Raw genomic sequence first — 122,409 nt, 5'->3', positions numbered from 1 at the left:
ATTGGATTCGGAAGAAGTGGTATATATACACAATGGAATACTACTCAGCCATAAAAAAGAATGACATCATGCCATTTGCAGCAACATGGATAGAACTAGAGAATCTCATCCTGAGTGAAATGAGCCAGAAAGACAAAGACAAATACCATATGATATCACTTATAACTGGAATCTAATATCCAGCACAAATGAACATCTCCTGAGAAAAGAAAATCATGGACTTGGAGAAGAGACTTGTGGCTGCCTGATGGGAGGGGGAGAGAGTGGGAGGGATCGGGAGCTTGGGCTTATCAGACACAACTTAGAATAGATTTACAAGGAGATCCTGCTGAGTAGCATTGAGAACTATGTCTAGATACTCATGTTGCAACAGAAGAAAGGGTGGGGGAAAAAATGTAATTGTAATGTATACATGTAAGGATAACCTGACCCCCTTGCTGTACAGTGGGAAAAAATAAAATAAAATAAAACCAATGGCCAACTCCAACAGCTGACTTGTCTAAATGTCATGGTTCTCCCATTGCTGTAGCAAAGCAAGCTGCCCGGTGTGCTGATGGAAAATCCTTAATTGAAAGTATAATTCAGTTTGGAAACTAGTCACCTTCACCCTGTAGATGCTAACACTTTGGATGCAGAAGGGAAGGATAAGTCCACACAATAGGCAAAATAGAAGGCAAGTCTGGGCATGCAAAATCTTAAGATTCCAATCCCCAGAATAATATTTGTGTATTTATAGACTAATGGGATTATCCAAAAGCCTTGCTGTATGGCCAGTCAAATAGGCCCCTAATGATTGGATGATTACAAATATCTCTAGAGGGAATGCAATTTTAGAAACCTCTGTAGGAATTCTGAAGAAGAATCAAAGTGGGTTATGTAGATGCCCAGCAAAAGAAATTTGGAATGTGGAGACTAGGGCTTGCTTGTTATGGCCCCTGGACCTGGCTACTTGGAATACAAAGTAAACAAGTACAGAGAGGTTCGAGCTATGTAATGAAGGGTAGAAAGATGGCATAGTCCTTTCTCATGTGGCCAGAGAGTCGAGAATGCTAAGATGAAACAAATTGCCTTAAAAGGCTCTGAATAAGATGCTCAAAGACAAGGGCTAGCAGGTAGGTTATTAGAACATTTACCAGTAACTCCAGGTGGCTTCAAATTGGTTCTGATTGGAATATGCATGATTTTTACTTTGGACTTTATTACCCTTTGATTGAAGCCAGTCCCTACAAGGGTTTGAAGCAACAGATTGTGTTTCTGTTTGGTGCTACCCACTACAATTCATAGACCAAGGTACCACATCACTGCTGCACATATAAAAAAACAGGGTAAGAAGCTTAATATTGTATGGTCTTAGTGTTACTGTTTCCAACAATTTTCAAACTGGACTCAAAAACACTTCTACTAAAAGATGGAGAGACTGTGATAAAACTATGGAGAGCTGTTCTGATTTGGGTAAATACACTCTTTTTCTAGATATGAGGCATATAGGAGGAGGAACATCTTTGCAAAGATTTCATTTCAAATAATATGGGGATGATGGTGGTCCTGTTGTGGTGCAATGGGATCAGTAACATCTATGTATTGCTACGACATAGGCCCAGCACAGTGGGTTAAAAGACCTGGTGTTGCTGCAGCTGTGGCATAGGTAAAAATTGTAGCTCTGATCCAGAGAAGAGTTAGCATCTATTCTTCTGAAACTCTTACAAAAAATAGCAGTGGAAGGAACACACCCAAGCTAATTCTATGAGACCACAATCACACTGATGCCAAAACCAGACATGGATACCACACACACACACACACACACACACACACACACACACACACAAAACTATAGGCCAATATCACTGAAGAACATAGAAGCAAAAATTCTCCACAAAATATTAGCAAACTGAATATAAATTGGATCACACAACATGATCAAGTGGGATTTATCCCAGGGATGCAAGGATTCTTCAGTATTCACAAATCAATCAATGTGATACACCATATCAACAAACTAAAAAATAAAAACCATACGATTATCTCAATAGATACAGAAAAAGCTTTTGACAAATTTCAACACCCATGTCTGATTAAAAACTTTTCAGAGAGTGGGCATAGAGGGAACCCACATCAACACAATAAAAGCCATATATGAAACCCCCCAGCTAATATCATTCTCAATGAAGAAAAACTGAAAATATTTCCTCCAAGATCAGGAACAAGACAAAGATGTCCACTTTCATCACTACTGTTCAACATAGTTTTGAAGTCCTAGCAATAGCAATCAGAGAAGGAATAGAAATACAAGGAATCCAAATTGGAAAAGAAGTAAAACTATTACTGCTTGTACATGACATGATACTATACCTAGAAAATCCTAAACACACCGCTAGAAAATTTTTAGAACTTATCAGTGAATTTGGCAAAGTTGAAAGATGCAAGTTAATACACAGAAATCGATTGTATTTCTATGTACTATCAACGAAAGATAAGGAAGATCAATATTCAAAATTCCTGTTATGAATAGACTGCATTTCTATATACTAATAATGAAAGATCAGAAAGAGAAACTAGGGAAACAATCCCATTTACCATCACATCAAAAAGAATAAAATATCTAGGAATAAACCTATCTAAAGAGACAAAACATCTATACTCGGAAAACCACAAGACACTGGGTGAAAGAAATCAAAGATAACGCAGTTGGAAAGATATATCATGCTCTTGGATTGGAAGAATCAAAATTGTCAAAATGTGCTGAATAGCATTGAGAACTATGTCTAGATACTCATGTTGCAACAGAACAAAGGGTGGGGGAAAAATGTAATTGTAATGCATACACGTAAGGATAACCTGACCCCCTTGCTGTACAGTGGGAAAATAAAATAATAATAATAATAATAATAAATCTATACTAGGAAAAATAAAAAAAAAATTGTCAAAATGACTATACTGAACAAGGCAAGCTATAGATTCAATGAAATCCCTATCAAATTACCATGAACATTCTTCACAAAACTAGAACAGAATATTATAAAATTTGTATGGAAACACAAAATACCCCAAATAGCCAAAGCAACATTGAAAATGAAAAATGGAAATGGAGGAATCAGTCTCCCTGACTTAAGACAATACTACAAAGCTATAGTTATCAAAACAATATGGTACTCACACAAAAACAGAAATATAGATCAATGGAATAAGATAGAAAGCCCCAAAATAAATCCAAGTTCCTACGGTCAACTAATCTATGACAGAGGCAAGAACATACAGTGGAAGAGACTCTCTTCAATAAGTGGTGCTGGGAAAACTGGACAGCTACATGTAAAAGAATGAAATTAGAACATACCCTAACACCATACCCAAAAATAAACTCAAGATGGATTAAAGACCTAAATATAAGTCTAGATACTATAAAAATCCTACAGAAAAACATAGGCAATAGCACCCTTCGACATAAATCACAGCAACATCTTGTTTGGTCCACTACCTAGAATAAGATCAATAAAAACAAAAATAAATAATTGGGATCTAATTAAACTCAAAAGCTTTTGCACAGAAAAGGAAACCATTAAAAAATGCAAAGACAACCCACAGAATGTGAGAAAAATCTTTGCAAATTGTTGAATAGACAAGAGCCTAACCTCCAAAATATGTAAAGAACTCATACAACTCAACAGCAAAAAAAAATGAACGAATGAATCTAACAAAGGGCAGAAAACCTAAATAGACATTTCTCCAAAGAAGACATGTGGGAGGCCAGGAGCACATGAAAAAGTGCTCAACATCACTAATAATTAAATAAATGCAAATCAAAACTACAATGAGAAATGAGGTATCACCTCACACTGGTGAGACTGGCCATCATTAAAAAATCAACAAATAATAAATTCTGGAGACAGTGTAGAGAAAAGGAAACCCTCCCTCCCTGTTGGTGGAAATGAAAATTGGTACAACCACTATAGAAAACAATATGGAAATACCTCAAAAAACTAAATATAGAACTACCATATGATCCAGCAATCCCACTCCTGGGCATATATCCCAACAAAACATTCATTCAAAAACATCCATGGACCCTTATGTTCATTGCAGTGCTATTTACCATAGCCAGGATATGGTAAGCAACCTAACTATCCATTGACAGAGGAATTGATTAAGAAGATGTGGTACATACATATAATGGAATATTACACAGCCACAAAAATGACAAACTAATGCCATTAGCAGCAGGATGGATGAAACTAAAGATTCTCATACTAAGTGAAGTAAGTCAGAAAGATAAAAATACCATATGATATCACTTATTTACAGAATATAAAATATGGCAAGATGATCCTATCTACAATATACAAACAGATCAGGGGATTTCCTTTGCAGCACAGCAGAAATGAATCTGACTTGGAACCATGAGGTTGTGGTTTTGAACCTTGGCCTTGCTCAGAAGGTTAAGGATACAGCATTGCTGTGAGCTGTGGTGTAGGTCACAGATAGAGCTCAGATCTGGCATTGCTGTGGCTGTGTAATAGGCTGGCAGCTACAGCTCCGATTAGACCCCTAGCCTGGGAACCTTCATATGCTGTGGGTGGGGTCCTAAAAAAGACAAAAGACAAAAAGAAAAAAAAAGAAAAAGAAACAGATCAGGGACATGGAGAGCAGACTTGTGGTTGCCAGGGGAGTGGGAGGAGGGAGTAGGATGGATGGGGAATTTGTTTTTGGAGGATACAAACTGTCATATTTGGAATGGAGGGGCAATGGGGTCCTATACTGTACAGCATAGAGAACTGTTTGTGAGTGGGTCATTTTGCTGTACAACAGAAATTGAAGAAACATTGTAAATCAGCTACACTCCATAATAAAAAATTTTGTTAGACTATAGTCAACTTAGAAATTTGTGTTATTTTTAGATGTACAGCAAAGTGAATTGGTTACACGCCTAACATTCCTTTTCAGATTTTTTTCCCATATAGGTTATTACACAGTATTGAGTAGATTCTCTGTGCTCAACAGTAGGGCCTTGTTACCTTAAACTTCTTTCTCATCTTGCTGAGACAGGACAGCTATTTCTCTATCCCACAATATTACCCTGATAACTTGTTCCTCAGTAACGCTCCTCCTCTTCTCATTTTAGCAATATCCTTCTTCGTTGTGGCAATTCTGAAAAATTCCTTCTTTCACTTTAGAGTTATGCCTTCTCTATTTTCTCCCAGATTCTTCAATCTCTACTTGGTTCCTATCTGTTTATTTTATTTATTTATTTGTCTTTTTAGGGCTGCGCCTGCAGCATATGGAGGTTCCCAGTCTAGGGGTTGAATCAGAGCTAGAGCCGCTGGCCTACCCCACAGCCACAGCAACACCAGATCTGAGTGCATCTGTGAACTACACTGCAGTTCACAACAATGCTGGATCATTAACCCCGCAGAACAAGGGCAGGGATTGAGCCTACATCCTCACCCTAGTCAGATTCATTTCTGCTGAAACATTATGGGAACTCCTAATTCCTCTTTGTTTAAATAAGACCCTTCATGAGCACAATTTTTAATTACTTATGCATTACAATAAATCAGTATTCAAATAATTGAACGCATTATACAAAAATTACCATAGTAAATGAGGTATGTACAGTTGATGCCTTTTTATTTTAAATGCAACAAGAATTTTAAAAATTTAAGAGAATAATAAACAGCCACGTGCCTACCATCCATATTTAACTAATGTTATATTTTGCCCTAGTTCCCTCACATTTTAATGTATTGAATTAGTATCTAAAACCTACTTTTTTTGGCCACATCCAATGCATGCATAAGTTCCTGGGCTAGGGATAGAACCTGCCCCACAACAATGACCAGAGCCACAGCAGTGACAACACCAGATCCTTAACAACTAAGCCACCAGGGAATTCCTAAGACTTACTTCTTTATTGTGCATGTTTACTGCGTATTCATGTTAACATGTGAAGATCTATCTTGTTTGTTGCAATAAATTACATCAATTACCATGATTTATTCATTTATATTTACCCAACTAATTCATATTTACCTAATTTCAATATTTTATTTATAGCAAAGATATTGTAATGAAATTCTGTACATTTCATTTTGGTTATGATATTGGAAGTAAAATTGCTGGGGTTCTTTGGAACATGTTTCTTCACCTTGACTGTTTATTGGTCTCTGCCATTGCTGTAGCAATTCCTAGAGCCAATAGTGGCATGAGAATTCAGAGTTCCCCATGACATTGTATTTCCCATCAACTTATAATGTAAGCCTTTTAAGTGCTTTTTTTTTTTTTTTTTGGTCAATTTGATGTGTATGCATAGGTATTTTATATTTGCTGTTTTATAGTCAGTAGCCATTAGGGGATAGGATGGAAGTTGAGATGCTCTCTAGAACAAGAAGTTATGAAAAAGTAAGGAGCAGCTGCAGCAGAACAATGACCAGGTATCTGTGTAGCTTTTATTTTATTTTTTTCAATTATTAGAGTATAGTTGATTTCCAATGTTGTGCCAATTGCTGCCATAGGGCATAGTGACCCAGTTTATATATATTCTTTTTCTCATATTATCTGTATTGCTTTAACTGGATGAAAAATATTAAACTACTAGGAGGACTGTGATGCCGAAGAGTTAGTAGGATGGGAAGGGAGTCCTACTTAAACTCTGTCCCCTTTAATATGAAGGAGCATGTATTGCATGGCTCTTAGGTAGGCTACATTCACTATTGGTATTGACCAGACTGTTGAGTTATTTGGAGTGGTGTGAGGAAAGTAATCAGGGTTAATATGACTTTTATTGGAGGAAAAACTCTTCTCATTGAGAATTTACTCTTGAAAGTTGTTAGTCAATGTATTATGTTCAGACTATTCCTTTACGATTGGTCATCCTCCAAGATTTATTACATTTTTTCCTGTCATGAAGAAATTTCATGAGAAATGATATTTGGAAAAATTGAGTTATTTTAAATAATTCAGAAAACAAATGCATTTATTTAGTCAGCAAGAAATGAATGGTTGACTTTGAAAAAATATATCTAATGTAGGAACACTGTTACTTATTTTGGTAGGTCATTTCATTACTAAAATTCTGAAAGCCTGCTGGACCTTCACTCTATCTGAAGGTATGATGAATTTTGGCATGTGAGTAATTACTTTTAGATTTAAGATGATAGAATTTTTTCTTCTAAGACTTAGCAAGAATAAAAATGATCTCCTTGGAATGTTATATCAGATATCAGAATAAAGAATGGGGAATGTTGGGAATACAAGCCATACAAAAAGGGATTTAAATCTACAAATCCAATTAGAATCGATCGAGACAGATTTTTTCCAGAGTTAGAGAGTATGAACAAAATAAGAAAAAAGATTAAGGAGAAGGATCAAGATGGCAGAGGAGTAAGATGTGGCACTCACCTTCTCCCACAAAGACATAAAAAAAAAAAAATCAGAGTTCCCATTAACGAATGGCTCAGTGATTAACGAATCTGACTAGGAACCATGAGGTTGTGGGTTCAATCCCTGGCCTCACTCAGTGGGTTAAGGATCTGGCACTGCAGTGGGATGTGGTGTAGGTCACAGATGCGGCTCAGATCCTGCATTGCTGTGGCTGTGGCATAGGCCAGTGGCTACAGCTCCGATTAGACCCCCTAGCCTGGGAACTTCCATATGCCAAGGGTGTGGCCCTAAAAAAAAAATCTACATGTAGAACAATTCATACAGAATATCTACTGAAAGCTAGCAGAAGAACTTAAACCTCCAAAAAGGACATAAACCCTCCACATAACTTGGTTAAACAAAAGGAAGAAAAAAAAGAAGGACTGGACTATCATTCCTGAGCAGGAGCTATGAAAGAGGAAATGAACCCACACCCTGGGAAGACACCTAATCAAGGGGATCAGCCAAGTCCAAGAGACCTCTAAGTTGCAGAGAAAAGCACAGCAGCTGGACTGAGGCGGGCAAAGCATAGTGAGAACTGCACACATCATCTGTACCCCTGCCCCCAGACACCACAGTGGGAGATGCTCAGGCTGGGGCTGGGCACTGAGACTCAAGTTCTGAGGTCAGTTCTGGGGAGAGGACTAGGGTTGGCTGTGTGGAGACAGCCTGAGGGCTTAGCAAGAGGTGATCCAGGGGCTAAGGAGCAGAGCCCCACAGCCTAGGGAACACAGGAGGAGGTCTGGAGAGGGCCTACAGGAGAAGCAAGGTGCCATTGTTGGGAGGGCAAAAGGAGGAGGGTAGACTGCCATATAAACATCTTTCCCTGCACATGCACAGATTGTCAGAGGGTGGTGCTCCTCTGGCCCAGGCTATGGTTGATGAGAAGTATTCAAAGTTTTAAAAGAGAAAATTCTGCAGCCTAGAATACTCTACCCAGCAAGGATATCATTTAAAATAGAAAGAGAAATAAAGAATTTCTCCAAAAACAAAAACTAAAAGAGTATAGCAATACTAAATCCATTCTAAAAAAAAAAAAAAAGTAAGAAGAACTAGAATGGAGAAAATCACAATTGAAATCATTTAAATAAGCCAGTATACAGATATAAAAGAAAAAGAAATTGTTGTAAAAGTGATGATAAACTCAAAAAACAGCAAAAGGACAAACATTAAGATGTTAAAAAGGGACTTCAAAATCATAGAATGTGGGGAAGGAAAGTAAAAAAATCTAGGCTTTTATTTTAGAATGTGTTTGAAGCTATATGACCATCAAGCTAAAGAAATCAGATAATGGAAGAGATTAACATACTTGAAAATAGGACAACTACAAATTAAAACCAAACATTACATTCACAAAAACAAACAATGAAAAAAGAGGACACAAGCATAAAATTAAAGGAAATCATCCAGCCAAAAAATAAAAAAATAAAAAAAGCAAGGAACAAAAGAGAAACATAGAATCATCTGGAAAACAAGGCTTAAAATGGCAATAAATAATATTTGTCAATAATTTACCTTAAATGTAGGGTAAATTGAATATTCCAATCAAAAGACATAGAGTGACAGATTGGATAAGAAAACACGAGCCTACAATATACTCTCTACATGAGACTCACCTTAGGGCAAAGGACACATATAAATTGAAAGTGTGGGTATGGGAAAAGATATTTCATGCAAATGGAGAAGACAGGAAAGTAGGAGTTGCAATACTCATATAGAACAAAATAGGTTTTAAAACAAAGGCCATAAAGAAAGACAAAGAAAGGAGACGGATCAAGATGTCAGAGGAGTAGGAAATCACACTCACCTTCTCCCAAGAGCACATCAGAAAAGCAGAGCTACATATAGAACAATTCACACAGAACATCTACTGAACACTGGCAGAAGAACTTAAACCTCCAAAAAGGGCAAGAAACCCTTCACATTAACTAGGTCAAAGAAAAAAGAGAGAGAGAGAGAGAGAAAAGGAATCAGGATGGGACTAGCACACCTGAGAGGGAGCTGTTAAAGAGAAAAGCAAACTACAACCTGGGAAGCCACCTAACCAACAGGGAGATCGTCTGAGACAGAGGGACCTCAAAGTCATTAAGAAAAGTACAGCAGCTGGACTGAGGAGGGAAAAGCAGAGTGAGAGCTGCACAGATTATTAGGACCACTGTCACAGACAGCTCAGCTTGAAATGCTCAGGCTGGGGCTGGGAACTGAGACAGTCTCTGGAGGTCGGTTCTGGGGAGAGAACTATGGTTGGCTGAGTAGAGACAGCCTTAGGGTCTAGAGAACAATATGCCATAGGCTGAGGAGCAGAATGCCTCAGCTGAGGGAACCCAGGTGAAAGTCTGAGGTGACCCAGGAGGAGATTTGGGCCCACAGGAGAAGCAGGGCACTATTGTTGGGAGGTCAAGAGGAGGAGGGATGGACCTCCATAGGAATCTCTTTCCCTGTGCACGCATGTAATCTCAGAGGCACCGCTGGCACAGGTTACTGGTGGCAAGAGGCCACTTGCTCCGGCTATGGGAGACCAGGCGCCTCTTGTGTGGGCTACAGGAGGCTGAGCACCTCTTGGGTGGGCTAAGGGCAGCAGGGGGGCTAAGCGTGGTAAGGCACCTCTTGTGTGATCTACAGGTATTGGAGACCACTGAACTGCTAAACTCTGCAGAAAGCAAACTTGGTAGTGCAAAAGCATGATAAGCCAATGAATGCTTGTGATGGCAAAAGCCAGATAAGCATGTTTGCTGATGGAGAGTTCTAAAGTGCAGGGTCTCCTGTCAAAATAAAATAAGGAGTTTATACATCAACTATGTTGTTCCTTTAGGCAGCTGCACTATATCCTAAATGTATACATCTGTGACTTTTATTGCTAGTAGTCGCCCTAAATCTCACTAAGAGATAGCTTCAACACTCCTTATGCCTGCTTTTGTTCGCTAACCTAAACATGTCACTTTCCCTAATAAAAGTCTTGTGGGCTAGAGCCTAGAAGCTTTTGTTCAGAGAAACAGAGTGCCTCCTGGTCCCCTACTTTTAAAATGTAAAAGAGTCTCTTGTGTTTTATATGCCATGCCATCCCTCTTTCAGGATCTCCTGTTGACCTGCAGCGCAGGATGCAGCAGATTAGAGCCTAACGTGGGGCTGGAAGAGAAGGCCTGCTCTGAGTAGGAAAAAAGAAAAGAAGGTCTGCCATGAGAGGAGAAAAAAGGAAGGTCTGCCGCAAGCAGGAGGAAGTGAAACAACACAGACGGTGAAGAGGGTAGCCTTGCACTCGACTCAACGGAGTCACGACCATGAGTTGGCAAGTAGAAACTGTAAATCAGGATAACAATGGGACAGAATCAATCACAAGGAATTAAACATTATATTCAGTTGCTAAAAGCATGTTGAAACAGTCCAGGGCTTGGGTAACAGAGTCTAAGATAGAGGGATTGTTAGGAGTTGTGATTAAATGTAACCCTTGGTTTCCAGGTGAGAGAACTGTGGACCCAGAATGTTGGGATCTTGTGGGAGAAAATTTAAAGCGCACCCATCAGTCTGGGGCCTCTCTTTCTGTTTCTGTTTTCTCCACATGGGGACTAGTAAGGCATGTTTTGGAATACTTGCGGGAACATAAAGAAAAGCCCATATCTTCTGTTCCCCCTCCCCCCCAGACTAATCCCTTTCTTGATTAGAGTTTAAATAAACCTTTAGTTGTGGAAGCAGCACTAACTACCTTCAATCAGCTCTAATTGTCCCTGATACTCAAGTCCCAGGACAAAATATCCATACACACACCCCTTTTGATTTTAAGGCTCTTAAGGGTCTTCATGATAGTGTAATTCAGAATGGAGTTACAGCTCTCTTTACTATGAGCATGGTAGAAAGCATGGGGACACTTCAGCTTCCCCCATGGGATTGGCATATGACAGCCAAAGCCACCCTAGATGGTGGAGATTATTTAATTTGGAAGTCTAGGCTTTCAGACTTCTGTCAGGAACAAGCTCATTTAAATCAAAGAAATAATGCTCACATTTCTTTTGAAATGTTGGTAGGGACAGGGCCCTTTCTTGACCCGGCAAATCAATTGACATACTATCCTCAGGCATATGAACAGCTGAGTCTTGCAGCCCAATGGGCATGGATGACAATTCCTGAGAGGGGAAACCCCCAAGGGTCTTTTGTACAATGCCTTTAAAGCCCTACAGAACCTTATCCACAATTTGTAGACTGCCTAACTCAAGCAGTACGATACCAGGTGGCACATTTTCAAGCAGTTAACATTTTGATTAAACAATTGGCATATGAAAATGTAAATCAAGACTGTAAAAGGGCAATGGCCTCTGTAAAAAATTCAGGTGGCATCTCTGACTTTATTAAGGTGTGTCAAGATGTAGAGAGTACAGGTCATACTCAAGCAATGCTTGCTGCAGCATTAAAAGAAACACAATTTGAATCAAGTCTCTCATAACTGACAGGTTTTACACAGAAGTATTCATGGCTAAAACTTTGGGAATGGGAAATATGAGGTCTCTGTTTTGCTTGTTTATATGTGTTTTGTGTGTGTTGTACGTGTGTGGCATTGCCAAAATTAATTCATAAAAGAGCTCTACTTAATTGGCTTAAAAGAAATTAAGTGCTTACATAAATTCCCAAGATACATAAAGTAAATTAATTTTTAGTTCACGCAAAATGGAAAATACTCAGTATTTGATATTCACTAATATTAAAGTTTGATGATCTAATATAGACATGTCTTTAGAGTCATCAACATTAAGTATAATACCTTATTGTACCTAGGTTTAATAGAACTCAAATGAGATATTGAGACTTCAGCTACTAAATAAAAACTAAACTCATCTGAGACTTAATCATCATGTTTGGTGCCATCCTGAGATGTTCTGTAAAAGATAGTCCATGGTTGCTTCAAAAAAAGTAGGATGTATGTTTTCCATAAAAAAAGAAGGAAGAATGGAATTACATTTTATTAAGAGAGAAGAAAGTCTATCTTATAGCTTGTTATTTTAAGTGGAAAGATAGTAGACAATATAGATACAGAAAATGATGGAAGGTTTATGGGAAATGGACAATGAGAAAAGAATTTTATGCATGGTCAGGACTAAGTTTAAAATTTCAGTAAACAGTTTTAAAACTAAACTAATGCAAAACTTAAATTTGAATTTGGTCTCTTAAAAAAAGATTTTCTTAAAATACTGCTTTTAATAACAGATTATATGAATATCTTTGCCTTTAATTTGTATTTGCTTTTAAAATCCTTTGTTACTTTTGTTAGATAAATAACTAATGTTAAACAATAATCTGTGACTCTATCTGATCAGGTATTTTTAAAGTTTTCCTTATATATACATATATATTTTTTACAAACTTCCTAAATATAAGTTAAGGGGAAACTTTGTCAAATAAAAAATATGACACAAAAAATCAATCCCTCATTGTCAGACTTTTGCCATTCTGATGCCCTGGTAACATGGTAACAGTCTGCTCTGTTGTTCTAATCAGAAAATTAGGATAAATAAACAGTAGCTGTAAATTCAACAGTCAGGGCTATGGCCAAGACGGCCGCTTGCTTCTTCCTGGCTCCCTGACAAACCCAATAATGAAAAAAAAAATGGTTAAAAAACATGTTTTCCATTTGGGAATATACTTTCTACAGTCCCGATTTGGCTATAATTGGTAAAAAATGGGGGTAATTTAAAAAATTGTTTTGATTCATATTCTAGTTTTGTGTATTGAGACAAATTTATGAAAAACTTTATTCCAGATCTCGTTGCTATAACAGACTGCTTATGTTAGTAAGGCTCTTGCTAAATTTTGTCAAATTTGGGGAATTTTACCTGTCACTGGCATCCCTTATAATCCTCAAGGATAGCTATAGTAAAACATGCACATCATAAATTAAAACTCCAGGGAGTTCCCGTCGTGGCGCAGTGGTTAACAAATCCGACTAGGAACCATGAGGTTGCGGGTTCGGTCCCTGCCCTTGCTCAGTGGGTTAAAGATCCGGCGTTGCCGTGAGCTGTGGTGTAGGTTGCGGACGCGGCTCGGATCCCGCGTTGCTGTGGCTCTGGCGTAGGCCGGTGGCTACAGCTCCGATTCGACCCCTAGCCTGGGAACCTCCATATGCCCCGGGAGCGGCCCAAGAAATAGCAACAACAACAACAACAAAAAGACAAAAAGACAAAAGACAAAAATAAATAAATAAATAATTAATTAAAACTCCAACTTAAAAAACAAAGAAGGGAGCAAGAAGGCTCCTCCCCCACAAGATTATTAAGACAAACTTTGCTTAAATTTTTTCACCTGTAACGAACAAGGAATAATGCCCATGGAACGGCACTATGGCCAGTGTATTCCTGGTACCTCCCCATTAGTATACTGGGAAACACCTGAAGAAAACATATGAAAAGGTCCTGATCCTTTAATAACCTGGGGTAGAAGATAATGCTTGTGTTTTTCCAGAAACTGCGGCTACACCTTCCTGGATTCCTGACAGGTGTGTTAACAGTGGCATGGAGGAAGACCAACTGACACACGGCTTTCAACAGATGACACTAGGAGCCAACAAAACAAGGATGAAACAAGTAGTCCCTCCAAGGATGACAACAAGAAGAAGGCCAAGCCAATAACCTGGGGCCAAGTGAAGAAAACACTTAACATGGCAGAAGAATCCCTGTGTCAAGGAAATCAGCCTTTAATCCTCAAAATATACTCATTGCCACTTTTACTGTCATCAACTGGGACTAATGGGGAACTCATTCCTAGACCTCCATTATTGAGAGTTATGACATGGGAGGATAAACCTCCATTAATATATGTTAACTATATGCAGTTCCTCCCACATCCAAAAACGTCTACATTACCAGATATCATTTAGGGGGTGCCCCTTATAATTACACAGGACAAATGGTACACATGCCCTTTTGACTTACCCATAATGCTACAATTTCCCCCTGGTGTATGCCTATGCAGAATCGGGTCTGGTTGATAGAAACTCCAAAAGGAAAAAGAAGAAATGTCACTATGTTTTTGCTATCAATACTAAGTATTTAAAAAGGAAAGGAATCACTAGATGATAAATATGCTAAGCCCCACAAAAAGATTTGTAAACAAGCCCTTTCCTGGATACAGGGAGACATAGAATGGGATGATTGCATAACTAATATACCTCAAGTTTTTTCTATTCAAAACAGTAGGGTAATAAATTGGGGACCTAACAGAGAATTTAGATCTGCTGATAATAAAATTCTTAGGCTGAAAAAATGGAAAGGGGGCTTTCAGACAAATTCATTGAAAATACATCGGCATGCTTTGGGATTGGCTGGCCCACAACTAAAAATTGGAAATGGGCCACTGCAAAAGACTCGATGGAAATTAACAGCAGTCTTACAAGAGTTTCCCTATGGGATATAAATTATACTTATGATAAACAAATGTACACTTATTCATTTTAGCTGGATTCAGACATAGGCTTTACATATGTGCTTATGGTAGAAAAAGAGATACAAGTCTCTCTCTTTCTCTCTTTTTTCTTTTTTGTTTTTGTCTTTTCTAGAGCCACACCCATGGCATATGGAGGTTCCCAGGCTAGAGGTCTAATAGGAGCTATAGCTGCCCACCAGTTCAAGAGCCACAGGAATGCCAGATCAGAGCTGTGTCTGTAACCTACACCACAGCTCATGGCAACACCAGGTCCTTAACCCACTGAGCAAGGCCAGGGATTGAACGCAAAACCTCATATTCCTAGTCGGATTCGTTAACCACTGAGCCATGACAGGAACTCCAGATAGGTCTATTTTAATTCTAGTTCTCAGATATATCATATTCAATACACAAATTGTTATTTACATCATTGTGTTAACAGGCATCAATCTATTATGATTTTGTATCAATCTACTACAATCTGGCTACCTGTGAATCTCACTGAACCTTGAGATCAAAACCCCACATTACATATTTTACATAATATATTTGAGAAGATCCTCAAAGGAAAAAGAATGATGGGTTTGATTATTGGAGCTATATTTACTATTATTGGAATAATAACTGTGGTAGCTACATCTGCTATAGTACTGTCTCAGGAGGTTCAAACCCATACTTTTGTAAATAACCTTGTTCAAAACTCATCACAATTGTGATGTGAGCAACATTCCATAGACCTGGCCTCCTGAGATGAATTGAATAGTTTAAAAGATACAATTTTTTGGATGGGCAAAAAATTGGAGAATATATACACACAAATGGAACTCCTTTGTCATTATAATAAAAATACTTACTGTATCACTCCTCTTAAACACAGTAAAAGCCTTTACAATTGAGAAAAAAATTAAGCTCATGTTTTGGGAGCCTGGGATCAGAATAATGCTACCCTAGATATTTTGGCTTTACAAAAGGACACTCAACAATTTAGTCCTATACAATTGGACACTTCTACAGATCAGATTATTAAAGGTATTTTTATCAAAATTCCAGGCTTTTGATCCTCACACTTGGTTTGAGAATCCAAACATTTCCTTTATTATTGTTCTGTCACTATATTTGCATTTTTTCTTTTTTGTGCAGTCTGCAGAATCTAATTGACCCATAGAAACCAAATGAACACTCTACAACCAAAACTAACTATGACTATTCTTATGCAACAACTAAATAAAAAGGGGGAGATGCTGGAGACCACTGAACTGCTAAACTCTGCAGAAAGCAAACTTGGTAGTGCAAAAGCATGATAAGCCAATGAATGCTTGTGATGGCAAAAGCCAGATAAGCATGTTTGCTGATGGAGAGTTCTAAAGTGCAGGGTCTCCTGTCAAAATAAAATAAGGAGTTTATACATCAACTATGTTGTTCCTTTAGGCAGCTGCACTATATCCTAAATGTATACATCTGTGACTTTTATTGCTAGTAGTCGCCCTAAATCTCACTAAGAGATAGCTTCAACACTCCTATGCCTGCTTTTGTTCGCTAACCTAAACATGTCACTTTCCCTAATAAAAGTCTTGTGGGCTAGAGCCTAGAAGCTTTTGTTCAGAGAAACAGAGTGCCTCCTGGTCCCCTACTTTTAAAATGTAAAAGAGTCTCTTGTGTTTTATATGCCATGCCATCCCTCTTTCAGGATCTCCTGTTGACCTGCAGCACAGGATGCAGCATACAGGCATCAGGGGCAAACCACAGCAGTCATCTCAGAAATCAGAGGGAGGCATAGCCTGCCACCACTAGGGATCTGTGAACTTGCTCCACCTGCAGCCCCAGGCACCACAGAGGTTGGAAAAAAACAATGCACTGAAACCGAGCACCACTGTTGCTCTCACTCCCCTGGGAACACACCAAACCTGCTGCTGCCACTGAAAAATGCTCCAAGCAGCACCCACACATGCCTGACCATTGTCGCTTACCAGGACCCAGCAACTAAGGGCAGCCTGTGCAGCACATCCTGCATGGGCTAAGTGGGAAGTGTTCTTTTTTGCATGGGCTACAGGTTGCGGAGTGCAAACCAGCAGAGTTATCTCTGACTCCAGAGGTGGTAGTGGCCTGCCACCACTAGGGGTCCATAAACACTCACCAGGGAATAACTGTCTGCTCACACCAAAGAAAGAGACAGAAAATATACAAACTCCCATGCCAAAAATATAGTAACCCCCAAAAATACAAAGGGGTGCTCTTGCATAGAAATAGCCCTCTGCGACTACAGTAGATGGTTTCCCTGACTCACAGAAAATGAAAAACTTAAGTGAAAATAAGAAGCTCAGGAACCATTCACAGTTAAAAGAACAGGAGAATTCACCTGAGGGAGCAAGCAATGAAAGAGACCTCTGCAGTCTAACAGACACTGAGTTCAAAAGGGAGATAGTTAAAATACTGAAGGAATTAAAGGTAAATATGAAGGAATTAAGAATGGGTATGAACAGTAATGCAGATTATTTTAGAAAGGAACTGGAAAATGTAAGGAAGAGCCAGGAAAATTTAGAAAATTCATTTGCAAACTGAGTTAAAGACACTAAAGAACAGAATGAATAAGGCAGAGGAACAAATTAGTGACTTGGAAGATAGAATAAAGGAAAACACCCAATCAGGGTAGCAGACAGAAAAGCAAATGAAAAAAACATGAAAGCACTATAAGAGATCTCTGGGATAATATAAAGCAGGCCAATCTATGCATAATAGGAATTCCAGAAGAAGATGGAAAATGGGATTGAAAATATTTTTGAAAAGACTATCTTTTTCCCATTTTATGTTCTTGCCTCCTTTGTCCAAGATTAATTGACCATAGGTGTCTGAGTTTATTTCTGCATTCTCTATCCTGTTCCATTGGTCTGTCTGTCTGTTTTGATACCAGTACCACACTGTTTCGATGACTGTGGCTTTGTAATATTGCCTGAGGTATGGGATGGTTATGCCTCCTGCTTGGTTTTTGTCCCTCAGGATTGCTTTGGCAATTCTGGGTCTTTTGTGGTTCCATATAAATTTTTGGATTGTTTGTTCTAGTTCTGTGAAAAATGTCTTGGGTAATTTGATAGGGATTGCACTGAATCTGTAGATTGCTTTGGGTAGCGTGACCATTTTTACAATATTGATTTTTCCAATCCATGAACATGGAATATCTTTCCATTTCTTTACATCTTCTTTAATTTCCATGATTAATGTTTTATAGTTCTTGGCATATAAGTCCTTTACCTTACTGAGTGAAGTAAGTCAGAAAGAGAAAGACAAATACCATATGATATCACTTATATATGGAGTCTAATATATGGCACAAATGAAACTTTCCACAGAAAAGAAAATAATGGACTTGGAGAATAGACTTATGGTTGCCAATGAGGAGGGGGAGGTAGTAGGGTAGATGGGGAGCTTGGGGTTAATAGATGCAAACTATTGCCTTTAGAATGGATTACCAATGAGATCCTGCTGTGTAGCACTGGGGCCTATGTCTAGTCACCTGTGATGGAGCATGATAATACGAAAAAAAAATGTATACATATATGTGTAACTGGGTCACCATGCTGTACAGTAGAAATAAAAATTGCATTAGGGAAATAACAATTAAAAAAAAGAAAATACATTTGAAGAAATCATGCCTGAAAACTTTCCAAATATAAAGAAAATGGATATCAGGATATAGGAAGCACAGAGAGCCCCCAAAACGTTGAATCCAAACAGGCCCACACCAAAACATATTATAATAAAAATGGCAAAAATAAAAAATAAAAGGAGGATTCTAAAGGTGCAAGAGAAACACAAAGCATTAATTATAGTGGAACACCCATAAGGCTAACAGAAACACCACAGGCCAGAAGAGAGTGGCATGATATTTTCAAAGTTCTAAAAAGGAAAAATTTGCAGCCTAGAACACTCTACCCAGCAAGGACGTCATTTAAAATAGAAAGAGAAATAAAGACTTTCTCCAACACACAAAAGCTAATGGAGGAGTTCCCATCGTGGCTCAGTGGTTAATGAATCCAATTAGGAACCGTGAGGTTGGGGGTTCAATCCCTGGCCTCGCTCAGTGGGTTAAGGATCCAGCATTGCCATGAGCTGTGGTGTAGTTTGCAGATGCAGCTTGGATCCTGCGTTGCTGTGGATCTGGCATACGCTGGCGGCTACGGCTCTGATTAGACCCCTAGCCTGGGAACATCCACATGCCAAGGAGCGGCCCTAGAAAAGGCAAAAAGACAAAAAAAAAAAAGCTAATGGAGTACAGCAATACTAAACCCATTCTAAAAGAAATAATGAAAGGAAGCCTCTAAATTAAAAAAAGAAGTAAGAAGTAATAGGATGGAGGAAATCACAATTGGAAAGCAATCACTTAAATTAGCCAGCATACAAATCTAAAAAAAAAAGAAAAGAAAAATTTGTAAAAGTGATGATAAAGACAAGGAACAGCAAAAGGACAAGTATTAAGACATTTAGAAAGGAAATTTAAAGTCATAGAATGTGGGGAAGGAAAGTAATAAAAATCTAGACACTTTCTTTTTTTTTTTTTTAGAATGTCTTTAAGCCTATATGACTACCAGGCTAAAGCAATCAGATATAGGAAGGGGTTAATTTGAAAAACAGGGTGAACACAAATCAAAACCAAACATTACATTCACAAAAACAAAAAAGAAAAGTACACGAGCTTAAAATAAACAGAAATCATCCAACTAAAAAAAGAAAGGAATAAAGGAGAAATATAAAATCAATAGGAAAGGAAGGTTCAAAATGATAATAAATACATATTTATCAATAATTACCTTAAATGTCAATGGATTGAATGCTCCAATGAAAAGACACCAAGTAGCAGATTGGATAAAAAAGTAATAGCCTACAATATGCTGTCTACAAGAGACTCACCTTAGGTCAAAGGACACATAAAGATTGAAAGTGAGGGCATGGGAAAATATATTTCATGCCAATGGGCAAGAAAGGAAAGCAAGAGCTACAAATACTCATATCAGACAAAATAGTATTTAAAATTAAGGCCATAAAGAAAGACAAAAAGGACAGTATTTAACGATAAAAGGATTCACTCAAGAAGAGGATATTGCAATTCACAACAAAATTTTAGCCAACCGAGTCCAACAACATATCAAAAAGATCATACACCATGACCAGGTGGGGTTCGTCCCAGGTTCACAAGGATGGTTCAACATATGCAAATCAATCAACGTCATACACCACATTAACAAAAAAAAGTCAAAAATCATATGATCATCTCAATAGATGCAGCCATTCATGATAAAAATTCTCACCAAAGTGGGTATAGAGGGAATATAACATAATAAAAGCCATTTATGACAAAACCCACAGCAAAAAGAATACTCAATGGAGAAAAATTGAAAGACTTCTCACTCAAATCTGCAACAAGACAGGGATGCCCACTCTCACCACTGCTATTCAACATAGTTTTGGAAGTCCTAGTCATAGCAATCAAACAAACAAAAGAAATTAAAGGCATCCAAATAGGAAGAAAAGAGATAAAACTGTCACTGTATGCAAATGACATGACACTGTACATAGAAAACCCTAAGGACTCAACCCAAAAACTTCTTGAACTGATTAACAAATTGAGCAAAGTAGCAGGATATAAGATTAACATTCAGAGATCAGTTGCATTTCTGTATACTAACAATGAAATATTAGAAAAGGAATCACAAATACAAAACCTTTTAAAATTGCACCCTAAAAAATCAAATACCTGGGAATACACTGGACCAAGGAGGTAAAGGACTCTATGCCAAGAACTATAAAACATTAATCATGGAAATTAAAGAAGATGTAAAGAAATGGAAAGATATTCCATGTTCATGGATTGGAAAAATCAATATTGTAAAAATGGTCACGCTACCCAAAGCAATCTACAGATTCAGTGCAATCCCTATCAAATTACCCAAGACATTTTTCACAGAACTAGAACAAACAATCCAAAAATTTATATGGAACCACAAAAGACCCAGAATTGCCAAAGCAATCCTGAGGGACAAAAACCAAGCAGGAGGCATAACTATCCCAGACTTCAGGCAATACTACAAAACCAGTCATCGAAACAGTGTGGTACTGGTATCAAAACAGACAGACAGACCAATGGAACAGGATAGAGAATGCAGAAATAAACTCAGACACCTATGGTCAATTAATCTTGGACAAAAGAGGCAAGAACATAAAATGGGAAAAAGACAGTCTATTCAACAAAATTGCTGGGAAACCTGGACAGCTGCATGCAAAGCAATGAAATTAGAACACACCCTCACACCATGCACAAAAATAAACTCAAAATGGCTGAAAGACTTAAATATGAGACAAGACACCATCAAACTCCTGGAAGAGAACATAGGCAAAACATTCTCGAACATCAACCTCATGAATAATTTTTCAGGTCATTCTCCCAAGGCAACAGAAATAAGAGCAAAAATAAACCAATGAGACCTCATCAAACTGACAAGATTTTGCACAGCAAAGGAAACCAAAAACAGAACAAAAAGACAACTTACAGAATGGGAGAAAACAGTTTCAAATGATGCAATGGATAAGGGCTTAATCTCTCGGATATACAAACAACTTATACAATGCAACAGCAAAAAAGCCAACCACCCAATGGAAAAATGGGCAAAAGACCTAAATAGACCATTCTCCAAGGAAGATATACAGATGGCCAACAAACACATGAAAAAATGCTCAACATCCCTGATTACGAGAGAAATACAAATCAAAATGACCATGAGATACCAATTCACACCAGTCAGAATGGCCATCATTAATAAGTCCACAAATAACAAGTGCTAGAGGGGGTGTGGAGAAAAGGGAACCCTCCTGCATTCTCGGTGGGAATGTAAGCTGGTACAGCCACTATGGAGAACAGTATGGAGGTTCCTTAGAAATCTATACATAGAACTTCCATATGACCCAGCAACCCCACTCTTAGGCATATATCCAGACAAAACTTTCCTTAAAAAAGACACATGCACCCAAATGTTCATTGCAGCACTATTCACAATAGCCAAGACATGGAAACAACTCAAATGTCCATTGACAGACAATTGGATTAGGAAGAAGTGGTATATATACACAATGGAATACTACTCAGCCATAAAACAGAACGATGTAATGCCATTTGAAGCAACATGGATGGAACTAGAGACTCTCATCCTGAGTGAAATAAGTCAGAAAGACAAAGACAAATACCATATGATATCACTTATAACTGGAGTCTAATATACAGCACAAATGAACATTTCCACAGAAAAGAAAATCATGGACTTTGAGAATAGACTTGTGGCTGTCCAGGGGGCAGAGGAGGGAGCAGGAGGGATCAGGAGCTTAGGGTTAAGGGCTGCAAACTATTGCTCTTGGAATGGATTTACGATGAGATCCTGCTGTGTAGCATTGAGAACTATGTCTAGATTCTTACTTCACAACACAACAATGGGAGGAAAAAGTATGTATACATGTATGTATAACTTGGTACCCATGCTATACAGCAGAAAAAAAATAAAAAAAAAGAATAGGATATTATACTCATCAGTATATATATTCCTAATATAGGAACACTGAGATACATAAAACAAATACTAACAGACATATAAGGAGAAACTGATGGGAGTACAGTAACAGTAGGAGACTCTAACACTCCACTCACATCAATGGACAGATCCTCTAGACAGAGAATCAATAAGACAACAGAGATCCTAAATGACATAATAGAAAAGTTAGACTTAATTTACCTTTTCAGGACATTACATCCAAAAAAAAAAAAAAATCTGACTACACATTCTTTTCAGTGTAAATGGAAAGTTCTCAAGGATTGACCACATACTGGGGCACAAAACTAATCTCAACAAATTTAATAGTATTGAAATTATCTCAAGTATCTTCTCTGACCACAGTGGCATGAAACTAGAAATCAACCACAGGAAAAGCAATGAGAAAAAACTGATTACATGGAGACTAAACAGCATGTTAATAAAAACCAATGGGTTAATGAGGAAATAAAAAGAAACTTAAAAAATACCTCAAGACAGATGATAATGAATGCACAACCATTCAAAATCTATGGGATGCCACAAAAGCAGTGCTAAGAGAAAAGCTCATAGCGATACAGACCTTCCTCAAAAAAGAAGGAAAACCTCAAATCAACAACTTAACCCACCATCTAAATGAACTAGAAAAAGAACAAACAATGCCTAAAGTCAACAGAAGGAAGGAAATCATAAAGATCAGAAAGGAAATCAATAAACTAGAGATTCAAAAAAAAAAAAAAACAATAGAAAAAATAAATAAAAGCAAGAGCTGGTTTTTTGAAAAGGTAAACAAAATAGACAAACCTCTGGCTGGACTCACCAAGAAGAGGAGAGGAAAAAAAAAAAAAAAACCAAAGAAACAAAATAAGAAATGAAAAAGGAGAAATCTCAATCTCAATGGATAATGCAGAAAAAAAAAAAACCCATAAGAGAATACTATGAACAATTATATGACAACAAATTTGACAACCTGGAAGAAATGGACAACTTTCTAGAGACTTACAGCCCTCCAAAACGGAATCAAGAAGAAACAGATCAACTGAGCAGACAGATCACTAGAAATGAAATTGTGTATATCATAAAAAGACTCCCTACAAACAAAAGTCCAGGACCGGATGGCTTCACAGGAGAATTCTACAAAACATACAAAGAACTTATACCTATCCATCTTAAACTTTTCAAAAAGTTTGAAGAAGGAACATACTACAAGATATTCTATGATGCCACCATCACTCTAATACTAAAACCAGACAAAGATACTACCAAAAAAGAAAACTATAGGCCAATACTTTTGATGAATATAGATGCAAAAATTCTCCACAAAATGTTAGCCAAATTAATCCAACAACATATAAAAAAGATCATAAGCAGTGACCAAGTGGGATTCATTCCAAGGTCACAAGAATGATTCAACATACACAAATCAATCAACATCATACACCACATTAACAAAAGAAAAGTCAAAAACCACATGATCATCTCAATATAACCAAGTGAGATTCATTCCAAGACCACAAGAATGATTCAGCCTATGCAAATCAATCAACGTCACACACTGCAGAGACCAGTTCAGCAGGTTGGGGCTGAAGAATGGGTGCTGTGAAACTTAAGGAAAATAGTTAACATAAAATAAGACACAGAGAAATTTATCTTAAGTAAAGTTGGGAACCAGGGACTCAAGGTCTCAGGGACCAAGAGCGCCACCTCAAGAAATCACACTGCTTTTATTGTGCTCTTGAGGATTACATTAAGTGAGGAGGGGATTGTAAGTGCAGGATATTGGTTTTTTTAAGTTATTTTAAAAGTAACATAGCCAGTAGCTGATTAAGATTTTATTCTGACTTTTAAGCATTTAACAATCATTAGCATTTGAGAAAGCTTGGCCTCAGCTATCTATGCAGAGCATTCTAGAGAATCACCATTGTGCTTCTGCAGACCTTGTTCCTATCTGCAGCAACCCAGTGTGCCTAGGTTTGCACCTTGGTTCTCCTTGCTAATGCATATCCTGCTAATGACCCTTCATAAACTCCTTGGGGCCATGAGATTCCTCTTTCTCTTATTCTTTAAAGGACATATCATACTTTGCAAACAGCGTGCCAAACTGCACAGGTCCGGTGTGCCTAGACCAACACATTACGTCCTCATTCAGCTGACCACATGAATAACTTATGCCTTTAGGTCTTTGTTCTTAAGCTTAAGTCATTCACCAGCACTGTGACTGTTTTTCACGCCGGAAGATGGGATAAAGTAAAGCAGGACTAGATGGAGTTTTCAGCAAAAAGGCTAAGAAAATATTGTAGAAACATGTGTTGTGACAATATACCACATTAACAAAAGAAAAGTCAAAAACCACATGATCATCTCAATAGTTGCAGAAAAATCATTTGACAAAGCCCAATATCCCTTCATGATAAAAAAAACTCTTACCAAAGTGGGTATAGAGGTATGTGTATTCCTTAACATAATCTAAGCCATTTATGACAAACCCACAGCAAATATAATACTCAATGGAGAAAAGCTGAAAGCCTTCCCACTAAAATCTGGAACAAGACAGGGATGCCCACTCTCACCACTGTTGTTGCGCATAGTATTGGAAGTCCTAGCCACAGCAGTCAGACAAACAAAAGAAATAAAATGCATCCAAATAGGAAGAGAAGAGGTAAAACTGTCACTGTATGCAGCTGACATAGAAAACCCTACAGAGTCCACACAAAAACTACTCAAACTGATCAATGAATTCAGGAAAGTAGCAAGATACAAGATTAACATTCAGAGATCAGTTGCATTTCTGTATACTAACAATGAAATATTAGAAAAGGAATAGCACCACAAAAAATTAAATACCTAGAAATATACCTGACTAAAAAGGTGAAAGACTTAAATGCTGAGATCTATAAAACATTAATCAAGGAAATTAAAGAGGATTCAAAGAAATGGAAAGACATTCCACACTCCTGAATTGCAAGAATCAATATTGTTTAAATGGCCATACTACCCAAAGCAATCTACAGATTCAATGCAATCCCTATCAAATTCCCATAATTTTTTTCACAGAACTAGAACAAATAATCCAAAAATATGTACAGAACCATAACAGACCCAGAATTGCCAAAGCAATCCTGAGGGACAAAAACCAAGCAGGAGGAATAACTCTCCCAGACTCCAGGCAATAGTACAAAGCTATGGAAATCAAGACAGTATGGTACTGCTATCAAAACAGACACACAGACCAATGGAACAGAATAGAGAACCCAGAAATAAACCCAAACACCTATGGTCAATTAATCTTCGACAAAGGAGACAATACTATAAAATGAGAAAAAGAGAGTCTTTTTAGCAAGTGGTGCTGGCAAAACTGAACAGCCACATGTAAATCAATGGAACTAGAACACACCCTCACACTATGCACAAAAATAAACTCAAAATGGCTTAATGTCTTAAACATAAGACAAGATACCACCAAACTCCTAGAAGAGAACTTAGGCAAAACATTCTCTGACATTAACCATATGAATGTTTCCTTAGGTCAGTCTCCCAAGTCAACAGAAATAAAAGCAAAAATAAACCAATGGGACCTAATCAAACTGACAAGCTTTTTGCACAGCAAAGGAAACAATTTTTTTTAAAAAGGCAACATACAGAATGGGACGAAATAGTTTCAAAGGGTGCATTTGATCATGGCTTAATCTCTAAACCAAGCCCATCTCCTTCAGTGCCAGCGTGGTGCCCTGGGAAATGACTTCCAATGTGTGCTTCCATCTGCAACAGGTGCTGAAGAGATGTTGAGAATATGGTCTGCCCTGGGCACCCTTGTGGAAAGGGGATGAGTCTGGGGTGGGGATTGGGAAAGACAACCTAGTTTTATTTAAAAAAAAGAAAGGAGATTAAGCACTGCAAATATTGCTCCACAACTTCTACAATATCATCAGTTATACTCCACACAATGATATCTGGCAAATTTTATGCAAATATGTTATTCCATTAATTCTTACACATCTGCATTAAATATATATGTGCAAGAAGAGGAACAGTGGCTCAGGTGATTCAAATGTCAACTTTAAATTATGTTCACATTTTTCATGTTACCAAACCACAGAATACAATTGAATTAAACAGGCCTTCTGTTGGGGACAACTTGAATGTTCTGAATAAATTAGTATATCTTTCCAAAGCAATGGAAAATTTTCTGTCTATTAAGAGCAAATAAAAATCACTTTGAAGCTATTCCCCTTATCCTCCTGAGCCCAGAAGGATACTTCTTATGACAAAATGCACCATATTATTTTTGTTTAGAAAGAGAAAGTGGAAGGAAGGAAGGAGGAAGGAGGGAGACAGGAAGGGAAAGAAGGAAGGAAGTAGGGAAGGAAGGAAGAAGGAACGAGAATAAAGACAGAAAGACAGACAGAAGGAAAGAGAGAAAGCAAGAAAAGAAATGAAGAGAGGAAGAAGGGAAGGGAGAGAAGAAAAGTGGGTAACTACTCCTATTACATGGGAACTGCATGATTCTTATCTCATGCATGATTCTTTTAAAGATGTCTATAGCGATCTTTTTAAACATGATTTAGAGGGAGTTCCCGTCGTGGCTCAGTGGTTAACGAATCCAACTAGGAGCCATGAGGTTGTGGGTTCGAACCCAGGCCTTGCTCAGTGGGTTAAGGATCCAGCATTGCCGTGAGCTGTGGTATAGGTTGCAGACGCAGCTCAGATCCCGTGTTGCTGGGGCTCTGGCTTAGGCTGGCGGCTGCGGCTCCGATTGGACCCCTAGCCTGGGAACCTCCATATGCTGTGCGGGTGGCCCTAGAAAAGGCAAAAAGATAACAAACAAACAAACAAAAAGCCCACATGATTTAGAGAAGGAAATGATGCATAGTTGGATGCTACACAGGGGGATGCATGGTCTTACAATTATGATGCAGGCAACTGCAAAGGAAGTCAATCTCTGTCCAGAAACTGAGTCTGGATATTTGGGAGACAAAAAAAAAAAAAAAAAAAAAAAAACACAAAAAACCCTGCACTTAAAATACTTCTACACAGATATATGACTCTCTACACCGTCAGAGGGTGACATAGTGTCTAAAACACAAGGAAGAGCCATCCATTTCAGGATATTATACTAGTAGCCAGAATAAACATCACACACAAAAAAAGGAAATGAAAATTAGGGAGAAAATATACTGTGCATGTTGATAGAGTACTGATATCTCTATTAAATAGTGCTTTCCAAAGAAAAACAAACATACTAGCCATAAAGAGGCCAAAGAATACGAATGTGCCATACACAAAAGAAGAGATAAGAATGGCCAGGAAACAGTGCATATAATAAAACTCACTAATAATCATAGAAATACAAGAAAATAATGAGATAGAATTCAGAGCCTAAAAGATTTAATGAATATAAGAATGATAACACTATTTGCAGTTGACCATAATACAGGAATATGAATACAGGAATACCCATCTGAATGGTAATATGCAAATACATTAAAGAGCACTAATTATTATCAAGAAATTACTCTTCTGGAAATTTGTTCTCTGAAAATAATAAGAAATAAGCACAAAAATTTATGAGGCTCATTGCAGAATTATTTGTAATGATTAAAAAATTGAAACGAACTTAATTTTTAATGATATATCTATAGGTATTTAATGATATGGGAAAATTCGCAAAGATTTAAATGGTGTAAACTTTTAAATCATTACAATATTCTGATTTTGTGAAAGGATTTTTAACATTTATTATATATAATTAAAAGACAAACTTGAATTTCCATCAAAGTATATAGGCTATGAAGGACAGAAAACTGAGTCTGGACATTTGGTAATTTAGGCACACAAGCTAGAGAAGACTCTTGGACAAATACACAGTATGCTAGATATAACATTTTATAATCTTTAATACAGCATATATAAACGGGGAAATGTAAAATACATGTATCTATACTGTTGTTCCTTGAGCATATTTTGAGAAAAGAAAATTCTCTATTATGTTAAGTAAACTGTAAAGTCAGTTATTTTTTAGTATTCTAATTTTTATAGTGAAGCAAATCTCCTAGCCAAAAATATGAAATAGATTAGCTCAAGGTACCTGTTAGTTAATTTGACTTCACTTTAGATCTATTACTCGGAATCTCTGAATTTTCCCATTTTACCACCAAGTAGATAATTCATTCAAAATAACTTCTTTATTATTATTCCATAAGGAAGCATTGTTCCATCTTCTTCATTTATTTACATTTTTAGTCATTTATTTAAATCAGCATAGATTCAGGAAGGTTTGTTTAATACTTTGTGTTATAATCCAAAATTATCATTATTAATTTTGTTGCTCAAATTAGGTTCATAATAAGAAACACTGAAGAAGTCAGACCCCTCCTTTCCTTGGAAACAGATAAAACACCAGAAGAAAGAATAACGATTTTATATTTCAGTGTCATAGATCACCATTAGAACCTATGAGGAATGGAAATGGATTATATCCAGGTATAGTGGAAGATGAGAAATGAGGGAAGGGTCTTCTGTATTACTGAGAGACCTTGTTCAAAGCCTTAGAAGGAAACGCAAAAAAGCTCTCTTGGGAGTTCCCATCGTGGCTCAGCAGAAATGAATTTTACTAGCATCCACAAGGATGCAGGTTCAATCCCCGACCTCGCTCAGTGTGTTAAGTAAGGGTCCAGCTTGGCTGTGGCTGTGGTGTAGGCTGGCAGCTACAGCTCTGATTTGACCCCTAGCCTGGGAACCTCCACATGCCACAGGTCCAGCCTTAAAAAAAAAATAAAATAAAAAATAAAATAAATTAAAAAAAACAAAAAAATAAAATAAATTAAAAAAGAAAAAGCTCTCTTGGTCAACAGCCCCTACAAATAAAAATAAAATACTAGTTGATGGAGGCAGGGTGCAGGAGATTGAGGCTCTCCACCTCAGAGGATTTTCTCTACATCCAGGTAGCTCTGCCCTCTGAGCAGATGCCTTAATGTAAGGATGCAGAAAATGACTTTCTTTTAAAATTTTTGTTAATTTTTGTTTGTTTATGTTTGCTTTTTTCCTTCATCTTCGTCTTTATCTTCTTTCTTTTTTTTTTTTTGGCATTAATCCTATAATCTTTTTTTTTAAATTTATTTTTTAGTGTCATTTCCTCCAACACACTTTTTTTTCCCCACTGTACAGCATGGGGATCCAGTTACACACACATGTGTACATAATTTTGTCTCCCATTGTCATGATGCATTATAAGTATCTAGAGGTAATTCTCAGTGCTACACAGCAGGATCTCATTGTAAATCCATTCCAAGAGCAATAGTTTGCAGCCCTTAACCCTAAGCTCCTGATCCCTCCTGCTCCCTCCTCTGCCCCCTGGACAGCCACAAGTCTATTCTCAAAGTCCATGATTTTCTTTTCTGTGGAAATGTTCATTTGTGCTGTATATTAGACTCCAGTTATAAGTGATATCATATGGTATTTGTCTTTGTCTTTCTGACTTATTTCACTCAGGATGAGAGTCTCTAGTTCCATCCATGTTGCTTCAAATGGCATTACATCGTTCTGTTTTATGGCTGAGTAGTATTCCATTGTGTATATATACCACTTCTTCCTAATCCAATTGTCTGTCAATGGACATTTGAGTTGTTTCCATGTCTTGGCTATTGTGAATAGTGCTGCAATGAACATTTGGGTGCATGTGTCTTTTTTAAGGAAAGTTTTGTCTGGATATATGCCTAAGAGTGGGGTTGCTGGGTCATATGGAAGTTCTATGTATAGATTTCTAAGGAACCTCCATACTGTTCTCCATAGTGGCTGTACCAGCTTACATTCCCACCGAGAATGCAGGAGGGTTCCCTTTTCTCCACACCCCCTCTAGCACTTGTTATTTGTGGACTTATTAATGATGGCCATTCTGACTGGTGTGAATTGGTATCTCATGGTCATTTTGATTTGTATTTCTCTCGTAATCAGTGATGTTGAGCATTTTTTCATGTGTTTGTTGGCCATCTGTATATCTTGGAGAAATATCTATATATGTCTGTGTATATATATAGATATATAGATATAGATATAGATATATAGATATATATATTATGGCTGCACTTGCGGCATGTGGAATTTCCCCAGCTAAGGGTCAAATCAGAGCTGTAGCTGCAGGCCTACACCACAGCTGTTCTCAGGCAGCTGTGGGGTGAGATCGCAGAGCGCTCACCACTTGATATAGGCACCCAATACTTGTTCCTTTGGAGAAAGAATCTGGCAAAGAGATTGAGGGTAGTGAGACAAATAGTGTTTATTATGAGAGAAGAGAGAGAAGGAAAGAAGAGAGAGAAGATAAGTGTGGAGAAAGCATAGGCAGGCTCTGGTGGGGATGGGAGATGGAGAGAGAGAAAGGCAGAGACAGAAAGAGCAAGAGAGGAAGAGAGCAGCACATGCTTTGGAGGTGGTTTAATCACTTGTATGTGGGCAGTCCTTCCAGGCTTCCTCTGGCCAAACATCTTGCTTCATCTGGCCTTGAACCCACAGCTGGCCTGACTCAGTGTCCTACACTGTGTGCACCTGCACATCTTTTAGCCAGGATGGATTCTAGCAAAAGGGTCTCTGGGAAGCTGACAGGATGAACTGTAGTCTGGGGCTCCTCCCTTCTCGGACCCCTGAGGAATCTTTCTGCACATGTGTAGTTCTCTTCCGGAGGTCTCCTTGACCTCAAGAATGAGAAATAGGTGGTCTCTATCTTTTATCCAAGCAGGACGCAGCTACTCCTTCCTCCTGCCATCACCTTTATCTTGAAGTTATCTGTCCACAGGGAACAGATTACAATTGCCCAGTCTGGAACCCATCTATCCCCTGCTTCACAGCCACAGCAACACCAGATCTGAGCAGCATCTGTGACTTATGTTGGAGCTCATGACAATCCCAGATCCTTAACCCAAGGACCAAGGCCACAGATTGAACCCACATCCTCACAGAGACGGTTCTTAACCTGCTGAGCCACAATGAGAAATCCTTCTCTTTTTTTTAATAAAAACATTTTTTTTCTTTCTTTCCTTCTTTCTTCTATCTTTCTTTTTCTTCCTTCCTTCCTTCCTTCCTTCCTTCCTTCCTTCTTTCTTTTCTTTCTCTCTTTTTTTCTTTTCTTTCTCTCTCTCTCTCCCTCTCTTCCTTCCTTCCTTCTTTCCTTTCTTTCTCTACTTCTAGAGGCCACCAGAGCTCATCATTGGAATTAATCTCTCAACCTGAAAACTCAAAGGCTAATCTGTTTTTCAATTACAACTAAGACCTCTCTCTCAGAGCATACCACGTGGGCTCTCCTGTTTTATCCTTATGATTTCTACCTTGTCTCCCTTCTCTGGACCCGATTTTGTCCCTTGCCTGTGCCCCAGGCCTCCAAATCCTGGTTTTCAGTGTTAGTCACAAGATTCAGGACCAAAATCACATGTCTTATCTCTCTCACACTCTTTATCTGCCTGTCAGCTAGAACTTTATTACCTGACAGACAATCATCTAATCTTGAAGTCCACTTGAAGCTTCTCTCTGGCCAGCTACTTTACATACCTGTAATTTGAGAGGCTTCACAGCACACTGGTTGGAAGCACAGACTCTGGATCTGGTTACTGTATTACTGGCTCTTCACTTACTCTTGTTTGACCTTAGGTGAGTAACTCAAACTTCATGTGCCCTAGTTTCCTTCTAAGGAAAATGAGGTGAGGATAAGAATATTTACTATAAGAATTAAACACATGCAAAACTGTTCCCAACAGTGTTGGGCAGGAGGTGCTCTATAGTGACTGTAGCACTGCTCCACAGTGCTGGTGTAGGTGTGGGTCTAAGCTTCTGGAACAGCAGGCATTCTGATGTCACAGCAGGCAGGGTGTGAGCAGGGAAAGGGGGGCACAGCCAGGTCACAGGAAACCATGCATCTCGTAAACAGTGGGTGGTCCATGGGCAGGCAAAGAAAAGCATGAACCCCCAGACTGACAGTAAACCACATATTTGGGGTGATAAGTGCCCTGGAGGCAGACTAGGAAAGGTGGGGAAAAGTGGGAATCTCCAGCCTCCAAATGTAACCTTTTGCTCATTATGCTTTCATTACAATAAAATTAGTCTTGAATGTAAGAAATGTCCATCGTACACTATGCCATGACACATCCAATCAAGGCTAAATAAGGAAAAAAATTCCTCTTCCCTTCAGGAAGGTGGAGCTGGGATAAAAATCACAGAGAATATGACCTTTCCTTCCCTGGTGAATATTCTGCCCCTTCATTTACATTCCTCTCATAACTTGCCCAAGCAACCAGGGTAGCTGCTCACCTGCCTGCCTTCTCCCCCTCTCACTTAAATAAATCCTCGCTTTTCTTTCTTTCTTTTTTTCTTGTTACAGTCATACCTATGGAATATTGAAGTTCCTGGCCTGGGCTAGAGGGACAATCGGAGCTGAACCTGTGACCTATACCACAGTTTCAGCAACACTGGAAGCAGCTTGTGGCAATGCCAGATCCTTAACCTACTGAGCAAGGCATTCTCAGGGATTGAATCTGCATTCTCAGGGGCATTTTGTGGGGTCCTTAACCTGCTGAGTTATAATGGGAAGTCCACTCACTTTACTTTCTCCCTGTTTCTTTTCTGAATTCATTCTGCCAGGAGACAAGAATCTTTAACCAGGAACACCATAACCCCTTATCTCCACTTGTTCCTGGCTTCTAAGTTCAATTAGCAGTTAGAATACAGTCAACATTTAAAGAAATGTACATTTTAAAAAAGGGGGTTTGTGAGTCTTCTTAGAATGTTTACATTATTTTTAAAAGAACTTTTTTTTTTGGTCCTTTTAGGGCTGCACCTGCAGCATATGGAGGTTCTCAGGCTAGGGGTTGAATGGGAGATGTAGCCGCCAGCCTACACCACAGCTCACAGCAATGCCGGATCCTTAACCCACTGGACAAGGCCAGGGATCAAACCCCAACCTCATGGCTCCTAGTCGGATTTGTTTCCGCTGCGCCACGACAGGAACGCCTAAAAGGACTTCTTTTTAAAAGGGATTTATTTACATGTTAAGAATGCAAAGAGCTATATTTAAAGAGTTTTGAATCTTCAAAATTCATATATCAGAAGTAAATTTTTGGTGAAATCATAGAGAAAAAACTTTCAGTCATTCTAATAACGGAGCATTTGTTCCCATTAAAGTCTGAAGAGTCCCTACAGTTCTGGGACATTTTGTTGAGGAGAAGCGAGGTAAAAACTGTGTATATAAATATATATATATCTGTGCAAAACTTCTAGTAATTGTCTTTTGCATGATTCATTTTTAGCTAATACTTTGGTTGTATCCCTGTCAAGTGCAAAAATAGTAGGTTGGGTCGGCAGAGAAAGAATAGTCTTTAACGGGAACAAAAAAATGAAAAGGAGAAATGGAGTGGGGCCAGGACCTGAGTGATGAACTAGATCTTTTTAAAGAGTCTTAGCTTTGTCAAAAGATAATAGGTGCTACTTAGTGCTTTAAATATAATTGTTTCTTATGTAAAATTGCAAAAGAATTGTCACATGAAAATGTAAGTTCTTTGTCATCTCACAACATTAAGCTGCTAAATGTTAGCAACTTATAAAAAGTCCCATTTCTTTTTTCTTAAATAGTCTTCTAAAAGTCTCTCAAATAGGACTCATTTTTTACTACACTTCATATCACCATTTCTTCTATGTTTGTAGCACAGCGTTCAAAAGAAATGTCTATTCAAAACTGCATATTATAAACTAAAATTTAAAAGTATATACATCCATTACTTTTTTTCTTTACTCTGTGAACAGTTTCAACCATTAATCTAATTTCCTTTTGTTTATAAATAAGAAAGTATGATTCCCTGTGTTGGGAAGGAGGAAACAAAGCAAGCATGAACCTTAAGTGACTCTTCACTTTTCATAGAAGATCCAAGCATATCCATCAGCATCCTGGGAATATAGACCTGAGCTGCTAAGGGACAACCACCAGCCTGACATCATCAGTGAACACTTGAAAAGTGGCTAGGGTTAAATTAATTAAACCAAGAGGCCATTTAATTAATTTTAAATTAATGCTTTAATGCCATGGCAGCTGATATAAGCAAACCAACATCTAAGATTGTAAGTGCCTCAAGGTTATAAAATTGAAACCTAAGGAAAACCAATCACCATTAGCCAACTAGGCTTCAAAATATAACCCATCAGTTTTTTCCTTACTTTGCTTCCACCTTTTCTCCATGGAAGATTCTCCAGCTCCCCTCCCATGGTGGAGATCCTCATTACTTCTGCTGTGGTGCTGACTGATTGGAATGGAGTTTTGCTCAAATACACCTTAAAATTACAGGAGTTCCCATGGTGGCTCATTGGGTTAAGAACCCAACACAGTGCCCATGAGAATGTGGGTTCTATTCCCTGGCTTCGCTCAGTGGGTTAAGGATCCAGCATTGCTGGGAGCTGCAGCTTATGTTGCAGGCACAGCTAGGATCTGGCATTGCTATGCCTGTGGTGTAGGCCTGCAGCTGCAACTCTGATTTGACCACGACCTGGAAACTTGCATATGCTACAGGTGAGGCTGTAAAAAGAAAAAAAAAAATGAATATGCCTCAGTTTACCTTTTACCACACTGGTCTAGTCTGCACTGTGGTGTGCTGCAAGTGCGAAACTCATACTGGGTTTCAAAGTCTTAGGATGAAATGAAGACTGTAAAATCTCTCCTAAATTTTGTATATGGATTACAGGTGTAAATCACAATATTTTGGATACACAGGGATAAATAAAATATATTATTAAAATTACTTGGGAGTTCCCATAGTGGCTCAGTGGTTAACAAATCCGACTAGGAACCATGAGGTTGTGGGTTCAATCCCTGACCTTGCTTAGTGGGTTAAGGATCCGTGTTGCCAGTTGCCATGAGCTGTGGTGCAGGTCACAGACAAGGTTTGGATTCTGCGTTGCTGTGGCTCTGGTGTAGGCTGGCAGATACAGCTCTCATTAGACCCCTAGCCTGGGAACCTCCATATGCTGCAGTGCGGCCCTAGGAAAAAGACGGAAAAAGACAACAACAAAAAAAATCACTCACCATTTCTTTCTTTCTTTTTGTCTTTTTAGGGCATATGGAGGTTCCCAGGCTAGGGATCCAATCAGAGCTGTAGCCTCCAGCCTACGCCAGAGCCACAGCAATGTGGGATCTGAGCCGCATCTGTGACCTGCATCACAGCTCATGGCAATGCCGGATTCTTAACCCACTGAGCGAGGCCAGGGATCGAACCCGCAACCTCATGGTTCCTAGTTGGATTCTTTTCCGCTGTACCACAACAGGAACTCCTCGCCACTTTCTACTTTATAAAGTGTGGCTACCAGACATTTTTAAATGTACAATTTCACATCGTGACTCACATTTATGTCTGACATTATACACATACATACACACACACACGCACATATATATATATAAATAACAGCAGATTATATAAACAGTACTTTCTTATTTGTATTTGATAGTTTTTAACATGCACTAGATGTAATTTAGTTTGCCTATAGGGATTCTGTACAAAATTATACCTTCTATTACAAATAGCCTGTTTTAGCAAACTTAAACACCCTCCTAAGAATTAGCAGGAAAATTTTGGGTGAGCTTTCTGAACATGACATGTGTGAATAGATTTTATGTTACACAAATAGTCTTAATGGAGTGAAACAATTATTTTTATGGAATTCCTTTGTCCCTAGGGTAGAGTGGAAGGGGTGGATTCAAGATTTCATGCAGGAAGTGGCCTTCCGTGAAGAGCCAAGACAGTGATGGGCGTTTCTATGAGATACTGTCCTTCCGTTGTTTCCCTACCAGATTTAATCCTAAACAGCATTCTCTGCTGCCCTCTAGAGGTTCTAAGAGCCACTGGTCAGGGCTACAAAGAAACTTACTTGAAAGTAAGCAGATAATGGAAACAGAAACAAGACTCAAGGATGTAGAGAACAGACTTGTAGTTGCCAAGGGGAAGGAGGGAGGGGGTGGGATGGACAGGGAATTTGGGGTTGGTAGATGCAAACTTACATTTAGAATAGATAAGCAATTGGGTTCTCTTGTACAGTATAGGGAATTATGTATAATCTCTTGGGGTAGAACATGATGGAAGATAGTATGAGAAAAAGAATGTATAGATATGTATGACTGGGTCACTATGCTGAACAGCAGAAATTGACACAACATTGTAAATCAACTATACTCTAACAAAAATAAATAACCACACTTTTTAAAAATGACATTTTATAAAATATTTTAAAAAGTAAGGTGATAAGTATTATTTTTCCCCTTTAAGAATTCTGTACCCATTTATAATGTGGGGTGTTTTCTCTCCATACCACAGAGCAATTCTCGACACCAGCAATTCTCTCCATACCACAGAGCAATTCTCCTACAATTCAACTCAATTCTGACACCGTCTTCTCAAAGCATCTTATTCCTCAGGTGAAGGGCTCAGTCCTATAAAGACTACCCTCACTTCAGAGACCAATAGCAAGGCCAGGTTGTCACCTGGGCTTTTGACCAATTGGCTGTAGACCTAAGGTCCCCACAACTCCCTAATTGGACTGGATTAATATGCTAGAGAGAAACACAAACTCTGAGAACCATTTTACCTACTAGATGACTGGTTTATTATGAAAGGATATGACTCTGGAACAGCCTTATAGAAGAAGTGCAGAGAGAGAGGTATGGGAAAGGGTGCAGGACTTTGTGCCTACACCTTCCTGAAATAGGAGAGAAGGGGGCAGGGCACCAGCCTTAAAAGAATGACACAGTCCTTGAGAGTGTGACATTATAAGCTCATTGAACACATTAGCTAAATGCCCACAGGTGCAATGATGGTTCTGAGGTTGACCACATAAAAGGGGGCAGTGGCCCACTTCCTGGAAACTCCCACTTTTTCCCAGAAATATTTGGAATAATCCTCCCACTCATTAGCCTATGAAATTTCCCATCCCACAGAAACTCACCACCCCATATTTTGGGGCCTCCCACCTTCTGATCTGGCCCACACTCCATCTTTGGAATGTGTTTCTCCCAGGGCTGCTCTCTCACCTTTTGAGGTGGCCTACACTTTGTCTATCTCTCAAAAAATCTACTTTTTACCTATTACTTTACTTCTTGCTGAATTCCCTCTGCACTGAGACACAAAGAACCTGTACTTCGGTAGGTCCTGAGACCACATGTATGGTTTTAATTTTTAAAAAACCAGCAGCTTCGTGTCCCATTCTGAGGTGTTCGATTTCAATACTAAGCTAAAAGCTCCCCCAATCTTTGAGGCGTTATGGAGGCCTTATCACACAGGTCTGGTTGATTAAAACATGGGCTATTGGCAAGGATTTAACCTCCAGGCCGCCTCTCCTCCTGGGAAATGGAGGTTAGGGTGGGCTTTCAGGTTCCAATCCTCTAATCTCCTGGTGGGGGTCTCCAGGCAACCAGCATCCCACCCCCACCCACACCTTAAGCTTCCCCAAGGTCACCTTATTAACGAAACACACCTTCCTCAGTTTGATCACCTAGGAAACTCCTAGAATTTTAGGAGCTCCAAGCCAGAAACGGGGATGGGGAGTAAGACCAAATACCTATATATAGATATATATCTTATTATCAATTGCAACAGCTTACTCTTCAATAACAAAGAGGCAGAATAAGTCATTTGGTGAATCAGAGACTCAAATAAATAAAATGAAATAATGAATTGGTTCTGACACATATTCATGTGTGTATATAAACTGCTATTCTCCTGTAAAGGTTTAAAAACCTATACCTAGATCTTCAGTTCAAACTGATAAACTCATACTTTTTCATAACATTTGGTTCTATTTTATTGGTTCTGCACATGAGGGTCGAACAGGAGGGTAGGCTTCTGGAAGGGATACAGGTCCCTGCTTCTGCTTCATTAATTAGATTTACCATCATAAAATCCAGTTGGTCCTCCTGCCCCTTCCTTCCCGCACCACTTCCAACCTCTTGTTTCTCATTCTCTAAGTATTATTTCTGTGCCTTGGGTATGTTTTACCACTATGCATAACCAATATTTTGGTTATGTGTACACTTTCACCCCTAAAAGAAGAGGTGACATCACTTCATGTTTATTTGTGGCCTCACCCCCTCCAGGGCCAGTCTTGCTGCTGTCTGTCACTTTGTTGGTATTAAAGAAAAATAACCCCTGAGAATATGATTGCTGAAGAGGAACCATTCGACTTTATCAAGAACAACAGGGAATCAATAATGAAAGTTTATAACAGGTAAAACTACAAGATACATGGACAATAAGGGCACTAATGAAATGACCACTAAGAACATTAATCTCATTTTTATTGAATTAAAAACTGTCTAGAGACAAGTGGAAAAAATAATTTATTGCGGGTTCTCTTACACATGAACATGGAACATTTATACATATATTGATGTGCTGATAGGAAATACTAAATTTAAAGACAAACATCTTTACACAAAAGTACTCTATTTTAGAAAGATAGATATTAATAAATTATCAGATATTTAAGAATAACAAGCCAATGATTCCAACAGGAATGCATTCTATGTCAAAATTAAAGTGACTTCTCTGAACCTGATGCCCTGTATATAATCACGTTCTTGTAAGCTACGAAAAAGGAGCTTATTTCTGGGAATAAAAGGCCAGGAGGGGCTCTAACTACCAAGAGCTTCCAGCTTTATCTTTGGATGTAGTTTAGCCCCTAAAAGTTATCCCAAGCTAATGTAATAGCTCATTATGAAACAGTGCCGCTTTCTCTAATAGCTGCATGTGGTTAATGAAATTTGTAATACAAGGGCTATAATGCAAAAGATAGCACTTTAGAGGTATTAGAATTGCCACAGGATTTGACTGAGTGACCGAATGGCTTAATAACAGAAAAGCATATTCTCTATTTCTGGAGGAAAATGAGCATAATTCAAAAGAGTCACTATTTTCTTAGCCTACTGTAGCATATTCTTATTTGGAGAGTCTAAAAATAAACTGCATTTTTTTTTCGAAAATTCTGAATTCACTCCTTTAGAAAATGATTTCTATAATGCTATCCACCAACATGATAAAACTCTTTTATATGTTACAGTCATTAATATAGAGAGAGCAATAGATAGATTTGGGAAAACCACAGTATGTGTACACATGGCCAAATACTGTTCAGTGTCATTTCATAAAACTCAACAAATATTTATTGGGTGCCTACTACTTGCAAATCACCATGTTGGGCGATGCTTGTAGCAGATTTTAAGACACAGGAAGCTCACATCATCCACAAAGCCAAACTTCAGATAATATGCTAAACCTTGATCAAAAGCAGAGCTAACGTTGAATAATGAATAAGGAAAAGGGTACTTAGGAGAAAGGCTTGGGAAAATTAAAAAGGACCAAGGAAATAACCACTCCTAGGCTTGACATGTGTTAGGGGGTAACAGGACCTCCTTTCCATCCTCTTCACCCCACAGTCCGAGATTCAGTTATCATCCTGCTGTGTTTCCTTGAAAAAGTGGAAGAAATAGGGGTTAATTTTCAGTAATCATAGAGTTGCTAATTGTCCCCCAAATATATTCTTCCCTTATTTTTTTTAAATAAAAGTGGTATCTGTGTTCATTTCTACAGTTTTTCTAAGTCATTCCCATTGTCACTCTGGATAAAACAGAACCGCCCAACTAAAAATGAGAAACACTTGAGGTAGAGTTTAACTTATCAGGATAACATCAATAGGCATGCCAGCCCAGAAGTAAATTATTTAAAGTAAAAACAGTGAAAAGAAGATAAAGATAAATATTTCCAAATGCAGCATTCCATTCCTTTCAGGACTTCTACTCTAAAAGCATTTTTTGGGAATGTGTATATTCAGGAAAAGAGACAAAGTCAAGGAGTCTCACCCTGGAAAGAGCCGATGCATCAATGGGGAACAGACTATCAAACTTGTTACTGATGCAACCACCTGGGGGTGGGGACAAGGTGAGGCAGGACCTTAGTGTCATGAGCCACCCAGTGTCATGGTCACAGGACTCCAGTATTCTGAGGTCCCCTCTAGCCTGTGGGGTCTTGCTGGATCATTGAGATTCCGGTAAAGTACAAACCACTCTCCTTTCTAGGAAAAACACATGAGAGGCTAGGAGGTCCAAAGATCCTCAAACATGACAGCTTGGCCCTTAGAAAGATCTGGAAGTTTATGGTTAAGCAACCTCCCCTGAATGCAGTCCTGGCTCAGCCCTGCTGGTGACCTGAGTACAGCTGAAGGCACTGGTGAAGAGGCCAGGGTGGACCTGCCCAGCCTGCTCACCTTCTGTGTTTGAGCCAGATTACAGAGGAAGAACATAAACCAGGTCTTCTCCATCTAATGCTTTTGTTTTTAATTTCATTACAGACAGGAGCCGGCAACCATAAAGTATCTCTCAAGAAGTTTGTATTGTTCTAACTGACTCATTAATGGATCAGTATTTCTGCTGCTTTACTTAAGAATTCATGTAAGAATTCTTTGCAAATGAAACATATTTGTCAGTGATTATGATTTAGCTCCCAATATACTCTGTCTTTAAAAAGGAATTATACTCCTATTAGTCATACCTCTGTTCCTGTATTTTTTCTGGACAGAAACCAAACTTGCATTGGCTCTTTTTTGCCCTTCATGGACACTGGGCCTCTGTGCTCCAAGTGGAATTGTGGGTCTGAATTTTCAGATGTCATAAGACACCTAAAAGACAAAGGACAGAGAGAGAAGTGTGGAGTATGGCTGAACAGAGGAAGTGACACACACCAACGTTATAAATTGAGACAGGAAGGACATGTAATAAGTTATCTAAAGGTACCTCAAATTTTTAGTAACAATAACCATACAAGAAATTCTTAAAATGGTATAGAATCATGGAAATAATGATGCAATCTTCTCAAATAAAAAAGTAAATAACCCTAAGAGCAGAGGTGATAACTCTCAAAGGTAATAAAATCATCTGGAGAGTTAAACTGTATGCAAAGAGACATTTTTCAAATCAGTAAATACAAAGGCATGTTCTCTTACCTGTATGTATATTCAGACACATTTATTTTTCCTTTTTCTCCAGTGGTTTCTGTTCTGCTTGTGAGGTTGACAGTATTTCCGAAAAGACAATACCGAGGCATCCTCTGTCCTATGACGCCAGTAACTACCTCCCCAGTGTGAATCCCTATTGTTATCTGCAGAAATCAAAGCTCTGTTTCACAAATGCAGTAATACTAATTTTTGCTTATTTTATATTACAGAATAATAGAAAGTCATCATATGAAAACCATAGAATTCTCTAGAACTCCAAGTTTTTACAAGCAAAATCAAAAGCCCTCACAAAATCTGTCTTTCAAGAGAAACATTCTTTTCTTCAAGTTTGAGGCTTTCAAAGATGTGAATCTGGTAACTTCAGGAGACACAGGACAGAGATTTTTAAAAATCAAGCAGAAGGGACAGGAGGTTTTATCTCATCCTCATGACTTTCAGTCTGTGGAATAAAGTACGTTACTTCAAATAGGTGGACAGTTTTCCCATGTTTATGGAAGAATGGAATACAATGGGTTCAGTAAAACATTAGTCTTTGTTCATTCAGATGATGAACAGGCACATGAAAAGATGTTCAACATCAACAATTATTGGAGAAACACAAATCAAAACCACAATGAGGTACCACCTCACACTGGTCAGAATGATCATCATTAAAAAGTCTGCAAATAATAAATGCTGGAGAGATGTGGAGAAAAAGAAGCCCTCCTTTACTGTTGATGGGAATGTAAACTGGTGTAGCCACTTTGGAAAGCAGTATAGAGGTTCCTCAAAAACTAAAAATAGAACCACCATATGATCCAGCAATCCAACTCCTGGGCCTATATCTGGAGAAAACTCTTATTTCAAAGAGATAAACACACCCCTATGTTCATAGCAGCACTATTTAAAATAGCCAAGACTTGGAAATAACCTAAATGTCCATCAACAGATGAATAAACAAGATGTGGTGTATATACAATACATATACAATGGAATGCTATACAGCCATAAAAAGGAATGAAGTAATGCCATTTGCAGAACATGAATGGACAGAGAGATTATTATACTAAGTCAAAAAGAGAAAGATAGGAGTTCCTGTCATGGCTCAGTGGTTAACAAATCCGACTAGGAACCATGAGGTTGTGGGTCCGATCCCTGGCCCCGCTCAGTGGGTTAAGGATCCGGCATTGCCATGAACTGTGGTGTAGGTTGCACATGTGGCTCGGATCCTGTGTTGCTGTGGCTCTGGCATAGGCCAGTGGCTACAGCTCTGATTAGACCTCTAGCCTGGGAACCTCCATATGCTGCGGGTGTGGCCCTAGAAAATACATAAAAAGATAAAAAAAAAGAGAGAGAGAGAAAGATAAATGTCACATGGTTATCACTTATCTGTGCAATCTAAAGTATGACACAAATGAATTTATTTCCAATACATAAACAGACTCACATAGAAAATAAATATATGGTTACCAAAGGGGAAATGAGTGGAGGAGGAATAAATTATGAATTTAGGATTAACATATACAAAGTCATATATAAAACATAAATAACAAGGTCCTATGGTATAGCACAGGGAAATATACTGAGTAGCCTATAATAAAGCATAATGAAAAATATGGAAAAATATTATATATATATAGATAGATAGATATAGATACATCTTAATTGCTGTTCTATACACCAGAAACTAAGACAACATTGTAAATCAACTAGACATCAGTTAAAAAACATGTATTAGTCTTTGTTGTCATGATGTTCTAATCAATAATCAGCTGGTCAGGAATATAAATCAGTTGGTCTACACCATCACTGTAATATTTGTTTTATTTACTAACCTGAACCGATTCACCATCTACTTGAACTTGGCCAGCAATCTCCATCATGTCCAAGGCCAGATGGCAAATGGATCTTGCGTGGTGGATGCATGGTTCTGGTAAACCACTCACTGTCATGTACTTATCACCAACGGTTTCCACCTAATCAAGCACATACATTTAAACATTCATTGGTTAGTACAAACATGACTGCTTCATTTGCTGCACTTATACAAAAAATACTTTTTCAATGCTATTGGTAATATTAAATTTTCCTCCCCTGAATTCTCTCAAAATGCTAATGCATTAAACTCCAACAAGCACAAACCTTGTCATTATTCAAAATGTACACACCTGGTACATGATGTCTTTGCTGACAGGCAGGTACAGACACATTATTTTTCCTCTAGTAAGTTCTATTTTCTCAACTCAAATACCCTTATAATCCAGTAGGACAATTTATTACCCAATTTCCTCCTAAAATAGTGATGGTCTGATGGACTAAAGAGCCACTGCCTGAAGTTCAGTGATTTATCCTGGTCATTAACCATTTATTTTTATGATGTGCTCACCAAGTGTTACATTGTACCTCAGAAAATGACTATAACATAAATGGTCCTTGTGGAACTTATATTACTCCAGATGTCTGGGGGTGGTTGAGCTCCCATTCTTGCCTTTATGAAGCAATATTTCACTGACATCATTTCTCCAATATTTGTTTTTAATTGAAACAAAGTGCAGAGATGCCTTATTAATGTTTATCTTCAAGTTGATGTTTTTGAAAAGTAGATCTGAGTGCCCAGCGCCCTTCTCATGCTCTATGACTCCTTCACTGAGCAAATCCTTTCTACATTTCAGTAAGAATGTCTCTTGCATAGCACAGAAACAAATGCTCTGATTATATTCTGTGTGTAAACCACCTGCATGGATTTATTCCTGTTAGTGAAAAAGAAGCTGCTGAATATTTTCACTAGAGAATTATCTGCTCTATTCATTTGGGTTACACGGAAGAGAATGTTTTAGAACAAGAGGTAATTATTTGAGAAAACGGTAAATAATGACGGCATGAGAGCTGATAGTACCAGGGCTTCAGGGTGACAGTCAGGGAACAGTGACTACAGGGCCTCTGGAAGATGGGGTCTGAAAATGCAGAATAATGAAAGCATGGCGTGAGGATGGGATCTGGACTTGCCTTATAAACAAATGGGTTTTTCCGGGAATCTGTCAGCGTGTCAAATCTGGTGTAGAGGTCATTGAGAAGGTTGACAATCTTCATGGCCCCTTCCCCAGAGGCATGCTTGCTACAGAAGGTGTTGAAGCCCACAATACCACTGAAGAGGATGGTCACATTGTCATATCTCTTCGCAGGCACTGGACGCTTGTGCCTCAGCTCATTAGCAACAGATGGAGGAAGGACCGAATACAGCAACCTGTCCAGTAGGGGGAGGACAGAGCCACAGTGAGATGCTGAGAAGAGCCTTACTGCTCCCACCACCCACTCTATGGAACTCCAGTGCCATTAGCCCTATAAGGGCCTGGGTTTGGGTAGGAGACCCATTACCAGCCATATTCATAAGTAAAGTCCAGAAAATATAAATAATTTGTCCTAATCACATAAAATGTCCCTAAGTCAATTTTTTTTTTTTTTTGTCTTTTTAGGGCCACACATGGCATATGGAATTTCCCCGGCTAGGGGTCAAATCAGAGCTGTAGCAGCCAGCCTACACCACAGCCACAGCAATGAGGCCTATGCCATAGCTCACTGAAAAGCCAAATCCTTAACCCACTGAGCGAGGCCAGGGCTCCAACTCGCGTTCTCATGGATACTACTCAGGTTTGTTATTGCTGAGCTATGATAACTCCTTCATGGCAGTCTTACTTTAAGAAATTTCCACAACTACTCTGCCTTCAGCAACCACTACCCTGATCAGTCAGCAGCCATCGACATTAAAAAAAATAAATAAATAAGCCAAACAAACAAATAGACTAAACAGAGGACTGACAACAGCAAGTCAAGGCTGTCACCTGCAGTTCTGTATTTTTTTTTTCTTTTTACAGCCATACCTGCAGCATATGGAAGTTCCCAGGCTAGGGGTTGAATTGGAGCTACAGCTGCTGCCTATACCACAGCCATAGTAATGCTAGATCCCAGCCACATCTGCAACCTACGTCGCAGCTCATGGCCATGATGGATCCTTAACCCATGGAGCGAGGACAGGGATTGAAACTGCATCCTTACAGACATTATGTTGGGTTCTTAACCTGCTGAGCTACAATGGGAACTCCTGTAGTCTTATATTTCGACCCTCCTACTGTGACATTCATAGGATGAAAGTTGTCATTCCAGCATTTAGCACTGTATGAATACCACAAAACCAAGGACATGACACCTCTCTGGGCCAAGTCATCCACTTCAATGTTTGTCATCTAACGTGAACAGAAGCAGATTTCCCCAGCAAGAACCTGCTGTATAGCATGCACCATACTTAACACCTTGTGATAATCTATGAAGGATGAGGTTTTAGACAGAATAGACCTCTCTCTCTCTCTCTCTCTCTCTCTCTCTCTCTCTCTATATATATATATATATATATATATATATATATATATATATCTGAATCACTTTGCTGTACACCCAAAACTAACACAACTTTGTACATCAACTATGCTCAAAAAAAAAAAAAAACCAAAAAAAAAAAAAAAAAAAACAGAGAGAGCGAGAGAAAGAAAACAGAGAAAGAAAAAAAGAAGCAGATTTCCCTGTCTCATTCCTGCCTCACTCCTTCGTGGAAGAAACTGATAAAGCAAGTGAAATATGGTCTAGGCAAGAAAAGAGTTTGTTTCCATTGACAACACTAAAACCACTCTGATGACACCAGGGGATGGCCGGAGGGGACAGAGAAGAGTGGCAAGCATGCAGCAGGGGATGAAAGCTTGAGAGAGAAGCAGGGGAATGGAACATAGGAGACCTGATGGTCTCCTGGTCATGATGACCCAGAAGAACAAATAACACCTGTGAGCCTTTCTTCCCTAGGTCAGATGGTGTCCACTGCTAAGCTGAAGGTGCACAATGGAGCTGAAGACTCATTTTCCTAACTTTCATGGAATTTCACCATTCTTCATTCATTTTTCACTTTCAGAGAACATTTCGTAAAATATTTTAAAGCTCCATTTGAATTCAAAACCTTAGAACCTTTCACTTCAAAAAATCAATAGTCAATGTTTATAACACAACCACCTTGAAGACCAACTATCAACAAAAATGAAACCTGGATGGTTTTCTAATTTAACACCTGAAGCAGGCTACTGAGTAACTCCAACTTACAAATTCATATGACTTTGAGCCTTAGTCCTAAGTACTATCTTACAAGCTCTATAAAATATGTTATTTTTCATGGAGGAAATTGTACCAAATACTAATAAAATATATATTTTGAGTTATTTTTTGAACAGTAGGAGGAATGTGAATTGCCTGCCCCATCCCATATATTTTCAGAAATTCACAAAATACCTGGAAAGAATAAGGTATTCAGTTTAGGGCCATGAGGAAAGGGGTCTCAGAGAAACTATAGCTTTCAGTTTCATTATACATATGCAGGTCAAGTGAGGAAGAAGCTATGGATAAAGACAAACATTTAAAGGCAGAGAAAATGGAACCCTCTTACACTGTTGGTGGGAAGGTAAATTGGTTCAATTATTACAGAAAACAGTATGGCGGTTCCTCAAAAAACTAAAAATAGAACTACCATAAGTTCCAGCAATCCCATTCCTAGGCATCTATCTGGAGAAGCCTATAATTCAAAAAGATACATGCATCCCAACATTCACTGCATCTCTCTTTACAATAGCCAAGACATGGAAACAATGTAAATGTCCATTGACAGAGGAATGGATAAAGAAGAAGTGGTATATATATACAATGGAATATTACTCAGCCACAAAGAAGAATGAAATAATGCCATTTGCAGCAACATGCATGGATCTAGAAATTATGATACTCAGCGAAGTTAGTGAAAGACAAACACCATATGATATCACTTATATGTGATATCTAAAAAGGGAAGAACAGAAACAGACTTACAGACTTTGAGAACTTATGGTTACCATAGGGTACAGGTAGTAGGGAGGGATAGACTGGGGGTTTGGGATTGGCAAATGCACCCTGAGGTATATGGAATGATTGGCTGACAGGGACCTGCTGTGTAGCACAGGGAACTCTATCCAGTATTCTGAGATAACCTATGTGGGAAAAGAATCTGAAAGAGAATGGATGTGTGTTTGTGTATAACTGAATAACTCTGCTATACAGCAGAAATTGTCAGAACTTTGTAAATCAACTATACGTCAATAAAACTTTAAAAAATAAAAAAATGCATTTTTCCATCCATCTATGCTGTCAATAAATAGTTAACTGATGTATTTATGTGAGGGTGCAACATCCATCTATGGGCAACAACACACAACAGATGCAAGATGGTATAGGAAGTGATGTTGTTACCAATACCATGGTGTTAGCATGAAATATTTCTTACAGGAAGGAAGATCCGTTCAGTTCTCCAACGAGAGAGATTACTATTGAAACCAAGCAGGACCCTATGGTCCTTCTCCTGCCATATCCTCTGCCTGACTTTTGTCTGTAGAAAAACTTTAGTCAAAGAATAAGTTTAAATCAGAGAAGTGAAAAGATATAGGAGCAAAGGAAAATAGTCCAATGAGACTATACAATAATAGTCTAGTCACTAAACAAAGTCAAGGACCTTTAGTACCTCCCTCGAGGGCTCTAGATAATATTCTGAGCCATGTATTGTGAGCTGTCTTATAAAAATTGAAACCCACACCAGGTAGAAGAAATGAACTACATGACAACCAGACTATTGCCATGTCATAAGCTGCCACAATTCCAAGAACTGGCCGCAAAGAAATGGAAACAAACTGACCCAAGAACTGAAGATGAACTGTATTTAAAACAATCAAGACGACGCTGGTCAGACCAAGGCATGACCCATTTCGGAGTTCCTGTCATGGCTCAGCAGTTAACGAACACAACTAGTATCCATGAGGATGCAGGTTCGATCCCTGGCCTTGCTCAGTGGGTTAAGGATCTGGCGTTGCCATGAGTTGTGGTGTAGGTCACAGACACAGCTTGGATCCCATGTTGCTGTGGCTGTGGTTTATGCCAGCAGCTACATCTCCGATTTGACTGCTAGTCTGGGAACTTCCATATGCCATGAGTGCGGCCCTAAAAAGACAAAAAAAGAAAAAGGTATGACCAATTTCAAGAGAACTGTCAGAGCTGACTGTGCTGTTTCTGCATGTAGCCCCTCCCTCCATCTAAGAAAGTTCTTGCCCACTGGTTGTCACTGTGGGGAGTCAGCTTTTGGATGGGAGCCTGCCCTCCCCTTCAGTTGCTGGCATCCAAAATAAAGCAAACTCCTTTCCACCAACCATGTACCTTTATTGGCTTTAGAGCAGTGAGAAGCCAGACCCCACCTTCAATAACACCATTATACAAGGGTTAAAAATGAACACATAAGACCATGTGTAAAATTACCTTATGAAAGTCAGTGATTTCGTGCTTTTACCTAATATACTCGATCCAAGCCAATTAATATGAAGTGTATTTGTTTAAACGAATTACTTGAAAAGAAAATGGTATCTTAAATGTTACTTGCCCATTTCATAATTTAATCCACTATGCATAAAAAAGTAATTATTTTATATTTTGATACTTTTGTACATTATGCCATGACAGTTGTAGTTGTTGTCATTACAGATGACACCACAGTCTGTCAGAACCCTATCTGCCAAACCCTAAAATAAATTTGGAGTCCAAGAACAATTGTTTAAAATTTAAAATTTAATGGACATTTCTAAGTTCAGTGTCACCTGCAGCACATGGGCAGCCTCGGCACATAGAAGATGCTCAGTACATACCTCTTGTGTGAAGAAATGAATGAATGGGTGGTTGTATTTTTTTTATGGCAACACCCAAGACATATGGAAGTTCCTGGCCCAGAGACTGAATCCAAGCTGCAGCTGCAACCCTATAGCTGGATCCTGGATCCTTTTAACCCACTGAGCCAGGATGAGGATTGAACCCGAATCTCCATGACCTAAGCCACTGCAGTCAGATTCTTAACCCACTGTGCCATGGTGGGATCTATGATAGTTGGATTTTAAATATGCACTTGAATCATTCTAATGGTTTTCAGAGGCATGCTTTGGTGTATGCATATTCTTTCAACTTGGTTTATAAAATTAGGAGATATATCCTTATTACTATTAAGACTGATTTATTTCTGTGTACATGTATTTAAATGATGTGGAAGATAAAGTTTATCTCCTACTCCAGGCCTATGATGGGTCCCATGCCTTGCAGTCTTGGTAATAGGGAAGAACCTCTGTATTCCATCACAAGTTAAGCACTAAAGAGATGCTGCCTATAAGCTTAAATTACACATAATGGCCCACCTCCGGGAACTCTGCCTCCCAGGTGATAAGCATTAAACTAAATACCTTTGTTTAGCTCATAGGAAACATTCTGATCCATGAACAACTGCAGGAAGGAAGAAATTCACACACCCCTTCTGGAGGCTGACGAGAACCAGGAAATGTCTGACTTTGCTCCCTTCCCTTTTAGTATAAAAATCTTGAACTCTAACTTGGGCAGGATAGTTTTTTAGGACAGGAGTCCACCATTTCTCAGTCTGCTGGCTTTCTGAATAAAGTTGCTATTCCTTGCCCCAACACCTGTCTCTCAATTTAATGGCATGTTGTGCAGTAAGAAGTATGATGGGAGGGGAAGGGAGTGGGAGGGATCGGGAGCTTGGGGTTATCAGACACAACTTAGAATAGATTTACAAGGAGATCCTGCTGAATAGCATTGAGAACTTTGTCTAGATACTCATGTTGCAACAGAAGAAAGGGTGGGGGAAAAAATGTAATTGTAATGTATAAATGTAAGGATAACCTGACCCCCTTGCTGTACAGTGGGAAAATTAAAAAAAAAAAAAAAGAAGTATGAGCTTGGACTCAGTAAAGTCTGATTGTCAATCCTAGGTACAGTAGGGTCACTATCTACCATGCATGACAGCTGTGCCCCTCTTTAACCACAAGGTAACATTCTTACGTGTCTGTCTTTTTCTTTTCATCTTCCAGGGCTCTTAATGTGAGCTGCAGCCTGTCTGTAAGGATTTCCAGTTCTTGGGTCAGTTTGTACTCCTCTCTGAACTGTTCACCCAGAAGAACGAGATCACGGGTGGCATCATGCAAAGGGATGTCACTCAGATACAGCCCTCGCCTCGTCAGATCATCCAGGTTCATCACACTGTTAGAGGGAGGATGAAGAAAGTCAGTCCCCATGTGTCCCCATGGCAACACTGACCCTGGTTCCTTCCAAGCAGTCTAATCGTGCCATCTCCTGCCATTCAAATAGGCAGGCTAGAGAGAAGAAAATTCAGAGAAAAGCAAGAGGGGTATTGGAGTTCCCATCGTGGCTCAGTGGTTAACGAATCTGACTGGGAACCATGAGGTTGCAGGTACGATCCCTGGCCTTGCTCAGTGGGTTAAGGATCCGGCGTTGCCATGAGGCATGGTGTAGGTTGCAGACGTGGCTCAGATCCAGCATTGCTGTGGCTGTGGCGTTGGCCAGCGTTTATAGCTCCGCTTCGCCCCCTAGCCGGGGAACTTCCATATGCCGTGGGAGCAGCCCAAGAAATGGCAAAAAGATGAAAAAAAAAAAATGCAAGAGGGGTATTATTTCATTGTCGATATTTAAGAATCTATCAAAGACCAGTGAACTTGAAATTTTGCCAAATTGCATGTTTTGAAGCATAAGCCTAAACTGAAAGATAATGTGAAAAGCTGCCCAAGAAACTTGCTCAGGTTTTAACACAAGGCTGTTGCTTATTATTGCCACAGTTTTTCATCATTATAAAGAAATGAAGAAAATGCTGTATTTTACTCTTTTCTGTTTTTCTTATTTTTTTTTTTTAATAGCTGCTCCTGCAGCATATGGACATTCCTGGGCTAGGGGTTGAATCTGAGCTATAGCTGCCAGCCACAGCCACAGCCACAGCCACAGCCACACCGGATCTGAGCCACATCTGCAACCTACCCCACAGCTTGCGGCAATGCTAGGTCCTTAACCCACTGAAAGAGACCAGAGAGTGAACCCACATCCTCAGGCACACTATGTCTGGTTCTTAACCCACTGACCACAGTGAAAACTCCAGATATTTACTCTTTTTAACAGAGATAATAGTGTTTCTTTTGAGAAATAAGTTCATTGCTGCCTTATGGATTCTATGATTCTTGTAACTCGTTTTCTCTTTCATACACAATGATTAAAAGTTTACAACCAGATTTATGACCCATCTTCAACATGAATTTTACGTACTCATGACATTCTAACATGCACTCCTGGCTCTAATTTCTTCTACTCTTATTTTCTTTAACTAATTTTTCTCATTTATTTGAAACATTACTTGTTCTTGATGAATTTTATGTGTCTTTGTAACAGATTATTTTTAGAACAACATAAGTCATTTTTAGAACAGCATAATATTTATTGACTCAGTGGTGATCTGGTAAGTAAAAAGTTGACTATTTTTTTTAAATTTATTCTCTTTTTTTTCACATTATAGAGATCAGCCAATACAGAAGGACCTTAAATTTATTCTTTGGTTAAAGTGTCTTAAGTTTATATTATTGGTTTGAATTCTTAAAACCTAAGCAATTACTTCTGGTCATTCATAGTAACAATTTCCCTAAATGACATAATGACTTTACTGAAAAATTTTAGATTAATAAAATGTCTTGGAGTTCCCGTCGTGGCGCAGTGATTAACGAATCCGACTAGGAACCATGAGGTTGCGGGTTCGGTCCCTGCCCTTGCTCAGTGGGTTAACGATCCGGCGTTGCCGTGAGCTGTGGTGTAGGTTGCAGACGCGGCTCGGATCCCGCGTTGCTGTGGTTCTGGCGTAGGCCGGTGGCTACAGCTCCGATTCAACCCCTAGCCTGGGAACCTCCACATGCCGTGGGAGCAGCCCAAGAAATAGCAACAACAACAACAACAAAAAAAAAAAGACAAAAGACAAAAAAAAAATAATAAAATAAAATAAAATGTCTTGCTGCAATACATACTCAGCAGAAATGTTCATAAACCAGAGCAAAAATTAGCATGCCCATAGGGAAAAATAAAATGATCAGATTTTACTACTGATGTACATCCCTTAGGAAAGATCCTGGATCATCCATCAAATGGTTTATGGTTTACAAGACCTACCAATGAGCAGAGAAAAAAATGATTATAAGCTTAAAGTTAAAATGCTTATATTGTGTGAGGAAACTTAAATTATGTCTCATTGTCCTAAAAATGTATTATTACTTTAATGAGACATTAACTTTTTCCTAAATTTAAACTTCCATTTCGGAGTTATTCATTTTATAAGTAAAACTTCTTTGGTCGATTTCTTATTTAATGTGAGTACTGATTTTTCTATACACATGAGCAGGTTCCTATATGACAATCTGTGAGTGTGTCACTATGTAACCATATTTCTGCATACGGTAATTAGCAAATAGACTCCAAATTTCCCGTTTATGCTTCCGAAGAAACCTTTCTCTCCATGAATAGGAATTATTCCTATTGAGAAGCTGTCATTCTAAGGATGCTCACCTTGAAAAGAGGCAGAAGGAAAAAACACTTATTGACAGCAGATGAAGATATAGTTAGATCAGTATGCTATTAATAAAAATGTTTTTATTCCCTATCTTTGTCTCTTTTATTTTCATAATATATATTCTCAGGGAAAAATATCATCATTAGTCTTATGTAGTCCTTAATACCATGCTAATTATTATCAAGGGCATTATTCCAAAATTCATTAGATTTTTTAGAAATTTTAAAACAATCTCTTGAAATAAAAAGTGATCATTTAGACTTATTTTATTTTATTTTATTCTTTTTATGGCCACGCCTGTGGCATAGGAAGTTCCCAGGCTAGGGGTCAAATCAGAGCCACATCTGCATGCTGCAGCTTTATGGCAACACCACATCCTTAACCTACTGAGCGAGGCCAGGAATTGAACCTGTATCCTTGCAGACACTGTGTCATATTTTTAACCTGCTAAGCCACAAGAACTCCTTAAATTAAATTTTTAATCAATAGTCTACCAAAACATGCTTTCTTGAGTATTACTATATAATATGTACATATTTTGGTTAAACAAAGTTATAAATACACAAAATATAACATAACAATTTTATAGTTGTCTATTTCTACTGTTCTAAAGTAAATTTGGATATATGTTACTTATTCTGAATTCCCACACAGAGTTAGTAAAATGCTTTGTCAGACTGAGAAAATACCAATCTACGGTTTACTTCCCTCTGGTGTTTATCATGAATAAGACAATTTACATAAATTTTAACCTAATAATGTAGTATGAATAGTGTAAAATGGTGAATTATTTTAATATTTAAATACTTAAATATAAAATAGCTTAAATACAGAAATAATTATAAAAGTAATTTCTGGGCACCAAATACACTCATGTATTTATGCCAGCATATCAGATGCTTTGCAGAATTGCTTTTCTACATGCTGCCTCTTTGGGAGGTAAAAAGCTACAGACTTAGCTAACTTCAGATTAGACATCCCATGGTCTGATGGCACAAGTACTCTGCAAATTAAGATGTGACAGATAAAACAGAATCCAGATTTCTTCCGAGTTTAGTACAGATGTTAAATGAAGTTATCCTTGTCACAGAGAGATGTATAACAAGTTGTAAAATCAAATTATGCTTTGTAGAACAGAAAAACAATGTTACTGAATTCCTTTGTTAGAAAAAGATGGGTACTTACAGCCATTATAATGAATCTAGGAATGATTACCTTGGTGAACATAGAAAAAGTATGCTGTCTGCTTCAGGCAAGTAGATCATCTGACCCTTGAGCCGTAAGCAGCTGATCTCAGTGCCTGTTAGTTCATCCTCACACTCTGATTTCTCCACATCCAACAATCCTTCCTTGAAAAGGCAAGACACAACTGTTAACTCATGTCCTTCTCCTTCTCTAAGTATTCAGCCAAGAAGGACACACAGACCTCATGTCCACCAAACCATAAGGGAGAATACAAGTGCCAAGCAAAGGGAATTTCACCAGAGCCATCATGTAAAAGGCAGAGTGGCTCTCTTACATCCTGTAGAAGGACCAACTGACCACCTCCATCAAACCCAGAAAGACAATAGCTGTGCCACGTTCACATTTTCATTGAAAGTATCTGCGAATCTTATTTCCGATTTTCCAGGATGCCTACAACATGGAATTCCAGGCTCTAGCAAAGACCAAGTATCCCCACGCCCCACCCCTATATTCACAGAGCAGCTAAAAGTAGCTGGTTCCCAATACCGTGTATGGGTTGTGGGGGGAGGTGGGAAGAAGGAGGAGATGCGTGCTGTGGAGCACTTTGGCTACATTAGTCTTAAGAACAGAAATCAGAAGATCTGGGGACTACTTAAATTACCAACTGGGTGGAAATGTTATCACCTTTATTTCCCCATAAAAATGACATGAAGAGCAACAGATAAGTTAAGAAATAATAAATCAATGGCTTTGGGTAAAGTTAAAAAAATCTTTATTTGTTTCTGAGGACCCATGATTTATTTTATCAGTATAGTCTTTCCAAACTAATGCTGTAATCTGAAGGGATCAGTTAAAGAAATTGATTGGGTAAAATACTGAAAAAACTCCAGTGGAAACAGCTGTTTGTTTTGTTTGTTTTGTTCTTGTTTCACTTGTAATTTATTTTATTTTGATGAATATGATTTTCCAGTTATCCATTTACATTTCTTTTTATTTATTTTTATTTTTATTAAAGTATAGTTGCTTTACAGTGTTGTGTCAGTTTCCGCTGTAAAGCATAGTGACTCAGTTTTATACACACACATACACACATACACACACACACGCACACACACACACACATTCTTCTTCTCAGACTATCTTCCATCATGGTCTACTCCAAGAGATTGGATACAGTTCCCTGTGCTGTACAGTAGGACCTCACTGTTTATTAAAACAAACAAACAAACAAACTTCTGTTTTCTAAAACAGGACATTGTAAAAGATGTTAGTTTCATTAGAGGCAACTGGGCTGTCGGGGCAAGGCATTCTCAAAACTCACTTCTGTTCATCATAATCAGGGGGTAGAAATCCTTGACCCCCTCAGGCAATGCCAAAATTAGCACTGTTGGCTTTGAAATAGGATTACCTTTGGGATCAGGTTTGATCTCTCTGTGCCTTCTCCACTGCACAGAATGGTACTGGAGCTAATTATCCCTGGGGAACACCTCTAACCCACTTCTTCATATTTACTGAACTAAGATCTTGATTACCTTGCTTCTCAATACGAAGACCGTATTGATGTGTGAGAGGATCCCATGGAAACTGATGTCGATGTGAGGACGAACCAGGGAGAAGACAGACAGAAGGCTGCAGTTCCCAGGCTGGAGCTAAAATGTAGATGACAAGGGAAGAGCACTTAATGAGTCGAAATAAGGAGTTCCGGCTGTGGCACAGTGGGTTATGGATCTGCTGTTGAGTCTTCAGCGGCCCAGCTCAGATTCAATCCCTGGCTCGGAAAATTCCATATGCCACAGGTGCAGCCAAAAAAAGAAAAAAAAAAGTGAGTCAAAATTAATTCTTATGATCTGATATTAGTTATTAGATTAAACCAGCTCAAGAATATTTAAACACAGAAAATCACAGCTATTCTGTAGGAAAGTTACCTTAGCAGTGAACTCACATCGTCATCTATGCATCTCAGTGATTAAATGGACATCAAGTTGCTACATGAACATACCACCTAATATGGATTCAGATGACTAATATTCACACATCAGCTAAGCTAAGAGAAGAATCTTTGAAAAAAAAACAGGGTGGAATTTATCTTTTAAAATGTACCATTAGCTGTCCAATATCTATGGCTAAAATGAAATTTACACATATCAAAACCACCCACAAATACTAATAGTTTTATCAAGAGATGGCTAATTAATCATAACAGGTAAAGTGAATGCTTACAGTGGGCTGGACCCTGGACTAAATTTCGTGCACCCTCTAGCATCCTGTTATAACAAAGGGAGAAGAGGCAAAGAGAAGGAAGTGACACTTTTAAGGTAATCAATGGGGGAGACAGGGTCAGTGTAAGGGCCTAGCCCATTCTCTATTCTACTACAGACTGATGGCTTTATGCCAGATTCCATTTGAGTTAATCCCAAATTATTGCCTCCTTAATTACATTAAGAAGTATCTCTAGACACATGCCATGTGCAATTCCAAAAGTCAGAAGAGGACAGAAAATAGAGGGAATGCCCATCGTGGCTCACTGGTAAACGAACCCAACTAATATCCATTTGGACGTGGGATCCATCCTTGGCCTTGCTCAGTGGGTTAAGGATCCGGCATTGCCAAGAGCTGTGGTATTAAGCCACAGATGCAGCTCAGATCCCATGTTGCTATGGCGGTGGTGTAGGTCAGCAGCTGTAGCTCCAATTCAATTTGACTCCCAGCCTGGGAACTTCCATATGCCATGGATGCAGCCCTAAAAAAAAGAGAGAGAGAGAGAAAATAGAAAGGAGTTCACAAATGGGTCTGAACAATACAGGTCAAATGTACTTTCTCAGCATCACCCAAATGCTGTCCTTTGATGCTTTTTCTACTAAACCCCATGGTCATCTCTAATGCTTTTCTCTGTAGAGGATTTAAATTCTTCTTTTTTCCCTGAAAATGTCAATGGTTGATTTTGAAAGTTATTTTAAACAGTAGATATCCAGTGACTATTTTCTCAATGATGCATAAATGAAGTGAAAACTGATTACTAGACAGTCACTCACTTCCTCATCAAAACAAATACACTATTCTTAAATAATTTTCTCACTGTCCTTGTGATTACAACAGGAAGAAAACAAAAACAAAAACAAAAACAAAAACAAAAAAAAAACCCTGTCTGAGAGAAAGTCATAGTATTCTCAAATACACTTAGTTTACATTTACACAAATTAGATGATATGTGATGTGCTCCATGCTGCCTGATTTATAATCAAAGAATTGCATGAATGAACAGACACGTGTAACAATATCATTGTTGTGGCCTTTTGTCTCAGGCTCCAAGGAAGTGGATGTCCCTTTACCTGTGGAAGCACTCTGTATATGGCATTTCCACACTGAGTGACTACTAGATCCCGGTCAAATATTATGTGAAAGGGAAAAGCTTTGCAGAAGGTATACGGGCTGATGCGTGACTCCTGGGTACCATTTTCTTCAAATCTGTCAAGATCTTCATAAAAATCCTCTTCTTTTGACTCTTTTTCTTCAATCAAAAATTGAGTATGATCACATTCTTCATTTCTTTGCTGAATAACCTGGATGCCAATGGGGGGGGGTGTTAATTTGTCAGCATTTCCATTTAGTTGAAATATCTAAATACCTAAGAAACTGATTATGACAATTGCATTAAGAAGGTTAATTTTAAAACTGTAATGTGTACAAATGCTATACAATGCCTAAAATAGAAAACTATCTCTGGATGTTGATTTATGAAATTTAAAGAATGAATAATCATTCACAGTAAAATATCAAATCTGGTACCAGTTCCCTGTCTGTCCATATAGCCTCTTTGCTAAAAATTGTGGAAAAAGCATCCCCTGTCCTAGTGGGCTCAGCCCCCCTCAGCCAGGTACACACATACAGTAAACAACTTATAGATCATATAAAGTGGCATAGTTTAACATGATCAAAAATGACATGTGAAAATAGAGGAAAAGGAAATGATAAAATACATGCTTAAAAATATACCCAATGTAACTTTTTATCTATCAATTGGCAAGTATATAAAATTACAGTACCAAAATTAGGTAGGATACAGAAAAAGAGTCATTTCACATACTACTAACAGGAGGGTATTCTGATTAATCTTTCTGAAGGATAGATTGCAAATATGCAAAAAATTCCCAACTTACATTCTTTGATTTAATTCCAAATTCAGGAATTTATTCTATGGAAGTGATCATAATTCCAAGCAAAGCTCTATAATTTATAAAGAAATAACATTTCTAAAATATTATTCACAGGTGGATACAAAATTAAAATATAAATGAGCTATTTTTGTTTGAGTTTCAGAAACTGCAATCAAAACCTCTTCTGGAGTTCCCATTGTGGCTCAGCAGATTAGTCTCATGAGGATATGGGTTTGATCCCTGGCCTCGATCAATGGGTTAAGGATCTGGGATTGCCACAAGCTGTAGCATAAGCTGCAGATGTGGCTCCAGATCTGGCGTTGCCGTGACTATGGTGTAGGCTGGCAGCTACTGCTTCGATTCCACCCCTAGCTGGAGAACTTCCAAGTGCTGCAGGTGTGGCTGTAAAAAGAAAACAAACAAAAAAAAAAAGTCCTCTTATAAAGGAAAAACCCTACCTCATCTGCAGCCAGATCAAAACAGGAAATAGTTGAGAAATTATTTCTTCATTTGCAGCTAAATGAAGGCAAAACATTGCTCTTTTTCATTTTTTCTCTTAAGAGTTCACTTCAGCAAACTCTGACACTTAAAGACAAATCACTATTAATATGAATGCTCTTGTATATATTCTCCCAAAAATACTTTCATAGTGAAATTAGGATATCGTTACTAAAACTGTCACACTGATCTACCACAGTGGTTAAGGATTAGTATTCTTATGATATGAAAAATTTTCCCCATAAAGATTGATTTCCCTAAAGTTTCATAGGAAAACAAATCAATCTTAGAAATTTTGATGTTCTGCTATGTTTCCATTTCAGCTAGAGAAACTGGGTCATATCCAATCTAAATTTATTAATTAATTCCTCAGTTCTACTCTTTTGCTTTGGTTAAATTAGCAAAACAACAGCTTTTTGGATCATATTTTAACCTTCTAACTGGTATATCACTCATAACATGGTCTAATATTTCTCAAGTGGTTAAGTTGTCTGGTAGCTCTGGACCTATTAAAACTTATAGATTCAACGTAAGAATATCTCAGGAAACTAAAACAGTTACTTTGAAAAAAATTAAATACACAAAATATAATTACCAAATGAAAACATTTCAGAAGTCTTTATCAGAGCACTTGAATAAATAAAGGCCACTAGACAATTTGCATTGTATAAAGTGAACCCCACAATTAAGCAAGAATGTGAATTTTATGTAGAGTGCCACTGCTGTCAAATCCCAGGCCAAAGGCTCTAATAACCATGGCAACTGCAGTTTCCATGTGAGCCCTAATTTATGTGTTTTCCCCCCTGAAGTTTCTACACACCTGCTTCCCTCTCAGTTTGGCTAAGTAAAAGCGAAGCAAGAGTTGACTCAATGTGTGTGAACCCCTTGATACAGGATCCCTCCCCATATGAAGTGTCAGTTTGGTGTCAGGATCAAAAATGGGAAATGAAAGGCATATACAATTTTAACTGCATTCCAGTGAGAGTCTTAATCAGGAAGGGATTTCAATCTTTGCACAACTTCAATTTTTATCATTTTATTTTAGTTTAGTTTAGTTATGTTTTGATTTACAGGGAAGCATTTGCAGCATCAGGAAATTCTTAGGTTAGGGGTTAAATTGGAGCTGTAGCTGCCAGCCTATGCCACAGCCATGGCAACATGGGATCCAAGCTGTGTCTTAGACCTACACCACAGCTCACAGCAACACCAGATCCCAGACCCATTAATCAAAGCCAGGGATTGAACCCACATCTGCATGGATTCTAGTCAGATTCGTTTCCGCTGCATCACAACAGGAAATCCCCCAAGTTCTTAATTTTTAAATGTCTCTGGATTTGATAATGTCATGATATGCATAGATCCACTTTCTAGCTGTAGAAAAACTAAGGATGCACCTGGGAACCAGTTAAGGATTGACACCAACTCCTGAAAGAGAAAATATCATGAAATCTGATGTGACATTACTGGATTAAATATATGGAATACTTTTCTGATAGAATCTATTTAAGTGTTACAGAATACAATCTAACTAAGTGTTATAATTTTTATTTGTATAATACTGTACTTAACAGTTTGGACTTCCCATATATGTTATAACTATATATCTAAAAAGTCACTGCCTATTAGATTAAAGAAAGAAAACTGAAATAGATCCCCCCATCTCCCCACTTTTCTCAGACACAGGACCACTGAAAAATGGGGCTGACTGCACTGAGCACACAAACTACAGCTGATGGGGGTGACACTGGGTAAGAAATATAGAAAAACAATGGTTCCTGTTATTGCACAGTTCTTGTATCAATATCTTGAAATTATCACTCAAAACAGTGTGTATTATCAACAGCAGTGTTTTTTAAGTATGAGACCATAAGAGTTCCTATTGTGGCTCAGTGGTAAAAAAACCTGACTAGTGTACATGAGGATACGGGTTCGATCCCTGGCCCCACTCAGTGGGTTAAGAATCCAGCGTTGCTGTGAGCTGTGGTGTAGGCTGCAGACACAGCTCAGATCCTGCATTCCTGTGGCTGTGGTGTAGGCCAGCATCTGCAACTCTGATTTGACCCCTAGCCTGGGAATTTCCATATGCCATGTGAGCAGCTCTAAAAAAAAAAAAAAAAAAAAAAAAAAAAAAAGTATGAGACCGGGCTTCTTTTATCAAGTAATCTAACTTTTTTTTAAAGAAAAACTTTTAGCTCACAAAATGAGATAGTCTAACCACATTTCAAGGACAGACAAAAATATCCACACAAAAAAAAAACAATGAACAGTAAAATCATATTTCATTTCATGTTTTTAGAATTTGTATATGTTACAGGTGTTTTTGTGTGTGTGTGTGTGTCCTGAGGGCCATAGCTAAGCTAAGCCAGTCTCAGATCCTACTGCTTCCCAGCTTGTGTGTGCTCACAGGCAAGGCAAACTAAATTTTATGTTGCCTTGAGCAATGTATAATTAGAAAGAAAAATCTGCTCCTGCAAGGAAAAAATATCCTGTATAATGCATGCATTCCAAGGCCAAATATAGAAGATTGCCCTTGTTGCCACTATTACAGCTTATATATACCTCTGCTGAGGTCCATGAGCAGTGTTGACTAAAGGCAAACTCAGCGCACCCTTTCTCATATTGTGCATGTCATCTGTGCTCAGAAGCGTCCCCTTTACTAACCATTACCTTCATGTCTATTTCAGTGCCGTGTATTTGCTGAGCTACTGTTTTGATGATTCCGATGACAATATCCTGCAGTCCTTCTCTCTCTGAGTAGTAGTGCAGTATGAGTCCTTTGCCTTTTTCTGCATCTGTGCACCTAAAGGAAGGTGCCCGCATACCTGGGTAGATGGTGGCAAGGTGGTCATGTAGAGCATCGAGGTTCTGCAAGGAGAGAGTGATGAGTAAATACTGCATCCACAGGGCAGCCAACTTAAGAGAACAAGTTCAGGAAGCAGGACTCAGATCTGAGCTCAGGAGGCAGCCAGGCCACAGGAATATTCACAGAGCACATCCTTCCCCTGGCTGCATCCAGCCACTGTAAGGCAAGGACCACAGAAAACTTGAAACTAAGGTAAAGTCATTGAGTAAAACACCTGTGTAAATAGATAAAGGAGATGTGGTACATATATGCAATGGAATATTACTCAGCCATAAGAAAGAATGAAATAGTGCCATCTGTAGCAACATAGGCAGATCTAGAGATTATCATACTGAGTGGTCAGAAGGTGATATCATATTGTATCACTTATATATGGAATCTAAAATACAACACAGATCAACATTTCTATAAAGCAAAAACAGATGTACAGACACAGAGAATAGACCGTATTTGCCTGGGTGGAGGGTGGGAGAGGGATGGAGTGTGAGTTTGGAATTAGTAGATGTGAACTACTATATATGGAATGGTTAAACAGCAGGACCTACTGTATAGTACAGGGAACCATATTCAATATCCTGTGATAAACCATAACAGAAAAGAATATTTTTAAAAAGAATGTGTATATATATATGTATATATATATATATATATACATATATATATATGTATACTTGAGTCACTTTTCTGTACAGTATTTAACACAACCTTATAAATCAACTATAATTTAAAAAAAGAAAAACATCTGTGACTGTTAACAGTGGAAATATTTTAAAGAAGAAGAGGGATGTAAAACGGATGCCTGAAACAGAAAGGAGAAGTACAATTCTGAGATCAAGTAAAGATATGCATATTTACAGGAATTCGAGGCAATTGTGTATTTGTGTTCTGATAAACAGTACAGAAGGCCCCAAGTGATCATGTATTACCCTTTGTTTCCACTTAAATCCTAAAATGTAACCATTAATTCAAAAAACTACTATCCAGCCATAAAAAAGAACAAAATAATGCCATTTGCAGCAACATGGATGCAACTAGATTCTCATACTAAGTGAAGTAAGTCAAAAAGAATGACAAATACCATATAATATCATTTATATGTGGAATCTAAAATATGGCACAAATGAACCTATCTAGAGAACAGAAATAGGCTCACAGACATAGGGAGCAGAATTGTGGTTTCTAAGGGGGAGGTTGGAGGGAGTGGGATGGACACGGAGTTTGGGGTCGGTAAATGCAAACTATTACTTTTAGAATGGATAAGCAATAAGGTTCTCCTGTACAGCACATAAAACTATATCCAATCTCTAGGTATAGATAAAACATGATGGAAGATAATAGGAGAAAAAGAATGTGTATATATGTATGACTAGGTCACTTTGCTGTACAGAAGAAATTGACACAACACTGTAAATCAACTATACTCTAATTAAAAACAAGTAGCCCATCTCAAGCATTAAAAAAACTAGAGTTATGAGCATGTGAAAGTATATACATATTCTTTTATGAAATAATGTTTTAGAAATGAAAATCATTTTTGAAATTAAGTCTGTATAATTTCTTAATGGTCACTGGTAGTCTCCAGTCAAGGTACAGCTTCACAACTAACCTACGAAATTTAACTTTTTAGAAGTGCAGTCTTAGAAACATAATAAATTTGCAAATAAATATTTTTTTATCAGCTTGTGATTAATTTTGAGCATACCAAATTCCCCATTATCTGAGACCACTCTTTAAAATAAAGATCACCAGAAGAGATGGTGCAAACTCTACTTTTTACTTGGTCCAGCATGGCTTTTCAACACTTAACTCGTAAGGTATTTGTGCCTGTGTGTCGCACTTATACAGTAGGACACACATAGCACAGTGTGTCACAGGACTTAAGAGCAAGGTGGCTTTCAAAACAAGCTGACTTAGTTTTAAATCATGACACTACTTCATGATAAATATAGCCAATTTACCTAACTTTTCTAAGACTTGATCTCTTCTGATAAAATGGAAAAAACTAAAATGATGTATATAAAGCACTTAGCACACTGCAGGTATAAGGTGAAATAATGGTACCCCTAAAATTTCCAGCCCTATCCCCTTCAAATATGTTAACATCATGTCGAAAAGTGACTTCGCAGGTGGGATTAAGGTTATGCAAAGCTGGGGAGAAGTTTGACATGGAAAGTTGAGTTGGGAATATTATCCTAGATAAGCCAGGTAAAACCAGCCTAACCCCATGAGACTGAGACCTTAGAAGCTAAGAACCTTTCCTGGTTACAGGGAGAGATGGGAGCCTAAGGAAGAAACAGGTTCTGAGGTACAGGACAGTGTGTGTAAGGCCTGGGGAGAGGCCTCTAGGGTCTTTCACAGCCCCTGCTGATGGCCGGTAAGGCCAGGAAGGAAACCAGCCTGCAGCCCTATGGCCACATGTAGCTGGATTCCACCAACATTTGAATGAACAAGGAAAGGACTCCCCCCTCAGCAAGCCCTGCTGAATAGGAATATGGGTGTCCAAATCCAAGCACGTCTCCTTGGAGGCACTGTGGCACAATGGTTTGCTTACTCTTCTAATCCCACCATTCACACCTCCCTTCACTGTGACCACATGCACACTACAGGTCAATGTGATGCAGGGTGCAAGCTGGGGGTAGGCTAGAGGGGGACACAGCTCTGTATGACTCACACCCTGATTGTAAACAGTTCACGGCTTAAATCACTAAACCAAGAGTGGTTTGGGATGCATAAAAGGGAGTCAGCAACTCAGACTAAAAAACAGGGTCCAAAGACATCAAAGTAAAGATTAGAGCTGAGGTCGCCAAGGCCAACATTCTGATTCAGATAAATGTTTCACATTTCCTCGACTAGTGAATCTGGTTCCTTTTTTAAATGCCTCCATGCCTAGTGCTAAAATTTTGTTTTCGTCCCCCAAATTATACCTGTTACAATCAAGTCAGGACAGTTCTTAATGAAAATATCAATTGATTCTGATGGCCTCTAGAGGACGCTAGTGCCATGGAAAAGGAATCCAATATGGCAGACACTAAGAGCTGACAGTTTGTATAAACCACAAGCAGCTGAAGGCCTCCAACAATCACACTTGTTGAGTAACACAAACAGTTTTCCTATGACAAGTTCTTCTCAAGGGAATTCTTCCCTGAGAAGGGAAGACATGAGGACTGCTCTTCATAACCCTACCAGATCACTTACACTTCTGCTGATGTTGCAAAAAAAGGCTGTGAGAGAAAATTTGGGGAGAAAAAAAAAAATCACCAAAATAGTTTTATCTGTATCTGCATTTTCCCACAAAGTCAAAATGTAGCTTGTTACAGTTAGGAAATCTCCTAATGCAGTCAGGCCTAGATACTATGTGATGGCTCATTTGAAAGAAAAAAAATTAAACACGAGTCAAACAATAACTTGAAATATGTCAATAACTTGAAATATAGTCAAGATTTCCTCTATAACATGTTAAAATATAGTATATAGTAAGTCGGTATGTCTATATCACTTTCATACTCATCTATTTTGATCTTGTGTCATATTTTATCACATTTCTCTGGTCAGCTGAACAGATGGTAAGAGATGGTAACAATGGCACCATTTACCTTCTCTGCACCCCTGATACTAAGGAAGACAAGAGATGGACCAGGATGGTTCCAGCCTCTATGCCATGAGTCATACAGAGGCACTGCTTCCTAAGTGGGGAGCCATTTTAATTTAAATAAAGGTACCGATTAAATGAACTTATTTACGAAATAGAAACAGTCTTGCAGACTTTGAAAAAAAACTTATGGTTTCCAAAAGGGAAAGACAGGGGGAGAGATGGATTGGGGGCTTAGGACTAGCATATACACACTATGGTATATGGAATGGGTGGTCGATGGGGATTTTTTTGTATAGCAGAGGAAAATCTACTCAATATTCTATGACAACCTATATGGGAATGGATATGTGTAGATGTATAACTGAATCACTTTCCTGTACAGAAAAATTAATACAACATTGTCAAACAATTATACTTCAATAAAACTTGGAAAAAAAGATACTGATAATACTAGGATGTTAATATTCATAATAAAATATTGCTTAAATTAATCAATCAAAAGCAAATAGGAAACCAAAACACACAAAGTCAAATGTTAATCTTTGAAATCTTTGTGGTAAGTAACTCTCCTGAGATTGACTGTTTTATTGGGTTTGCTATTCATTAAATGAACTACTAAAGTGCTTTCCTGGAGCATAAAAAGTTTAACACCACTTAATGTAATATTGATTTTCTTTAGATACCATCTAACCATAAAAAATACTCTTGGGATTTCTTTAGTTGCAGCTTTCCTTACTTGGTTTCACTCTCTCAAAATTAATTACCACAGCCTGTCTACTATGAGAAATGGCATTTATGATTAAAAATTAAATTATTGTCATTTCAGTACATTTATACTGCTAAAATTATGACCTCTTCACAGACAATAATTGTTTGTGGAAAGCTCAAAGGCCACAGAAAAGATATACTTAAAATACCAGGAGAAAACCTTATTTACATTTTATAGTACCATCTATCCAAAGCTAATTATTCATCCACCTGGTTGTAGCAACATATGCTGGAGAACAAGAGTTTCATATTAAAACTGGTATTGTTTTGTTTCTAAATATACCCATGGAGGTAGGTATACAAAGCAAAGAGCTGTGTATTTCAGCATAGGTAGAGTCCTAGGAAATTGTAAAGAAAATCTCAAATATGCTTTCATTTCATTCTCATTAATTTTACGACACTAGAAAACAAGAAAGGAGAGCAGGTCCATAAATCAATTTTGTCTCAAGATGCCAAAAGTTTAGTCTGAGGTTTTCACTTCATTTCTCTTATGCTCTGATACAATTTTACCGTTTTTTTCTACAAGCAAGATGAATATACTTTTCCTCAGGAATTCTGCTACCCGTAAGTCCAGTTCATCTTATTCCCCATCATTTATCATTTCCAGAAGAAAGACTAGTGCTGGCATGTTGGGAAACTGAGGTTCTAGATGTAGAATCCACAGATTTAGGACACAAAAGAGAACCAATTGATCCTTTGAGAAATACCATGAAGTTCCACATTTTTAACATTCTTGGAATGTTTTTGAATAAAGATACATTTTCTCTTTGTAATATGCATGGCAAAAAATAAACTAATTACAGAGGCAAAGTTTCTGGGAATTAACTACTCATTTTCCTGCTTCAAGGGTGTCTAATTAAAAATTCATAAGTGATGCACATAAAAGAATATAGTAAGACTTTGCCTTGAAAGGTTTGAGAGAGAGAGATTCTGTAGTCTCCAAGAATCTTTATTCTAGTGAATAGGGAAAAGGGAGTTAGTCGTCTGTGTTATTGAGAGCTTTATTCAAGTTTTGATCTGGAAAAAGTCTTAAACATAGTCACTGCAAATCTCTCTCTCTCTCTCTTCTCTCCCTCTCTCTCTCTTTAGGGCAACTCCTGCAGCATCTGGAATTTACCATGCTAGGGGTTGAATCAGAGATGCAGCTGCTGGCCACAGCCACACCCACAGCGACACAGATCAGAGCTGAGACTGTGACCCACAGATAGCAATGCCAAGATCCCCAACCCACTGAGCAGGGCCAGGGATAAAATGTAAGTCCTCATGGACACTAGTCAGGTTTGTTACCTCTGAGCAACAAAGGGAACTCCTAACCTCTCTTTTTTTAAGGAAAGGGGATGAATTTCCTTTCTTTGTATTCCTTACATTTCTGAAAAGCAAGACCAACACCAGCATTTATGAAAGTCATGTAATTTGAAAAACATCTTAAGATTTAGAAGAAAGAAGTCATTTTGGGAGGAAGGCTCAAGATAGTGGAGGAGTAAGACATCATGCTCAACTTCTCCCACAAACACATCAAAAGAACACATCTACATGCAGAAAAATTTGCACAGAATATCTACTGAATATGGGCAGAAGAATATAAACCTCCAAAAAGGGCAACATACCATTCACATAACTGGGTAGAACAAAAGAGAAAAAGAGAGAGAGGAAAAAAAGGTATCGGGATGGGATTAGCATTCCTGAGAGGGATCTGTGAAAGAGAAAAGGAACCCACAGCCTGGAGCCACCTAACTGATCAGCCAAGATGGAGGGACCTCAATGTCACCAAGAAAAGTACAGCAGCTGGACTGAGGAGGGGAAAGGAGAGTAAGAGCTGCACAGATCATCTGTACCACCTACCAGGACACCACAACCTGAGACACTCAGGTGGGAGCTAAGTGCTGTGACTCAGGCTATGAAGGTCAGTTCTAGGAATAAGACTAGGATTGGCTGTGCAGAGACAGCCTGGGAGCTAGGGAGAAGTGTGCCATAGGCCGGGAAGCAGAATGCCACAGCTGAGGGAACCCAGGAGGGGGTCTGGGACTGCAGGAGAAGCAAGGTGCCATTGTTGGGGAGGGAAAGAGGAGGAGGGGCACACCACCATAGGCATCTCTTTCCCTACACACCTGCAGATTCTTGGATGGAGGGGCGCCTCTGGCCCAGGCTACAGTTGGCAAGAGGCCACTTGCTCAGGCTACTGGACACCAGGCACTTCTTGTGAGGGCTATGGGTGTCTGGGCACCTCTTGTGTGGGCTAAGGGCAGCAGGGCGCTAAGCACGATTTGGTGCCTCTTGTATGATCTACAGGCATCAGGGACAAACCACAGCAGTCATCTCAGAAACCAGAGGGAGGTGTGGCCTGCAACCACTAGGGATCTGTGAACAGGCTCCACCTGTGGCCCCAGTCACCACAGAGGTCAGCAAAAAAGAGGGCACCACAACCAAGCACCACCTGTTGTTGCTCTCACTTCCCTGGGAACACACCTGCCCTGCTGCTGCCACTGCCAAACGCTCCAGGCAGTGCTCACATGCCTGAGTGCTGTCACTTCCCAGGACCCTGCAACTAAGAGAAGCCTGTGCAGCACATCCTGCATGGGCTAAGTGGGATAGGGTGCTTCTTGTGTGGTATACAGGTGGCGAGAGCAAACCACTGCAATTATCTCTGACTCGAGATGTGGGTGTGGCCAACCATCACTAGGGGTCTGTGAACAGGCACCACTTGCAGCCCCACAAGGAGGAGGCCACTGTGACCAAACAGCACCTGTTGTTGCTCTCACTCACTTGGGAACTAACACACCCTGCCACTGCCACTGCCAAATGCCTTGGGCACCATCTAAATCAGCCTGAGGCTCATTACCGTTTCCCAGGGCCCTGTAACCAGGAGTAGTCTGTGCCACCTTCCTGCAGGTCCTTGCTACTGTCAAGGGCCCATCAACCAGGCACTGACCACTAGCCCTACCCATTGCCTCCTTCTCCCTGGAAACACACTCAGCACCATGGGGATAACCGCCCGCTCACACCAAAGAAAGAGATAGCAAATATCCAAACTCCCATGCCAAAAATGAATTGTAACCCTCCGCAAAATACAAAGGGGAGCTCTTGCATAGAAACAGCTCTCAAAGACTACAGTTTGGTTTCTCCGAACTCACAGAAAGAGAAAAATATAAGCAAGATGAAGAAGCTCAGGAACTATTCCCAGTTAAAAGAATAAGAGAATTCGCCTAAAGCAAAACAATGAAACAGACCTCTGCAGTCTAATAGACACCAAGTTCAAAAGGGAGATAATGAAAATACTGAAGGAATTAAGGGTGAATATGAAGGAATTAAGAGCAAATATAAATAGTAATGCATATTACTTTAGGAAGGAACTAGAAAACCTAAGGAGGAGCCCAAAAAATTAGAAAATTCATTTGCAGAGATGCAAACTGAGCAAAAGACACCAAAGAGCATAATGAATAATGCAGAGGAACAAATTAGTGACTTGGAAGATACAATAAAGGAAATCACCCAATCAGGACAGCAGACAAAACCAAATGAAAAAACATGAAAGCAACATAAAAGCTCTATGGGATAATATAAAGCATGCTGATCTATGCATAATAGGACTTCCAGAAGGAAAAGAAAAAGAAAAGGGGATTGAAAATATATTTGAAGAAATTATGGCTGAAAATTTTCCAAATCTAAAGAAAACAGATGTCAGGATATAGGAAGAACAGAAGGCCCCCAAAAAGTTAAACCCAAACAGGCCCACACCAAGACATATTATAATAAAAATGGCAAAAGTTAAAAATAAAAAGAGGATTCTAGAGGCAGCAAGAGAAACACAAAGCATTAATTATAAGGGAACCCCCATAAGGCTATCAGATGACTTCTCTACAGAAACACTACAGGCCAGAAGAGAGTGGCAAGATATACTGAAAGTTCTAAAAGGGAAAATTTTCAGCCTAGAATACTCTACCCAACAAGAATATCTTTTAAAATAGAAGAAGAAATTAAGAATTTCTCCAACAAACAAAAGCTAACAGAGTACAGCAATAGTAAATCCATTCTAAAAGAAATACTGAAAGGGCTTCTCTAAATAAAAAAGAAGTAAGAAGAAACAGGATGAAGGAAATCACAGTTGGAAAGCAATCACTTAAATAAGTCAGAATACAAATCTAAAAGGAAAAACAAACAAACAAAAAAAACAACCCTACTATACTACTGTAAAAGTGATGATAAACACAAGGAACAGTAAAAGAACAAACATGAAAAAAAAATTAAGGTGTTAAAAAAGGACTTCAAAATCATAGAATGTGGGGAAGGTAAGTAAGAAAATCTAGACTTATTTTTTTTTTAATTTTAGAATGTGTTTGAGCCTATATGACTATCAGGCTAAAGCAAGCAGATCTAGAAAGGGGTTAACATACTTAAAAAACAGGGGAAACACAAATCAAAACCAAACATACATTCACAAAAACTAAAAAGAGGAGTTCCCGTTGTGACGCAGTGGTTAACGAATCTGACTAAGAACCATGAGGTTGCAGGTTCGATCCCTGGCCTCGCTCAGTGGCTTAAGGATCTGGTGTTGCCATAAGCTGTGGTGTAGGTTGCAGACGTGGCTCAGATCCCACATTGCTGTGGCTCTGGCGTAGGCCTTTGGCTATGGCTCTGATTAGACTGATTAGACCCCTAGCCTGGGAACTCCATATGCCATGGGTGTGGCCCTAAGAAAAGCAAAAAGACAAAAAAAAAAAAAAAAAAACAACAACAAAAAAAAAGAAAAGTACACAAGCATAAAATAAATGGATATCATCCAACCAAAAAAAGAAAGGAACAAATGAGAAAAACTTTCCTTGAAAAAGACATATGTACCCACATGTTCACTGACACACTATTCACCATAGCCAAGAGATGGAACAACCTAAATGTCCAATGACAGATGAATGAATTAAGAAGATGTGGTATATATACACAATGGAATACTACTCAGCCATTAAAAAAAGAACAAAATAATGCCATTTGCAGCAACATGGGTGGAACTAGAGATTCTCATACTCATAAGTGAAGTAAGTCAGAAAGAGAAAGACAAATAACATATGATATCACATATCTGGAATCTAATATATGGCACAAAGGAACCTTTTCACAGAAAGGAAACTCATGGACATAGAGAACAGACTTGTGGTTGCCAAGGGGAAGAAGGAGGGAGTGGGATGGACCGGGAATCTGGGGTTACTAGATGCAAATTATTGCATTTGGAATGGATAAGCAATGAGATCCTGCAGTATAGCACTGGGAACTATATCTAGTCACTCGTGATGGAGCATGATGGAGGATAATGTGAGAAAAAGGATGTATATATGTATGTGTGCCTGGGTCACTTTGTTGTTACAGTAGAAAAGCGACAGAACACTGTAAAACAACTCTAAAAAAAAGAAAAATCACTAAAAAAAGAGTCATTTTGGAATTTGAAGATGAAGAATGTAAACAAGCAAGATGTAGATAAAGTGGAAAATTCAACCCTATGTAAATGGGAAGTGTCAAGGTCAGGTGAATAGCATGAGGTCGAGCAAGTAAAAGTCAATTTTAGCCATACTTTGGTGCCTTTTCTTTTTAAAGATACTCCTTGAGAAAAAGTCTTCCCACTGAAAAGATACAGAAAATCTTTTTTAGAAGAAATAAGGTAAGGCCTTATTTAGAAAGAAACTGTACCAGAGTCACTAAAATTATTTATATGGTAATATTTAAAAAACTGTTTGTAGTTATTTTTACCATCCTCTCCAGAGAAGTTTTAATTAAAGAAAAAAAAAAAGCAAATAGTCATAGAATTACCTGTGCAAAATATTTCACTTATTATACTGCTTTTAAATTCCTGTTTTAAGAAGTCTCAGTAATATGCTACATTTGGCAATCACTATTTTTTAAAATTGTGAAAATATATATGTTATATATACCATTAATATTCTAAAACATGTACCTTCCTTTAAAAGTTCTAACTTGTCTACTTTAAAATTATAGATGTCAACTAAGGAATGTAGCTTGCCACCTAGTTCTACAAGAATGCAGCCACCATAGTCACTGACATCCAGGAAAGAATTCAGTATGAAAATCAAGAATGAAGGAGAACTGTTAGAACAGCCCTCAGATATTTAGCTATTTTCAGGAGACATTTTTTTATGAACCTGGATCCTTGCATCTTTCCATGCTTAGAAAAGCACTAAAACCATGAATTAGGCTATCTGTGACTAGCAGCAGCCTTCTACCAAGATGTGTGCTGACTGCAGGTACCCCTTTACCAAAATCACTTATGTGCTGGCCTCCACCCTTTACATCTTTGGAATCATTTCTCAGAGTCATCTGAGAGGCTCTCTCCCTGGCTATAGTCCTCTGTAAGCTACTGAATAAATTGAACTAACATCTTATGTTCTTCCCACCCTCCCCCTCAGGTAGACATGGGTTATAGAAATTGGCATTTCAGATGTGGAGAAAAGTTCCTTTTGAAATTCAAAAGTTGCATATAAAATGAACAGTAAATTTTTAGAAAGAAATATTATAAATAATTTAGGGAAGTATTAGAATGTCACAGCTGTTCGGGAAAATCCTCATATTTCCCAAAATAACACTTTGCACAAACATTTAAGAATTTTAGATCAGTCATCAATCCCAGATTGCTCCTGGCAGGCTAGCCAAAGTACAGTGTTGTGCTTTAGAAGCCAAGACCTGGAACCAACACGAATTGAAGAAAATCCCACTGCAGGCTGAATAGAGGCCCTGGTAGAGGACTCTTGTGTATACAAATTGAAAAAAAATCATTATATACATAAAAAAAAGAAAATGAGTTAAACTGCCATGGGACCCAAATTAGTGGAAGAAGCCGGTGTTTCCAGCAAACTATGGCAGCATATTTGTCTGCTTATTCACTTGAGATTCCTAAGCAGACTCAAAACTAAAATTCTGCCTGGTCTCTAAGATTGCATGTGTCTCCTCTCTTTTTCAATAGTAAACCTGACAGCCTCCCATGTGCCTTTGGGTTTCATTTTACCTCTGTAAAATTACCGGGAAGGTTAAAAAATATATAACATAGTAATAACATAATACCACTGAAAACAAATTGCTAGCCCTGCTATGGACTGACTTGGGTTCATATACACCTTATCTTTTCAAACACAGACCACTCAAAGCTCTTGATTCATCCATAAATATGTGTACACCTGTATACACACTTACTAACACAGACATATAAAATGGAAGAAAAAATAACACATAGAGTGCTGTACAAATTATCCACTGCTGCATGTCAAAGCACCCCAAACTTATTGGCTTAACACAGTAATATTATTTTTCATGGTTCTGCGGGTTGCCCTCCCCTTTGGGGAGGAAGTTCTCATGTTGGAGTGGGACGGAGTCATCACAAAGCTCCACCAGGCTGGTGTACCAAGACGCTCCCCCAGTGGCTGAGAGTATGGCCAGCACTGCTGGCTAAGAGCTTCCCACAGCCTCTCCTGAGGTGAAATTCCTAGAGGAAACATCTCAAGTTCAAGTGCTCCAAGATACTCAGGTGGAAACTTCAAGAGTCCTAATGAACTAGCCTCAAAGTCCCAGGAATTTACTTCTCTCATGCTCTACGGGTCAAATAATCACCCAGATCTAAGGGCAGGAGAACTCCACACCTTGATGAGTAGGTGAGGGGGTAAAATCATACTGCAGAACAGTCATGTGAGATGGGAGATATTAGTGCAGTAATTTGGGGGAAAGACAATTTGCAACAATGCAATAATGCATTAGGACATCAGAAAGTGAAGGTGAGCATGGATTAGGGTGGGGATACTATCAGATTGGATATTCCTTATCAGCTGCATTTATTTTATTTTATTTTATTTTATTTTATTTTATTTTATTTTATTTTATTTTATTTTATTTTATTTTATTTTATTTTATTTTATTTTTTTAGGGCAGGCCACACCTGCAGCACATGGAAGTTGCCAGGCTAGGGGTCAAATCAGAGTTACAGCTGCTGGCCTACACCTGATCCTTAATCCACTGAGGCCAGAGACGGAACCCAGGTCCTCATGGATCCTAGTCGGGTTCATTACCAATGAGCCCCTATGGGAACTCCTCAGCTGTATTTTTTATGGAGCCTTCAAATCCTACATTCTCTGCACTGTTTTAATCAATATAACAGAAGTGTCAGATAGAAATGTACTACAGCAGCAGCATAAAAGAACATTTTATTACTAATTTAAGATTAGGAAAGTGGCAAAATAGAGGAAAAAATTCTTTTTTTTTTCCTTTGTATTTTTAAGGCCTCACCTGTGACATATGGAGGTTCCCAGGCTAGGGGGTCTAATGGGAGCTATAGCTGCTGGCCTACACAAGTCACAGCAATGTCAGATCTGAGCCACATCTGCTACCTACAGCACAGCTCCCAGGCAATGCCAGATCCTTAACCCACTGAGAGGGGCCAGGGACCGAACCCACATCCTCTTGGATACTAGTCGAGTTCATTACCAGTGAGCCACAATGGGAACTCCAAGAAAAAAATTCTTGCTGAAATACAGTCTTATCTTTAAGACAATAAATCCAGATAAAATGTGTAAAATCCAAAAATCTAAATCAAAATGTCTTCCTGTTTGTATTTATCTCTCTCTTTTTTCTTTCTTTCTCTCTCTCTCTCTCTTTTTTTTTTTTTAGGACTGCACCTGTGGCATATGGAACTTCCTCAGCCAGAGGCTGAATCGGAGCTGCAGCTGTCAGCCTACACCACAGCCATGGCAACACCAGATCTGAGCCTCACCTGCCACCTATGCCACAGCTTCCAGAAACACCAGATTCTTAAGCCACTGAGCAAGGCCAGGGATCAAACCCTCATCCTCATGGATACTAGTCAGGTTTGTAACCTGCTGAGCCACAATGGGAACTCCCGTGTTTATCTCTTTTTGATAAATCATGTTTTTGATTACTAAATCAGCAAAAGTTTAGTAATAAATGGCAAGGATTATCTACTTTTATCAATAGTCCACAAATTGATGGCTTCATAGGATATTTAAGAAAAATGTATTTCAAACTGTGTAATACTAGAGAAACGTTGTGTTTCAAAAAATTTCCTCTAAAAATGTGTCTTATTTTATTCTTTTATCCATTTAGGATTTTTACCTTTTTTTTGTAAAAATCTCAAGGTAGATTAAAAATAAGTGTGATGTAAAAAAAATTTTTTTAAATCGACTCTGAAAACACAAGAGAGATTGGATAGGCAGGGCTTGGAATTTGATATTGGCAGCAAATCATTTCAAAAGAGGATTGTCCATTCTTTAAGCTGTTTAAATTGTTAAATTGTTTGAATTCACTAATCAAAGGAAATGACAAAATCCATGGGAGAAACAAATATTTTTCTGGAACTAAACTACAGATCCTATCTACACAGCATCTCCTTGAGTATAATATTTCTATGAAGGAACAGAGGTTATTATCTGGACAAAACAGCCTGGGCCAAATAAAAAAGAAATACATATAACTCAGAATTAACTAACTCTTTCAAAGATTCTTTACTGATTGCCTGCTATCATGCTGTGCCTGGTACTCAGAAAACTTTTTAAAATTATCTTAAGGCAAGAAAATAATGTATATTTAGTAAGCAATCATTCTTAATAATGTATCCAACTGAGAGGCTGGGAGAGACAACTCCAAGGAAGCCATCCTTGGGAGGATGGCCAGTTGTCTAAGGTGCTCAACCTAGGGTATGGCGGTGGTCTTACACGCCACGATTTCAGTAGCTATTTTATTGTTGCTTGAGAGCTTCACATGAAAACATTATGATCAACATTAAAAAAGTTTCAATAGATACAATTAATTAACAGTAATTTGCCACACCCACATGAAAAGGAAATTGGTCTAATGTGTGCATGTTCTTCTGTGTTTCAACCTACAATCCATCTCTAAATAAAATTAAATAGCCCACTCAGAATGGATTTTTTTTATCCTTCATGAAATGATGAATCTTTCTTTCATGATTAAAATTTAGTTTAATGATTTTCATAGCAGTAAATTTGAAAGAACAGTGAGTTGTCAGTTCAAAAGAATTAATCTTGAGCTACTGGGGTATTTATTTCCTATTTGTGTACAAACAGCAAAACCTCATTTAAAAAATGTTCATATTTGTGTACAAACAGCAAAACCTCATTTAAAAAATGTTCATCCGTTCCTAAATATGCAGACTTTATCTGTAACGATACCATTGTTAGGAGATTATACATGATCTCTGGCTTCATGAAGTTTACATTCCAGCCCTCAAGCAGGAAAAGATCTACAGTGTGAGAACTACTGTGGTGGGGAAATTGAACATATTCTGAAAACACAAGAAACATCAATTCTGTGACTCAGACATGGTAGAGACTGGAGAGCAGAGTGGAGCCTTCCTTGAAGAAGTCATTTGACCAGCAGGATGAACAGAGCTGATGTGGATGAAAAGGAGAAGAAACAGTGTTCCCAACAATGGAAACAACAGGTGCAAAAGCTCTGAGGATAAAGAGAGCAAGATAAAAAAAAAAAAAATCTAAAAAAGTTCTATTTTGCTCGATCAGGAGAAAGAGTGGAGATAGTTGAGGCTGTAAGTAGTTTCAATTATTTTTATTACTTTTTACATTTCTGATGAGCAATTGGGAATCACTGGAGAGTTTAAGCAAGTAAATGATAGGATGCTTTCAGAAAAAAATGATTAGTTATAGAATGGAGATGAGATGGAGGAGTTATGAAGAGAGAAATTGGGGAAAATTTTTCTTTCTGTAGATAATGGTAGACTGCCCCACAGAAGTGTAGGGGAAATGAAGAAAAGTGGTAGAATTCTGAAAATTCATTATTTAGGAAATAGACTCTAAGGATTGAGTTATGTTAAAATCAGGTGATAAAAGATGAAAAAAAATCTTAATCTTTATTGAAGGGTTGAAGTATACCATAAGGAGTATTTTTAAAATGTAGGCTAGTATCTTAAAACAATTTATGAAAATCAGTTGCTTTATTTTATAGTCACTTAAAGTCCATTTATTTGTAATTTGCCTAATCACAACATAAATATCTACTTTTAAGAAAATTAGTATTTTAATAATTCAATTTGCCATTAGGATATGCCATTTCAAAACTGGAGGAAAAAAAGAACTCAATCAAAAATATATAATCCTGATGAAAACTTTAAGGTATTCTAACTTTCCAGTTTCCTATAGTTCACACTCACACTGAAAAAACATAAAATGAAACCATACATAATTTAAAGATATATTAAACAAAACTGCCTAATGGCTTAGAACTCTTTATTTCATTTACTTTTTGGCTGTGTCAGTGACATGCAAAAGTTCCTGGGGTAGGGTTCAAACCCCTGCCATAGCAGTGATAGGAGCCACAGCAATGACAACACCTGAACTGTGGTACAGGTCACAGACAAAGCTCAGATCCCACCTAATCCTTAACCTGCTGAGCCACCAGGGAACTCTGGTTTAGAACCATTTAAAATAATGATGTCTAATGAAAATAAAAGACAGGGGTTCCCGTCATGGCTCAGTGGTTAACGAATCCGACTAGGAACCATGAGGTTTTGGGTTCGATCCCTGGCCTCCTCGCTCAGTGGGTTAAGGATCTGGCGTTACCATGAGCTGTGGTGTACATTGCAGACGCGGCTGGGATCCTGAGTTGCTGTGGCTCTGGCGTAGGCCAGTGGCTACAGCTCCGTTTAGACCCCTAGCCTGGGAACCTCCATATGCTGTGGAAGCGGCCCAAGAAATGGCAAAAAGACAAAGGAAAGGAAAGGAAAGGAAAGGAAAGGAAAGGAAAGGAAAGGAAAGGAAAGGAAAGAAAAGAAAAGAAAAGAAAAGAAGTCATTAAAGCAAATCACAAATATTGGTCCTATATGTAATCTTAAATGTTCCAGTAGCCACAGTAAAAAAGGAAAAGTAAACAGGTGAAATTAATGTTAATCACATATTTTATACAACTCAATATTTCCAAAATATCACCACTTTTACATGTAATCAATATAAAATACACAGGAGCCGGGAGTTCCCATCATGGCTCAGTGGTCACGAACCTGACTAGCATCCATGAGGACACAGGTTTGATACCTGGCCTCACTCAGTGGGTTAAGGATCCAGCATTGCCATGAACTGTGGTACAAGTCACAGACAAAGCTCGGATCCCACGTTGCTGTTGCTGTAGTGTAAGGCCAGCAGCTCTAGCTCTAGCCTGGGAACTTACATATGCTGAGGGTGCGGCCCTAAAAAGACCAAAAAAAAAAAAAAAATACACAGGAGCCACTTTGCATTCTTGATGAAACCCGATGTGTTTTACATGAAGGCCACCTTGTTTCAGATGTTGTGCAGTCACGTGGAGACCATCCTACTGGGCAGCGCAGCCCTAGAACCCAGAAAATTACACCTTGGTACTCTGCCATCACAAACTCGGCAGACGATCACAATGAGTAAAGGGTAAAAAAAAAACCAAAAACTCAATCTGCATAGTTGTTTTCTGATATAGGTGTGGTCATTGAAAGAGAAAGTTAAAATTAAGAGAGAAAAATTGCAATTGAAACTTAAGTGAACAGGTGACAGGAGTCAACAGAAGCATTAAAAATGGAAAAGTATTCAGACACCCAAATCCCAAAATACCTGTAAATCTCAAACTTTAATCCATTTAACACAATTCATTTAAATACAGCCTATTAAAGGTTAATTTAAATATCTCCTGGCAACTACTTCATTTGGAAATGGCAGCTTTTTTGGACACCAGTAGTTTGGTAAATCCATGGCAGGCACTGCAAACCAGTTTCCATCCTGATTTAATGCTGTTTTAAGTTTATAAGAAAAATGTCACTATGTAAACAACAGACATTTTGATTAAACACCAAAGTTCTTATTTTGGCTGTTAAATCAATAATGCAGCTGGATTGAAAGTAGTTTACATTCCCTCCAAACTGGGCTCCAGTTCAGCTAGTATTGTACTGACATCATTTTCCAGCAAGATCTGGCTGCTTTCAGTGGCCAGTTTAGAAATATCCTTTACAAGCAACACATAATGTTCAATGTTAACACTTTTGAAGAAGAAGGTTTCACAAATGCCTGTGCTTAAAATAGGACAGTGGATCCAGAAATAGTCTCCCATCTAATGTGTCATTTACTAGTTAAAATTTTATACATATATATATAATAAGACAAAGGCCTTCGGCTACATTATTTATCTCTGACTTTATCTGAGACTGACTGGAAGATTTCCTATTTTCCTTCCCAGACTAGATTAACTAATACGTAACTTGGAGCAATGATGCTCATATTTGTTTTGGTGGCAGGTGCTTTCTTCACAAGGAGCTTCAGGTAGAACATCGTAGCTACTGATATACTATTTAATTACTCTATACAAACTCAGAATAACTTACATATAGAAAATAAACTTACATATAGAAAATAAATCATATACATAAAACTACCAGAGTTCCCACTGTGGCTACATAGGATCAGCAGCGTCTTGGGAGCACTGGGATGCAGGTTCAATGCCTGACTGGCACAATGAGTTAAATATCCGGCATTGCCCCAGCTGTGGCTTAGGTCACAACTGCCTCTCGGATCTGATTCCTGGATGGGGACTCCATATGCCTTGGGGCAGCCAAAACAAAAAACGAAAAAACCTACAACTACCAGCACTAAGAACCATTTTTTTAAAAAGGCAGCTGAGGGAATTCCCGTCATGGCTCAGGGATTAACGAACCTAACTAGCATCCGTGAGGACTCGGGTTCCATCCCTGGCCTCGCTCAGTGGGTTAAGGATCCAGCGTTGCCGTGAGCTGTGGTGTAGGTCGAAGACGTGGCTCAGATTCAGTGTTGCTGTGGTGTAGGCCTGCGGCTACAACTTCAATTGGACCCCTAGCCTAGGAACCTCCATATGCCTCAGGTGTGGCCCTAAAAAGACAAAAAGACAAAGAGACAAAAAAAAAAAAGAAAAGAAAAAAAAAGCTGTTGAACCTATCTAGTCTCTTGGAAAAGACCATGATGAGTACAAGAAAAAAAATGTATATGCATACATATACTTATGTATACTTATGTACACTTATGTACTTATGTACTTATGTATGAAATTGCACAACACTGTAAATCAACAATACTTTAATAAAATTTTTTTAAATAAAATAAAATAGAAATAGAGCCACAGGCCTAGAAAACAAACTTATGGTTACCAAGGTGAGGGGAAGGAAGGATAAATTAGCAATCTTCTTTCTGTAGTATCAGAAATACAGATATATTCCTAAGGGAATAACTGCTGCCTTGATGTTTAGTTGTTACCAGTGTATGTATGAAACACAAGAAGATAATACAATTAAAGTTATCAGTATTTTGCTTTGCAAAAATAAAAAAATTAATTAAAAATAAATTTAAAAATTTTTAAAAGGTAGTTGAATAGATCACAACAGGCCATGTTGAGTTTTTGAGAGAACATTAGTTTACAATTGCCATACTCAGCATCAGTAACCAGAAATTAAAGAAAATATATGAAAGAAAAATGCTAAAATGTATTCAAGATCATCCAATAACTATTATTTTGTGTGAATTAGGAAAAAAAATGTCACTACAATTCCATTTCAGCAGCTAGACGCTCATCCTATGTTTGAGAATCAAAAACTCAAAAGTTTTAGCTACAGGATCGCAAATTGCTTACCTGTAGAAATTCTCTGACATTCGATCCCAGGACGCGCAGGATTGTGTCATAACCAGATTCTTGACAAAAGACAAAAAACATCTTCCCAAACATTTGGAGGATTTCTCCAGCATTGAGATCTATTTTATTGATTTGAGGGAAAATGACAGAAATAAAATATATTAGAGGTAGAAAATTGTTAGTGGGAAGGATGAAAATAAGTGCAAAATAAACCAATGTTAATAGCCTCAATTTCTGTGCAGAGTGAACACACATCAGAGGAAAAAACATCTAGCCAGGAAAATACAATGAGATCTGAGAACAAAGCATGACGTGTTAACAGTATTAAGTTTGTACTTAAGCAAGGCTATTAGTTTCTTGGATTCTGTGACTAACTTTTGAGCTCTTCTAAACATATATTTGAGGTAAAACTTATCTGTTCTGAAAAATAAGAAAGATCTTGAAAATCATCAAGAAGGCACATGATATTTTGGTACAAAATGATTTTTATTTATATAAATATGCATATTTAATTACTTGGTTGCATATAGTATGTACCCTAAGATCCTACTTTTTTCTTAAGGTTTCACAAAATTAAAAAAAAGTTCTGTAATGTTAATTTTAATCAGCATCTTGTCCAATGTAGATATGCAACAATTTATTTATTCAATGCCTACTTGCTCAAATGTATGCTTTTCAGATTTTTAGTAATATAAATAACTCTGAAATGAAAACACATAAATCCCAATGTAAATGAATCTAATCATTTCTTTAAGGAAATTTTCTAAAGTATTTGAACATTTTTTAAAAGATTTTGACTGATTATGCAAAATTATTCTCCAAAAAAGCTATCTTATTTTACCATTAGATTTTAAATATGTATGATTTCCCCTTTAACTCTACCCCTTTTTTTTTCCTTTCAGGGCCATACCTGCAGTATATGGACGTTCCCAGGCCAGGGGTTGAATTGGAGCTGTAACCGCCAGCCTACCCAGATCCTAGCTGCATCTGTGACCTTCACCACAGCTTTTGGCAATGCTGGATCCTTAACTCACTGAGTGAGATCGAACCAATGTTGTTATGGATACTAGCTGGGTTCTTAACTCAGTGAGCCACAACGGGAACTCCCATAGCTCTACCCTTGACTACACTAGATATTTAATTTTTTAATTGACAAATTTCTTTAAAAATTATTTCATATTTGTGTCAATTTTGATTACTAATAAGGCTGGGCATTTTTCTTATTAGTAATTTATCGTATTTTCTGGTAATTCTTGTATTCTGCAAAAGGTAGTATTTGCTTTTCTAGCTATCTTTGATAAAGCTAAAAAGCTTCTATTTGATCCAAACTACCCTAGCTACAAATTAAATACTATGAGAATAAGAGATATTACTTTGAGAATTACTTTATTCCCAGGAAGTTTTTTTTTTTTTTTTTTTTTTTTTTGGCAGGGAGGGGGAACTTTGCTTTCTTTGCATGAGTTTTGTCTAATATATATCTGTGTTTCTTGTTTCTTTTACCAAAACTAACAAATCTTATGATTACAAAATCGATTTTGAGGAGTTCCCTTCGTGGCTCAGAGGTAAGAAACCCGACTAGTATCCAATGAGGATTGGGTTTGATCCCTGGCCTTGATCAGTGAGTTAAAAAGCCAGCATTGCTGTGAGCTGTGGAGTCAGTTGCAGACATGGCTAGGACCCTGCATTGCTGTGGCCAGCAGCTATAGCTCCAATTCGACTCTAGCCTGGGAACTTCCATATGACGCACTTGTGGCTCTAGGAAAGAAAAAAAAAAAAAAAAAAGAAAGGAGATTTGGAGATAATATTTTCTGCATTCTGGAAATTGTAATTAATGCACTGTTGACACTGCAAAATTATTATTACATTGTGAACTTACTAAATTAATTATCAATATTTTTTCCTTCCTTGGCACATGGCTTTTTGTAGGGAGGGGCAAAGAACTCTTCTATTCTCTGGAGAGTTTGTAAAAAGAACAAGAAGACTCAGTGTAGCCTGACCCTAACATTACGTGTGACTGTCCCTCCCCACCAGGGTTGTTCAGTGCACAACCTGCACAACTACACAATGTGACCTTGACATCTATGTGTAGCTTATGCAAAGAAGGAAAATCACATTCAACTTACTGAGGACTTTGCTTGCAGCAGCAACCAAATCATAAGTTTTAGAATCATCATATATTATTCGGACAAGAAACTGTCCTTCTTCATCTAACTGTGCCTCTTTTCTAGAAAACAAAAACAAGACAGATGGGGGAGAAGTTAAAATAAAAGAAGAGGTACTATAGCTATAATGATCATATAAAAAAATCTTATATCTGAAACAGAATTTGCTTGTGTCAAATGTGTTTCAATCAATGACATGTACCTAAAAGTTGAGTGATTAAGATCTTATTTCACTTCCCCCTTCCAAAATTAAAAAAAAATGATATATTTAAGTATATTTTAGCAAGCCTAACATTTCTATAATGTACTAATGCCCAGTACAATACCTGGTATTAAATATAATCAAGAAATAACTTTTGGTTAAAAAGCAAATATTTGTTGAGTCCCTTTATGAATTAGGCACTGTTCCAGGCACTATGGATATGGCCTTTAGGAAGATAAAATACCAACCTCTTGCAACAAATGTATTCTAGGAGGGCAGACAGAAGAGGCATAAAACTAAGTTTAGATAAATAGATGGACAGATAGATAGATAGATCCTCCATAGGTAGTTTGAAAAAAAGTAAAAGTGGGGGGGTGTTGGGAAACTCAAGTACAACAGCCAGAGGCATCACTAAGAATCTGGCAACTGAGTCAAGTCTGAAGCAGCTGTGCAGACAGAGCCCTAAGCAGCCTGGGGAGGTGTGTTCCTGGCCAACGGATGAGCCTGTGCAAAGCGCTGGCAGAAACAGCTTAGAATGTTGGAGGAAGAGCAGAGGCGACATGACTGGAAGAGAGGCCGGGCAGAGTAGCCGTAAGAGGACGGATAGGAGGTAACCTTGGATCCGGATGACTCTGGTGTTTACTTGTAAGAGATGGAGGGTCCTGGAGGTTGTAACAGGGGCAGTGAGTTGAGCCAATATCCATTAGCAGACAAGTCCTGCGGCTGTGCTGAGAATGGACAAAATCCATATAGGACAAAGGGAGGACAGGGAGGATGGATAGTTCTTACAAATACCCTGTGTTCTTCAAGGCAGACTATTTATTTGCCTGCAGTTATGCATAACAGTGCATGGGAGTGGAGGCACATGGGGCTTGGGGGGCGGGGAGAGGTAGTGGTTAAGGAACATGATTTTGGCAGGCATGGAGATCTGAATTTCAGAGTCCAGGATTTCCTAGCTAAATGAACTTGGACAAAGCATATAAAACATTTGAGCACTAAAACCTCTCTCTTCTAAAATGGGAGCAATAATATAACCCACCTTCCACAGCTGTAGAAAGATAAAGAGTGCAAAAATATGTTCTAAGCTGTTGAAACATTATATGTATTACTGACACTGTAGCACTTCCCATGTCCATATACTTTTTAAAAAAATCAAAGAGCTATGTATAAGCTGTGAAACACTCCTTTTGGCTGAATGTACACAGCTGTTCAATGAAAGGAATAAACCTTCAAAACTTTGATTTTTTTTTTTAAATACCAAAAGTCAGTGAACTATCCCCAAATTATGAAGATAGAATTAAAAACCCTGGATAAATGACTTTGAATAAATGCTACTGTGTATCTTACAATTCTAACATCTAATTGTATAAAAATATAAAGTATAGGAAATGAAAAACTAAAAAAAAATCATCTGCTATTCTGAAATAGCCACGGCTGATATTATATTCAAGTTCCTTACACTTGAACATACTTGTATACATAACACGCACCAGATCATACTGCTTTAAAACCTCCTTTTTGACTTACTATTTGATGGACATCTTTTAATGTCAGTAAATATATTTCTATACTTTGACTACATAAAATTGCATTGGTTAGGAGTATTGAAGTTTTAGTAGATATTAAATTGCTTTTATTTTTTTCGCAAGTCCAAACAGAATGTTGAGGTGAGTATCTTTCTAACTAATCTTTATATTTCTCTATAAAAACAGAACAAATTCCTAGAAATAGAATTGCTGATTTTCAGGATATGGAGAGCCTAAATTTTCTCATTTTGCCACTAGCATTTCTTTATCAAATAGCACTGGTCTACAGATTGGAATTTTGAAGTCTCTGATTTATGGCATTCTAATAAAATATAAACAAGCATTAATTAAATAGATAATAAAGTACAAATTAACTCATGCTCTCACTGTACCCTGTTCTTCCAACTAGGATAAGTCAAATGACACAGATTTTGCAATAAACTCAGTTTTTCAGAAATAGTCACCAATCCACAGGATCCATCAAACAGAATGCAAAGTTCTTCTGCATAAAATAGCGAAATGGCCATTTCCCTAGAAATCCCCTAACCATGAGTCAATGCTTTCCCTCTTTTCTTTCTCTTGCTTTCAGAAAATAAGTGTCTTTATCTTTTAAGCTTTACTTCCTGAAATGAACAGCCCAACACTCTCCCTGGAGGAAGGCTGAAATATAAATTAGTAGTACATGAAAGGAAATGATCATCTTCTCTTAAAAATTTCACACTGAATTCCAATGAATTATTCAAAATACTTAAAATTCCTTATTTATATTTGTCTTAGAAATATTTGGGAACTTTGAGTCACCATTTAATCCCCCACCCCACCCCCAGGGGAGGAGTTTTGCGGCAAATAATTAAATACCTATTATGCTCCAAGCAATTTTTTGAGCTTTTAATATATCAATGAAGATAACAGATAAAGATCTCTGCTCTCACAGAACTTACATTTTAGCTGGTAGAAATGAAAAAAAGCATATAATATTATGTTTATCTATGACAGTGTTTACTTTATATATGCAAATTTAATAATTTATTACAAGGTGAATGATGCTACCAAAGAAAGGAGCTCATGATAAAGGAAAGAGAAGGGGGCATGGGAGGAGGTGGCAGGAAACAAGGGTAAATGCAATGACCTTGAGAGGCTTCCTGAAGAAGTTCCACCTGAGCAAAGACTCTAGGAGGCCAAATTTATGTCTGAGATCTAATCTCTCTGGACCACTTCACCTTTTTATGTAACCCATTCTTCAGATTGTTCCCTTTCCAGGGTAAAAGGTAACTAGAGATACTACAAACACTTTATTGATAGCTGGGCAGGAGAATTTACAATGCAAAGGCAGAAATATCCAAAAAATGAATTTCCAACAATATGGTCATTGAAGGCAGTATACATTTTGAGTTAATACAGCTTTCCTGATGTCTCTCAATTCTCAACACTGCTTTTCTTTTAACGTCAAGATTTGTTCAGACTCAACACTGTCAAATCAAGACCGTCCAGGAGCTAGGACCTGGGACCCTTTGCTACAATGCTTGTTGCTGAACGAATGTCTCCTCCAGCAACAAAATACAAAGAAACTATAAAAGACTGAAAATAACTGCAGGTATGAGCAGTTGGGGCAAATTATGGGCAAGAAGATACAATAAAACCTAAAAACCCAACCGTCACTTTTGAAGAGCCAAGAGCAAAAGCAAGGTACTAGGCACGGCCCTTGCACACACCACCACCAATGGGTGGGCATACCACCTAAGCTACCCCTCTGGCCAGATCCCTGGACCCACCCCTACTCTCACGCCATGTAAGGAACAAGCTCACCTCCCTCTGCACCCCCAGCCCCACATCCACCCCAGCCAGTGAGTAAGGAGAGGAACCTGTTTGTTTTCACTATCCCCTGCTGCAGCAGGGTCCCCAGGAAAGCCTTGCTTCTTTCCCGTCTGGCATCTTATCGATTTCCATTGATTAAGAAGGCCAAGAGCCCAGGATGGTAACAGAATGTTTTGACCTCCAGAGACTATGTATGTGATAATAACAATCTCTCAGATATACCTGTTCTTAGAAGCTCAAAAGGCCTCCCCTCTGACATTACATGCTTTCCTCTTTCCTTAGTTTTAAAATGTTCTTTCACCAGCTACCTGAAATTATAGAGGGTGAACAACAAATGTAAGAAAAGCTGGGAAGTAAACTAATACTCAGATTACATAAACAACATATGTAATGCAGGTACTATTACCTAATAATTCTCCATCCCTCACTTTCTCATCCCATAACTTTCAAGTTTCTTTTTCTTAAAGACAAAGGATGAATCATTATATCGATATAACATTTCTAACAGTATTTTATTTTTTTTAATTTATTATTTTATTGAAGTGTAATTGACTTACAGTGTTGTGTTAGACCCACAGACCTAGAAAACAAACTTATGCTTACTAAACAGGGATGGAGGAAGAATAAATTAGGAGCTTGGGCTGAACAGATACACACTATTATATATAAAATAGATAACCAACAATGACCTATTGTATGGCACAGGGAATTAAACTCAATATTTTATAATAACCTACAGGGAAAAGAATCTGAAAATTAATATATATATATATATGTGTATATATATCTGTGTGTATATATATGTATATATACACCTATGTGTGTGTATATATGTATATATGTGTATATATATAAAACTGAATTTTTCAATGCATTTGATTTATTTTCTTTTTTGTTTTTAATTGGTTTATTAACTAAGATGTTATTACCGAATAATTTTTGAAGGTTCTCTACTGACTTTGTTTTTTTTAATTTTCAATTATAGTTGATTTACAATGTTCTGGCAACTACTGCTGTACAACAAAATGATCCAGTTATACACACATATATATATACATTCTTTTTCTCATAATATCTTCCATCATGTTCCATCACAAGTGACTGGATATATTTCCCTGTGCTATACAGCAGGACCTCATTGCTTATCCACTCCAAATGCAATAGTTTGCATCTACGAACCCCAAACTCCCAGTCCCTCCCACTCCTTCCCCCTGCCCCTTGGCAACCACAAGTCTATTCTCTATGTCCATGAGTTTGTTTCTGTTTTGTTGATAGGTTCATTTGTGCCATATTTTAGATTCCACATATAAGTGATAACATATGGTATTTGTCTTTATCTTTCCGATGTACTTCACTTAGTGTGAAAATCTGGTTGTATCCATGTTCCTGCAAATGGCATTATTTCATTCTTTTTATGGCTGAATAGTATTCCATTGTGTGTATGTACCACATCTTCTTAATCCATTCATCTGTCGATGGACATTTCAGTTGTTTCTTGGTTATTGAGAATAGTGATACAGTGAATATAGGAGTTATGTATCCTTTTGAATTGTAGTTTTGTCCAGATATATGCCTAAGAGTGGGATTGCTGGATCATACGATAGATCTATATTTAGTTTTCTGAAGAACCTCCATAGTGTTTTCCATAGTGGTTATACCAACTTGTACTCCCCCACCAATGGTGTAGGAGGGTTCCCTTTTCTCCACACCCTCTCCAGCATTTGTTATTTGTAGCCTTATTAATGACAGCCGTTCTGACTTGTGTGAGGTGGTACCTCATTGCAGTTTTGATTTGCATTTTTCTAATAATTAGTGATGTGGAGCATTTTTTTCATGTGCCTGCTGCCCATTCATATGTCTTCTTTGGAGAAATGTCTACTTAGGCCTTCTGCCCATTTTTCAACTGGGTTTTTTTGTTGTTGTTGTTGTTAAGTTGTATGAATTGTTTGTATATTTTGGAGATTAAGCCCTCATCAGTTGCAATGTTTACATGTCTTTTTGCTTTTGTTTGTGGTTTCCTTCACTGTGAAAAAGCTTATAAGTTTGGATTAGGTCTCATTTGTTTATTTTTGTTTTTATTTCTATTGCCTTGGGAGACTGTCCTAAGAAAATATTTACATGGTTGACATCAGAGAATGTTTTGAGGTATCTTATGTTTAGGTCTTTAAGCAATTTTGAGTTTTAAATTGGCCTAAGTGAGGTTGGACAAGGTAAAGAGGCACATTCTTTGACTACCAAGTAAACCCAGATGTAAAGGTACTGACTTGGTTTCATTCTCATCATATGTCAGAGGTCCCTGGTGGTCTAGTGGCTGGGATTCAGTGCTTTCCCGTCACAATTCAGTCTTTTCTTGCAGAGTGTGGAAAAGAAGCAACCAGGCTAACTCCAAGTACAGTTGCCCCAGTTCTCTCACAGGAAGAACCGAGTAACAGCAGCATTCACCTGGAGCCATGTTGGCCAAGAACCAGTCTAGGGAAGGGCTTACAACAGTGCTTTCCATACTCAATGCCCCAAATGCCTAACTGGCAATAGTCAAAACTTGAAGAAGACAGAGGAGCAGGCACCAGGGGAGGACAAGGAAATCGCAGTGGAATAAGAGGGGGGAGGGTTCCATTCAGCATAAAAATACTTAATTTGCTAAGTATTAATTAAGTTGCTCTTAATGTGTTGATTAGCTGATAGAGTTTATTACTTCACAGCCAAAAACAAACAATTTCTATCTCCTCTAAGAATTTTAAAAATAAAGTCCTAACTTTGACCTGGAGACAAAACAACAAATATATTTGTAGCCATAATTAGTGCTTAAAATTTCACTATGAATATATAATGTTTTCCTCAGTAGCAATTCATTTCCTACTTACTTTCAGAGATGTCTATTTGTTGGAATTTAAACTGATCATTTATTTACACTGATTACCTGCCTGCAAAAGGGTTAGTAGGTATTGTTATTAAGGTGGAGTTTTGTGGGTTTTGTTTTGGTTTTTTTAATCACCAGTGCAGGTGCCTGGAATGCACCAGTGCAGGTGCATGTTTTGAAAGAAATGAATTAATTAATTAAATATATTTCCTCCACGCAGTTCCAACTCCCTACCAAAAATCAAATAATCAGACATTACTGGCAAAGTCCATAGTTTGTTTTCTTTTTTTTTTTTTTGAATTTTTTCATTAAAGTATAGTTGATTTACAGTATTCTGTCAAATTCTGCTGTACAGCAAAGTGACCCAATCATACATATGTGTACATTCTTTTTCTCATATTATCTTCCATCAAGTTTTATCACAAGTGATTGGATATAGTTCCCTGTGCTATACAACAGGAACTCATTGCTTATTCATTCTAAATGTCTGTTTTCAAACTTAGGAATTATTAACTTTTTTTTTCTTTTGTCTTCTTAGGGCCACACTAGCGGCATATTGGAGGTTCCCAGGCTAGGGGTCTAATCAGAGCTGTCGCTGCCAGCCTACACCAGAGCCACAGCAAAACCAGATTCGAGCCAATCTGCGACCTACATCACAGCTCACAGCAATGCTGGATCCTTAACCCACTGATCGAGGCCAGGGATTGAACCTACAATCTCATGGTTCCTAGTCGGATTTGTTCCCACTGCACCATGAGGGGAACTTCGCTAATTATTTTTTAAACAGGAAAAAAGTTGTCAGAAATATCCATTCAGTATTTCTCATAACTGCATACTTAAGACAATATCCCCCTTAACTACAAAATATGACTTACAGAATCTGAATTCCTATTCTGACAATGAATTCCAGTTACTACACGCCCTTTAAGTAATTTTAGTCTATTTACAAAGAATACTGGCTTCTAGGTAAAGAAACTTCCCAGGGAGGTATGAAAATGGGTGTTCTAAGATCAGAAAGCCTGAATAGAGGCATCGTGAAAATGACATCTCAGATTACGGTCTGGCCTCAGGCAGAAAAGATCATCATACATCAAACAATCAACCTGACCAGTGACTGCTCCCAGGGGTGCTGATCCTGTAAAAACCATGACCATAGCTCATGCTATATTAAAAGACGGTATGTAGATGTCATCTTGATGATAAATCCTAGGATGGTCCATTCAGTGAGATGTAAGGACATCGCAAAGGCTGGGTTGTGTCCAACCATTATTTAAATTAAAACCTCCCAGAGTTCCTACTGTGGCACTGTAGGTTAAGACTCCAACTGCAGCAGCTGAGGTCACTGTGGAGGTGTGGGTTCAAGCCCTGGCCCACTGCAGTGGATTAAAGGATCAGTATTGCTACAGCTGTGGTATAGGCTTGCAGCTGTGGCTCAGATTCAGTCCCTGGCTCAGGAACTTCCATATGACAATTCCAATAATGAATTCCCTCAATCCTGTGTAGACTTCATCTTTGACTTACCTGGCGAGCACACTGGCTCACAGCATTTCTAAAACAGGCCTTGAGGCTGGGGTGCTGAGAGCAAGGGGGACACATGGACTGAAAGGTACTGAAAGGTACCATGTTTGAGTATGGACCCCAAAGAATCTCAATAGAGGAACAATTTAATATTTCATGACTCAACAATTAGTGGCAAACAGATCAGAATACAAAATACCAACCAAAGGAACAGCAACAAAAAGAACAATAAATACATCAGAATGTTCACCCTTTACCTGGAGTAGAAACCTCTAATCCCAGTATCCATTTAGAAAAAAAGGTGCTCCATTTTGCTAGACATTGAGACATTGAGATTCTGTTTCCTCGAATTTTTTCTCTTTAATGAACAAAGAGGCAAAACAGCAAATAGAAAAGCCTCAAGTCATCCCAGCAGGTGTCAACCTCTGAGCCAGCCAGTTCTATAGATTTCTTTAAGTGTATTTTCCTTTTGATGTCTGCACAATATCGACTCTGAACTATCACTTCCCAACACACTGAAGAGAAACATTTGCTAAAGTTTCTCATTCTGGAGAGAAGTGAGAATCGAAAGGACACTTTGTTGTGAAGAGGACCAATGTCTAGTCAACAGTCAATGCTTGCTGAAAGCAGGTCTGGGATGAAGGAAGGAGGATACACGGGTTTTCTGATTTCTCCTCTGGAGCTTGTTTCAATGTACAAAGCTCCTTCTCTGACACTAATTAAGTAATAAGTGTCTACGGTTTTTTTTTTAATTCTCAAAGATGACCAAATGCAAGGAAAACAAAGATCCAGCTTGATGGAAGTATGAAGCATGATGAAGTATCACTTCAGACCATCGAAGAAAAGCCCTGAGATAAGGCCGTGAGCTGGCTTCTCATGTGGGTGCCCAGCTGCTCATCACACAGCCCAGGTCATGGGTTAGCCCTGTGCTTGAAGCCCCCTGGAGGGTAAAGTGAAGGCCTTGTCCCTGGACATCTAGTTCCACCAGCACAGGTGGCTTCAAAGGTTAGAGAGTCTGTCAACTAACTCTGCCTCCCTCTCTTTCAGGCTAACTGTCAAGTCTTTCTATGGAAAAAGGTTCCTGATCTAGTTTACCTATTTTAAAAAATCTATGTATTCATTTGTTTATTTGTACTGAGCAAGTTTCTGGGTATGAAAATTAATATGGTTTCATTTTTGTACGTATAATACATTAGCTCCTTAAGATTAGCTTCTCTCTTAAAAGGAGAAGTAAACTTGGCATCAGAAGAGCACAGTTGGATGTGAAAAAGAATATATATATGAAGTTATATAAATGGTTTATATATATACACACACACATATATAACTAAATCACTGTCATACACGTGAAACTAACACAACATTGTAAATCAACTATACTTCGATTAAAAAAATACATAGAAAAAAAGAGCAGAGTTGGAGTTCTGCCTCTTCAATTGCCTGATATAATTCCTTAGGATATCATTTAAACTGTTGAGGACCCAACTTTTCATTAAAGGAAAAAGCACTGAGTTCACTTATATGTGGAAACCCAAATGGACAAACTCAGAGAAAGAGAGCACAGTGGTGGTTACTACGGGTTGGGAGGTGGGGGAAACAGGAAGATGTTGCTCAAAGGGTACCGATAACCACTTATAAGAGTCACAAGTTCTGTGGTCTAATCAATGGCATGGTGATTATAGCTAATACTGCATCACATATGTAAATGTTGCTGAGAGAGTAGGTCTTCAATGTTCTCGACACCCACACACACATACACACAAATTAGGTAACTGAAGGGATGGAGGTGGGAGCTAATTATATCATGGAAATCATTTTGCAATTTACAAATGTATCTAACACATCGTACATTCTAACATACACAATGTTATGTGCCAATTATATCTCAATAAAGATGGAAAAAATTGTGCTAGAAAGGCCTTTCCTATTTCAAATGGATGTTGTGGCATTCATGAAAAATTAGAGAGGCAAGAACCTGGGAAATTTTAAATAGCTTTTATAACAAAAATTACTGCTAATATTTTAAAACCTATTTGAACAAGAACACAGCAAGGTGTAGAAATTTAATTCCATAGCCTCATGAACATGGAAATCTGATAAAACAGCAAAATCTTGTACATTATTTGGTTTTAAATTGTTTTGATAAAATGAATATTAAGAGCATATGGAAGCAATCTAAGTGTCAAGTGACAGAGGAATGGATAAGGAAGATGTGATACATATATATGATAGAATATAACTCAGCCATCAAAAGAATGAAATAATGCTCTTTGTAGCTACACGGATGGACCTGAAAGGTATTATGCTAAGTGAAATAAGTCAGGCGGAGAAAGGCAAATACTGTATGTTATCACTTATACATGGAATCTAAAAAATAAAGCAAACTAATGAATATTTTTTAAAACAGTCTATGCTGCATTTTCAAATAACAAAGAGGGATTAGTGGAGGGGAGACTAGAAGAACACAATGTAAGATTGATTCCAAAGTAGAACTTGAGCAGAAAAACAGCATCATAAGAGTAAGTCTGCCCATACCCTGTAGAACATAGAGGATTGGGGCAAGTCAGCCACAGAGAACCTGGTGGGGGTTGTCAGGGTGAAAAGGAACATGCTCAGAGACTGGGCAGAAGAAGAGAAGGAGCACCTAGGGGGCAATTTAAATTCAAAGCACTGGTACTCACTGCACAGGATGGAGAGAGGAGAAGGGACAGTGAAATGACTCCGAGTTACTGCTTATCCTGGAGCAATGAGGACACACGTACAAGGGTGAAGTATATAGATTCAGTGAATTACTGTTACTATCAGGAGCCCTTAGCTGGGAGCTGGGGAAGGGAAAAGCTGAGAAACTCTAGGTCTAGAGTAAAATTAGTAACATTTACCATCGATTTTAAGCAGTTATTTTCCAAGACCTATGGTAAGCACTTTACAGACATCCTTCAACATATTACAACCCTGCAAAGTAGTTATTTTTTCCTTGCAGAGTTGAGTCTCAGAAAGTTTAGGCAACTTGGAAAGTCATTTAACTAGCTTACAGCCAAGCATTTGCTTATATGAACCATAACAATTAATTCCTGATTAGCAAATTCAACTAGAAGCATTAATTTCAAAAGAAGATGAGAATATACCATCCAACATTTCCAACATTTCCATGTTGAGTTATAGACAGAAAAACCAACATGTAGTAAGATTAGAAGTAGCCCAATAGCTCTAAACTTTGTCTGAAAGCAAGGATATCATACACTTTTCTCAGTATCCAACCATTAGACTATGCTCATTAAAATAAGTTTAATTATATAGTGAAAGAAAGTTTGAGTCAATAAATAAAAAAGTATCCCAACTTGCTATTTGGTAATTCACATAAAAGCATACCAAATATACAGGCACTCTTTTTTTTTTTTTTTCTTTTTGCCTTTTCTAGGGCTGCTCCCGTGGCATATGAAGGTTCCCAGGCTAGAGGTCTAATCAGAACTGTAGTCGCTGGCCTGCACCAGAGCCACAGCAATGCAGGATCCAAGCTGTGTCTGCAACCTATACCACAGCTCACGGCAACGCCAGATCCTTAACCCACTGAGTGAGACCAGGGATTGAACCCGCAACCTCATGGTTCCTACTCGGATTCTTTAACCACTGAGCCACGACAGGAACTCCTACATGCACTCTTTACACAGGAAAGATTCCTGACAACCTTGTAGAGGAACTTATTACAATATTTATCAACTATCAGTGTCATTACTTCATTTTCAAATCTTGTGCCAAGATTTTGATGCACATATTTGTCTCAATTCTTTCAGTAAAGCAAAACATTGTGTGGCACTTTAGCATCTTAAATCTATTTTTAATTTGTTCCCTGGCCTGCTTAACTCCAGACAAAAAAAAATTAGTTTTCAGGAAAGTGTTTTCTGTTTGTTTTTAATAGGCAGTTTTTATTATAGTTTTTATTATAGTTGATTTACTGTGTTGTGTCAATTTATGCTGTACAGAAAAGTGACCCAGTTATACATATATATACATTATTTTTCCCATACTATCTTCCATCATATTCTATCTGAAGAGTTTGGATATAGTTCCCTGTACTGTGCAGCAGGACCTCCTTGCTCATCCCTTCTAAATGTAATAGTTTGCATCTACCAACCCCCAACTCCTTGTTCATCCTACTCTCTCCCCTCTCCCACTTGGCAACCATAAGTCTGAACTTTTAATAGAGTTTTAATAATTTTAGATTTTTTTCAGTTTTTATATCCACCTTTATGTTCTAGTAAAGTCAGGAAATCTAAAATTGAACTCAGTTATTTGATGTAATGTTGGTTTACCTAGGGCTGATGAGAGGATAACAGAGATGATTAAATCAAATATTTGGTGCTTTTCTAATGTATATCCTATTTCATTTTTTTTTTCTGAAATGATGATTGACATTCTCATCAAGCAGGAACCATGACTTGTAGAAAGGGCCATCTGAAAACTAAAAAGAAATTAATGATACAAGATTTAAAGTAAAGCCAAAGACATCTCTTTGGCTTTTTTATATGTATTTATGGCCTAGATCAAAGCAGCAAACTACAAACTCTGGGTCAAATCCCAGTTACCACCTGTTTTTGCTGTTTGGGAACCTAATAATGGTTTTTACATTTTTAAATTGTTACATTTTTAAGGTTATACAGGTATATGTATTATCCTCAACACTGAGTCTGGGCTTGCAGCACCTATAATATTTACTATCTGGCCTTTCAAAGGAATGTTTGCTGACCCTCAGCCTTGACAATTCTTTTTCTTAAAAAGAGGAATTTGAAGCTCATGTGAAATGGTTATATTGTTGGTAAGAGTGGAAGTGGAAGTGGAGTTTACAGTGAAACATTTTTGGCTCTTACGCACTTAAAATTTTCTTTCTGGAATCTGTTACTTCAGATTTTATTTGTCATTAAATGTTTGGCATCCTTTCTCAAGAAGGACAGATGGCCATTTTCTCCTAAACCAAAAAAGTATTACAGGAAAAAAGTATTACAGGAAATTTTATAAACATCAATTTAGATAGTTTCTCACAGAGTAAAAAGGAAGATAGAGTTTGGGTATTTAGTGAGACAATTTTTTTGTTCATATATTCAGTTTTCATAAAAAGGGAAAACTGAAAGTATCCTGGACCAGTGACTGCACTGATCCACTCTGGAGAAGATGGTGACATTGGAGGGGCACAGAATCTCCCAAGGAGCATTTTAAAGTTAAACCCCTCTGACTTCTCCTCTCCTGCCCCCAAGCAGTGAGATCTCTGCTGTGCTAAGCAAATACCCCTCCAGGGAGCACGTGATGATCCCTCAGGGGTCCTGACAATGAGTTGTTCTAGCACCCTCAATGCAGAAAGCTGAGCAAGGTTCTATAAACTATATCCAAGGCAAGATGGGCTCCACCAAAAGGGATCTTAGACAAAAAAGAATCAAGAGTAACACCTGGATTGCAAATGCTAGTATAACTAGCCACATTTCTCTTGCAGGGGCACATAATCTCTGCGGTCATTTTTTAGGTAAAATATCCAAATGATTTGCTTCATTTTATCAGAAAAAGATTTTGTATGATTTAAATTATTAGTGCTTAAATAGATTAAGAATACTGCTTGATGTTACTTAAAAATCAATTCATGAGTTAGAAGATATGATGTCCAATTAAAAATTAATATACTTTTTAAGTAGAATGCAACAATATTCTTAGTGTGATTTGGTGAAGTTCTCACATTTGTGGAATTTGTAAATGTCTGGATATTTTAACTTTCCATGTGGGAAATATGGCCAATATAAACAAATCACTTGATAATTTAATTTTAATTTCCAACACATTTCTCTATGAAGTATACCTTTTCATCTCTGTATCTGACAATGATCTACACTGATAATGGGTAAGACACATGTTCCAAATCCAGTTAACCTACATAAGAGTGTTGAAACATAACAACGATCTTTTATTGTGCTTTCAAAATTCTAAACATATTCATTGTCAACACGCAGCCACCAGGAAATTTGGGAATTTCTCACAGTTGAGAAAAATATCGCCAGGGATAATACATGATGTTTTCATAAATTCACAAAGAAAGGAGCTTAAAAATAGTCCTATACGTAGGTTATACTCTTTAAAGTCTTTCTCTTGATGTCTGCCTTCTCTATAACTCTGTCTACCAAGCAAGGTAAAAATTAGGAAGCTATTTATAAAGTAGATAGAAAGAAATGCCAGAGTAAGCTTTAAGTGCCTGGATTCTCATTTGATTGAACCTCATAATTGCCAAATCTCCACTTCTCTCTATGATATGTAGATGTGCTCTGTGGGTAACATAAATGGCTTATGGAACATGAAACAATACTCAGAGATACAGACCCAAGGGAAGGAAAAGTTGCATTCTACTGCTTAATATTTAATCCTAGTCATTGCCATGGAAACAGATATGTATAAGAAATCACTGCCAAGTAACTTCACAAAAAAGCCTATTAGAATTGATTGCTACTAATTGTAATACATTTAGGAAAGAACGGCACGGAAGCATCACCTACTGGATATAACAAAATGAAATCAGTGAGTACAGGAAATAAGACTAAATAACGACAATGTGGTCTCTGCCCACTCGGGTAACCATGCTCTCCACCTCTGTTTGAATGTGGCAGTTATATTATTGTCCCAATATGCAAATCCATACAGTAGAGGATTTTGGTGTGGATACTTGGCTGTGGTCATTTGCACACGTTAAATGCAAATTTCACCAGAGGGAGAGAAGTAAAAAGGGACACTGTTCGACTGAAACGCTCAGTGCCTCCACAGAGATGAGGACCCACCATTGCCACAGGTTTAAACTCTCAAGTGGCTGCGGTATTTGCTTTGACATTCAGAGTACTGGGCTCACATGTCTGGACTGAAACTAGGATGCCCTCCTACAACTGACAGCCTTTACCACAGTAGAAACTGAAAAAAAAAAAAAAAGTGGGTTGGGCGGGGTCATTTTAGATAAATAAATGCACTCGATTCACAGAGGCTCAATAAACAGTCTCAAAAGTGAGTTTCAGCATATAGAAAAAGGCTTCACTATTGCATATGTCCGCAAGGTGTGTTAACTGCAAGCTAGCCGGTCTTTCCATCCTTTCGAAGGTCTCTGGGAGCCTAAGAGTCGCGGAGGCCTTTGTGGTCCCGGAGGTCCCTCTCGGCGTGGGAGCCGCCCGGCCTGCTGAGCCTGGGAGCCGCCGGGGCGCAGGCAGCTAGTTCCCACGCTCAGGCCGGGTCGAGAGGCCGCGATGACCCCAGGGGCCCCTTCCCCGGCTCTCTGCCCCGCAGCCCCGCCCCGCCACCCCCCCTCTCCGGGTCCGGCTCCGGAGCGTGGGAGCGCAGCTGCAACCGAGAGAGCGGGGGAGGCAGTGCTGAGGATGCGCGCCGCGACCCCGCCAAGAAAAGGAGAACGCAGGAAAAGCAAGGGAACCCCACACGCTCCGCCAGCGCGGGTGTGAGCATGAGGAGCTGGTCACTTACTTAATGTCTTCCCACACCTCCGGGCCATAATTGCGGATTACCAGCAGCTCCAGCGCGTGATTCACGAATCCGTACTGCGGGGACAAGGAAAGACGAGTGTCAGGGACCAAACCATGGGTGGGAATGGAGCTTGGGGGCTAGGCGGCCTTATCTGCTGCCCCAACGCTGGTTGGACCTTGTACCTCGCCCCCTGCTTCCACCATATTTGGGGGTCCTTGGTGCTTAAGACCCGCCGCACAGGGGTGCAACCCACGCCCCACTCAGGGTCGGATCCTTTCCGTCATCGCCGCCCCACCCCCAAGCCACCTCCTAACCCGCTCACCTGTCACCATGCAGAGACATCCAGTAGAGACTGGCTGAGGGGACGCGAGTCCGACGCCTCCTCGGCCGGCCGCCAACTCTCAGCTCCCCCACCAGCCGGGCGGGCCTGAGCCGGGGGCCCCGGCGCCTCGGCTGTACTCCCTTCCAGAGCTAGGTGCAGCGAAGCGCGATGTGGACCCCCGGAAGCAAAGGCACGAGCGCCCCCTCCGCGACCCCCGACGTTCCCACCTCCCCGCTCTAGGTGCAAGCTGTAGGCTGCCCCCGCAGCAGGCAGTGCGCTCGCCTGGCCCCCGAGCGCGTCTCCGGGAGGTCGGCCGGGGTCCCTTGGGCAGCCAGGCCCGGGCGGATGGGAGACAGCCTGACCGGCTGAGAGCACTCACCATGGTGTCTGCTCACCGGCTTGGCGGAGAAACCCGGGCGGCGGCTTCTGGAGCGACCGGGCAGGAGCCCGAGGCGCCGCGTCGAGCTGGAACCGGCGCCCGGCCTGGCCCGGCCTGATTGCCACCTCCTCGCAGCAACCAAGAGTCGAGCCGCCGGGCTGGCCACCGCCTCCCAGCTTCCAACCAATCGGCAGCCGAGGAGGGAATTCGGATGCTCCGGGTGCAGCCGCGCTCCAGTGCCCTCCCGCCCCGGCCCTGGTGACAGGGCTTTCATTTGAGGCCACCACAGTGACTGCAGAGAAGCCACAGCCTTGCTCCTGGCATAAATTCTGGGGCAGGGAGAATGCAGCTGTTGTCCCAACAAATGTATTCTTATCCAAAGGTCTGCCCTCAGGGGTAGCAAAAACTAAGGAAGTGCATGCGCGCGCGCGCGTGTGTGTGTGTCTGTGTGTCTGTGTGTCTGTGTGTGCCTTGCAATACACAAGCCTTAAAAGGAATACACCCTCGTGGGCAGCACCCTCATGTTGCATATTGGAGATAAACACTTCCTTTGTGGCTTGGTCCCTCCACAGTTTATGGCATTCTGAAAGCTAATAATACTGTGCATAACATATTTCACCTTTAGTCAATGAGACTAGTTTGGTGTGCCAGCTAAAATACTTTGGAGGAAGGTCATGTCAAAACCAGCTCTGTCCATGACTTAAACTGCCCCGCCAGAACCATGGACCTTCTGGGCTTGATTCTGGTGTGACACCTGAGCCGAATGCACAGCCAGGAACTACACTCCAGGAAGTCTTCAACTGTCTGTAATTTGGCTTCTGTTACTGTTTCTCAGAGCGAACTGCTGAACTGGAAACGGCCAGTACAAAATGAGCAGACTTTTAATTTAATCTCTGGGTCTCCATTCTACCAAGCACTTAGTTTAGTTAATGCCCTGAGCCCCATCACAGGGAGAAGATGATAGAGCAGAAACTGTTGATTAAAACTCTATGCGGTACATGGACACTGTTGACTATTATTAGGCCAAAAATGAGGAAAGAAAGACAAGCCTGGTTTCTAGGTCTCAGTGGAGCTGAGAAGTCAGGAAGGTATTCTATGATGCAAATAGAGAAAATGTCAAACCAGTAAAACTACCAGCTTCTGTACCAGAGACCATAGTTGATATGGTTGACAAAGAAATATTATAGACATAGTTGATACAGAAATATTATATAGCAAACAAATGACAACAAATAACCTATCAAAATACGACCTTCTATTACCAATGGTGGAATGTTTAAATAAATTAGAGGCTTTCATACAACACTTTATATAATCATTAAAATATTAAACAGTTATTTAATATTAACTATTAGTTTTAACTATTAAAATAGGCCATTACACTATACAGCCATGAAAAAAAAGCTGGCTATATAATCATACAGAAAGATACATTGTTAAAAAAAAAACAGGTGACAGATTGTGCAATCACCTTCAATTTTTTGGTATATGAAATGGTTGTGTAGAGTAAGGTGCTACTTGAATAATAAGAGCACATGCATTGCTATAAATGTAACCTCCTGAGGAGATGCATAGTGAAGTTTTGAGATGCCTATTGAACCGGTGGTTGGAGGAACCAAGACTTTTGTTTTTTGTATCATGACCTGTACATTTTTATTTTCTTTCTATGTAGATGTAATGTTTTTTTAACTTGTTAAAAAGACTGTTAATCATATCTCCACCGATCTTCCTTTGAACAATAATAGAGCCATGCTGCACCTGCACTAAGTAAAAGGGTGCAGGGGGCAGACATTGCTCTGTTGAGATGGAAAATGAGGAAAGTCTGCCAGGAAAAAGACGAAGATGAGAAAAATGAAGGATAACCATCCCCACCAATGTTTTTCTCTCTGAAGTTCAAACTTCTGCCCTCACTGACATTTTTCTCCAACACCTAATTGCATTTGTCAGTATATTTTACTGTTTTGTTTTCTAATGATTTTATAGTCACCTGAATCTAAAGGAAATCATCACTGAAACTTTGATGTCCCATGGATTCTATAAGAGAGAATGCTGTTTAGGGAGAGAAGAGTGCCTGCCAGCCACGTGGGGCCCAAGAGGGCGTGACTTTGTTTCTGCAAGCACCCTACCCACTGCTGACAAAGGAGCAGAGCAATCAGGTCACAAATAGATTATCCTGTATTCTCAGAAACAAATCTATTATCACCCTCTCCCCTGGATGGCCCAAACTGAGGAGAACCAGTTACCAAGGAAAAGGAGGTGCTCAGGGAATGGCTTAGCCAGCACGAGTCAACACAAACTATTTGAAGATCAGTCTAATGCATGAAAAATAAATAAGTAAAAAAGCAGTATGCGGCTTTCCAAAATGTCAGCTGAAATGACTCACATTTTCAGCTAATAAAAATAAATTTGTTGGATAAGTTAAACATTAAGTGTATTGTAAGCATTGTTCTCAAGGCTTTTCCAGTGGTGGAAAAATAACAGACTTTAAGTTGGGGATAAAGAGGAAATATATTGGGGCTGTTCTCAGGTCTGTGCGTTGTTTTTCAAAGCTTTGGTGTTTTGCCAGATTTTTTTCTATCACAGAATTAAGGCTTCTATTTTTGGATCATGTTGTAAAGCATTGTGTTCTTCAGTTTCAACAGTTCCTTATACAATGTTTTGCTGATATTCCTATGCTTCTTTAATCTACATGGCTTAGAGTCTGATCATTATTTTTTCTCCGTAAGGTTTCTGGTGCTTTGTGCTGGGTAAGCACACAGTAATGACACCTCTTGTGATTTTAACTAATACAGTCACTCAATACTTAACATCATATAATTTGGAATGCTTATGAGCGAAGAGAAAAGGGTGAGTTCTAGGTGACATGTTATGTGACGTGGTTCTGAACAATGGAAAAAAGGATTCAATAATTCAGATTCCTAAAGAGGTGACATTCAGATTTCTTTTTAATTTACAAATTAGCTGAAAGTTTAGTCACATGAAAAAAGACATTATTAAGAATCCAACTGCAGCAGCTCAGGTCACTGCAGAAGGGCTGGTTTGATCCCTGGCCCAGTTCAATGGGTTAAAAGCATCCGGCATTGCTATAGCCGATGTACAATTTGAAGCTGCGGCTCAGATTCAACCCCTGGCCTGGGATCCCCCATATGCCACAGGTGCAGCCATTAAAAAAAGTTATTATTGAATATTAAAAGGATCACTTTCTGAAGTTACTCTTCTGTACCAAATTCCATTAAATATTTATCCTGCCATCACAATTTATAAACAAACAAAAAAATGCAGTCACACACATGCATATACATCTATATATGTTCAAGCATTTTATATATATAATTATATATTATATATGTATGTGTATATATATAAAGCTTGAACTCTGTAAGTAAATGGAAATAAATTAAAAGGGAATTTAAAATGGTGTTTCATATTTATAATAATTAGCAGTTTTAAGGTAAATCAATTCATCATCTATATTTACACTGGAATATGTGTGATTAAGTAAAAATATGTTCTATTTCTGAGAAACGCTTATGGAAACCATATTCATCTATTATGTTATACTTCTTCTGCTAAACTGATTAAAATAGAAACTAATTCATCTTAGCTTGGCCACAGTCCACATTTACAGACCTTTTTATAAGAGTAGAGCTATTATGCATATGTCAAAGATTCATCTCTTTGAACTCTGAAAGGTATTTCAAAGGCCATTTAGTAAAAACCTTATTTTTCTATATCAGGAAGCCTCTATATACTTCGCTTTGTTGGGGGAACAATGAAAATTTAAATATCTTAGCCGAGAAGTACTAATTAGCAAAGTGATGAATTATTGTCCTCAGAAACCCTGGAAGATTTTAACTTTCCTGTGAAGCCAGAGTAAATGTATTTTCCTCCAGTCTCACCAGTAGAGGTTGGAATCCAGCACTTGAGCTCCAAGTGTCTGCCCAAAACAGTCCACAGCTCCTAAGGAGCCTGTCGATACTTAAAGGAATCACTCTTTTCTAGTCTGTGAGGCATTACATTCTGAGTATGGCTGATACAGAAGAAAAGAGGGGAGAATGAGAGCCTCACAGGTAATTGTTGGAATGTTTTTTTTATCTATTCTTGATTGAAAAAGCAAAGAACAAAGTCAGCGATGGGGATGATAGAGTGTTATAGTTAATTATACACATTCTCTTGTCAGACTGCCCAGTTTTCACAATTTAGTAGAGGAGTAACATTGAACGAGTGACTTAATTTTTTTGAATTACAGTTTTCTCATATATCAAATGGGAAAAATAACTGACCAATACACTCCAGGGTTAAGAAGGCTAAAAATATTACCTACCTGACAGTTTTACTCTGAACAGCAAATGGTTTGATGCAAGCGATGTGCTCCAAGCAGTGAAAGGCATGTATTAAGTACTCAGAAACTGTAAGCTGATAGTGTTTTTTTAATTAAAGTATAGTTGATTTACAGTGTTGTATCAATTTCTGCTATGCAGCAAAGTGACCCAGTCATACTATATATATATTCTTTTTCTCATACTATCTTCCATCAAGATCTATCCCAAGAGACTGGATATGGTTCCCTGTGCTGTACAGTAAGATCTCATTGCTAATCCATTCTAAATATAATAGTTTGTGCCTACTTACCCCAAACTCCCAGTCCATCCCACTCCCTCCCCCTCCCCCTTCCCCTTGGCCACAACAAGTCTGTTCTCTGTCTATGAGTGTTTCTGTTTTGTTGATAGGTTCATTTGTTTTTGAGGTTGTTGCTGTTATTGCTGTGTTTAGACTCAACAGACTCAACAACTAACATGATGAAGCTCCTTATGTCCCCCTTGTGGAGATGTGATATATCCTCTGGCTGTGAATGCACAATGAAAAGAGTTGAAAGCTGGCAATTTCACAATCTGGATCAGCCTTGTCAGTTTCTTGCTTGGTAAATTAACTAGAGTCTCTAATCCCCCATTTTATAATTGTGATAACAGCGACTGGTCCACTTTCCTCAACTAAGCAACTAGGAGGATAAAGTGAGAGATATCTGAAAGCTTCTCACACACTTTAAAGAGCTGCCCAGCTCTGTTCCTTATTGTCTGGAGCCAGTGAGTGAATAAACTGAGGATTTACATAAGTACTGGTGACAAGTGACAATCTAACAGTATATCTGTTGCATCTAACTTTCCTCTTCAGGATCCTGTTCTTTTTTTGTGTAAAATCAAATCAAAACCTAAGTGATACAACCATATTATGCATTTTCTAACAAACATGTGTTAAAACTAGTGAAAAGGAAACAAATTGTCCAGTCAACACATTTACATAGAGCATGAGCTTTTTCTTTTGCTGAATGGGCGCTTTATTAGTGACATGAAAAGTTGAAACTCTCCTGTGCTGATGTGATAAGATCTTCCTAATTTTCATTGACATTTGAAGCCAAAAAAAAAAAAATGCATTGAATGTACCCGCTAGTTTGTTTATCAAACATGTATTTACTAAAGTGTCATTTAGAATGCATTAGAAGGATCTTTATCTCAGTGTGGTCTTCCTTCACAAGACAAAGAACATCAAAATGAAATACAGAAACAAAAACCCTACCCTAACCTGGTTTAACCAGATTCAAAGAGCCTTAAGGATGCTTCACTTGAGAAGCACTAATACCTTATTGAAAAGATTAGAGTATGAAACAATATTTGTTTCACTGGAATGAGTCTATGCTCTTTTGTTTTTTGGTTGGTTTTTGCTTTTTACCTGCAGCATATGGAAGTTCTCAGGCTAGGGGACCAATCAGAGCTATGGCTGCCAGCCTACACCACAGCCACAGAAATGCCAGATCCAAACTGCATCTATGAACTACATCACAGCTCATAGCAACACTGGATTCTTAACCCACTGAGCGAGGCCACGGATTGAACCTGTGTCTTCATGGATGCTAGCTGGGATCATTACTACTGAGCCACGACAAAACTTCCTTAGTCTATGCTTTTTAGTTTTAAAAAAAAAAGCATGTCTTGGAGTTTGCCTGTGGTTCAGCTGGTTAAGGATCTAGCATTGTCACTGCTGTGGCTCTAATTACAGCTGTGGCACATGTTTCATCCCTGGCCCAGGAAATTCCACATGCACCAGATGCGGCCAAAAAAAAAAAAAAAAGTCTTACCTCTGAATAATCTTTGCAGTGTACCAAGTACGTTCACCCAGGTTATTTCCTGTACTTGATCTCATTGTCTATGCAGGAGATATTGTTTGGCTCATTTTTAGATGTGAGGATCTGAGGCCATGGGAGAGACAGGATCACAAGCTGATAAGGGGTATCCCTCAACTTTCCATGCATTGACCCCATTGAAAATCCTGTTCCCAAACCTATAGCTCTTTCCTTATGATGTAATTCTTTTCCTTTATGTGTCTGGAGAATCAACCATTGGTTCATTTGTTTGATTGTTTATTTAGTTGTTAAAATGCTAATAGAGTAAATAGAAATCAAAGGAGAAGTTATATACAGCTTAGGAATTCTGCACATTAGGGGAAAAGTGACTGCCCTTCAATTTGCTTGTCTGTAAAACAAGGACATTATAAATAGTAACATTTACACCTTCTGTAGGGTTTTCATAAGAATCAAATGAGTTAACATATAGCAATGCATTTTATATGCAGTACAATTTAATGTGTGTTGGATTTGCTATCTTTATTACATCATTCTCCATTTGAATTAAAAAAAAATTTGAACCTTCTTCATGTAAGAAAATACCATGAAGGGGATAAGAGAAGGGGAGTTATAAGACTTCTGGCCTTTGGCCCTACTGTGGACAAGTTACTAAACCTGTGATAGGAAGGCAGTCATGGAGTCGAAATGTGAAAATATACATAAAGGACATCTTATAGTGCTTGACACCTGGCAAATACTCATCAAATGTAAACTTTACAGTTAAGAAATATGTTTCTAAAAATATAAACAGTCCATTTTCACATGTGCTGTGTGTGAGATAATTCTTAAATCCCATGTGGGCGTTATAGAAAGTGTCAGCCATGGTTTCTGATCCCTCTTTTATTATCAACCCAGCCACAGGGATAGGAGCCAAAGTCAGCGGAATGAAGCAGCTCTAGATTGGTTCCATTCTATTATCCTAAGTCAATGAAATTCAAGCCACCCTGGGGTATGTTTTTATGTTCTAGCCACCAAAATAATGGGCATTCACTTTATTGAACTGCTCTCATTTCTTTCTTTTTGGACTCTGTTGCTTTCATTTTCATTCCTGCCAAGAAACCAATAAAAAAAAAAAAAAACACAAATAATTGGCCATACTTTATAAGGCTGCCCAGACCTACTTTTTTGGCCTGCTACCGACATCTGCGGCTTTTCTAGACTCACCCAGGTAAAGGTGGTTTTAGGGAAACCAAGAATTTTCTCACATGAAGAAGAATGGTGGAGTCAGAAAGCTGTGGGATCCTGAGCTGTGACATGGATCCCCTCACATCTATAGCATCAGCTGCACCATGGCGGCCAGAACACTGCCCGCCCCTCTCCACCTTCACTCACCGCCTCAAGATGCCTGTGTTCTCATCTCCATAGACTGAAAATATGTCAGCTTATGTGACCAATGGGAGTTGGCAATGTAGTTAAGTCAAGAATATTGATCTGGAGAGAGTACTTGGGTTTTCTGAGCAGGCCCAGTATCATCATGAAGGTCTTATAAGAGAGAGGCAGGGATGTCAAAGCCAGGGGAGATGTGATGGTAGGAGCAGAGGTCAGACAAACGTCATGTGGCATCATTTATAGGTGGAATCTAAAAAAAATGGACTAAATGAATTTATTTGCAGAATAGAAACAGACTCACAGACTTTGAAAAACTTATGGTTATCAAAGAGGATGGGAGGGGGTGGACCAGGTGTCTGAGATTGGCATATGCACACCAAGGCATATGGAATGATTTGTCAGTGGGGACCTGCTGTCTAGTGCAGACAACTCTACCCAATATTCTGTGGTAATCTATTTGAAAAGAGTCTGAAAGATAATGGATATGTGTACATATATAACTGAATCACTTTGTTGTACAGCAGAAATTATTTCAACCTTGTAAATTAATTATACTTCAATAAATCTTTTAAAAATGGAAAAAAAAAAGAGAAATGTCAATCACCGTGGAAAGTCTCCCACTCTATTCCACATGTCCTATTACTAAGTGTATCCATCTCTTTTCCTCCTCTTGGCTCTGCTGTTTAACACATATATCACACTGATTTACCTTATATAGAATGTAGGACTCCCTTCTCCAATGGATGGCCATATCCTTCTTTGAAAGAAGAATTTTTCCCCAGGACAAATTGTCTTGGAAATTGATGTTCTCTTGATCTCAGTTCTGCACTGCAAGCAGACGAAGCTAGCTGTAGTGGACTTAAACAGAAAAGAAATAGGAATATCCAATAACTCACAAAATCTTGAGAAAGACTAGGAGAATCTTGGGAAAAGCATAAATTATGTATAATTCTACTTATTTTCTCCATGAAAAATGACCTAAAAGAGCCACTTGTGTTGCACATATTACATAAGTATGTGGATTTGGAGGGGGTGACTTTTTACCAGGAGTAACATTATTTAATAGTTTGGACATGGGGAGCTCTTGGTGCTGGTAGGTGCATTACAGGGTCTCACGCATTTTCCCATCTACCTTTTCACAGTTAGAAACCCTCCTTCCACCATATTGCATTTGGAGTTTATAAACAATTAGATCCTGCTGTATAGCACAGGGAACTGTATCTAGTCACTTGTGATGGAACATAATGGAGAATATTGTGAAAACAAGAATATATATATATATGTATATGTATGACTAGGTCATATATATATATATGTATGACTAGGTCACTCTGTTGTACAAAAGAAAGTGATAGAACACTGTAAATCGACTATAATGACATTTTTTTAAAAAAAAATCTTTGGCCTGTTTCCCAACACTAACTAATTTTTTCAGGCTTTTTTCATCACATCTGAACATCAGGAATATGTAAAGGGAGATGGTTCCCACCGAGAGTAGAGAATGTGGTTTGAGGAAGAGCCAGCAGGGAAGCTAGAAGGCTGGGAACAAGAAGGGGAGCAGCAGATGAAACTCTTCATCTTAGGGGCAGAGAAAAACCCAGAGGAAGTGAGTCACATTTCAGGGATGAGCTTGTGAATACAAATCAGAACATGGACTGCACTGAAGGTACAGAGTTTACAATTGAGAACAAATGCAAAAAACCCCTGTGGGCCAACTGGTTGGCATTTCTAGATCCTGATTCTACTATTTCCTCTTTGGTCTTGTTGCTTCATGACCACCCTTGGCACAGATTTTTAGTGACTGTCATTTTCTCTTAGTCCCAGATGTAAAGGATGGTGTATGGTCTAGTATGTCCTGGCTGGCTATTGTTTCTGCTCTAGACTCAGAGTACCAGACCTGGCATAACATCCCTCTAATCTACAGAGCCTGGGAGAGGAATGTGTAAGAGGCAGCTAGATGTTCCTCTGCCTTTATGAATGTGGCTGTGATCCAGGAAGTAGGAAACTGTGGGTTGAAATGCTTACCTCATAATCCACGTGATTGGAGAGGTATTTGCAGTCAGCAGACCTTGCCATTTAGTGGGTAAACACAGAGTTACCCAACCCTTTGAGAGGGACAGAAGTAGTCTTCTAAAATTGAAAATTCTGATTAAAAACAAAACATGTCTTGAGGCATTTATTTAAAATGTAGATTCCTGGGCCCTGATGCTGCCATTCTAATTGATAGGTCTGTGATTGTTCCCAGGAACCTGCAACGTTAATAAGCACCCCCTTCCTACAGAGATTCTAAAGTAGGTCATCCACATTTAGGGACCCCCACCACTACTGCCCAGTCCGATTCCCAGGGTAAGTCTCATGTATAGTTCTCCTGGCCTCCTCTCCTTTGATGCCAAGGCGGGAAAATGAATAGCAGGAACTCCCCGTGGAAAATTAAAAGAGGTTCTCAAACAGGTGTTATCAGCTATAAGAAAGTTCTATGCAGATTACATGCAGCCCTGGAAGTAATGAGCTTTGGTTACTGCACATTTGGCAAGGCTCCTGTTCTTAACACAAAACACATCCTTAGTGTGTGGTTGGCCAGGTGGGAGACAGCCAGCCTGCAAAAACTGACTATCCAGAGCATGTGGTTAAGAGGGAATAAACACCTCCAGCGTCACTTTTCAGCCTGTACTGCATCCAGAGAGATGTGACAGCCCTCATCCACAGTCCAGAGCCTGTCAGAGGCACTTTCCTGCCTTTTCCAGGTGATGATAGGCTCTTTGTTTGGCTGTGTCCTCTCAGGGATGCCCTCCCCCACCCCCAACCTGGGAACCACCAGATTTATAATAGATGTGCTTCATCTCTCTCTGGAGATAAGGCTTCCAGACTCTGCTCCAAAAGATGGACCAGATGATGGGCACGGTTCAGAGAGTACTCTCCAAGGTTGCCCTGACTTGGGGGAGGACGGGGTACCTCACATTCTATGGAGAATTATGAGGGTTGCCGCATTAAGATTCTCCCTTCATTGTCACCTACACTCAACTTCTGGCAGCGCAAATGACAGGCTTGATCTGGCCAAAATCATTCAGTATCCTGAATCTATGGAAATTTCGTGTAACCTGTGTCAAGGTGTTTAGATACTGGCTGGTATTGATCAAGGCTGCCAAAAAACACTTGGGCCAGAGCTAGAGATGATCAGTCAAGTGAATCCCTTTATCCTTAATCTCCCTAGCAGTGAGGCTGGCCATGTCCTATAGTTCAAGCCAATGCAGGGGCATGTTTAATTCCAGGCCTGGGTATATGTACTTTCCCATATTCTTTCCCATCTGCCCAATGAGATGGATGTCTGTGCCCAGAGAGACACTGCAGCTGATGGAGTTCTGTTGGTCCAGGCCTTGAATGACTGGTTATGTGAGAAATAAACTGCTCATGTGGGCACCAAAATTTGTGGGTTTTTGTGTTTGAGAATTAGCTTATCTCAATAAACACAGTACTGGCTGGCAGCCTTGCAGACTGAAGATTGCTTACCCTGGTAATGCTGTTAGCACAAGTCCATGTGCCCAATGCACAGTGAGGCCAAACAAACTGAAATGTTGGAGTTTGTAGCAGAACAATGTTGCTTGTTGGGGCCACGCAAGGAGATGGGTAGCTCGTGCCCACAAAATATCCTGAAATCCCCGAAATGAATTGCAAAACAATTTTATTTTATTTTACTTTATTTTATTTATTTTATTTTATTTTTAAGGTGGGACCTGTGGGATATGAGTGTTCCTGGGCTGGGGTCAAATCAGAACTATAGCTGCCAGCTATGCCACAGCCACAGAAATACCAGATCCAAGCCATATCTGCAAACTACACCGCAGATTGTGGCAACTCCAGATCCTTAACACAGTGAGCCAGGCCAGGGAATATATGTCAGGTTCTTAACCCTCTGAGCCACAATGGGAACACCACAAAGCATTTTTAAAGGCAAGGTGAGGGAGGGCCATGGTTGATTGTTGTAAATTTCTTGATGCAGAAATCCTTTGTTCTTGAAAGCTGTCCATAAAGGGCAGGTCATGATGTTCCTATTACCTCCAAAAAGACATGTGTTATACTTCAGAGAGAAGTTAAGGAAGGGGATATGGGGGAAAGGCCTATCCCTGGAAAGCCCCATAGGGTCCTGCTCAGTTACAGTGCCACTGTATTCTGCATCACACATAGCCTTCCAAGGGCAGGAAGCTGAAGAAATTATTTTCTCCAAATGCTGTCCATCCAAACTGTGGTGGACCTATGCCTTGCCCTTGTGTTGGGAATCCAGATTCCAGCCAAGAGGGCTACTCTTTCCATAAACAGGAAGCGAAGGTGTGATCTAGGACTTTATCTGGTCTCAGAATCATCAGGCAGAGGGCTCATAATGGGTCACGGTAATTGAGCTATTAATACAAGGACCCTCTGTGGCTAGAACCCAGAGCTGTTAAAGTCTGGACTTCAGGCAGCCCAACCAACACTGTGTCATGTACAAAAGATATACACATGGCATCTCCTATCAGAACTATGGCAGATTTATCTTAAATCAAACATCACTTTACAGAACTTGTATTCTTGACAACTACATATTGTTCTTAAGACCATGGATCAAGTCACATTTAGATGTGCTAAGGGAAGTAATTTAATGCAATCCTAATATGATTACAGGCTATGAGGGTCCATAAAGGAAGACTCTTTTGACACAGTGAACAATCCTTTGTGTCATAAATTTTTTTTTTTTTTTGTATTTTTGCTATTTCTTTGGGCTGCTCCCGTGGCATATGGAGGTTCCCAGGCTAGGGGTTGAATCGGAGCTGTAGCTGCCAGTCTACGCCAGGGCCACAGCAACGCAAGATCCGAGCCGCTTCTGCAACCTACACCACAGCTCACGGCAATGCCGGATCGTTAACCCACTGAGCAAGGGTTGGGACCGAACCCGCAACCTCATGGTTCCTAGTCGGATTCGTTAACCACTGCACCACGATGGGAACTCCTGTGTCATAGTTTTATAGAGCAAGTTTTGCTATATTAGGAACATATACAAGAACCATAGCTCTAAATGGAAAGTGACACAGTTTGGCTAAGTTTATTATCAAGTCCACACTTGTACTGTTTGCTGCACAACAGGACAATAAATAAGAGATGAGTTGCTGGGACAAGGAATAGAAACTTTATTTAGAAAGACAACTGACCAAGAAGATGGTGGACTAGTGTCCCAAAGAAACATCTTACCAGAGTTAGAATTCTGGCTTCTTTTATGCTAAAAGGAGAAGGGATGTGGTTGGCTGATGCAAACTGCTTGATGTCAGAATCCTTTGCTCTTGTATCTATCCAGTAGGTCAGGTCACTATGTTCCTGTAAGCCTTCAACAAGACAAATGTTATTCTCTGTTCTGCAACTTTTTATCTCTATATGAGTGGAAAAGTGTCATACTCTTAAAGGGCAGAGACTTGAGAATGGGCAATTCTGTATATTTCAAGTTATAGGCAAAATTCTTAACTTGAAGCAAAAGCAATAAAATACCAAGATTAAAGAAAAAGAAACAGATCCAGTATGGAGTCAGATTTGTTCTTTCCTACTACAGGTCTAAGACAAAAGGGAATTTTGGTGAATGCAGTGAATTGATGAAGATTTACCAGCCCAAATGAGGCAGCTGTGACTCAGGAACAGCCATGCCCTGATAGGACAGTGAAGACAAATGTACTGAAATTCCCTAATGAGGTCTGTCATCTGGATTTTTAAATGTTGGCATCCTGTCCTGACCGTATCTCACTTGCAAAAAACAAGCTAGCCTGATGCTTTTTCACAGAGCCTGGCAGAAGACACAAGACTCCTGGGATATTCACCAGGGACTTTATCCCTCACAGCAACAGCATTAGATAGTGGCTAGTTTCCCAAGTCTCAGTTCCCACAGGGTGATGCACAGAGGGCCAGATGACAGCTGTGCCTACAGTGGGCTGTATTATGGGATAGGACCCTGAGCTTAGGGAGACTCCTAAGATTCACTTTCATACTGAACAGTAAGCATGCCTATCTTTTCTCTGGAGGTAGATACTGTTTTTATTTCCAAGGCAATTAACTGTATCAACGTCCTTGAAAAGATGGTGTGGACCAAAGGCAATCAGAACCTCTGGTCATAAGACACACATAAATCTACCCCTAGTTTCTACACCATCTTGGCATTTGGTGAATTCTACGAGTACAGCACTTTAATTTGATTGAAAGAGCTGGGCCTAAATCTGTTCCACCTTGGCTCATCCAGCATTTAAATACAACTACAGCCAGCAGGACTGAAAGCATCAGGAGGCCACCCTGCAGGACTGAACCTATTCCACCCTGCCCCCATGACTCTGAACCCAGCCAGCCCGACAAGTGCCATTGACCTCCAATCCTATGGTACAAGCCAGGCTTTCTCCTCAAGGTTCTTCACTGCCCTCTTCACCTGGTTGTGTTAGTGGTCACACAGACCCTACCTTGACCTCAGGGGGAAAGCCCAGGATAATGTTACCATCTTTTGGAAGGACGCTGCCCAGTGGGTTGATACTGAGTGAAATGCCTGCAAGACCTGGGTAGTGTCTCCAACTGGAAGAAAAATTTCATAATGCCATTCCCATCACGGGATAACACCCTGCACAGTGGATACATAAATAATGAGTCAGTTATCCCTCCAGGAAGCTTCCCTGAGTAACCAGGGGTGGCTTCACTCTGGAGAGATTGATCACCATCCCCAGGTCTCACCATCTTCTTGGGGTGCTGCATTGAAGATCTCCTATTTCTTCCTTATTCCTATCTCCCTACCAGGCAGGCTGGTAGACATCAGGGTTTCCAGTTTAGTCTGAATGAATGAACCTGGTCTTTGCTAGTGGAGACTGTGCCTGAGTGCAGCTGGTCCAAGGTGAGCTATAGATTCACACAGCAACTGCAGGCATTCATTAGGGCTTGGAATGAGTGAGCAGCAGGTAGAAGGGGACCCTGATGTCTGCCAGCTTTCAGGCATTCATTAGGGCCTGGAATGAGTGAATAGCAGCTAGGAGGGGGTGGGAAAGACAGGCAGCTTGTGAAGGAGCTGCAGGAACTGGAGCCATGTCCTGCTGTGCCTGATAGAATCAGTCAGGTTGAAGGAAACAGTAATTAAATCATGTTCAGACTTGTCTGGCAGGAAATGGCAGGTCTAGGAGTCAGTACAATTTGAGGCATTTAGAGCAGTATGGGGAGCCATACTGAGGCATTTTCCTTTGATAGGCATTTTCCTTATATAGGCTCCAGGGGTGGCTCTAGATGATAAAGATCATGAATATTCTTTCTCCTGCCATATCTCCTGGGGTTCGAGGTGCTTCCTCCCTCCCCAGGTGCCAGGATTTTTCTCCTTCTCCACAACAGCAAATCTGTGCCCCTATTTCAGCAGAAATGACTAGCTTCTCCCTCCCCCAATTTTCCCCTAATTTAAAAAAATTATTGCAGTATAGTTGATTTACAGTGTTGAGTCAACTTCTACTATAGAGCATAGTGACCCTCCCAGTCATACATATATACGAATTTTTTTTCTAATATTATCTTCCATCATGTTCACCCCAAGAGACTGGATATAGTTCCCTGTGCTGTACAGTAAAACCTCACAGCTTATACATTCTAAATATAATAGTTTGCATCTATCAATCCCAAACTCCCAGTCCATCCCACTTCCTCCTCCCTCCACCTTGGCAACCACAAGTCTGTTCTTTATGTCTGTGAGTCTGTTTCTCTTTTGTAGATAGGTTCATCTGTGCCATATTTTCAATTCCACATAAAAGTGATATCATAAGGTATTTGTCTTTATCTCCAAATGAATAGATTAAGGAGATGTGGTGCATGCATACTATGGAATACTACTCAGCCATTAAAAAGGGCATAATAATGCCATTTGCAGGCACATGGATGCAACTAGAGATTCTCCCCTAGTTTTGCCCAGACCATTATCTGGAAAAACCAGGTACATGAAAGACAATGGGATTTTTAAATAAAATTTAGAGACACTGATTATATTTCCCACTTGAGCCTAAGTGGCCACTGTATGGCAACTCAAGAAAGAGATACTCAACCAAGAAGTATTCTTCCCTATGATCTAGATTGATGTCACTCCAACAAGGGAGCCCAGGTGGCTGAACCAGAACTAAGTCTGAACTTTCTAGTCTCATTGTATCTGGGCCGCCAAACCCATCGGCCTGGGGTTTCTACTGGGAAACAGAAGCATCATGTGCAGAAAAGTTTAGAGCAAAATTCAAAATTTTCAAATTAGGCCTATTTACCCCATTATCCTTTTTTAAAAATTGAAGTATGGTTCATTTACCATGTTTTGTTAGTTTAAGGTCTACAGCAAATAGATAATTTTTCAGATTCTTTTCCCTTGTAGATTTTTACAAATATTAAGCATAATTCCCTGTGCTATATAGTAGGACTTTGTTGGTTATCTATTTTATATATAGCAATGTGTACTTGTTAATCACAACCTCCTAATTTATCCATCCCCCGACCTTTCCCCTCAATAACCGTAAGTTTATTTTCTATGTCTACAGTCTATTTCTATTTTGTACATAAGTTCATTTATATCAATTTTGTTTTATATTCAACATATAAGTGATATCATGTGATACTTATCTTTCTCTGTCTGGCTCACTTCACATAGTATGATAATATCTAAGTCTATCCATGCTGCTGCAAATGGCATTATTTTATTCTTTTTTATGACTGAGTAATATTCCATTGCATATATACATCACACCTTATTTATCTATTCCTTTGTTGATGGAGATCTAGGTTGTTTCACTGTCTTGACTACTGTAAATAATGCTGCAATGAACACTGGGGTGCATGTATCTTGTAGAATTATAGTTTTCTACAGATATATGCCCAGGAGTGGGATTGCTGGGTCATATGGTAGCTCTATTTTTATCTATCCTTTTCATCCTGTTCATTACTCAGGAAGCAACCCAGGGGAGGTGATTCCTTTCTTAAGACAGCTGTATTCAGTAACAAACTTCCTTGCTATGGCATGGAAATCGAGAGGTGATGAGGGTGTAACCAAAACATTTTAGTCAATTTTGAGAAGTCCCTTCTAGAAGTCATCAATCCCAGGTGCTTGTGGGTGGTAAGAAGCATGAAAGGTCAGCTGAATAACTCAACTACCAGCACACTGTTGCGTGGCTTTTGCAAAAAAAAAAAAAAAAAAAAAAAATATATATATATATATATATATATATATATATATATATATATCACTGTCAGACACTGTCTCCCCACCCCCCAAACTGAAAACAATATATAGCCTATTTTCAAGGGCTACAATAATGTGGCTTCAGTGAGCTGATCTGTCTGGACCTTTAGCTGATGGGTGACCTGAAGAGCTGTCAACACTGATGGTGCAGCCCAATACCCTCAAGAGGGGTTGAATGAAGTTCTGGTGTGGTCTGTCTGCCAGGACTGGGGAGCGAATGCTCCAACCATTTGGCCACTCTCACCATGAGACAAATGGGTCAAATTTGGGTGGTGGTAATCTCAGCATCTGAACAATATCAGCGCCTGGAGTGTGATGGTGAATCTGTTATGTTCAGTACCGTGACGGGTCCAGGTAGTGATAGTAGGACTCTGAGTGGTGAAGACTCATTTAGCCCCAGGATTCCAGTCAGTATCTTTGGAGAACAGGCCTTTGTCATAGGCATTTACATGAGTGATGCAAACAGCATCAGCAATTGTGATTTGTTCCCACATTTCGTGACACCAAGGGGGGAGCCTTTATTCTGTTAATGTATAGTTTTTGAAGGATCTAGAACCTTAACAACAACCCAAGAAAAAGTGAAAATATAGCAGAACCCTGGGGTTCAGTGAATCTCGTCCAGAAATGCTGGAAACTCAGTGAACCAAGGACTCCATTGAGCCCACAGTGGTTGGGGGTGAGATAAAGCTTCCCCAAAATTGACAGCTGCCAGTTTTTTCCTGTAGAGCTGAGTTGCTGCTGGGGCCAAGCAAGCTGCATTTTTGAATGTACCATTCCCATTTATAAGGGAGGCTATGTGCCCTTCCTACCTTGTTAATCACTGAGTCCAAATCAAATAACCCCAAACAAAAATACTTGAGAGTCACAAGGCCATCTTAGGTCACGCATTCAGCTTTGACAAAAGCCTATTAGCAGATGGATGGGGCTGGACTCTAAGAGTTGATTAGTAGCTGTGTCAAGGAGATGATAAGTCTAAACTTCAAGGAAAACTTTACCAGGGGATCTAATCACCAATTATCAGACCAGAGTCTTGTAGCTCCAAGATTTTCAGGTCCTGAGAGTTGTGGGGTCCTTCTCTGATCGGGTGTCTACACAAGGGAAAAGGAGCACATAACAGGTCAACCCCAAATATACATTCAGATATAGAGGTAACCACAGTACAATACACTAAGTTAGCTTAGAAGGCCCCAAGCACAAGGCAGGCTTACTTCCCTTTTCCACTCATTCTTCTCTAAATCCCGTTAATTTAATCCCAGCAAGGAACCAGGTAGGGAATTGACTTAGAAAGCAATAGTTGTAATATTTCAATTCCCTTCCTTCTCCCTTCCCAACCTCTCCCCCTAATATTCAGATGGGTGCTTATGACCTGTGATAACCTGTGGTGGCAGGGAGAACTCGACCTCACCCCTGTCTTTCTCCTGAAAGCAGCTGAGGTCAGAGTGGGACAGGCCAAGGAGTACAGAGGGAGAAGGTGGCCCAACCCACTAAGTCATGGCTCAGGAAAATGAACATCCAAGTTCATCAGGCTGCCCAGCACTTTAGAGCGGGAGGCAGGGTCTTCATCACTGACACCATCTATTTCAGCTTGGGTACCCTTGCCTCAGCAGCTACAGCAATGCTGAATTCCAAGTGAGGGCATGGGGCTTGCTCACTTCAGCTGACAAGGGAATGACTTGCATAGCACAAATTCTTTTTAAGGAGATCATCACTTTAATCTGGGGTGTGAGTTGCCCCATTACCAAGAAAGCATCCTTAAATTCTCACCCAATGTGCATTCAAGGTCTGTGGTATTTTCTAGGGCTGGTAGATCTGACTTTGATAATTTGTCTCTGTTTATCTCTCATTCTCTGGTGAGCCACTTTAATCATATTGTAAATCCAATTTAGGGCATTAAATGTCCAAATATAGGTCAATGCCTACATTAGTTTGCAGAGCTGCCAAGACAAAGTATCCAGGTGATTAAGCAGTTGACATTTACTGACTCCCAGACTAGAAGTCCAGGATCAAGATTTCGGCAGTGTTGGTTACTTCTGCATGTTGTGAGAAATATCTGTTCAATGCCTCTCATGCAGCTTCTGGTTGATTCTGGGGATAATTAATTTTCTTGGACTTGTAGAAGCATCACCTTGATCTCTGCCTTCATCTTCACATGGGCCTCTCCCTCCATGTCTCTGTGTCCAAATTTCCCCTTTTTATAGGGACACCATTCATATTGGATTAAGGGTATAGTCTATCTACTCTGCATGACTGGTTCTTTCATATTTACATCTGCTATGACCCTATTCCCAAATAAGGACACATCCTGAGACTAAGAATTCAACATATGGATCTTGGGGTAACACAATTCAACCTACAGCAATACCTTATTGGTGTTTTCCATAGGAGTCTGTCTGTCTCCAGGGAATCTTCACAAAAGAACCAAACTCTTCATGGTATCCAGGACTACTGTACAGACTGCTGAATTTGAACCTCCTACCTGGAACTTGACATGAAACTCTCCCTAACCTTTCCTCACTAGCAGACAATAAAACTGAAGACCATCTATCACCTTGTTGAATGTATAACTTGGTCATCATCTTTGTTACCAATTCCAATGGACTCTTCTTTCAAGTTCTCTTGATCAGCCCACAAGACCTTTGTCCATTCTATTCCAGGAAGCCATTTCTCTGTCATCATCCCATTCTCATTGCCAAGCTGTCAATAAACTATGAAAAGTGAGTTTTACTCTCCTTGCAAATTAACAGGTTAAACTGCCATGGTTTTACGAATGATGGCAGAAAACACGAGACCCCTGGGTCAGAGACAGAAGATTTCATTACTCACAAGTATGCCAGCAGACACAGAGAATGAGCCTTATCTTGCCCTGACTTTCTGGAACCCAGTTTCCACAGGACAATGTGACCTCTGCCTACACAGTGTGTTGCATCATGGGACAGAAGCCCTGAGCTTAGGAACACAAATCTTTTATAATGGGCAGTAAATATGCCTGCCCTTCTGCCCTGTAGAAGGCATTATCTATATTTTCTAAGGCTGTACAAACATTCTTTATTTTTTATGACCACACCAGTTACATGTAGAAGTTTCCTAGCTAGTGGTTTAATTAGAGCTTCAACTTCTGGCCTATGACACAGCCATGGCAACACAGGATCTGAGCCTCATCTATGACCTACTCAGCAACTTGCAGCAATGTCAGATCTTTAACCCACTGAGCAAGTCTAGGGATCACACCCACATCCTCACAGAGAAAATGTGGGTCCTTAACCCGCTGAACCACAGTGTGAGCTCCCTATACAAACATTCTTGAAAAGATCATGTAGAATAAAGGCAGTCAGTACTCCTGTTTCTCTACAAAATGCAAAGGATTGATAGAAACATGTGTCCTAGCAGCATGTAGCCAGAACAAATTGACCCCAGAGCTTGTACTATTAACTGTTATACTTGGATAAGCTGAGTATAGTTTTATTCCTAAATTTAGGTTTTTAAATTTTTAATTTTTATTTGTGATTTGAAAAAGCTGAATATGAATATTGTTGAAAACAGGAGTTTTACATACCCAAAGAAATGTATTTTGATTACATTAAGAGCATATTTAACAATAAGTTTTTGCAAAAGCCTGAGCTGTAGTCTTGGTCCTGTTTCTCCCCAATGTGGTGTTGAAAGTTTCTTCTTAAACAGAAAGACATAGAGAAGAACAATTTCATTAAATAGTATTTTTACTTGTTTCAACTGTTCACTTTCTTTTAAACAGAACTCATTTTAAATGTTAAGAAGATTTTTATTTAACTTCCATTACAATATTTATGTGGCAGCAATATCTAACAAACTGCTGAGACCCAGGATAACTTTCTGATAGATTTTGCAACTCGACCAGAAGCAGAATTCAAAATAAATGTGTTATTTAAAGCAACAGGGAAAGTAATAATAAAAGAAGTGTTGTTAACATCAAGAAGATTTTCAATGCAAAGTTCAACAACTATTCTATTTTACATGGAGGAAAAATGAAAAGTATTTAAACCAGAAAAAAAATTGTGATACCTAGAACAATGCACATTTACCAAAAGCTTGAGGAACTATATTGAGAGATATGTTAAATATTCATTGAAAAGAAAATTTTAGTTGCCCACATGTGAAACCCCATGTAACATTCTACAGAACAAGACCAAAAGAACAAATTCCTTTTACTCCTCAGAAATCAAAAATGGTCACATGTAAACCAAAATTCACAGACATCTTCTAGTTATCCATTCTCTTCTCATTTCAAATATGATTTGCTGTTTTTTTCCCTTCTAGGGAATAAATTCTTAATGTGAGGGTCACTGCGACATCACTGGGGTGGCCTAGGAGTTGGTTTCAGAGAACCCCAAACCTCTGGAAATGCACATCTGTCCTGGCGTGTAGAGGCGTGTGCACATGTTTAGAAGCATGGTGGTCTATGTCCCTTATCTTTATCCAGTTCTCAAAGTGATATGACCCACTGGCCTTTTGTAAGAATTTCCAGAGTGTAATACAAAGATGATTCACTAGAGTGAGTGAAGAAAATACTAGAATTTCTATTTATATTCATGCTCATTTACAAATCCACTTTACTATTATGTCGTAGCATACATATCAGATTGACAGAAGTATGTTCTATTTATTAATCATAAATATTAATAATACTTACATGATCAAATTTATTTTTATGTATTTATAATAGATTGCCAGTGTACTAAGTATTTTACTAATGGTGTACAGAATCCAAAAGGTTGGAGAATAGTCTTGAGATTAATGATTATCAAGCTGTGTCATAAGACGTTGCAGAGCATCTTTGATTTACATGTGGTGGGAGGTGAAGGAACAGTACATTCTCAAATACTAAAATATTTTTATCCACCTCAATTTTCCAAGGTACAATTTATTTGGGGAGAAGGCAGCTCACTGTGATTGAACAGCGTCCTAATGCTGCTTTGTTGGCCATCACTTTTTCCAAAGGCACAGAATTCTGTAAGCACTGTCACTGGAACTTTCCAAAAGCCTTCAGCTTTACCCTTCATATTCTGGGCATGTAATACATTGAATTTCCAACTTCTGGAAGAGCCTTTTTGTTTTGCTTTGTGTTGTTTTAGTTTTCTTTGGGACAACCTCAAAGTTCTTTCCTCAACACAGATGGGTTTGGCAATCTTTCAGACTAAACAAACATCTTAGCTGATACTTGGGCATTATGGGCAGTCATTTTCTGCCAAGTCATTTTCTTCCCAATCTATAAGGTTTGATGGCAATTTAGTGTTTTGACATCAAATACTAAAACAAAAATGAACAGCAGCACCACCTTCTCTAAAATCTTCTACCAAAATATCTGAGATCAACTCCTAGGTCTGGAATTTAAATTTGGTCCTGATTTCTATTCCAACATTTAAATCTTAAATATTAACACTCTCCTGAAACTAAGTTTATTATGATGGAAAAGAGTTTTCACTAAAAAATAAAAGAAGGCTAGCTTAGAGAATGTCATTTTCCCCCCTTTTTGCTTAGTTTTTTAAAAAATTGGAATCTCTGCATTTTTGAATCTATGCACTTAAAAATTTAGAATCTGTGCATTTATGAAATATATATATATTGCAGGCAATGACTGCAGGAAGGATTGGCATAGGCAGAGGAATTGTTTTAGAGGTAAAAGTGTTCGGATTGTGTGAGCTAGTCAAAACAGATGCAGGTGTGACAAATCAAGGACAAAGCTGCTTCAGGAGAAATATAGGTGGCTAAGTGTGAAATGTTTGATGTGGCTTAAAGTCAGAACATCAAGTGACTGCACATCGTCAACATCATAAAAGAAGCATTTAAAGGGAGCCACACTTTATCTGCAATCTGGAAGTAAACCAGCAAAGAGCAGAGGGAAACTGAAGGCTACCAGGACTAATCACTTCCAGCAGCTCCAAGCTCTTGGAATAGGAAGGATTCTTCCCTTTCTCACGAGAGAATTTCAGAGATTTCCCAGGATTTGAGAAGAATTACAGCAGAGGACGTACACGGATGGCAACACTGTAAACTTTGGTTGACATTTACATTTTTGTATTCTCTGCCTAATAAAGCAAGCTGTCCCTGCTCTTAGCCTGTGTTTAGACAAGGGGACTGAACTTTTCTATAGTCTGGAGCAAAGAGGTTTGGTGTTGCAGGAGATGCTAAGTCCTTCTTTACCAACATTGCAACACCTCTGCCCACCCCGACTGCCCCACCACCTTCCAGTGTGTCTCACCCGCTTCTTCCACCCCCCAAATCTGCCTTCACTTAACTTTCCAAGCACAGCCATCTATAGAGGGAAATAGCACCAAAGCCCACAGTCAGCTAAAGCCAGCTCTTTATGTTTTATTTTTTGGTGAAGGGCAGTATTCTATCATGCCAACCCAAGAAATACACATCCTTTCCACCGTTGAATAAAAACATATGCTGGTAAAACCCATGGACTTACAACCACAATAATCTATTAACATATTCTCTTTGGGACTCTTTCCTGTTACTTTACCAGGGACGTGACTGTGGCTTTTAGGCTTTACCCAGCCCTAGACCTCTTTGGGGCTCTTCATCTAGAGCTCTCAGAGGGCTGTATCTGTCTCCCAGCCATTCTCCCCTTGGCATCATTCCTCTTTCCCTTGCTAGGCGCCCCCCGAGTTCCCACAGAACTGCCTGCTCTGTCTCTGCAACTGCTCCTAACCACACCACACAACAGGCAGGACAGGATCTGCTCCGGGGTAACTGGCAATGTCAGGGAGAAGTAAATTGGAAGAAAGGTTAGTGAAGCATTGAAGCAATTCTTCTATCCTTCCCACTG

The 122,409-nt window shown here is 38.9% G+C and overlaps 1 protein-coding gene across 6 annotated transcripts; it reads right to left on the bottom strand.

Annotated features, from left to right (window-relative positions):
• GUCY1B3 (guanylate cyclase 1, soluble, beta 3) lies at positions 38,675-99,001 on the bottom strand. 6 transcript variants are annotated; one of them, XM_021100493.1, is made up of 15 exons: positions 98,481-98,638; positions 98,159-98,232; positions 86,515-86,600; positions 82,711-82,811; positions 80,588-80,706; positions 61,383-61,580; positions 57,393-57,623; positions 55,596-55,712; positions 54,094-54,227; positions 50,325-50,522; positions 44,388-44,625; positions 43,217-43,357; positions 41,391-41,545; positions 40,940-41,066; positions 38,675-39,860 (listed from the first exon to the last, which is right to left on the bottom strand). In XM_021100493.1, the coding sequence occupies exons 5-15, from the start codon at positions 80,678-80,680 to the stop codon at positions 39,837-39,839; spliced, it is 1,656 nt and encodes a 551-aa protein (XP_020956152.1). In that variant the 5' UTR covers positions 80,681-80,706; positions 82,711-82,811; positions 86,515-86,600; positions 98,159-98,232; positions 98,481-98,638; the 3' UTR covers positions 38,675-39,836.

Source organism: Sus scrofa, chromosome 8 (genome assembly GCF_000003025.6).
Source record: "Sus scrofa isolate TJ Tabasco breed Duroc chromosome 8, Sscrofa11.1, whole genome shotgun sequence".
Taxonomy (NCBI): Eukaryota; Metazoa; Chordata; class Mammalia; order Artiodactyla; family Suidae; genus Sus; species Sus scrofa.
This window is presented reverse-complemented; position numbering and strand designations above follow the sequence as displayed.

Bases quoted from the DNA above. Each gene is read 5' to 3' on its own strand.
- GUCY1B3 (XM_021100491.1), bottom strand. From the start codon at position 80,680: ATGTTTGGGAAGATGTTTTTTGTCTTTTGTCAAGAATCTGGTTATGAC. The intron at 57,624-61,382 runs GTAATGGTTAGT...ATTGGCATCCAG, and splicing joins GCACTGAAATAGACATGAAG to GTTATTCAGCAAAGAAATGA. The intron at 55,713-57,392 runs GTAAAGGGACAT...TCTACATTTTAG, and splicing joins TATACAGAGTGCTTCCACAG to CTCCAGCCTGGGAACTGCAG.